Below are 144,179 nucleotides of genomic sequence, written 5' to 3'. Positions count from 1 at the left end.
AGAAGTTACTTATATAACCATAAAGCTAATAGGGTTATTTTTATGTGGGAAACAGAAAACACACACAAACATACAAATAATACAAACAGGAGTTTGTAAGACTTCTGGATGAGATGGCAACATGAGCAGAAAACTTCATGTATTTCTCTAAATGGCTCTCCCTCCATTTTTTCCACCTTCTTCACAGTACCTTAATGAAATGATCAACAAAATATAATGAGGAAAAATCATCATCAACGCTTTGATAAGAAATAGGAGTGATCCATAGTCATGAAAAGTTAAGAAATCTGCAGGATAGAGTACAAAAGTACTTGGGTTTAAAGGAAGGCAGGGCTGACATGCACTATTCACTCTTGAGAGTGTTCTGTTACAGGAAATATACAGAGGAGACCACAGTAGACTTCACCCTCAGTATCTTATCTGGAGCAATGGAAGCCTGTGGCTGAGGCAGATCAGAGGCGTGACAGTGTACATACTTGTAGGCTCAAAGTCACCATGAGGCCACTGTGTTCATGTAGCACCTACAAGTGGGAAGAGAGGATGGCAAAGAGGAAAAGTAGTCATTATATGAAAAAGATACTTGCACACACATGTTTATTGCAACATAATTTGCAATTTCAACAAGTGGAACCAGCCCAAATACACACCAATCAATGAGTGGATAAAGACAACATGGTAGATGCGTGTGTGTGTATCTATATCTATATCTATATCTATATCTATATCTATATCTGTATCTGTATCTATATCTATATCTGCAAAGGAATACTACTCAGCCATAAAAAGGAATGAATGAATGGCATTCACAGCAACCTGGATGAAACTGGAGACTATTATGCTAAGTGAAGTAACTCAGGAATGGAAAACCAAACATCATATATTCTCAATATAAGTGGGAGCTAAGCTATGAGGATGCAAAAACATAAGGATACAATGGACTTTGAGGATTCAGGAGGAAAGGGTGGGAAGGGGATGAGAGATAAAAGACTACAAATTGGGTTCAGTGTGCACTGCTTGGGTGATGGATGCACCAAAATCTCACAAATCACCACTAAAGAACTTACTCATGTAAGCAAACACTATCTATTCCCTCAAAACCTATGGAAATAAAAAAATAAAAAATAAAAAACAAAACAACTTGCATACAACCTGTATCCCTTACATGCCCCCAAATTTGGAGAAGCAAGTGTCACAGTTAATGGAAGGTTTTACAGAAGACTGAAACCCTATCAGTTGATTCCATTTCATATCTATAAGTCCAAAGCACTAAGAGATAGTTAGTTACTATCTATCTTGTTACGGACCTTGTTACTGAAACTGTGGGTCTCAGGGCTACAGCATCAGTAATATCTGAGAGCTGATTGCAAATGAAGAACCTCAGACTCCACCCATTGCTACTCAATCAGAATCTGTTTTTTTAAGAAGATTCCTAGTGATTTATAAGCATGTTAGTAAGAAAAACACTGCATTTAATTAGGAGGCCCTGAATTAAAAATAAAAAGCAGTAGTCAGGTAAACTAAGAACAACCCAGGAGGTCTCACCCACCTTGTTATAGAGAAAATCATTTGGATAGACCTTTACTCACTTTCACTTGGGAGTAAAGAAATAAAGCCCAGTCAAATCAAAACAAACAAAATCTCAGAGTTGAATGATTCTACAACAATTCTGTGCCCTTAAGGAAAGAACACATTTTTGAGATTGAATAACCATAGCAAACAGGACATATAATAAAGAAAGATGAAAGTAAAACACGTCTCAGTAAAATTGACATGAAATTATTTTAAAAAGTTGTAAATAAACCAACAAGAACAGTAGGAGCTAAGAATCTGCATCATATTCAGGAGAACATATCACAATGGCAGAAATCCAGATTACTAAATGGAACCTTGATAGACAAAAACTCTCACCATTAAAAGCAAAAGCATTCAAATGGCTAAAAGGTGAAAGTTTCCATATAAAAACTGGAGGTAATCTACACGTAATTGGCATTCTTAATAAAAAAGGAAAAAAAAACCCCACAAACAGAACAGTAATAATACATATATAGATAATATAGAAAGACTCTTCTCATGCCTGTAATCCCAGCACTTTGGGAGGCCGAGGCAGGCAGGTCATGAGGGGAGGAGATCAAGACCATCCTGGCTAACATGGTGAAACCCCATCTCTACTAAAAATACAAAAAATAACCCGGACGAGGTGGAGGGTGCCTGTAGTCCCAGCTACTCGGGAGGCTGAGGCAGGAGAAAGGCGTAAACCCGGGAGGCGGAGCTTGCAATGAGCTGAGATCTGGCCACTGCACTCCAGCCTGGGTGACCGAGCGAGACTCTGTCTCAAAAAAAAAAAAGAAAAAAGAGAAAAGAAAAGACTCTTGAATGATACTCGCTAGTTTGCAGATCAAACAGGTCCCCTGGGTAAAAAAAGTTGAATGCAAAGTCTAAAAATGTTGAATGTAAACTCACAGCTCTTAGAAAGAAACAAGCTCAAAGGCATACCTCAAGTACATGCTGACAATATTAATTCCCAGGCCTACTCCTAGAGAGTCTGCTTGGGTAGGTTTGGATGGAACCAAAACATTCAGAATTGCAACCAAAGCCCAATGTGATTGTGATAATCAGGTAAATTTAGGAAATTAAAACCTAGTGACAAAAAGAAAGTCAAACAAACAACTAATTCAAAAATATCATAGGTGTATCTGGGAAAATAGCACCCAAAGCATAATAGCGTAGGAAGTTTATGGTGGTGTGTCCCTGTAGTCCCAGCTACTTGGGAGGCTGAAGCAGAAAAATCGCTTGAACCCTGGAGGCAGAGGTTGCACTGAGCCAAGATCAGGCCACTGCACTCCAGCCTGGTGACAGAACGAGACTCCGTTTCAGAAAACCAAACCTAAACAAAACAAAACAAAACAAAAAATAACCCACCTTATCTTTTAAAATAGAAGTCAGTTAATATTTTCCCATTTCTAGCACTTATTATTAGAAACATAAATTTCCAATGGAGTTTGAAAAGTTTGAGTTAGTCATACATACATAAAATGCGAAATGGTTGTAAGTTCTCCAGATTATTGGAGAAAAGCAAAATCCAATAAGAAATCTTAGCTCAAACAGCAAAATAGAAAAAAAAAAAAAAGGTGTAATAAAATGTAATAAAAGACCCAACATGAGTTTTTATGAAACATTTAACCAAGATAAATAGCCTGATTATAGACTGGACAAAAAGTAAAGAACAATTCTGTTGTTCAATAATACTCTTCCAAAATAAGGTGAAATGGAATTATTATCAGTAACTTGTCGGAGACAATATTTTGGACCAAAAATTTATAAAATACTAAAGCAAAGTATACCTAGCATTAGTTAGAGCTAGAGGGTTTCAGGGCAAAAACTTTAAGTGGGAATACAAAGATCACTTATAAATTAAAATGATAACTCCCCAGAAAATAAAGTACTAATTAACTAAACTTTTATCATCTATTTTAAGAAAAGATAGAGGAAAAAATCCCCACAACGTTATAAATAAAAAGGATATGTGACTAATAAAAAAATATATATTTAATAAAAAACATATGTAGACTACTCTGCCAATAAATTTTATTTCACCTGAAATCTTGACAGAATAAACATAATTTCTAGAAAACGTTATGACTTCATTTGATTTAAGAAGAAATAGAAGATAGGAATTGATCATGGATATGCAAAAATGAGATTTATTTTTCGGCCAAAAAATTACATCTGAAGAATACTGTTGCCCCAACTAGTAATTCCAAGTCTATTTTTATTTTGAATTTCCAAGATTTAATGTCCGTAACTAATTATGCCAGGTTAAAAGAAAATAAGATCAAAAGCTTTCCAATTCATTTAACAAAAATTTACATTTTGCTAAAACTATATTTGATAAAGGTAGAAATAGAGAGTGAAATAACTAAATACTATAAAAATTAATTTTTGCACTATTAAAGACCATGATCAAGGATATAATATGACCATTACTGAATGATAGAAAAAGAAATAAATAATCGTATGGGAATGTTCCACTTTGTTAGAAATCCAATAATGCAGATTAAGATTTTTTGCTATTGTGATCATACTTATTATCTTAGTTGTGACTATAAGGGGAAATAAGAAATGTTCATTTATGAGCAAAAATTTCTATACATTTTCTAAAATTTTGTAGAAGTTTATCAGGCTAATTCTAATCAAGAAATTTATTTATAGGAAATAATCAGAAATGCCCATAAAGACTTATGTACAATAATATTTATTATATTCTTATTTATGATAGCAAAAAATAAAAATTACTAAATATCCAACAATTAAAGTTTATTTACATGCATGATAGCATATCCATAATGTGGGATTTTAGATCATTTGTAAAAATTTAGCAAAGTGACCTTGATATAACCTGAAAAGAGAGCTATCAAACAGTATATAGATAAACTACCACTGTCTTTAAATATATAAAATATCCATTTAAAAATATTGTGTGTATGTGTATATGTGTATAGATAGGTTAGATGGATGGTAGATAGATGGATATATGGATAAATTTGTATAAAGAGATTTATGTGATATGTATGTATATATACGTATAGATAGGTTAGATGGATGGTAAATAGATACATAGATAAATTTGCACAAAAAGATTTATGTGAGGTAAAATAGTTGTCTCTAGGTTTATAGCATTTATAATTTTTGGATTGAGGAATTAAATGTATTTTGGCTTTCTTTATACAACTTTGTATTTTTCACATTTTGTGCAAAGATCAGTTCATGATTGGGAAAACGATGCTTAAGTGCACAATTTTGTAAAAAATCAATACTATGTAAGGAAAGTTTGAGGCTGAGTTTTGGAACTTTTCCTAGGGATTCAGAAATATCCAATTATAGACACTGTCTTAAGAAACCATTGGATCCTATTGTTTTGTAGCTTCTGTGAATTGTGCTTCTTGTTCCTTACCAATTTGTTTCAAGTAACATGCCCTCATAACTCAGAGGGGACTGATTTGGAGGAAACTGGCTCTGTGTTGAACAGGCTTTGGGAGTGGGGTGCTATATATATTCATTTTCAAATAACTCAGCATCCTTCCTTATCTGTTTTATCTGGCTAGATTAAAATTTACTGTTGCTATTTTAACTGTTCCCAGAAAACCCTTAGAAGGTTTTAGCTAGAGTGTGTCTATGAATATTCATAGACAGTTAGCTTCTGTATTGGAAACCACACCCACATTTCTGCAGTATCTGCAGCAAGAATAAGGGCGTCCTCTGAGACCCATAGGGCAACATGGAAACTTGACAGCAGCTGCCTGCAGAATACACATAAGGTTTGCTTGGCTGCATTGATTTTCATAAAAAAGCCTTCTGATTTATGTTTTTGCATTATGGAAATATTTTTAAGCATTTTGTATCTGCTTTGCATGATTTGCCTAACACGAAACCTCATAAAATTAAAAAAAAATATCTTTTTCTAAAACCAGAGATTAATATGTAGTTTTTTTTTTTTTTTTTTTTTTTTTTTTTTTTTTTTTGAGACAGAGTCTTGCTGTGTTGGCCAGGCTGGAGTGCAGTGGAACGATCTCAGCTCAGTGCAACCTCCATCTCCCAGGCTCAAACAATTCTCCTGCCTCAGCCTCCTGAGTAGCTGGAATTACAGGTGTGTGCCACCACGCCTGGCTAACTTTTGTATTTTTAGTAGAGATGGGGTTTCACCATGTTGGCCAGGTTGGTCTTGAACTCCTGACTTCAAGTAATCCACCCACCTTGGCATCCCAAAGTGCTAGGATTACAGGCGTGAGCCACCACACCTGGCCACCACTACACCAATATGTAGCTTAAAAAAAACAAAAAGCAATACATATACTGTTCCTGTATTTTTGGGGATGTACAGTGAAGCAACATTTTGCATATACACGTGGTAGGGAATGTATTGATAGAAAGGAGGTTAAATATATAGACAAACATGCTATGGCATGCTATGCATGTCAATGAGGCTATCATTTTGAATTTGAAATTGCTATAAGAATAAGAGGCATATGTAAGTGAGTCAATATATGGGTAAATATTGGAAACTTGCCTAAGATCATTTAGCTAGCTAGCTAGCTAATTTATTAGATGTGTTTTATTGGCATGTATCATTTATGTCTATCTATACTGTGTAGCACATAGGTCAACAGGAACCTTCTTGCCCCTGGGGGAAGTAGGAAGTCCTCCTCACAATTTTTTGTGTGTCAGTTATTGCTGCCTAGTCTCTCATGGCTTCCTCTATCTTATCTTATAAACATAGTCTTTTAATTGTACTAAGTAGCCAAAAGTGGAAATCAATAGCTGTTAGAGAACTGACCCCCTCCACACAATCCCAGGCCAAAGAATCCACAGGTGTAAAGACATCAGTAAACCATGGAATTACTGAAGTTTTCATTTGGGAAGAGTGTAAATCACAACATAGAACTTCATTTTTTTTTTTTTTTTTTTTTTTTTTTTTTTTTTGAAATGGAGTCTTGCTCTGTTGCTCGGACTGGAGTGCAGTGGCTATTTAGCTCACTGCAAGCTCTGCCTCCTGAGTTCACGCTATTCTCCTGCCTCAGCCTCCTGAGTAGCTGGGATTACAGGTACCCACCACCACACCCAGCTAATTTTTTTTTTTTTTTTTGTATTTTTAGTAGAGACGGGGTTTCACTGTGTTAGCCAGGATGGCTCAAGCTGGTGACCTCGTGATCTGCCCGCCTCGGCCTCCTAAAGTGTTTGGATTACAGGCGTGAGCCACTGCGCCCTGCCGAAATATATTTTTTCTAAAGTTCCTGCCAGAGTCTCGCTTTCTGATTTCCCTAAGCATCTAGCCTTCCTGTTGTGTTCTTTTGTCTCTATTTTTGTCTAAAGAACTTCAATTCTCTTGTTCTCAATTGCAGAGTAATTTAGCAGATTTGCATCTCTCATATTTACTTATCTAAACCTATCAATGTGTTCTCCAAACAGGGCTTTTCTTATTAACATAATTCATCCTCCTAAGGAACAGTTGGGGTTATGTAACATAAGCCTTTTCTTTTTAATTGAACACACAATGGTTTTTCTTATGCATGAGTGCACCTGGGTTCCATTTTTTTATTATCTTCTCACACAGTGTTCTTCCGGTGTACGCTCTCCATCTCTAGTGGCTCAAACTCCTGTTTCTATTATAGTGATTTGCAAGTTCCTGTCTCACCTTCTACCTCCACCTGCGTCACAAACCCACACACAGATCTGTATCCCAGACATCTAGACTTGGAGGTCACTTGAGCACCTTAAATTCAACATATTAGAAACAAATCTCTCTATATATCCCACAGGCAACATGTTTTTATTTTATTTCATTTTTCTATACTCTTTATATGTATTAATACTACCACTATCTTCATGAGCACTCAGAAGTCTTACCTTATAATTAACATTGGATTTCTAATGAAAATCTGTCCCCTCTAAATTTGTCATTGCCTTTGCAACCTCATTAGCCTTCCTTGAAACCCTCATTATTTTTCTCCTAGACTCTAGAAACCAACAAAGTAGTCTTTTTTATTTGGTCTGTTTCTACGTCAGTCTCCCTCTTCCACTTGTGTCAGAGAAATCTTTCTAAACTATAAATCTGACTTCCACTCCTCTGTTCCTCCTCTAGGGTCAAACCCAAGGACGCAATTAGAGTACAGTGTCCATCACAATCTGGATCCAGGTGACTACCTGCCTTACTCATTTCCATTCTTCTTCAGGCACCCCATCTGGGTCCAGCCTCTTCTTGCATCTCTCAATGAGCTATCATATTTGTTTTGTATTTCTGAACCTATATAAGTGTTGTTACTTTTTCCTTGAACGATATTCCTCAATTTTATTTTTCTGATCTGTAAACTCCTACCCTTCCATTAAGACCCAAAGCAAAAGAATCAACTGCTGTGAAGACTTCCATGACCCCTGTATTTTTCTCTTCTCTTCAACATCAATTCCCTTTCCTCCTTGTGTTTCATAATATGTTCTTTACCCTCTATTAAAGCACATGCTGTATTACATTGTGATGATTAATTCACACTTTGGTCTCTCCACTAGAGTGGGAATTCTCAGGTCAAAATTGCATTATATTTGAATTTATTTCTTCTATATTAAGCACAGTGCCTACAGCAAGGTCAGTGGATGCAAACTGTTGAATTAAATAATGGCCGAGTCTTATTTATGATATTTGGAGACAAATGAACTTCAGAAGGGCTCTTGATAATGATCTTTCGTGTAATAAAGATTCTCTCCTTGACCAGACATTAGCCGGGCTCCTCTGAGTCGCCTTTAAGACTAAGCCTCATTCTTGGGTTTTATTTTAGGCCTGCTCAGTGCAATTTTAATCAGAATCCTACTAAGTCACTTCAGCAAGAATCTCTCCAACCTTGATATCCGATCAGCCTCGATAACTCATCAGATTTCTCATTCTCAGCCTTTGGTGCATATATACTTGGCTTACCTTCAGTAAGAATCTTGTTAAGTCAGTTTAGCAAGAATCCCACTACCCTGGATCCTAGCTGTTACCTCCTAGTAATTTTCTTTTCTTCCTTTCTTCTTTTCTTTTTCTTTTGAGACAGATTTTCACTGTGTCACCCAGGCTATAGTCCTAGCTGTCACCTCCTAGGAATCCTTCCTTCCTTCCTTCCTTCCTTCCTTCCTTCCTTCCTTCCTTCCTTCCTTCCTTCCTTCCTTCCTTCCTTCCTTCCTTCCTTCCTTTCTTTGTTTCTCTCTCTCTCCTTTCCTTCCTTCCTTCCTTCCTTCCTTCCTTCCTTCCTTCCTTCCTTCCTTCCTTCCTTCCTTCCTTCCTTCCTTCTTTTGTTCCTTCGTTCCTCCCTCCCTCCCTCCCTCCTTTCTTTTCTTTTCTTTCCCTTTCTTTTCTTTCTTTTCTTTTCTTTTCTTTTCTTTTCTTTTCTTTTCTTTTCTTTTCTTTTCTTTTCTTTTCTTTTCTTTTCTTTTCTTTTCTTTTCTTTTCTTTTCTTTCTTTCTTTCTTTCTTTCTTTCTTTCTTTCTTTCTTTCTTTCTTTCTTTCTTTTACTTTCTTTTCTTTTCTTTCGACAGATTTTCACCCAGGCTATAGTGCAGCTGTGCTGTCTCAGCTCACTGCAACCTCAGCCTCCTGAGTTCCAGTGATTCTCCTGCCTCAGCCTCCCGAGTAGCTGGGATTACAGATGTGCACAATCACGCCTGCCTAATTTTTGCATATTTAGTAGAGACGGGGTTTTGCAATGTTGGCCAGGCTGGTCTTGAACTCCTGGCCTCAAGCCATCTGCCTGCTTTGGCTCCCAAAGTGCTGTGATTACAGGCATGAGCCCCTGTACCCAGCCTGTAATTTTCTATCCACTGATTCCCTCACTCCATTCTTTGGCTATAAATCCTTAAAGGTCTGTTTTGTATTCAGAGGTCATCTCTCTCCTCTAATGGTGTTGATATCTATGGTAATAGCCCTGATTAAAATCTTTTGTATCCTTTTAACAAGTATCAGAATAATATTTTCTTTAATATATGCCATATTGTTTCTTATGAAGGTACTCCCTCTGCACATCAGTAAGGTTCTCAGAGACATACTGATTCTTCTAGATCATTTTAAAAATTCTTTCTATCTAAGATGAATTCTCAACCTGCCTGAATAACTGGTTAACTTGGGCTTAGAGAGTAACTTACTCGTGTATCAGAATTTCACTGTCTGTAGTCAGGATGATAGATGATATTTCAGTATCTTATTGGTACACATGTGTTTATACATAAACAGAAAGGACTGATTTTATAATGAATGCATAAGAATAGGTACATCTAAATAATTATTCATCACTGAGATTCTTGAAATTAGATCAAAATGCTAAAGAAAGAAAATCGCCCAGTGTCTGAGTAATTCTAAGCATTCATTTGTACATTACTTTTTCCTGTTTCTCCAATCAATAGAATGTCCTTCAGCAGCTATCCACTTAGTCCAATGATACTGACACTGACTGAATACCTCCTCTGGGAACATATAAATTACAATATTTTTAGGATCAATTTTAAGAATTCCTAATAACACTTGGTTTTTCCTTAAGTATTAAATATTTTATGACTACTTCAAGTAAGACATGAATACAGTACCTTTCCTGGGTACTATATTTAAATATTTTTCAGCACCTACTGCTAGGCGCTGTGAATATAGAAGAAAAATGATGAAATCCTTGTCCTCATGGAGCTTATGTTGTTGTGCGAAAGGATGACAATAAACAAGACAACCTAAAATCTGTTAGACAGTGACAAGAACTGTAGAGAGAAATATAGCAATGTAGAAGAGAAAGCATGTGTGTAGAAGATGTAATTTTGTATGGGTTTAATAGTCAAGGTTCTGTATAAAAACAAAATATGTATGAGGAGATTAATTATACAAATCAGTTCATGCATTTATGAAGATGATGACCCATGACTTGCCATCTGTAAGCTGGAGAACAAGGAAAGCTGGTGGTGTAATTCAGTCCAAGTCTGAAGGCCTGAGAACCAGGGGAGCCCATGGTGTGATTCCCACCCTGAGTCCCCTGAGTCTGAAGGCCTGAGAATGAGGGGATCCCATTGTGTGATTCCCACCCTGAGTCTGAAGGTCTGATAATGAGGGGAGCCCATGGTGTGATTCCCACCCTGAGTCTGAAGGACTGATAATGAGGGGAGCCCCTGGTGTGACTCCTAGCCTGAGTCTAAAGTCTTAAGAACAGGGTGTGTGTTTGGAGGGGGTGCTAGGGTTGTGCTAGTGTAAGTCCTGGAATCTGAAGATGCAGAGACCAAGAACTAAAATTTCTGAGGGCAGGAGAAGATAGATGCTCCAGCTCAAGAAGTGTGTGTTTGCGTGTGTGAGAGAGAGAGAAGGAGGAAGGAAGGGAGGGAGGAAGGGAAGGAGGGAGGAGACAGAGAGTGAATTTTCCCTTCCTCCACCTTTTTGTTCCATCTTGTCTCTCCATGAATTTCATGATGCCCACCTACCTTGGTGAGGAGGGATCTTCTTTACTGGGTATACTGAGTCAAATTTCCTCTTCTGGAAATAGACACAACCAGAAATAATGTTTCATCAACTACCTAGGCATCCCTTAACCCAGTCAAGTTGCCACACAAAATTAACCATTGCAATGAGAGTAGATTAAGAATGCCTTTGAAAAGGTTATAATTGAGAATAAAGCTGAAGAGAGAGCAAGAGAAAATTTGCTGGAAGACAGTCTTCTGAGACAGAGGAAACACGCAGTGCAAAGGTGCAGAGGGCGGATGCCAATGCTTGCTGTATTCCAGGAACAGAAGAGGGCAGTAGTAGAAGAGGAGTAGAGAGGTAGTGTTGGGGCCAGGTCAGTGTAAGGCCTCTGACTTTCACGTTGAGTGAGATGGGACCTCTGAAGTTCTGGAGCAGAGAGCTGACATTGCTCATTAACTGTTTAGGAGAATTACTCAAGTTGCTTTTTGAACAATAGACTGTATGAGATGGACATAAGCAGGGAGAGTAATTAGGAAGTTTTTGCAATAATCCAGGGGGAAAAATGGCAGCAGTTTCCACCAGAGTGATAATCACAGTGGTGATTATGAGTGGAAGAGGCTGGATTGTGAGTGGATTTCAAAAGTAGGTCCCCTGTATTTGCTGATAGAATCAAGGTTGGGTGGAGAAAAAGAGGAGAAATAAAGGTGACTCCAAGATGTTTTGCCTAAGCAACAGGAAGGATGGGATTGCCATTTACTGAGATGAGAGAGGTGGGGATTTGGGAAGGCTAGAGTTGGGTAGAAAGAATATCAAGAATTTTGCTTTTAAATATGTTAAGATCTATAACTAGAACTCTCTCCTAGAAAATAAATCTGTTGCATTTTTTTTTCTTGCCAAGATAGCAACAGACTTGAAGCTATAGATGTGCCTATGCAGTGGATTGTGTACTTAGATGGCTAGACATTGCAATGAGTAGTGGGATACTTTCTTCAAAGTCTCGTGGGCTTGAAGATAGGATTGGAAACTCCCAATGGGACAAGCAGCCTAACTATACTCCACAAAGTTAAGAGAGCTATTCTAATTAGATAATTAAGTCTCAAGACAGTTTGGCTTGGATAGAACTCTACCTCAAGAAAACCTGTATCTTCCTCCCTAATATTAAGGCAGACTGCCTTCTCAGTTCCTGTTTTTTTGTTTTGTTTTGTTTTGTTTTGTTTTTTTCTTTTAACATATGGAAATATCACATCTAGCAAGAGGATTTCTGTGTTTGCTTATAAAGGGTACTAATGTTACCTCAAAAAGGGGTCATAATGTCATCTGTCCCTAAAATTATAGGAAACCATAGAAGTTGAGGTAGATGTGATATCTTTCAGAGCCCTTGCATATTCGATATTTCATTGGATGACCTTGCATGCAAAAATTCTGTGGAATAGGTAGGACTGCCACAATTATCATCATTTTTCAGCAAGAAATAAGAATTTTGAAAAACAAAAACAAGATGAACTTAAATCCTAGAAGTTGTAAGTAGAAGCACAAAGTTGCCAAGATGATTGTATCAGAGCTTGGATTAGGAATGAGGTGTGTTAGCTTATAGTTTAATATTCTTTCCAACATAGTACACAAATATAATTACTTAGAATTTTACTCTGCACTTCTTAATCTCTTATGTAGATTTTCTCTTGGAACAAGCAGAAATCCCTGCAGGCTAGTTTATGTATGAGTTTGCTTGGAAATAATTCTAGGCTATTGGCAAGTCAAGAAGGGACTTGCTTTTACTGAGTGATCATAAAATATCTTATATAAGCAATTGGAGACTATCCAGTTCTTTCTGGTTGCAGAGAAACTTGTCCTCCAACCCCTGGAAACAGAAATTTTAGACTCAACCAATGAAGCTTAAGCAAGTAGCATTACCTCATCAAAAGAGTGTTTCATTGGCTGTTTGCTTTCCATGTAGCTTTAAGATAGTTTTTAATACTTTAACCCTTGTGTGTATAAATCTATGTAGTACAGTGTTGGAGCTAACTCTTGATTCTAAAGACTTTTCGGTGATATACATATAGCATATGGATAGATTAAAGAAGTGAATGCCATTTATTTCCTTTCAAAACATACAACAATACTAATAATCAATTTGACTTATAACAAAAACTTTATTTTCTTTTTGCTGACTCATAATACCTCTATTTGCATACTAAAAAGATATCAATTCTTGAAAAATATAAAAGAGCAAGGAGAACTATAGACTGATGCTCTACTATATGTACTAAACCTTGTGACTTCAGAAACATCTATTTCCCATGGATTACACCTCCTTAACCATCTGTCTTTGGTAAACTGGGAGTTAGTGTTGGAGAGGGGAATAGAAATCTATGCATGTGGGAATAAAAAGGATGAATACAGCTAAAGAATTTGAGCAGCATTGGAAGGATCCGTGAATTTAAAATCTCCTATAGCTCACTTTGGGAGGCCGAGGCGGGCAGATCACGAGGTCAGGAGATCGAGACCATTCTGGCTAACACAGTGAAACCCTGTCTCTACTAAAAATACAAAAAATTAGCTGGGCGCTATGGCAGGCACCTGTAGTCCCAGCTACTCAGAAGGCTGAGGCAGGAGAATGGTGTGAACCCAGGAGGCAGAGTATGCAGTGAGCCCGGATCGCGCCACTGCACTCCAGTCTCAGTGACAGAGTAAGACTTTATCTCAAAAAAAAAAAAAAAAAAAAGAAAAAAGAAAAAAAATCTCCTATAGTTAACCATTAGCACCTTACTCAATCTTCTCCGGTATAGGAATGTTTTTGCCATTACCTCTCTTTCTAGTCCCGTGAATCCTTTAGGTCATAATAATATCTCATCTCTTCTAGTTAAAGCAGTTCCTATTAGTCTGAGTTCACATTTTTGACTGCTTACATTTTTTCTTCTGTCCTGCTTCTGGACTAATATGGTGACCTATTTACAATATTTATCTTGTGTTGCCAATTAGATTATAAACCCTATGAGGTCAAGATTTAGGAGTTAAAAGTTTTCAGTCTCTCTCAGAACCTAGCACAATATGCATCTGAAAATTGGTTAGTAGGGATGATGACTGGAGTCAGACTCCAGAGTAAGGGCCTGAAAATGATCACATTTCTTAATAGCTAACAGGTGAGGACAGCCCAGTCTAAAAAAGAAGGGCAGACAGTGTCTTTTGTTTTTGTTGCAGTTCATAGACTTAGATTCTCAGAGTCTTAAGTTAGCTGAAAGTACCATAAGATTGAAAAAGATCTACCTTTGATACCTATCTCTGTCTCTTCCTGTATTGTACATTTTTATAAATTATTTAATTTCTATGAGCTTTAGTTTCCTTGTAAAACTGGGAGAAATGAAATCTAGATCACAGAGCAGTTGTAGGGATGACAGGCAGGTACATAGACCCGCCCTCTCTGGCATCTTCTTTACCATCTCTCCTTTACTCTAGATAAGGTTCATTCATCCTAGGTGGTGAGAAAGAAAATGTTGCACTTAGCAGGAATTTTTTAGTATTACTCTCTATCTGTCAAATTACAATAAAAATAAAGCCAATACGTAGATTTTACAGAATCCACCAGAAGCGTCTGTTTAAAATGACCTAATGCAAGGACAAATACCCCAGTGCCTTTTGTGACTCCCCACTTATTGCTGCCATGGGATACTGAAGCCCTCACTGCGCCCTAACTTCTCTCCCAGTTTGTAGCCAATCCCCATCAGAACAGAAAGAAGTTCAGTGACAGCATAGGTCATGAATTAGATTTGTTGTCATTGATCTGCTTCAGCTCTCATGAGCCGCGAGCATCTGAAAGCCACAGGGCTACAGCCTTCACCTTTGCCTCTGAGGTGTAGGCCTCTTTGTTCCTCTTTATCTTGTCTTCCTGCTCAACTTTTCATTTTCATGGTGAGATAAGAGATTTAACCTCAGCTGTGGCTCAGCACTATTAGAATCTAGACATCGTTCCTGTCACTTGTCTTTTCTGAGCTGTGCCATCCATTCAAACTATGGAAACTCATGCCAGGAACCACAGGTTTGACCTGATTGTATGTTATCACTACATACAATGTAAGTCAAATGCCTCAGCCTATTTGGGCATTATTTGATATCACTGGTTAGCTGATTAACAGACACATCCTTCAAGATTATTTAATTTGTTCACTTTAAACATTTTTCATCTGTTGTTTCATCCGCTTTCAGAGCACATTCTCTACTTCAAATTCTTGCCTAAGCCCTAGGATACAGAGCTAAATATATTAATGTTCATTCCATTGGTTTTGATCTGACCATGCCTCAGCTTCACCTTGAACTGTACTTATCCCAGAGTGACTCATAGCTCAGCCTGAAGTATCCTTAAAAACTACCTCGTAGTGTTTTTAAAAATTTTTTCAAATAGAAAATGAAGATGTGTTAATAGATTCAAATGTATATTGAGTATTTTTTATATTTCCTGAAGTCTTTAATTTACCTCAAAGCAAATAAGCAAATGATCTTTTTAAAGTGAAATTATTTACATGAAAAATGAAGATATTGGCCAGGCATAGTGGTTCATGTCTATAATCTCAGCACTTTGGGAGGCTGAGGTGGATGGATCATTTGAGCCCAGGGGCACAAGACAAACCTGGACAACATGGTGAAACTCCATCTCTACTAAAAATGCAAAAATTAGCTTGGCATGGTCATGCACACCTATAGTCCCAGCTACTCAGAAGGCTGAGTTGGGAGTATTGCTTGAGCCCAGGAGGTCGAGGTTGCAGTGAGCTGTGATCATGCCACAGCACTCTAGTCCAGGTGACAGAGTGAGACCCTGTCTCAAAAAATACATAAGCGCTTTTTTGTCTTTCTAGATTATTATTTTGTTAATCTCTTTTTTTTTTTTTTTGAGACAGAGTCTTGCTCTGTCACCCAGGCTGGAGTGCAGTGGCCGGATCTCAGCTCACTGCAAGCTCCGCCTCCCGGGTTTACGCCATTCTCCTGCCTCAGCCTCCCGAGTAGCTGGGACTACAGGCGCCCGCCACCTCGCCCGGCTAGTTTTTTGTATTTTTTAGTAGAGACGGGGTTTCACCGTGTTAGCCAGGATGGTCTCGATCTCCTGACCTCGTGATCTGCCCGTCTCGGCCTCCCAAAGTGCTGGGATTACAGGCTTGAGCCACCGCGCCCGGCCCAATCTCTTTATTTTTATTGGTTTATTTACTTGAGACAAGTTCTCACTCTGTTGCTCAAGCTGGAGTGCAGTGGTGTGAGCATAGCTCACTGCAGCCTCGATCTTCCAGGCTTAAGGGTTCCTCCCACCTCTGCCTTTTGAGTAGCTGAGACCACAGGCGCTGCCACCACGTCCTGCCCAAGTAAAAAAAATCTTTAGAAGAATAGTTAAGCAACATACTGTGTTTGTTTAGTGAGAGACAGAGATTGGGACAAAACAATTTTAATGTGGGACTCTGTCTTCTCTATACAAATGCTGTAGTCTTAATAGATGACTGATTTGTTATAGTCCTAATGAAGTTAATGGAAAGAATCAAACCCTTTCCAAGTTTTTTTTTTTTTTTTTTTTTTTTTTTTTTGCTTTTACTCTAAAAATCAATACCCAGCTTTCCATCAAATTACTATAAAAATAAAACCAATACGTAGATTTTACAGAATCTGCCAGAAGCGTCTGCTTAAAATGACCTAATGCAAGGACAAATACCCCAGAGCCTTTTGTGACTCCCCAAGGCTTGACCTATTAGCATCATACTTGTGTTCTCTAAGCAAAACAAGAACAGGGGATATCAATGGTAGTGTCTTCTCTTTGGTTAGACTTGGGATTAAGCCATATGCTATGCCCTGAATTTCAGTGGTCCCATGGAGTCTCTGCCAGGTTGACCTTGGGTATTGTCCATGGAGGTGAGTCCATATCACACCCACAATTTCAACCTGGTACTTGCCTGATTAATTAGTTCCCTTATGAAGCTTTGCTTTAGTGTTCTACCTAGACTCATGGCTAAGATACTGCTGTTTGTGTAGCTTGTTGGTTCATTTGTTTATGTAACAATTATTTATTGAACAGCTACAGTGTGCCTGCTGGGTACTGGATTAGCGCAGGATAAGGCTGAGATCCCCTTACCTTCGCATAGTTTACAGTCTAGTGAGGTGACAGATAATTAACAAGAAATTGCTATAAAATGTGATGAATGTTTATGGAGGAAGTATAATTCCTAATCCCTAAAGAGGGTAGGCCTAAAGTTCTCAATGAGGAGATTTCCTGGACTCATAGCAACAGTTTCTCTGATTGCCAGGAATGCTACTCCCTCGTCCTTGGATTTTTCCATACTATGCTCTCACTACCTCATTCTGTTCCTCAACACTGACCACTTGGAATACCTTAACTGAGGCCAGTTTCACTGTGCTGGGACCTCCCTGGTCATCTCTGCTGCTGGCCTTTCTAGCAAGGTCAGATTCTTCTAGAATGGCTCTGGTGTGTGTGTTTCAGGCCAGCCATTGTGTCTTACTCTCCCTCTCAACTGCATGTTATACAGATCCTATGCAGATCAGTCCTGAAGGCTGCAAAGACCCCTGCAAACGTATCTTCATATAAATTTTAACTTGGAACTGACTTTCTCTGTAGCCAAACCGTGTGGTAACTCTTAAGATACAATGCAGTGCTTCTTTAAGGAACTTGGAAATTCTTGCAGAGAGCCTAAATCACTTTAAAGCCACTGATATACTGTTTAGTACCTTAATAAAGGATGAACTTTTATCATGTACAAAACGAAGAAAACAAACATTGATATAAGGATCAGAAAGAAGGGAAGACTTCTAGCTGCAATGCACCATGACACGTAACGCATTCTTGCAGTTTTTTGCTAAGGAATACCCTAGTAGCATAAAAGAAGCCTTGTATCCACCAGGATGAACTTGCTTACCCAAGAGAGTAAGATCTGTGGTTGGATGACTTTCTGACATTAACATTGATTCCATGAAACTATTGTATACTAGAAATGCTTAAATATTTCAATAAGATCAATTCATAGAGAAATCTACTATCTGCAAACATTTATTACACAAAAAGCAACTACAAGGAAGCATATCAAGTGATTGGGACTTACAATGATTTGACGTTGGATCATGACCACTGAGGGGCTTACCTATTTTAAAAGACAACCGGCATATACAGAAAAGAACAACTGTCAGTCCTCAGTTAAGTGTTAAATAAAGGATACTGGAAGCGAATAATGGGAACAAATTCACAGGGAGCCAATGCTTGTGTCTAATGTAATCCTCGTAAAAAGTATGCAAGATTTATATTGGTACCTCCATCTTGGAGATGAAAGACGTGAGACTGAACTAAGTTCAATGTAATCAAGGCAAAATAGCTATTAACTATCCCTATTCAAGTCAATTATACAACAAAATGTGAGGTTTTCCACTCAACTGAAATTTCGATAGTTTGGAAACTATGGGTTTCTTACCATATAATCTACTACCCAAACTGGGAAGACTTTGAGAGTGAAAGGGGCTATTGTCAATAATTACTCTGGAACAACAGAAGTAAAACGGTAAGGACCTGGGAAAATGGAGACATAAGATCATCCTACCTATCAGATTTTATTTAAGTTATATCCCAGGGGAAAAAAATAAAGATATAGGAATGATTTAGAGCAGGGTCAAAGGCAGGTGTCTCAATCAATAACTTAGGGAGGAGCCATCTCTATGACCCTGAACCCATGAGATTCAGCTGTGTTCTTAGACCCACAGTACTTGAGTCTAATATTCTTCAGCTGCATAGTCATAAACCAACCAGTTATTTGCTTGAAGCTTATAGCAAGTGAATACTGTGTTAATGAACATGAGGTCCCAAGATGGGTCCTCAAATGAACCTGTGAACTTGCTTGGTCACCACTGCCCCTTCTCTGCAGCTAGCTGCCTTATATTTGTTATAGCGGTGCTCAGGACTCACTAACTGGCCTCGATTTGAAGCCTCATCTTTCTCTTAAATGTGTGATATTTGGCAAGTTATGTAACTTGATTTTGCCTGAATTTCTTTATCAATAAAATGTGGAAAATAATAGCATGTGTGTCATAGAACTTGAATTCCAAATGTATTCACAATGTTTAGTATTAGCATTGATTAGAATTATCATTACTTTCTATTACGCAAGGTATGGGATAAGTAGCTCAATACGTATAATCTTCTGATATTTTGCAAAGAGTATCATTAGTAATAGAGTGGTGAGTTAGGAACTGAACATCTTGGGTTAAAGTCCTAACTCCTCCACAGAATGTTCCTGAACAAGTCATGTTACTTCCCTGAGTCTCAGCTTCTCAAATGTATAAATTGGAGCTAATACCTACCTTCAGAGAGCTTTGCCTATCCCAAAAGGTCATTGTAAGCATCAAGATAAGGTATTTTATATTCTGAAAAGTGATATATAAAAGTAAATTATTGTAAGTTTTAATTCTAACATGTTTTATTATAAATGATTTAATAAAGTTTGTATGGCCCTTGGCAACTTTCAAATATTTTGGAATAATAATTCCTAGCTCTTGGATCACCTTTGAAATAACTGATTGGTTTATCATTGCAGAGTTGGCTCAAGAGCTAAAAATAAAACCACTGTTGTCAATTTTCGTGAAGTAAACTGGGTTCAGAGTTGGCTTATGAGACAAAATAATGGCCAGGAGAGCAACGGGCTACAAACGTCTCATTATATCCAAGCCTTTGAGAAACAGCTAACTGAATCCTCCCAAACGTGTAAACTGAGTCCTGATATTAAAATATATTATAAATGATGAAAACATTGCCAGAGTTAGAACTCGCTGTGCTTGGGAGAGAATGCTGTGCTGCATTGCAGAGAAATATGAATAGCAAGGCTGAAACCAGTTAAAGAAGTCAGTTTTAATTCCCATTTTCTCCCCTATTGAAGGAACCAGAGAAACCAAGAGTACCAGAGTTCAGCGGTGGGCCAGAGGGATCCTCAGGGCAATTTCCAGGGAAAGATTATAAATCAGGCACAAGAAAAAGGCCTCTACTATATGCAGTTGCTATAAAAATCAGATTAAACGTGGAAGTTTCCAAGTGAAAACCTTGTTAAAACAAACAACCAAAACATGTAATTTTCAGGGAAAAAAAAAAGATGCAAGCACTTTCATCCACATGCCCAGAGCTGGTGTGGAGTCGGGATGCTTGATGCTGTAATACCAATCCCCTATTCATTATTCACATCAAGTAAGATAATCTCATTGTCCAGTTAGAGGAACCGGACTGAGTTAACTTCCCTAAGCTCACAAGCTGGCTGTTTTCAGGCTTGTTCTTTCTCACTAGTAAACTCTAACATCATTCAAGTATATCAAGCAGAGAAATTTCGTAAAATGCACTTAAAACTTAAGTGGTAGAACTCAAACAAATATACAAGAAAAAAAACAAACAACCCCATCAAAAAGTGGGCAAAGGATATGAACGGACATTTCTCAAAAGAAGACATTCATACAGCCAACAGACACATGAAAAAATGCTCATCATCACTCGCCATCAGAGAAATGCAAATCAAAACCACAATGAGATACCATCTCACACCAGTTAGAATGGCAATCATTAAAAAATCAGGAAACAACAGGTGTTGGAGAGGATGTGGAGAAATAGGAACACTTTTACACTGTTGGTGGGATTGTAAACTAGTTCAACCATTATGGAAAACAGTATGGCAATTCCTCAAGGATCTAAAACTAGATGTACCATATGACCCAGCCATCCCACTACTGGGTATATACCCAAAGGATTATAAATTATTCTACTACAAAGACACATGCACACGTATGTTTATTGCGGCACTATTCACAATAGCAAAGACTTGGAATCAACCCAAATGTCCATCTGTGACAGACTGGATTAAGAAAATGTGGCACATATACACCATGGAATACTATGCAGCCATAAAAAAGGATGAGTTTGCGTCCTTTGTAGGGACATGGATGCAGCTGGAAACCATCATTCTTAGCAAACTATCACAAGAAGAGAAAACCAAACACCGCATGTTCTCACTCATAGGTGGGAACTGAACAATGAGATCACTTGGACTCGGGAAGGGGAACATCACACACTGGGGCCTATCATGGGGAGGGGGGAGGGGGGAGGAATTGCATTGGGGAGTTATACCTGATATAAATGATGACTTGATGGGTGCTGACGAGTTGAGAGGTGCAGCACACCAACATGGCACAAGTATACATATGTAACAAACCTGCACGTTATGCACATGTACCCTAGAACTTAAAGTATAATAAAAAAAAAAAAAAAAAAAAAAAACTTAAGTGGTAGAAAGAGCTCATGGTTGCCTAGCAACAGGGCTGCCAAAGGTAAGCAGAGTGACAAGCTGAAGAGATCTCTAGAGAAAAGAGGAAACCTGGCTTCTTGCTGCAGCTTTTTCTGGGTATATTAAGTAGGAAAAGCATTTCAGCAGTTGGAGGAATGCCCCTATAAAACGACGTGCTTGAACTAGATGATCACTGGAGTTCCTTTCACTGTTTTATTTATGATTAGACGAACCATCAAGTTATTCGAGTCTTAGCCTCTAAGACATGACACCTGGATTTAAATCCTGATGTTATCAGTGAATACAACTTCTTCGGTCATTCCCAGTAAGTTCTAGACTTGTCTAATTCTTTATGTAAAATACCACCCTCTCATTATATGATTCTTTTGCATGATTTACTTAAAGAACACACATTTCTAGTGCACTAACTGTGTACAAGGCATGGTGCTTATGTTAAGGGACTTAACGTGAGTAAATCACAAACTCCATCCTCTAGGGGCTTGTAACATTGCAGAGGATAGGAAAATGTACACAGAGATTTATGAAACAGGGAGAAGCCTTAGAGGGCACCTAGCAGAAAGTCTTTTTGTTGACTCCCAAGGCTCTGTTGTGATCTGGAAGGCTTTCATTTTAGGATGGAGTTTATGTTGTAGTAAGTCCAGAAAATTTGCAGCCATCTTCCATATTTTGACATAATATAAAAGGCCAGGCACAGTGGCTCACACCTGTAATGTTAGTACTTTGGGAGGCCGAGCTGGGCGGATCATAAAGTCAGGATTTCGAGACCAGCCTGGCCAGCATGGTGAAACCCCGTCTCTACTAAAAGTACAAAAATTAGCCAGGCATGGTGGCGCATGCCTATAGTCCCAGCTGCTCGGGAGGTCAAGGCAGGAGAATTGCTTGAACCCAAGAGGCAGAGTTTGCAGTGAGCTGAGATCACACCACTGCATTCCAGCCTGGGCAACAGTTGAGCAAGACTCCGTCTCAAAAAAAAAAAAAAAAGAAAAAATTGAAGGTAAATGACTTGCCTCAAATCACACACTTAGTAAGCAACAAAGGTAGGATTCAAACTACTGCTTTCTCATTCTACATTTAGTATTTTTTTTGAAATTAGGCCCTTGATAAAAGGGAAACATTGATAAACACATATAAAAGATATAAAAATAAAGTGGTGATGGTCCTTGAAAGGAGGGAGAAATTGCACCTGGTAGGAATGAGGAAAAAAACTTTTATCGAAGAGGTAACATTTGAATTAGACATTGTGGGATACGTAGAATTAGGTCTCTGAAGATAGGAGGATGCAAATCTATGGCAGAGAGCCAATTATGAATAAAAGAAACAAAATATGATTAGTAAGACTAGATGCAGCAAATGTTGAGAAAATCAGTCTAGTTATATGAATCAGATATGAGAAGTAGAGCAGCAAAAGGCCTAAGTGAGATAGCTTGAAACCAGCTATGAAGGCCAGGCCCAGGGGCTTTGATTTCATTCAATTAGCAATTGGGAGACATTAACACTTAGAAGCAAAAGAATGGTGTCAACATGTTTATGCTCTTGAAGGAGTCACAGTTATGATGGATACAAATTTTTGTGAAGACCAATTAGGTGGTAGCTACAATTGTCCAGGAAAAGGCGTGAGGTGGCAAAAACAATGATAATTATCAGGGAGGCGAAGAGAGAATGGACTCAACAGATTGTAGAGGAAAAAATAATCGTATTGTGGACACACTGTCAAAGTTGAGGAAGTGTTCAAGTGGTCCCGTGTAGCAAGTGTGCTTGACAGCAGGGTAGGGATCTCAGGGCTACAGCTATAGACTTTGGCATCATCTGCCCACAGAATAATATTGGTAGAATGAGGGTGGATAAATAACCAAGGGGAAGGTTAGGTACTATTTATAAGTCTGTAGCCCCAAAATTAAATAGCAGGAACCTTAACTGCAGGAGGTCATATTTTTATCTTTAATAATGTTATAATTAGAATACATAGTCAGAAAAGTGCACAGATATTGAATGTGAAATGTCTGTCTTTTTACTGAGAGACTGCAATGAAACATTATCTACATCCTGGGATGCCTCAAGTTCTTCTTTTGTCAAGTTATAGCAGCTGGATGACAATTTCCAGGACTCACTGTAATATAAACTCTATCATAAAATAAAAGCCTTCCAGATCTCTAGGGAGCCTTAGGAGTCAAAGGAAAGGCTCTCTGCTTGCTGCCCCCTAAGGTGCTACTTCCAATTTCATAAACCTCTATGTACATTTTCCTCTTCTCTGCAGGGCTGCTAGCTCCTAGAAGATGGAGTTTGTGATTTACTCATGTTTACTTCCTAACTCTTGTTCTCTGTGTCTTCTCTTCTGTTTCCCAGAGGTAGTCACTATAGCCACTTAGTTTTGTCTGTTTTTGCCCTTTATATAGACACAACCACTGAGAATATATCCTTTTGTGTTTGGCTTTTTCTGCTCAGTTATGCCTACAAAATTTATCTATAATGTTGCATATATTGATAAATTATGTTTATTTATTATTGTGTAGTACTCTATTGTATGAATATCCCATGATTTATTTTTACATTGTTGTTAAATGATTTGAAATAAAAAATAATCCTGCAATGACATTTTTGTGCATGTGTACATGTATTTCTATTGTGAGTAACTATGGGAATATTGTTTTTGTGTATGTGCATGTGTGTGTGTGTGTGTGTCTGTGAGTACGTGATTCTAATTTTTAATGAAGTAGGATCGCATTAGGCCCTTCTGTGGGTCATGATGAACTAACCATCTGTAGCTGCTCAATGAGGACATGAGTGAGTAGACATAAGCCAGGCCAGAACTAACAAACCCAAATGTGGTGCTATCTCTGAGAGCTTAAATAAGAATGAGAGTATCCACAAGTAGCATTAATTATTTCTTGATTTGAGCTGTCAGTTTACAGAGGAGTCTGATCTAAAGAGTGGTGCAGAAGAAAGAACTTCGATATAGTGGAGATATGACTGGTAAATAGAAATCAATGTCATAGTTCCAGGTAGTCCATGTGGTTTTGAACAAAATAAAAACCAACATATGAAATAGAGAAAAGTGGTCCAGTCCCCAAAGCAAATAACAATGGGAGTAAAGTTGTATGTCAGAGTCCTCTCTATTTCAGTTCCAATTTCCAATGCTATCAGGAAACTGGATTACAAATGGAGTGCAATTCAGGAAACAGGCAGAAGCCCAGGTATGTGGTCTAGAAACTCATGGTAGAGGTTAATGCAAGATTGCAACTCATTGACAAGCAGATGTCTATGAATCACTGCAGAACAAACCATGGGCTGGTTGAAGCATGACCAGTTCTTGACCCTATCCAAGGGTGGCTACCAGTTTTCTTATGGTATCCTTTGATTTAATCTAAATTGGCTCAGAGCTGAGTCTTTACAGGATAGACCTAAGAGCTATAGTCCAGCCTGGAAGAATGGAGCAGGAATTAGCTCATAATCACGATACCCTAAGATGTTTCAAACTTATGTATTCAAAGAGAGATCATTCTAAGCAGATTACCTATGCATTTTAAAGGCAAAAATAGGAAATTTATTGCCTTATTCTTTTGGAAACAATTTCCTTTGCTCAGTGGAATGTGAAAGTAAGACAGACAAACCTCTAAGCTATGTGTAGGCTATAGGATCAGAAAGTTGCTTCCCTAGTGGAAATGCAATGGGAACTCAAGGGGAGGGAGTGTGGGCAAATTAAAGGCCTCAAAGCGAAAGCTTATGATAAACATGTTATGCCTAGGTTCTTCTAGTAAAAAATGCTGCACACTGTAATACTGAATTCAAACAAGGAAATTAAGTAGCATACCTGCCCTTCTGTTCCTTTTTGCAGTTGTGAGAAAATGCATTCTATTTCCAGATTCCTAAGCTAATGAGTAATGCATTGTGTTTTACAAAGGAGCCTCCTTGAAATGCATTGATTGGTTTGTATTCTAGGACATGAGAGCAACTTGGGAGATCTGGGGATGTGTAAAATGTTTATTCTTGCTCCTTGATTGTGGATCTTTACCTTCACTTTCCCCTGCTCTTCACTGGGCAATTTCAGTATTCATAAATTATTTTAATAGAATATTGTCAAGAAGGGAATAAACAGGAAATCATAGAGTTAATAAAGATCCTTTTAACAAGGTCAAATTTAATAACATGTACTTGTGTTTTCTCTATGCCAGGCTCTGCCCTAATTGCTTTACTTATATTTACTCAGCTAATTATTATAACAATCTTATGATGTAGGTACCATTATTACAACGTACCCTTGATGAAAGTGAGGCACAGAATGGTTATGGAACTTAACCGGGTTTACATGTATAAGTAGTGTAGTGAAGAGTCAGATACAAGTTTTCTGGGTCCAACCTATGCACTTAACCACCATTCTATGCTGCCTTTTAATTATGTGTGAGCACCACAGGCAATAAGAAGACCAAACCCTAATTTATTCAAGAGACCTAACCTTAGTGTCATCTATGAATTAGATAATGCTGTGATCTAAGTGTGGTAAATATGACCAAAACATGTTGTCACTAGAATTGATAGATATATGCTTCAAACTACAGATGTGAAAATAGGCACTTGAGTTCAAATTTTATGTCCAATATTTTCAAAGAATCAGAGTAGAGCTAGGAGCAAATCTATGGTTCTTTCAGCACCTGGCTTAAACTTTAACTGTAGCCTCATAGATTTTAACCACAATATTTTACAGAAGAACTTCTTCCTGCAACTCTCTCATATCTGCTGGTAAAATTCCTTTGTTGGGATTTCATTTCTTGTTCTTATTCTGCTCACAGTCTAACTGAGTTTCCACTGACTATTTATTTCTGTAGCTGGGGTTAAATGAGTAAACGCCTATATTTTAGATACACCTATTAGCACCTTGGCTTTGCTTATGTGTACCATTCCCAAATATTGAGTTTTGGGAACTGCAAGACTGGAGTTGTAAGGAAATTGGTGCTGCTTGCTAGAGGTCACTGCAGTGTAAATCAGACTAACATTTATGCCGTGTTTATGCATAGTCACACAACATAATCAATGAAGCCTAAGGAAATGAATATGAAAGCAGTCATTGTGTTGGCCACTGTACAGAAGTGTTGTAACACCATGACACTAGCACCTACCCCGCTGAGCCCCAGTAGATTTTTATTACATTACATAATACTGGGTGACTTAAGGCCAAGCGTTCATTAGGTTGCATGGAGGCATTGACATTTCAATGTGATAATGAGTCTTCCACAAATCACAAACATCAGTGTCTGTGACTTTCACATCAATCTTGGTAATGCTTTTCACTTTGCTCTGTAAAAGAGACGCCTAGTACTTTATTTATTTTTATTTCACTTTTTTTAGACAGGGTCTCATTCTATCACCCAGACTGGAGGACAGTGACGCAATGTCAACTCACTGCAGCTTCAAACTCCCAGTTTCAAACGATCCTCCCACCTCAGTCTCCTGAATATATGACATCACAGGCAAGAGCCACCATGCTCAGCTTATTATTTATTTATTTATTTATTTATTTATTTATTTATTTATTTATAGATACGAGGTTTGCTATGTTGCCCAGACTGGTCTCAAACTCCTGGGCTCAAGCAATCTGCTTGCCCAAGCCTCCCAAAGTGCTGGGATTACAGGCAGGAGCCACCACATCTGGCCGAGACCTGGTATTTTAGACAATAGCTCCCAGTGGCCCTGAGGAGTCTACAACAATTCTGGAGCTGAGATGGATGGGTTTACCAACCTAGGACATGGACAAAACCCAGGAAACTTTAAAAGTTGTAATTCATCCCTGCCTCTGAGGCCATAGAATGACAAAGTCAGTTCTGTTCAGGCCACTCTACTCCTTGCCAAAAAAACAAAACAAAACAAAACAAAACAAAACACTATGACTTGCAAAGTCACTTATAAAGATTTTCTCATTGATCAAACAAAAAATTATGGAACAGTTGGGAAATACAAAATGTCGTATCCATTCAAACATGGTTCTGTTAATTTGAAAGCCTGAAATACACACATATATTTACACTATACGAAAACAAATATTGCTTTTGCTTAATTTCAGGGCAGAGTTGGAGATTTCAACGAGTAACCTGGTACAGTGTAAGCAGCACGAATTTAGATTCAGAGAAACCAAAGTTTCTCACACACCACATACACACTCGTCATGATTTGTGAGGGCTGAATGAGATAACTTAGGCAAAGTACCCAGCAGAATTTCTCTCTTGCAGTTTCCATAAGGTTTTCTATATAAATCACTAGAGGAGATCATGTTCAATACAAGAAACAGACTAAGGTGGCCCATCCCAGTAGAGGTGCCACAAAGAGAAAACCCTGTTTGTGTCATTTTTTCTCATTCGAGCTCCCTGCTTGGAATAAATATCCATGTGGACTCATAATAGTGTTTAATGAATAGATAGAACACATTTTGAACCTCATGCCATAATGGGTCACTATGAGTTTACTGATAATGGAAAAATTACATTGGAGAAGATATTGCTGTGGGTCAGATGTGGCTTGTTCCTGCCAAAGCTCATGTTGAAATTTGATTCCCAATATGGCAGTGTTGGGAGGTGGAGCTTAGTGGGAGGTGGTTGGGTCACAGGGATGGATCCCTTATGAGTAGATTAATACCATCTAGGGAAGCGAGTTCTCCCTCTTGCAAGATTGGATTAGTTAGCAGAAACCAGATTGTTCTTTCTTGTGTTTGGTCTCTTTACACATTCCCCTTCTCTTCCCCATCCATCCCCTCTTTCTACCATGAGTTGAAGTGGCAAGAAACCCTCACCAGGTGGGCTGCCTGATTTTGGAATTCCCAACCTCCAGAACTGTTATCCAAATAAACTTCTTTTGTTAATAAATTACCCAGTCCCAGATATTCTATCATAGCAGCACAAAACAGAGTAAGACAGGTATCCAGATAATATGTTGTAGCAGAAGTAACACCAGACAGGTGCTAGGTATTTAGGAATCTAGTTTCATCTGGCAGCTAGCTAGCAAGTCATCCAGTTTCTCTGAGTGTCAGTTTCTACACCTGAAAAACGAGAAAAATGGTCCAATGACCATTACTACCCTGAACCACTCTTTGAATCTGTGAAGTAAAATTCCTTTATGAAAGCGTGAGTTCTGCAGCTCAGCAAATGGACCAACTGCTATGGAAGATTTAGAAGGTTTTAGAGGAGTCAAAAAACCTTTCTCTATTATTTCCCAAATGTGGGTTTAGCTTAAGGAGTTTCTGGAGCACTGGCTGATAGTAAAGCAGTGGCTCCATCACTGAGGAGAAAAGTGCAAATGAGTTTATTCCAAATGGGAATATTGCCTGCAATGCAGCAGTATTTTTCTAACAGTGTCATTAATGAAGCTATTCAATATCTTGAGGGTTTTACAACAATGTCATACGAATTTGATAGCATTTCATTTGGAATGTTTTATATAACACTCGTGCATTTTAATAAGCATAATGGATAATTAAGATGCCACAATATATTTATTATTCTCTCCTAATACCCCTGTGAATCCAAATGGATTAACACATGTATTGCTTTGCATTTTACCCTCTCCCACATTAAGGAGATTTTTCTAGGTCAGGGACTGTGTGTCACTTTTCTCCTTACACCCAGCACATAGCATTTTGCTTAAACTATTATTTATTTGGCAAATAAGATAAAGAAACAATATTGGGTCACAAAGATCTGAGGAAGTACTGATTTGGGAGTTAACAGACATTCAGTTCAATGACAATCTACCAGGAAGTTTAAATTTAGAAAATGTAGAATTCAGGCCCTATCAGATCCAGGTAAGTAATTTTCACCTATCTGAGCTTGCATGTCCTCCTTGTCAAATAAGAGGATAGAACAACATAATTGTAAAGGTATCTTTCCATTCTAAATTCGGTATTTTCATGCTACATACATATTGTATTTAGAAACTACACATATTCAAGGAATATTAAAATGTCCTTTCTCCTCAAAAATATAAAATGACTGTCCAGCGCCCAGATACATTTCAGTTCCTTAAATCTGGCATTCCATTCCTTCATCAGAATATACAATTTATTACATTTGACATGACACATTCTGCAAGGTTACTTTCAACATACAATATTCACTATCGAATATACAACTTTAGAAGATCGCAATTGTCCACTCACTTTATTTTAAACTTCTCAAGTGAGGGATTGTAGTTTTTATTTTGGTTCTCACTGATGCCCTCCATATAAGAGGTGCTGAAATATATGAAAGTATGGATGAATAAATGATATCAAAGCTTATCTTCCTTCAAACACACACAGTGAATGAACAAAACAATGAGTAAAACCAGTTAGAAAAGAGGAAAGGACTGTAGAGGGCATCTCCTTTAGCTATAGGCTTGATTTAATTCAGAGAGACTTAGCTCAGCAGTATGACTGTTGAAAATTCTTAGAGTAAAACAGATCAATTGGGCTGACCACATATATATTCAAATAAATGATTTCTGTTAGTTATACCAGGCAAGTAACATGTGAAAGGTATTGGTTATGAAGACTGAGTGTCCTAGTTTAAAATCTTTTTGTGTGATTTTGAGCAAACTACTAAACACCCATAGACTTAATAAAGTTGTTACTAAATAAGGAAATGCACAGAATATCACATAACCTTTTTAAAAAATATTCTAAATATGCTAGCTTTCCATTTTCCTCCAAAGATTTTGTATTTCTTACAGTTGTCCATAAGGGAAAAAGAAAGTATCATATGCAGAAAATTTAGATAATCAGAAAGTATAGACCACTTTATGACCTGTAATCTTATTGGAGTCTTTGTCAGAGGAACTTTGTAGCCATTTCTGATCCTTTTCATCCCTTTGCCCTTTTTCTACATTATTGCTTCTTTTAGACTACATTTTAAACCATGTGCCATCACAGAGGTAGCCTGGGCCTAAAGAATTATTATCTACTCACTTTTCAAGAAATAGGAATTAAGGAAACTTTCTTATATGGAAACTACTTCTGGGTGAGTTTCTGAACATTTTGTCAGCTTTGCAATTTCCAAGTGCAGAGCTGTGTTGAAGGCTTATTTATCTGTCATCTCTCTTCTACTGAGCAGAGCTTTAGCAAAGTGCCATAATTCTTTGTAAGGCTCTCTTAACTAAAGATTTAAAGATTTCCACAGCTGCCATTATGAAAGAATGAGCTTGGCTTCTACTGGTTTCTACATTGTCCAGAAAGTTTAAAAGGGCGATTTTGAAGATAGCACTACCAGGGCTCCAAGATCTCATTAATTAACCAAAACTACTACAACAGAATTCCTTCCAGTGGCCTGTCACTTGTCTCTTCAGGTTGATTTTATACCTTCAATGTCTTCCTTTTGCTGATTACATCAAATGTAAATACTTCTATGTAACTTTCAAGATCCACCTTCGAGTGGCTTTCTCTACCCATCTGACTTCATCTTCCATTGCTCCCTAAACCCCACTCCCCTCAATGTATTAATGTCCTACCTCATTATCTTTGCACAAATGTTACCTTTCCCTGAAATACTCTCTAAACTTCTTAATCCTTTTTATTTGTCAAGGTCAATTTCATCTTGTCTATCTTTTCTGATTTGTCCAACCTTTGTAATTATGTTTCTTACTCCTCCTGGCTTCTATTATTGGAACTGAGAACGTTCTGCTTGGATAAGCTAATGCTCTGTAAGCCAAGCCTTCCCAACTCATGCTCCCATCAGCCGAGCCTCTTTGTATCCAGAGGCAGGCAATGCAATTTTTGTTTTATGCCTGGGAGGAATGTTGTGATCATGAGCAGGGTTTATGAAGAGGATAGAGGATGGAAAAAATAACTTGATTCCTCATTTTTATTTTTTTTGCCTCTTTTCTAAGATTATAGGGAATTGAGTTTTATGAGATTTGGCGTAACTACTTGACTTATCTGGATATAAGCTTATCTGCTTTGGGCTCCATATAATTGCATGTGACACCTTGCAATTATATGGAGCATCCCCTTGGCATGAAACGCAGCAGAAATTTGACATTGTGACATTGTGACATTCAGAGTCCAGGTAGGTCACAAGTGCTGCACTTGAATGGGGGATAATTGATAAGTGTGAATGAGAGGAGTAGCAGGAAGAGGATGATGTCCCATTTTGCAAAACGGTATACTTAGAGTTTCAGGAAAATCAAAAAGGATGATGAAGAACCCCAACACTATCAACAGCAGCTAGCCCTTACCACCCTCACCCTAAAGGGCAAAGGGAGTGAACTGTTGCTGGAAGAGAAAGGTGTGGGGGAGTTGCTGTTAGGGACAAGGCGCTAGCCCTTACCACCCTCACCCTAAAGGGCAAAGGGAGTGAACTGTTGCTGGAAGAGAAAGGTGTGGGGGAGTTGCTGTTAGGGACAAGGCGCTAGCCCTTACCACCCTCACCCTAAAGGGCAAAGGGAGTGAACTGTTGCTGGAAGAGAAAGGTGTGGGGGAGTTGCTGTTAGGGACAAGGCCACTTGACAAGTGTTGTGCACTTTAATAGAGTAGCACAGCAACTTCCCAAGCCATAGCCCTGTGCACAAGGAGTTGGGAGAATGCAAAGCCCAATCCCAGTCTTTCCTTTCCAAACTGCAGCCTATTGTGTCTCCTGTTGGACAAACTCCAAAGGAAGCCACAGAAAGGAAATGCTCATTGCTGTCGTCCACAGCATTCTTGAGGATGAAAAACGGTTGTAAAGTGAATCTGAGAATCACCTAGGAGGCATCCTGATGATTGAAAGTTTTGAATGATCTGGAGAAGGGGTGTGCACAGTGCTGGGATGAGACAGCAGAAAGGAGCAAGCTTGAGCCTGGGTGGACAAACAGCATAAACTTGCATGACTGCAGCCAATTCTGTGATTTGTTGGATATATGTGAGAATCCCTGTAGGACTCCCAGAACTATTATAAATTGAGGAAATTTAAATGAGAGAATAATACCTACCAGTGAAGCTTATGGGGAGGCAGTGAAAGGTTTAATAATGGCCCAGGAACATGCCACCTAGTATGTGTCAGAACTGAGAAGTCTAACTTGGGTGGTTTCACTGCAGAGCCTGCAGTTTTAATGATTTCACTCCTCTACCTCTATTTTGAAGTCACAGTGTAGGGAGACCTGGGATATTCACATTATATAACACTTTATATATTGTGCACTAACATCCAGCTTTGAATGACATACTTTGTATTATTTATAGGTAGATCTTATTTTCAAAATCCAAATAGAAGCATAAAAACTGCTTATCTTTTTTATCATGAGAAATAACAATGAAATTCTAAGCCTCCCAACTGACTGAACAGATCCCTTCTTGGCCAAGGGGACCTCAGAGAAACCTTGAAAACTGAATTCTCAGGCATGATGAGATGGAAGGTTAGATGTGCCTCGTTATACCCCTTCCTTTGCAAACTGCTATTAAGCTTTCTTCCCTAAGGGAAAAACAGAAACCAACTCTTTCAAAAGACTCTACCAATAGTGTCAACCAACTGTTGGACACTGGTCCACTCTTTTGCAGTTTCAACAAAACAACCAACCACATTCCTTTTGATAAGAGTCCACCAACCATGGAGTGGCTCTGGCCAGTCTACAAAGAATGTGTAATGAGGGTTTTCATGTTCTCTGCTTCACCTTTTGCCATTAGAGGGCTGAAAACTGCGCCCTGGGGTCATGCACTTGCAGCCATTTATACTCGTGAAGGGACATGAAACTCAACTGTGCATGCACACATTTCTCTTTTCAAAAACATACATGGCTACCACAGCTTACCAACTATATATATTTGGCCACCCCGCTCAGCATAAATTCCTATTCCCTTTGCCCCTCCCTTGAGGTGTCTGTTTTTGGCTTCTGACCAGAGGCTATGCTTCCCAGTCTGTCAGAATGGTCACCCTGTAGGCTGCAACCCTTTATGAGAAATAAAGTTCTCTTTTCCAAATTGATAAACCTCATTATTTTAACATTAACAAAACTTATCATGTATATGTAGAAGTATTTCTGAGGGCTGAACACATAGTAGGTGACAATTAAATATTTGTTGATGGCTTAGTAGCCTTTGAAAGCTAAATTTTATAAAATTTAGTTATGTATAAATAAAAACAACTATCTGGCTATGGCTATTTTACCCCCATAGAACTTCTAATGAATGACACAGACAATGACAATAAGTATCCTTGCTTGAAGCTACTTTCTGTGTATCTCAATTTCCATGTGTTCGTACATTTAACATGGGGAAGAACAACTGTTACAATTTCTATATATGGCATATGTTCTCTCACTGGTAAGGATGTTAGAATGTCATGAACAGGAATTACAATTACTTTGAGACTTTTTATGTAAAGTGAATTGAAGGGAGAGATCACCAAAGCAAGAACCAATGCTTTGAGATATATATACAGCAGATCTAGTACCATGTTCTGTAAATGAGTGCTTACTGCATAGCACAGTATTATAGCAGGAGAAATGGCTATTCTCATTCACAATCAAGTGATGAAAAGCTGAGAAAATAAAACAAGCCAAAAATTTCCCCACAATTGGATATAGAGAGCTTCCTACTTAGTATAGTGTTCTTCCAACTTTTTCTTTAAACTAGGATTTTACTCTGGCGCTTAATATTCAATACAGAAGACACATTTAAGTAGGCTTCATCAGGTATCTTCATCCTAAGTGCATCCTCTCCAATGATACACAGCTGTTTTGAAAACTCCAAGTTGATTTTTTACTTATAGGAGTGGTGGGCAGTGGGGTTGGCAATGCCCTTCATGATCCACATTCTGTGTTAGAGGAAGAGTATGTGATGCCCTTGTTATGGAAGGAGAGCCTGTGTTATGGTTCTGCATCTGTTCTAAGATCTCAGATGAGCCATTTGCTGCTCTAAGAATGAGGATGGCAAGTCAGGTGTCTCATGTTTCTATCTTAAAAATAATTATTTATTTGTAGATTACTACAGGTAGTCCCCATTGATTTTAACTAGTAAATCATGCAACTTTGTAAAAAGAAATTTGACATCTCTGCCTCTTTCATTTTCCATTTCCCACAATGACCCATGTTTAGAGCCTGGAAAATAGTATTTCACGATGGCCTTCAGGTTCAAACACACAAACTCACATATAGGGCTAGATCGCCCTGTGCACCTAGTTTGTTTAAGGTTAATGTGTGCCACTTACCATGGGATTGTTTTCTTGTACATATTAGTCCTTCTTCCTAAGCTGGTATAAGTTCCTGAGGACAAAAATGATTTAGAGTATCTTTTCTGCTTCCTTTCAGGTAAATATGATCCCATCTCCTAAGCCAATTCAAACTCACTTAATGCCAAAGTGTACTGCTGACCCTGTCTTGACATGACCTTTTCAATCATACTCTGAGGACCTATTAGAAATCCTAATATTTCTGTGGCTATCATTGACTTTCTTAAAAAAAAAAAAAACTAAACTAAAATTAAACACCACTTGTGTTTCTTTTATTTCTAATGTCTTGACAAAATGCAACTTTCGCAAGGAGAAACTTTGCACCTCTTGTAATGGTGGAAAAACTATACATTTCACATGTATAAGTAGGAAATTTGACTGTGAAAAAGGGAAAGATTTTAACAAATGAATGCAAGTATTAATATCACTAGCTTAGTGAAGTTTTAAATTTTTCTTGCGGCATAACTATTCTAAAAACCATCTTCCACTCCTCTTATACATATGCACAGCCTCTGAATACACACATAAAAATTATTATCTTAATGACTAAAGGAAAATTGCATTCTCATATTCTAAGTACTGCAATGTAATGCAACCATTCGAATCATTGGTTCTAATTAAAATAGTAAATCTCTTTTAAAAATCCTTGTGTTCTTGTTAAAGCCTTGATTTTAACACTCCTATCTTAACAGTGCTCCTTAAAGCAAAGAAGTGTGCCCATTACCTAGAAGAAATGAACCCTCAGTGCTAGGCTTTTTAGTCAAAGGCAGGATGCAGATATTTTGTCAAGTGAGTCAGATACTAGTGATGCTGTCATCCAATGATGTTGTCTCATCAACACAACAAAGAGCTTTGTCCTGATCACTTGCAGGCTGGTAATCTCATCTATTTCATCTATTTGGAGGGCTCATAGAGGCCATGGATTGAATTTCAAAATTCAATCCTTTGTGTGTTTGGGTGTTTGGGTATATATGTATTGGTTTTAAATTTGAGGCCTCCCATCATATGACAGACTAAAGTCATTTTTTTTGTCCCATCCTTTTTAAATGGAAGAACTCACTTATGCAAACATATGTGGAGAATTTGTACAAGCCTAGTGGTAGACATTGGCTCTCATGTCTGGAATTATTCCAGGCCACTTCTTATTTACTTCCCTCATTTCAGCCAGTTCTCACCAAATTGCCTAGCTCTCCAATTCCAGTTGATCTCAATATGTGGACCCTTGACGCTTCCTCTATTGCAGTTTTAAGGGCCCACTTGGCACATGCCTCTCTGGCTCAGCCTCAACTTTTCTCTCAGTCACAATTTCATGTTGTCCTTCTGGCACTAAGTAGAGATGACAAAGGGACAGTCCTGGTCCTCCCTGGACTTCTATGTCAACCTTGTAGACATCCCCCCTCATCCTACCCTGTATGAATTCTCCAATGGGGAAGTCAACTTGAAATTTTAAAAAAATCTATATCTATATTATCTATCTATCTATCTATCTATCTATCTATCTATCTATCTATCTACATATCCATAAGCACCAATATATATATGAGATATAATATTAGATATTTTGATCTTTATACATTGAAGACCAAAAAAATTGCATCTCTTGGTATTTCAATCAGAAAATAAAATTATTAAGATTTTAGCAAAATTGTCTAAGTTATTTACTCATTTGTATGAACCAGAAGTCGAATGTCTTAATAGCTCACTGTATCTTGTGATGGACAGCTACCTTATCTTCTTTGAAAATATTTTTTTCATAAAATGTACATGTAGTTTAAAATATCAAATAATATCCAAAGATTTATAATGAAATACAGGAGCTTCTGCCCCATATGTTACCACTTCTGATGCTCATTTGTTATATACTAGATAATCCATACTTTCCTATTCCCACTACCAGCTACCTCTGTATTTCTAAGTAAGTTACTTCTATTTCCATTTGTACCTTTGTTGGTTTTAGGAATTATATGCTGTCTTGCAACAAAGAAAGTGCAGTCTGATGAGCATTTTCCTTCAACTCTTGAAGCCTTTGCTCCATTTTCTTCTAACTTCCCAAGTTGCATTAAGAAATATAATGCCATCCTATTTGTAATTCCTTTTTTATAACCTGTATTTTCTCTTGGAGGTATTGGATTCTTCACTTTAAACCCTATGATTGAAATTTTACTATGACTTTTAAGAAGAGTATTTTTACCTGGAAACCGACATGCTCTAGTTTTGAAAACATTTTTTCTTTTCTTTTTCATCTCTTTCTTTTTAACGTTACTGGAACATATATATCCATCATTACTTGAATAATGTCAATCCATTGTATCATCACTTCAGTTAGATATGTTACATCTTTTCACTTTCTTTGACATCTTTCCTAGTCTTTTATTTTTCAACTATATTTATTTTCAACTATATACTGTGTTTTGGAATAACTTCTTTAGAATTGTCATAAAACTAACTAATTGTCTCTTTGTTTATGTTCAAAATACTGTTCAACACATCGACTGCATTTTACATTTCAACTATGTTATGTGTTTTACATTAAACAGACTACTTTTATTTACTATTTCTATTTTTTCTGGTCATCCCATAACTTTTTAAATACAATGAATGTACTTATTTTATATTTTGAGTCTATCCCAAAATTGATTATATCTGAGAGGCTTTTTTTTTTTTTATGGAGTTTCACTGTTGTCACCCAGGCCGGAGTGCAATGGTGCGAACTTGGCTCACTGCAACCTCCACCTGCAGGCTCAAGCAATCCTTCTGCCTCCTGAGTAACTGGGACTACAGGCAAGCACCACCACGCCCAGCTAACTTTTGTATTTTTAGTAGAGATGGGGTTTCACCATGTTGGTCAGGCTGGTCTGAAACTCCTGATCTCAGATGATCCATCTGCCTGGGCCTCCCAAACTGCTGGGATTACAGGTGTGAGCCACCACATCTGGCCATATTTGTGAGTCTTAACATTGTTGTTTACTTTTTCTACTGACCCTTGTTCTGGATGACTTAGTTCCAGTTCCTTTCTGTGATTTTCTAAAACAATCTCATGTTCACAGGAACCTTATTGTGAGATGACACATTGAGGTTGTGATTAAAGTGGTTTGTATTTAGCTTACATTTCTGGATTTATGTTTCTCATTGTTTCTGGACTCTGAGAATAACCTTTACTTTCTTATCATAACAGCAATCCATTGAAAAGTTAAAAAAAATTCCAGAACTTTTCAGAACTTTCTGATGTTTTGTACCAGGTATATTTCTTTAGCTTTCTTGTTCACTATTTTGCCAGCTAGGGAAGCTACAATTCAACTTCACTCTTTACTTGTATCCAACCAGGCATTAACTAGAGAAACAAGGACCAGATTTATCTTCTTATCTGGAACAACTGTAAAAACTTGAAGGGCAAACAGTATGAAAACAACAGTTTAAGGCACAAGCCATCCAACAATGAAGGATGATGAATCCTGAGAGACTGGAAATGAAGGATCTGAACTATTTGGTTCCCCAAATTCACTGCCTTCAGAGTTTTCAGGCTGCGGCACACAGAAAGGGGAACCCAAGCAGAGCCCAGCGGATTCCCTGAGGTAAAGAGAAGGAGCTATGGATCCAAGTAGAGTAAGGCAGCTGTATTTCACAGTATGTATTAGTTCATTCTCACACTGCCATAAAGAAATACCCAAGACAGGATAATTTATAAAGAAAAGAGTTTTATAATCCCAGCACTTTGGGAGGCACAGGCAGGCAGATCACTTGAGGTCAGGAGTTTGAGACCAGCCTGGTCAACATAGTGAAACCCCATCTCTACTAAAAATACAAAAATTAGCCTGGTGTGGTGGCACCTGTAATCCCAGCTACTTAGGAGGCTGAGGCGGGAGAATTGCTTGAACCGGGGAGGCAGAGGTTGCAGTGAGCCGAGATTGTGCCACTACACTCCAGCACGGGCAACAGAGCGAGACTCCTTCTCAAAAAAAAAAAAAAAGAGTTATAACTTTCTTACAGTTCCACGGACTGTACAGAAAGTATGGCAGCATCTGCTTCTGGCAAGACCTCAGGGAGCTTTTACTCATAGCAAAAGGTAAAGCCAAATTCGGGGTCTTACATGAAAAGAAAACTTAAAATTAACCTAGAACAGACACAGATATTTGATTTAGCAGAACTAGGCTCAGAACACTCATTAAAATAATATTCGATATGTTCAGAAATTTAAGTAGAGACGTGGAAGATATAAAAGATATTAAACATTTGCAGTGGACTTAGTGTTTCAAGACGGGGAAACAAGGAAGATTGTGTTGGGTAGAATAGCATAAAATTGTCATTTTGTCTTTTCAAATAGAATGACTTTCTTGCTTGAGGGGACCTTAACTTTTCCCTTGAGAGGCCTTTATTGGGGCTTAGAGTGAAAGTTACAGAGGGGCTTACTCGGGAGAACTATAAAGTCTTTGGGGTTTGTAGAGAATTTTTGGAATAGCCTAATAGTCTTTATCTCACCAATGAGTCTGCAGATGGGCAGGGACCATGTACTACATAAGAAGCTAGGAGAGTTGGGTCCTGTTTGCACAATTATCCATATCTTGTTTATTTTCCACTAGTTGTTTAACTTCACTGGGCTTTGTTTTCAAAACTTCTAAAAGGAACAAGTTGCTTTTAAATCTAAAACAATATTTGATAAACCTACCCTGTACTACATACCCTCTGCTCCTAGTCCAAGGTTCTAGATAGTCAACTGTTAGCACAATAACTGGGTAAAATTGAATGCACATTTTTAAGTAATTTTTTTATGAAAACTTATCTGACTACTTCTCAGTATACTTTTTTTTTAGATTTTTTGGTTGATATACATGTACATATTTTCAGCATACATGAGTAGGGTGTCTACACTTAACATTCATCAATTGTATATTTCAAAGTAGCTGGAAAAAAATAATTTGAGAGTTCCTCACATAAAAAAGATAAATGTTTAAAGTGATACACATCCCAGTTACCCCAATTTGATTACATAAACTTACCAGTATACTTTTTATCATATTAATTCACTATATTTATTTACATAAGAAAGTTAAAAATGCATCAAACTTAAGCTCCATTGTCATCTCCAATCTAACCTGCTTCTCTCTTACTTTCTTTTCTTGGTTAAGGAACCAATAAAACTTCATCTACACAAATCAGAAACATAGAAGACAGCATCAACTCTGCCCGTGACCTCATCCCTGTTCCCTTACCCAATCAAAAAAGAACTTCTTGTAGCCCTCCTTTAATCTATGTTTCTACCACCACGGTCTCTCTGAGGTTTTATATCTTCTAACTTGGACAGTACAGTACCCGTCTCTCATCCAACCTTCCAAATCATGACTTTTCCCCCCTTAAAACACAAATTTTACCTTGTTACTTTCATTTAAGTTATTTTACCAAGTCAATTGCCTTTAAGATATCCACAGCAGGCCAGGCACAGTGGCTCATGCCTGTAATTCCAGCACTTTGGGAGGCTGAAGCAGGCATATCACTTGAGGCCAGGAGTTCGAGACTAGTCTGGCCAACATGGCAAAACTCTGTCTCTACAAAAAATTAAAAAATGAGCTGGGTGTGGTGGCACACGTCTGTAGTCCCAGCTACTCGGGAGACTGAGGCAAGAGAATTACTTGAACCCAGGAGGCAGAGTTTGCAGTGAGCTGAGATTGTGCTCCTGCTCTTCAGCCTGGGCAATGTAGCAAGACCTTGTCTCAAACAACAACAGATAACCACATCATAGAATATCCAGTGTAGCCTATCTTTAATGTACTCTCATACCATGCTTTCCTATATACCTTATGATACAACTACACTAACCTACTTTCTGTGATCAGACCCACCAAACTCAGGAATGCTTAGACTCACTGCTTCTCCCTGGAATGCTAATTCTCTGCTTGGCAAACCTTTGTACTTTTGTTAAGACCTTGATTAAAAGTTACCTCTCTGAAGCCTTCTCTATTCCAGCAGGCATTAAAAGGCTTCTTTTCGTTCCCCTGGGCATTTTCACTTACTGCCTTCCTCTTTGGTGCCATGTATCACATTAATTTGTTTTTCTAACTTTTTCCAGAATTTCATTTTTCATGTACATGTGGCAATGCATTTTATTTTTAATCTTTTAATTTTTGTGGGTACATAGTAGGCATATATATTCAGAGAATACATAAGATGTTTTCATACAGACATCACATAATTTATGACCACCCATTTAGAAGCCTGTTTTGCTTGCTCACGAAGCTTGGTTTTCTTAGGGCAGGGCTGTGTACACCTGCATATCTTCATGTCCCTAGAATAATACCTCTAACACAGCCAGTATGCGATGGTACATGTTGAACAAAGAAATTAATGGATAAGTAAACAGAACCTACATGGTATCAGTTCATATTTGTGGTTTATTTTTGTAAGTTTTTTTCCTCTGAAATCTGTAAGCCTGCTTGATCACTGCCTCTGCTTTTTTGTTGTTATTGTTTCTATTTAGAGGAGTCTAAGAGGGATCCTAGTGAAGAGGGTAATAACTTTGCCTGTTTTGTGATGCGGGAGGTGACGTCATGTGGTTCTGCCATTTTAATATTGTTCCTTCTGAGCCTGAGTGTTCTTTCTCTTGAAGATTCAAGTGAACCAGGGCAGGAGAATGACATCAGACTGTGCTTGTGCCTGATAATTCATTTCTGAAGGTGCAATATTAAGTGTCACAGTGTCCAGCTGGTGATATTTTCAGCACAGAAACCTGTTAGACATGACAGCATTAACGAGATGGAATGAATTGATTTATTTCTCTTCTGAATTGCTTGCCAGTGCCTCAAGATTGAGGCATCAGATTTGCACAATGTGCTACTTAGGAGATTATTTCTTCCTTCCTTCAGCCAGACAAAAGACTACAGTAGGCAATGATAGCTTAAACTTGGGAAATGTCCTTCTTCAGAGACAGCATGAGGGACATTTCAGAGAAGATCAGATTACTCTCCAGCTGCTTTCACTGGTGAACCTGAGGAGGCACGCCCCTGAACCAGGTCTTTAAGGGAGAGGGTAGAACAACCTAGAAGCTCAGGAGGTCACTCCAACTATTATTTTCCCATCTGTGGCTTATTGAAATACACTTTGATGTCAAGGCACTTATACTGATAATGTGAGAGAAATGAATAGATTAATTATGGGAGGAGTATTTTAAATGCTACAGGCTTTGTCTAAAATAATTCACATTTTTCCATCCAGTGGTTCCTCTCTTTGAATCCTGTTAGAATGACAGTAGATCTTTTCATTCTTTCCTCACTTTAGGCATGACTTTGAAGAACCTGAAGATGTGAAAATGAAATGGATACTGTGCTCCTTTTGGCTAGGATTGGGGAGGGTCCACTAACTGATCTCTGCTACGAGCCACTTTCAACATCAAAGCTACTTTTTTCTTTTCTTTTCTTTTCTTTTTTTTTTTTTTTTTTTTTTTGAGACAGAGTCTGGCTCTGTCACCAGGCTGGAGTGCAGTGGTGCAGTCTCGGCTCACTGCAACCTCTGCCTCCTGGGTTCAAGGGATTCCCCTGCCTCAGTCTCCCGAGTAGCTGGGACTACAGGTGCATGCCACCACACCCGGCTAATTTTTTGTGTTTTAGTAGAGATGGGATTTCACTATGTTGGGCAGGATGGTCTCAATCCTAAGCTGCTTTTAGCAGGATTGAACTCTGAGGTCATCCAGTGGCCAATTGTGATGCTGTTGTCACTCTTAAAACTGGAGTGACTTACCGTTTTTGGTGGTCTAAGGCCTGTGATTCCTGTTTTGCCATTTCTTGGCTGTGTGTTTGAGGACCTCTTATCCCCAGCCTCCTCATTTGTAAAAGAATCCTTTCCATGGACCTTGTGCATTTCATGGACATGTAATAGCATCTTGCAGGTGCCTGGGGTCTGGAAGATGCTTTGTGGGTGCTCTACCTTTCCCTATGTGTTCCAAGTGACCCTCATCTGGTGCATTCTTCATTTAATTAAAGCAAGGAAGGAAGCTTTACCAGAGGGCTCTATCTCTTGATTGGTCTCTGCCATCCCCTGGCCCACTGTCTTCCCTATTATGCACAGTGATGGCAGAGACAGCAACAGACAGCTTGCCCAAACACACTAAGCTGAATTAAAGCACTACCCAGGTAGAGGTCTATTCTATTAAGAAAGGATCATCCAGAAATTGAGGTCATTATAACACAAGGGAAAGATTCAAGGATCACAAAGTCCCTGCTAGGAAGTGACCAGTGAGAGCTGCAAAGGGTGTTTAAGTTTTGGTCCATCCCCAAATACAGTTCTTTCTTGGACAACAGCATCTCAGCTATGCTCTGGCTGAACTGGGAGGTGACAGCTGCCTAGCTTTGCTCTTCCCACCTGATACGTTAACTCACGCACCATTGTTACTGTGGTTGGGAAGTATGGTGGACCGTAGATGGAAGAAGAGAATGGGAGTGAGATATTTACACAGTTCTGAATTTTGGGGATGAGGGCTGTGCGTTTTTCCTGTCTATGTTGTATTTGTATCAGCAGCATAATAATGATTAAAAGCATACTCTTTGGAGGTAGACTTACTGGCTTAGAATTGTGAACATGCTACTTAATCGGCTATCTCTTTTGGCAAATTATTTGATTTTTTGATATCAATTTTCTAAGCTGTAAAATGAAAATAGTAATAGTATTTAACTCATTGTTTTAAGTTAAATGAAATAATACATATGAAGTGCTTAGAATAATGTCTGACAAATAGTGTCCACTCACAAAATGCTATGTTTGTTTTAGCTACTGTAGTAGTATACCTCTGGTATCCTTGAGCAAGAGACTTTGGCTTTTGAATTTATTTATCTAAGATCCTCTAAGACAGCTCTGATATAATTTCCTCCCCGACAGCATTCCTGCAATCCCAAAGACCCCCCTTTTCCATTTTTCTGTCCTTGGAGACTTCTAAGGTTTAAAGTTATATGTATCTTCTTTCCTTAGCAATCAATACCCATTACATATGTCTCACAATTATAACTTTTCCTGGAAACAGATGTTAATGGATTCTGTCCAACCCAAAAGACCCTCACTTCCCTATACATCAGCTCTTGAGTTTCCTAAAAGCCTGACCTTCAGTTAGAAAATGATCAGGAAGCTTCTCAAAAAGCCTAGGAATCTAATCAATATTTCTCACTCAATGGTGATGATTAGTAGAGGACATCAATTGTCATCAACAGTGCACCACAATGTCAAATAAGTAACACAGGATGCAGGCTTCTGACATTCACCATCCATTATACATCCCCCAGGAGGTGGGAGTGCTTCAGGTTTCCATGGCAGCAGTCAGCCAAGTTAATGTAATGGCCTTCAAACAAAATGAACGGATAATATATAATTAAACAACAACAACAAAAACTAGACACCCACTCGCAGTAGTTTTCAGGAGCCTGAGTTTTCTTTGGGTCTATCCAAATGCCAATGTCAAGAAGATTGGACTTCACGACTGAGAGTAAAGAAGATTTATCCATTCAGTCTAAAATCTCCATTCCAAGTTTTCTAGCTGGGAGCCCAATTCCCCTTTTGTTTAGGGATATGGTCCCTGTTTGTCTGTTTCCATCCACAGCTCTGCCAGAGACGAAAGCGGTGTTTGAAACAATTCACCCAGATTTCCATCTGTAATCATCAAGAATGGAATTGGTCAAATTCCTTAAGATATTTACTAAAAGTCCTGATTTTGAGGGCCTAGTGCTCTCTGGAAAAGGGACAGCAGCAGCCTGCAGCAGTTTTCCAGCTAACAAGAATTTCGTTAGCTATGTGGCCACCTAGTGGCTCTTCCATGAATGTCACTGATGGATTGTCAGGTACACAGACAATTGCCCACACATAAGGAAGTTAATATCTTTCTTGGAATATGACTTCCTAATTTTAGCACATGCGATGTGAGTTTCTGAATTCTAGAATCATCCGGCAGGACAGATGCTTTGAGAAAAAGGCAGAATAGCTATGGGGAGATGTTTGATATTTGGGAATGATTGCTGGTGTATTGGGCGTGCTGATGACAGGTCATCCGTCGGTGAAGTTTTTGTTTTGTGTCGTCATTGGTGTATTTCTGGCAGAACTGATGTAAATATGCGCATGAAGATTCCTTGGTACAGCAGCATTTTGATAATATCATATAGCAAGTATGGATTACGATCTATTGTTTTGAGTGTTTTAAAAAGTGGCTGAACTGGACTTAAACTGCACAACCGATTTCCCGCATCCTCTCCCTTAACTCCCTTCCTGAAGTGTACAGCCACGGACATCTCTGCTTGAAGTGTACAGCCACGGACATCTCTGCTCAGGTTTTAATTCTCATGTTTATATTTTATCTTGTTTTCCTTTGGGTTGCCCTAGTGTCGGCATGTTATAGTGGTCAGTAATTTGGACAGAGGTTTTGCTTAAACCCCAGGGACCTGTAAAACTTCAGCCCTCAGGCCACTGATCTGTGTGTGGGTTGGGAGTGTAATCGAAGCCCATCAGCTTTCAGTCCTCTCTTGGATTTTACTCTCCGCGGTGCTTTCTCGGGTACCCACTCCCGTGCATGTCACATGGGTGAGTGGAGAGCTTGACAACCTTTCCATGCTTCTCTCATTCTCAGAATGGCCCCCCAGCTGCGACCCTAATTCCATCCATGGCTAGTCCACTCCTCACCTCAGCTGCACCTCCAGTCCCAGGATAGCCAAGTCACATCTTTGTCCTATTTGTTTTCCATAAGTTTTAGTATTTTTGCTTATAAATCATTTGGATTTCTCCTTCCCAACCCAAATCCAGTCCATGGAAGACCATTAAAAATTTAAATATACAATTAGAAAAATGGTGTTGAAAAGGACAGTATGTATTATGAGCTCTAAAGGGCAAGATAATTTGCTTCCAGATAAATCTGTGTCTGTTCAGAGCAGAGGGGACATGACCCAACTGCAAGGACAACCCTATACCCTAAAACACGTCATCTTCAAATACAACAAACTCAAGTTGAGTTTGGGCAAGTGCCAGCTATGTCCATGTATGGGGTGGGGACTCCCGATGTCCATTCCCGGGAAATCAGGGCCAGTAACTGGCTCCACGGCCATGGCAGAACTGGGCTGACAAGGGGTCAACAAGTAACGAGGAGCTGTGATGTTTGATTCTGCTCTGTAGACATTGGAAGGAGAGGCTTCCTAACAGCATTTAAAAGGAATAGAAAGTCCTAAGGCTTGGGGTCTACATATGGACAAAACTTGGAGAATGTGACCTAAAATTGAAAAGGGGCTTAACTGTCAGAGGCTTCTGAGGTTGTTGAAAGGAAAGGGAAGCAAATTAGAAATCTAAAGAGATCTGAACAGGAAGCAACGAGTTGGGAGAATGGGTGGGTACAAGAGATGTTTATTATTGGAGAGAGAAGAACTTTGAAAAAAAAATCACCAGAAAGTAGCAGTTAGTTAAATATGGAGCCCAAGACAGAAGTAATGGAGGGAGGATTTTGTCTGAAAGAGATATGGAGACAATACAAAAATAATGAATCAGAAAGGTGATCCTTTTATAAAGGAAATACGATATCATCAAAATGTGCTTTGTTCATCCACATATGCAGCGTTCAGGAGAATAGGAAGATGTGGCTGTTCCGTAATTTTGGACATCAGAGGCTTATTGTTTGCTTTAATGAGGAAAGCATATATCAGATGTGGAGTTTCTGGGGTTTTTTTCCCCTCAAATTTACATAAAACGTTTAAATTAGTTTCCTTGGCTTTAAGCACACATTTGTCGACACCCGTTCTTAAAGTGGCAGCTTTGATTAGAACAACAGGCGCCGAAGGAAAGCTCCTGTGGTATCCAGTGCTGAGTCACTGCTGTGCTGTGCTAAAGGCAGGCTCCGCTCCAGGAGAAAGACAAGTCAGCAGAGCAACAAAAATGTCAACAAGGACAACAGTCTTTCTTCCTTCCGTTGTAGCCTTTATTTATTTCATCGAGTCAGAACATTTTTATTTAGCACTTGAAAACTTTATTTCAGTAAATGGAAAAAAAAATATTGCATGTAGCTTTAACAGTTCACAAGAAGAAAATAGAGGACACAAAAGAACACCTTGAGAGGCATCTGTGTAAGCAGCAGCTGAAATCATTCCCAGGGTAACCCCCCATCCCATAACAAACGGACAGGGAGGGGGTGGAGACAGCACAGAAATGGCACGTTGTCAAGTAGCACATGATAAAGACCTTAGAAACCCTTCGTAGGAGTTTTGAGTATGTCTTCACTTGGAGTACCTTTTCTGAAATTCTTGTAACCTTCTGATTTCTCTGTCAGCTTCTTAAGGAATTCTAGAGAGGTAAACCTAGGAATTTAGAATTGCCAGGAGCATTATGTGTTTTCCTTTCCTACCACCATTATTTTAAGGACTATCCTGCAGTTCTGTCCACTATTCTTCTGCCTCTTTCACTTTTAATTGCCTAGTAGACTCCATGCCACTCTGCCCTGCCTTCTTTGGCATTTCTGCAGGAATTTCATTTAAACCAGAGTTAGTGCTGATGATTTCAAGTTTTAAAAAGTACTTTTACATTTCCAAAGAAGTAACTTTATATATGCAATGTTTTCTTCCTCAACTGTAAGTTATCATCCTCAAAGTTTGGACTCTTAAAAGAAACTAGAGTAACATTTTGTAGGAAAATACTACGGCAAGGGTACAAATTTTTATATTGCAGTAAAGAGCATTTGAAAGACCACGAGAAATTTTTTTCTGCGGCATATGTTTATGATAGAGGGTGTGAATTCTACAGGTAAATATTAACAGGAAGAAGGTGCTTCTCTTAAACATTTTCTGTCAGGATAGAGGACATTTGAAAAACTACCAAAAATTTGAGTAGCAGATATCTAGGTAAGGTTGTAAAGATCTTGCATCCAGAATCCCAAGCCCAGGCTTGCGCGGCCATTTTGGATATCCAACTTCAAGCTCTAAATAGAAACAGATGGTTAAAGATAAGTTGTTTACTATGAAATATGTGAACCATGTATTTCCACTACTCATTTATATCTACTAATTAGAATAACCTTTCCGGATTCCGTAGTCCTACATTTATTCAAGCTTTTATAGATCTCCCTAGCCATTGCTAATTAAGCAGTTATAAAATAAATAGGCCTATTATGAAAGAAAGAAGATAATTTTGTTTTCCATTATGGGATGCCAAACAGTTTGCTGGCACTAAGGAGTGTCTTCACTCTCTACTGTCTGTGGGACAGGTTTGTCATTGTGGAGTGAAAGGATCATTAGAAAATACCCTGCTTTTCAGTGGAGGGGGGCGGTAGGTCTGTATTAAGCAAGATTCCTCATAAGAATGCTCTGTGGAAGAACCTTCACACTAATCCAGTGCCTACTGCACTGTAAAAACTCAGCAAAAATGAAGGAGGAAGAAATGAAAACAAACTCAAAATGTGCTCAAGCCATGCTCATTTTCTTTCCCTTTGACATAAATCACAATTTTTTAATAAATTTTCTAATATAGACACACTAAGTCGAATGTGAAGTCAGCCCTCCCATTTATTGATTCGATAAATAAAAAATTTAGAAAAGCAGTCATGAAGGAAACTGTTTCTTTTCTGTGATTTCCAACATTACTAAAGCCCTTTAACATACTTGAAGAAAATCTGTGGGTATGTATACTCTGACCAACAAAAGTCTGAAAGAATAGTGCTGCCTTCATTATTCCTAACCTGTATTGAGACTCTGGCACTGTTGAATTCTAGATTGCTCCGTTGGTCCGGTTTGAAAGTTTTGGATTAAAACATCCTTAGCAGAATTATATATTAGAAATTTAAGCATATCAGCAAAAAAAAAAATTCTAACCTTCTTAATCTGTTGATAAGTACAGAGGATGTCCCCAGTGAATCAATGAGTAGGTAAAGAACACATAACTATGCCAGCATTTGAAAAATAAAAACGGGAGGTACTATCTGTCAGGGTAACCTACCACTTGGCACTTTGATTGGGATCTGCAATTCCTCTTGAATCTTCCCTTGCAGGTTTCTATAATAAATAAATTATGTTGTATTAGGAGCTGCACCAGATGTTACACGCATGCACATCCACACACGGACATGCATGTGCACACATACACATGAGTACGTACACACGCAGACCACCTCTGCTTGCTCCTTGAAAAATCCAAGACTGTTTGTAAATTGCTTAAGACAGTTTGTAAATTCCTATGGGACTGGGGGAAAGGAGAGTAGATAGTGCTGGTTAAGCAAAGCTGTATCAGAAACCATTATTGATTGTAAAACTTGTGAATCTTCCCTAGAATACATTAGGTAAGAGATTTGCAAACACTTTTTAAGTATTAGCACTTTCATTCCGATAACATCTCTATTGGAATCTCAGTAAAATTGATTTTAAACATGGACTGCGTGGGTTCAAGGAAGAATTCATTCATACAACTCCCCTGGCTGTCTGCCACTTTCTGTAATCCTTTCGTGTGATCGAGGATCGTGTGCAACCACAGATTATAAACTAATCAACTAATCACAGCATTGTAGTCGTCCATAAAGAAAGCTTAACGAGAATGGCTGCTTTTAAAAATACAGAGTTGAAAATCTGTGTGCATTCAGCACCCAGTTCTGAGTAAGAAGTGCTCTACTGAATAACCTTGAGGATGTAGAGATAGAGATTCTAGTCATTTGGGCAATCCCTAGAAATCCTGTAGTGGTTCTATTTTATGAGTGTGTGTGTGTGTGTGTTTTGACTCAGTCTCTAATGCATGTGTATGCTAATATGTGCTAGTATTTTGTTTCTCCCTTATAAATAAAGATGCAGGGATTATACTGCCTCGGCTAACTAAGGGTTCCAGGGGAGAGCCTCTGACTCACTGAAAACCATTGCTGTGTTTTACCTTTCAGAACAGGGGCCAGGACTAGAGTGAGGTGAGTGAGGCATTGGTCTCAGTGGCAGAATTTAAGGGGAGAAAACTAATTCAGTAATTAAGATAAATTGTGTGCTAAAGTGTTTGTTTAAAATATCAAAATTAACTTGCAAGAAAATGAATGTATCAAGATAAACAAAATGCCAACATTTTAAACAAAAACTGAGTCTGCCCCGGGACTTACCTGACTCACTTCCCCCTCCTCACCCTAACCCCCACCCTGTTAAGAAGTAGGTCTCTATGCCAGAGTGTCAGGGTGTCCCATTTCTACCTCCAATCAGAGAGCTATCCATGTTATATTATTGGTCCTTTTCAAGGAACCAACAAATGATTAGGTTTCATGAAAATTAGTATTGGAAAGGACATAGGCTGCTGCCAAGAGGAAGGGGAGGGGGACATACCAGTGTGATGTAGTGGGGACTTGAAAAACTGGTGGACAGGCTTTCCAAGGATTCTGGAGTTCTCTGCTAGTGAAAAGAGATACTATTACTCTGTAATTCCTAGTAAGTATACAAATACTAAAAGACCCAGACCTCATATTCTTGCCTAGGTTGTTATCCTACAACACATGAGTCTATTTCAGGACCTCTCTATAAGACAAATTTACATATAAGAAGAGTGGGGATTTATACGTTGTGATATGAATATGATGAGGCAGGTCTGTTAGCCACCAAATCTTACTATCGCTAATTGATTATATGCCTGAAATTCCCCAACCAGCCACATTCTTTTGGGCCTTGAATGTCTTTGAGAAACTCCGCGATTTCCTATCAAAATTTAAAAATTCCTAAATGAAGTTTCCCTCTTTAAAGTGTGTTCTGTTAACTCCCCAGTAGATATTAATACAACTAGAAAGCATGGTTCAGTGGAAGCAGGATCTGGGAGAGGCCCTGGATGCCAGAGCAGGGAGAGTAACAACAAACAAAAAACAAGCATCATTAACATAACAGGTAAAAGACGTCAAAGATAGACTTCTCCCAAACCCCAGTTTTGCTGAGGACTGGTCTTTAGTGGGTAACTGTGTCAAATAAGCATCAGTTAAATCATTATTGTTTATAATATTTCATGCCAAAAAATATAAAAACCCTAAATGTGATGTTTGAGGATCCAGCTCTGCTATCTGTGTTAATATCATGGTGTATATGCTATCAGCAGTAAATTGAATTTATTCACATATTCAGCAGATATTTATTCTTCTTCTCTTCTGGGTGCCCCTCATTTAACCAAAAAACCAAAAGCCCTTAAAGGAAGCTTAGAATCAAGAATCGTAACAAATATGTCCTAGGCTCTATGGTTATTCATTACTGACCAGTACTCAGCCTACCTTTCCTGACTCCTCTCTCTGGAAGTTCACCTGTTTTAACGTATTAATTTAAGGAAAATGTAATTAGGGAAGTAACTTTAGCAGCACATGAGGCATAGTAGATTAAAATAACACATATTAAGTGCCAAGTATATACCCATCACTGTGCTAGGTATATTTACATACAACTTCTCATTTAAACCTCAAGACAAATGAATGAGAATTATATTAGCATCATGTGGTTTCATTCCTGAAAATCTCAGTGTAAACTTAAAAAAAAATCATACACTTTTTTTTTGTTCATTCTAATGGACAATTAAGACTCAATTTTACCTTCTTGGAGTCACAGCTGGCATAATAAAGAGTAAAAATGGATAAAAATGATAACTAACAAACATATATAACCAGAGAAACATTCACTATCTCCATACTCCAGTGAAATTCAGCAGAGGCATTTCCACTAAAATGTCACATATGTGTTCTGGGGCATAGAGTGGGGACATGCTCTGCAACATTGTGCAGTAAAAATCACAAAGCTTTTGGCATGCCTAAAGCCATGGCAAAGCATTCAAAACCTCTGGAACTGTATAACCAGACCAGACCACCCCACCAACCAAAAACACCCTGATTTAAAAATACTGGCAACATTATATTTTTATTGGCACTTGCATCTACCGACAGTCAGTTAATTATTAACCTTAAAACTGGGGCCTTTTGATCCCTTCTTCGTGACTTAAATACTAATGTGCAGTTTCATCATTTTAAAGAGATAATCTTATCAAGAATGATGCTTTCTTCATTAGCTAATTTTTTTTTTTTTTAAAGCTAATGCCTTTGTAGTTTCTTAATCTTTGCTTACAGGTTTTGTCTTGATCATTGTTGTTATTGGTTTTTTTGAGACAGGGTATCACTCTGTAGCCCAGGCTGGAATGCAGTGGCATGATCATAGCTCACTGCAGTCTGGAAATCCTGGGCTCCAGAGGTTTTCGGTGCCTCAGTCTCCCATCTAGCTAGGGACTACAGGTGTGCACCATTATGCTTGGCTATTTTTTTCTTTTTTTATATAGACAAAGGCTTGCCATATTACCCAGCCTGGTCTAGAACTCCTTGCCTCAAATTACCCTCTTGCCTTAGCCTCTCAAAGTGCTAGAATTATAGCTGTGAACCACTGTGCCTGGCCACTCTGTTTGTTTGTTTGTTTGTTTATTTAATGTTATGTTATTTTTATACTTGAAGTTCTGGGGTACACCTGCAGAACATGCAGGTTTATTACACAGGTATACACGTGGCATGGTGGTTTGCTGTACCCATCAACCTATCACCTACATTAGGTATTTCTCCTAATGCTATCCCTCCCCTTGTCCCCCATCCCCTGACAGGCCCCAGTGTGTGATGGCCCCCTCCCTGGGTCCATGTGTTCTCACTGTTCACCCCCCACTTATGAGTGAGAATGTGCAGTGTTAGGTTTTCTGTTCTTGTGATAGTTTGCTGAGAATGATGGCTTCCAGCTTCATCCATGTCCCTGCAAAGGACATGAACTCATCCTTTTTTATGGCTGCATAGTATTCCATGGTATATATGTGCCACATTTTCTTTATCAAGTCTATCATTGACAGCCATTTGTGGTGGTTCCAAGTCTTTGCTATTGTGAATAGTGCCACAATAAACATACATGTGCATGTGTCTTCATAGTAGAATGATTTATAATCCTTTGGGTATATATCCAGTAATGGGATTGCTGGGTCAAATGGTATTTCTAGTTCTAGATCCTTGAGGAATTGCCACACTGTCTTCCACAATGGTTGAACTAATTTATACAGCCACCAACAGTGTAAAAGCATTCCTATTTCTCTCCATCCTCTCCAGCATCTGTTGTTTCCTTACTTTTTAATGATCACCATTCTAACAGTTTTTTGAGTGAGTGAAATGTATTGGAAATTATAGCTGTTGCTACAATTATTGAACAAGCTGTGATTTGCAGGGACTTCTGTGGGATTTTCAACATTTTTCTTAGATCTTCATATATTGCTTACATTTCTAGTTTACTGAATTTTCTCAGGAATAGATAGAATTTTTTCAAATAATTTATCTGAATCTATTGATATGATCATATGATTTTACACCTTCCCTGATAATACAGTAAATTAGCCTCATTGCTTTTTTGAATGTTAAAGTTTCTTTGCATTATTGCAGTAACACTTGATAATGATTTATTATCCTTTATATATGATCATGATGTATTATCATTTATCATGAGATTCAATTGGCTAAAATCTAATAATAATTCGTGCACCTATATTTGTTAGTGTATTAGTTAGTAGTGCTTCCTTCTTGTAATGACTTTCATAAGTAGTTGTCAGAGAAATATTGGCCTCATAAAATAAATTGGAAATTTCCCCCTTCTTTCCAATTATCTGGAAAAGTTTATGTAGAATTGGTGTTATGTCTTCATGAATTTTTAAATAGAATTCACCAGTAGAGTCACAAGGGTCAAATTTTTTTTGTTTGTGGAAAGGTTTTTACTACAAATTTAACTTATTAGATACAGGGTTATTCAGGTTATCTGTTTCTTCATGAGTAAGCTTTAGTAATTTTTATCTTTCAAAAATTTCCATTTCATTGCACTGTCAAATCTATTAAAATAAGGTTTTTCATAATATTTTCTAATTATCAACTTAATGTTTATAGTATCTTCATTGACGTTGCCTTTCTGATTCTTGATGTTAATAATACGTACTAACTAGTTAGACTGGCTGGAGGATTATAAAATTTATTAATCTTCTCAAAATACATTTTCTCTGTTATTTTTCTGTTTTCTATTTCGTTAGTGACCAATCAGATACTTACTTTTTCTTTTCCTCTGTATATATTGGGCTTCATTTTCTTTACTTTTCTAGTTTCTTAAAGTAAAAGCTGAGGTCATTGATCTTTTACTTTTCTTCTTTTCAAACATAAGCAGATAGGCGGTATAAATTTTCCTTTGCTGATTTTACTACACCCACATGTTTTGGTACGTGGTATTTAATTTTCATCCATGTTAAAATACTTTCTAATTTCCCTTTTGATTATTCTTTTGAAATCTGAGTTCCTTAGAATTTGTTATCTAATTTTCAACTGAGAATTTTTCTAATTAGCAGTATCTTTCCTTTACTTATTTCTATTGTAATTTAATTCTGAGAATATATTTTATGTGGCTACAATTCTTTTCTTTCTTGTTTCTTTTTTCTTTATATTTTTAGTAGATACGGGGTTTCACCATGTTAGCCAGGCTCGTCTCAAATTCAGGTGATCTGCCCATCTCGACCTTCAAAAGTTTTGGGATTACAGGCGTAAGCCACTGTGCCCGGCTCAATTCTTTCAAGTTTGTTAAGACTTGCTTTATGGCCCATACTGTGGTTTATGCTTGTAAATTTTTACAATAGTGCACAAATTAATATTTTATTCAACCAACATATTCTGCTCTGCTATAGTATCTTGGTTATTGTTCCATATTTGTTTTGAATCCTGTCCTCTTTTTTTTCCCTACATGTAGATTCAAAGCTTCACGTATATGTGGAACCATGTTAAATTGCTCCTCTGCACCTCCCACGTCACTTAGCTTAGGATGGGTTCCATTTTAAACACACACAGCTACTTAAAAAAATCAATTAACTAACTGTTGCAAATGGAAGTTTCTTACATTTAGGAAACGAATTTCTGGCAGGATTGGCTCAGTCCTCATTTGCTGCTCATCACCAAAGTATCCTTTATTCTCCACTCCCAGGGTTTCTATAGGTGGGCTGTCAAGAAGAAAATTGAACACTAATTTATTAGATACAGGGCTATTCAGGTTATTTATTTCTTCATGAGTAAGCTTTAGCAATTTTTATATTTCAAAAGTTTCCATTTCGTTACAATGTTAGATATATTGAAATAATGCTTTTTATATTGGCTAATTATCAACTTAATACTATACAGTCTTCAGTGATGTCAGCTTTCTGATTCTTGATGTGGGAAGAATCAGAAACTATGGGATAAACAAACTATGGTATGTACTTATGGCTAAAATTAAATCATCTACAAGATTTTTAAAATACTGATGCTCAAGTTAAACCCAATGACAAATCACAATGTCTTCAACCCACATCGGTATTTTTTGAAAGATCCATTGGTGATTTCAACGTGCACGAAGTTTGGGAATCATTGATATTAGCCTCTGGATAGGAGCAAGTACATAAAAGCTTGAGTTACTACTATTCTTACCCCATCTTCAGTAAGAAGCTTATACTTCCCCCCATCGAATATCCTCTGTAACTACAAAGCTTATATATTCTCAGTAACAATTCCCTTCAACACATAGAAAATGCGTATGTACCTCTGAACTTGCTTCAACTTGATACATTTTTGGTAACGAATTAATAGTATGAGAACTCCGATACCGACAATAACCAGGACAAGCACAACAACCAAGATGACAACATCTGCAACATGAAAAAACACGGACTTCAGCCAGGGTATCAGTTGTAAAACAGTGGAATATTAACATTTAATGGAGCTGTTACAATGCTCCTTATGCCTTTCTATAGGACTTTGATTCTCCTTTCAATTATTTTTATGTAAAGTAAAAAGCCCAAACATTATATAAATTATCATTTGTATTTGCAACTGACACTCCACCCAGTATTCCATTATATTTAAGGGAACCACAATCATCAGGAAGAGATTTGGTTGTCAGTTATTAACTACAGAAAAGCCCTTGTGTGTTGAGGGTTTGTGGAAGACCTAAGAAAATCTAATTGAGCTAGAAGAGACTACACTGGCTCTAAAAGGGAATTGCAGTAAAATCAATTTGGGTATTCATGCAAAATAATATGAAGACCATACAAATCCATATCAAAACGCAACAAATAAGTAGCAGACTTGAAAAATAAGAAAAACAACTTTTTTCGCTGGGTAGGCTTTTGATATATGAAAGATTTTGTTTTAGGATGCTCACTGGTAACATTTAAGGTTTCTTCCCAGGCTACAGGTGCCTGTCCTTCCTCACACTGGCAGTGGAGTCCATGGTCATCCATCTGGAAGAGCAGTCAACGATATTTTCTCAAATGACTGATATAAGTTGTGTTCTGAAACTCACTTACTTTAGTACTACCTCTACATCAAACATACATGCACACAAGCACAAGCACAAACTTTTTATTAGTTAATTAAACTACCTAACAAAATCAATGATGCAGAAAAATAAGTAAACAAAATACAAGAAGCAACTATCTTTGAAAATGGCCTTTGAATAAGAGAATGATACTGACAAATTCAAAGGCAAATGAACGAGAGCATGATTTATCTTTCCAGATAAATATATGATATGTATGATAAATATGGTAACCTACTATATATATGTGTGTGTATGTGTGATATGTGTGTGTGTGTGTATATTACTATATAAGTGTTACTGATTAACCCAGCATATGAGTGATATTAGGCACAAACTGTTAGTAATTGCTGGTATTAGTGTTTATTAAGTGAAAAAATATACAATGTTTGCCAATTTTCTCAAAAGCTTAACTTGACATTGGTGTAATTTAACTATAAGACATATTGTAATAGATTCAACTTTAAACATTGGATTTAAACTTTATACATACATTAATCACTGAATTTCTAGGTAACCAGTACCATAATGAAAGCTTTACTTGTAACACTGGCTATATCTGTGTATAATAATATGTGGTTTAGCTCCTTGGATCAATTTTGTTGATAACACATGAAAAAATGAATCCCAAATATATATTTGACTTAGAAAGCAGCAAACATACATATATACATTCATATACATGCACATACAGGCTGAGGAATAAAGTAAATACATGACTGATAAGACATTAATTTTAAAAGCAGTCATATCTTACAGGATTTTCATGGCACTGAGAGGGGCAATTGGTTGAGTTATAGACCTTTTCCATGTTTAGACATTCACCATTGTTGCACACCTAGAAATAAAGTAATCAAGCATGAATTAAAATGACTTAATGTGAAATTGTAATTTCATGTAATGCATGTGAAGCACATGATTTTGCATGTAATTTACATATGAAAATTTTCAATTTACGTGATTTAATTATAAGTTATGTAATTTTTCCTATTGTAAAATTCCCCATGTAGTGTCTTCTATGGATAGAGAAATCCTCTATAAATGTTTGAGGAGTGTACTATACATGCAAGCAAATATTTTAAACTCATTAAAATGTTTATGTTCTGAGTAATTATTTCAACATTAATCTGTCAAAGATTCTACAACTGTAATTGCAACAGTTTCTTTTGTTTCAATGAAGTTTTTCTTTTGATTTTGTTTAACAATGTATGTTTATTATACCACAGTTGATGGTTGAGCATTTTATTAATATCAATTAATCTTATTTGTGTTTGATATTTTTGCTTTAAATTTTCCTTTCTCTTGGTAAATTTGATCACCAAAATATTATTGGTTTTGTTATTTTTGGTCTTTGCCTGGTTCATCCTTACTCATTTATTTAATTTTTAACTGTTATTTTTAATTTTATTTATAATTAAACATTTATTGCCTCCAATTCAAAGATTATATTTATATTTTCTATAGGGAGAACTTAATATATCCATATTATATTTACATTTTCTATAGGGAGAACTTAATGCATCCATATTTATTGGAATAAGTGATATATATACTCTTACTCCTTTCATTTTAATTACTTGATTTCCAACATTAGACATTGTAGCTTACCTTTTACTATATTTATCACTTTTATTCAGCTCTTGTTTTCTCTAATTTGAAAGCTATATATGCTAATTTCTAAAGGTTAATTTGGTTAACATTAATATATTTGAATCTAAATAATTCTATCATTTTCAAGAAAAAATCACCATTAATTCCTCCTTCTGTAAGATAAGAAATTTATCATGTTTTTACTTCTTTTCTTTTTCTCTCAGTTCAAGTTTTTGATTGAGTAAACCAGATTCTACATTGTCAAAATTATTTATTATTCCTGAGACTTTTTACATCGCTGTAATATATTATAATTAATAACTAGAATTTACTCAAAAGTCTTATAGATTTTGTTGCTTGCAATCATTTCTTTAATATCCTATCTCCTTATTTTACCTTCTAAATTTAAATTTATTTCTCTGTTGACTGGAATACATTTTGAACTATTTGTCTTTTCAAAAAACAGGTGGAGTCTATATATTACTATATATTTTATTAGTTATAATATGTGTGAGAGTGTCATTCTATTGCTTTTCTGTCTGAATAATAACTTGGCTGTAAATATAGTTTTAGGGTCTCAACAATTATGTTCCCCAAAGCTCTGTAGATGTTGCTCCATTGTCTTCTGGATACTTGTTGTAGACAAGTATTATGGTAACCTGATATTTCTTTCTGTAACAAGTTAATGACCTTTTCTCCTTTGTACTTATGGCATATATTCTTTATTTTTGACATTCAAGGCATGAGGGTAAGTAAAAGCACTCATCTCTTTCTGTAAATTTTTCCTGGTACTAAGTGAATTTTTTCATACATTCTTCAGATCAGGGACACATTGTGATTATTTCATTAATTATATTTTCACCTGTCTTCTGTTTTTTTAAATTTAGATTTCATATTAAATCTGTGATGAATTTTTTAGCAATCTATTTCCTGCTTGTATTTATTTTCTTTGATTTTTAAAATTCTTTTATCTTATTGTGTTAAGAAGTTTAGCATCTAACTTATTGATTTTTTTTGTAATATCCATTCAGTGGTTTACCGCCCACATTACATATAAACCAGTAATCACATTTTGTACTTTGAAGGCAATGCTCTTTGATCTCAAATTACACGTTTTAATATAGATTTAATATCTTTTAAAATTTCATTCAAAAACTTTTTCTTGATAAAGGAGGAAATTTTTTAACATTGTATTAGCTCGTTTTCATGCTGCTGATAAAGACATACGCGAGACTGGGAAATTTACAAAAGAAAGATGTTTAATTGAACTTACAGTTCCACGTGGCTGGGGAAGTCTCATAATCTTGGTGAAAAGCGAGGAGGAGTAAGTCACGTCTTACATGGATGGCAGCAGGCAAAGAGAGAACTTGTGCAGGAAAACTCAACCTTATAATAACCATCGGATCTCATGAGACTTACTGTCAGGAGAACAGCATGGGAAAGACCTGCTCTCATGATTCACTTACCTGCCAGTGGGTCCCTCCCACAAAGTGTGGGAATTCAAGATGAGATTTGGGTGGAGACACAGTCAAACCACATCATTCTATCCCTGGCTGCTCCCAAATCTCATGTCCTCACATTTTAAAACCAATCATGCCTTCCCAACAGTCCCCCAGAGACTTAACTCATTTCAGCATTAACTCAAAAGTCCACAGTCCAAAGTCTCGTTCAATACAAGGCAAGTCCCTTCCACCTACAAGCCTGTAAAATCAAAAGCAAGTTATTTACTTCCTGGATACAATGGGGGTACAGGCATTGGATAAATACAGCCATTCCAAATGGAAGAAATTGGCCAAAACAAAAGGGCTAATAGGCCCCATGCAAGTCTGAATTCAGCAGGGCAGTCAAATCTTAAAGCTCCAAAATGATCCCCTTTGATTCCATGTCTCACATCCAGGTCACACTGATGCAAGAGGTGGATTCCCAGAGTCTTGAGCAGCTCTGCCTCTGTGGTTTTACAGGGTACAGCCTCCTTCCCGGCTGCTTCCATGGGCTGGAGTTGAGTGTTTGCAGCTTTTCCAGGCGCACAGTGCAAACTGTGGGTAGATCTAGGATTCTGGGGTCTGGAGGACAGGGGCCGGGCCCTTTTCTTACAGCTCCACTAGGCAGTGCCCCAGCAAGGACTGTGTGTGGGGGATCTGACCCTACATTTCCCATCCACACTGCCCTAGCAGAGATTCTCCATAAGGGCCCCACTCCTGCAGCAAACTTTTGCCTGGGCAGCCAGGCATTTCCAAACATTCTGAAATCTAGGCCAAGGTTCCCAAACCTCAATTCTTGACTTCTGTGCACCTGCAGGCTCAACACCACGTGGAGGCTGCCAAGGCCTGGGGCTTCCACCCTCTGAAGCAACAGCCCAAGCTGTACCATGGCACCTTTTAGTCACAGCTGGAGTGGCTGGGACGCAGGTCACCAAGTCCCTAGACTGTGCACAGCATACAACACGGGGACCCTGAGCCTGGCCCATGAAACTGTTTTCTCCTAGGTCTCTGGGTCTGTGATAGAAGGGGCTGCCATGAAGACCTCTGACATGCTCTGGAGACATTTTCCCTGTTGTCTTTGGTATTAACATTTGGCTCCTCATTACTTATGCAGATTTCTGCAGCCAGCTTCAATTTCTCCTCAGAAAATGTTTTTTTTTTTTTCTATCACATTGTCAGGCTGCAAATTTTCCAAACTTTTATGCTCTGCTTCCCTTATAAAACTGAATGCCTTTAACAGCACCCAAGTCACCTCTTGAATGCTTTGCTGCTTAGAAATTTCTTCCACCAGATACCCTAAATCATCTCTCTTCAGTTCACAGTTCCACAAATCTCTAGAGCAGGGGCAAAATGCTACCAGTCTATTTGCTAAAACATAACAAGAGTCATCTTTGCTCCAGTTCTACCTTATGTTCACCTTTACTTGAAATGGCAATTGAGATTGAATAATTTTTATTTTTTCTTTAAATTCATTGAAAGAATGATTTCTTCGATTCCCTCCATTCTTCTGTTGAACTCATTCACTGAATTTTTTTATTCCCATATTGTAATTTTTCAGTTCTAAAATTTCCATTTGGCTCTTACTTATATTGTATACATCTTTGCTGGAAGTTTGTTATTTTGCTGAGATCTTCTATTTTTCCATTTATTTCAAGTGTGTGCATATTTGTTCACTGAAGCATTTTTATAAAGGCAGCTTTAAATTCCTTTCAGGTAATTCCAACATATGTGCCACCTTGTTGTTGCATCTAGAGATTGTCTTTTGTCATTTCAATTGAGATTTCCCTGGTTCTTTGTATGAAGAGTGACTCACTTGTATTCTGGATACTTTGGGGACTATGACCTATGGGATCTTATTCAAACCTGTTGTTTTAGCAGAATCACCGCCTCACTCATGCCAGCTGGGGTGGAAACCCAGCCTCCTCACATACTTTCATGACACTGTGGGGCTGGAAGAATTCATCACCACTGAGCTGTGGTGAATGTCCTGACTCCCCATAAGCCTCCACTGAAACCCTATCTGGAGCCAGGGCATCTGTTAGAGCTGGAAGAAAATGGAAGACTAGGCTTCCCACTGGATCCTTGCTGATGTAGAAGGAGTCAGACCACTGAATTTTTCACTGCTGTTTGGTTGGAGTGGGACAATTATTACCAAAATGTTTTCTGTCTCGTTAGCCTACTCCTTTTCTTGTCCTTTGGTTTTAGAGAAGCTCTGCTAAAACAACAGATTCGAATAAGGTCCCATAACTCATAGTCTAAAAATAGCATATCAATGCCAAAATGAAGATTTTTTTTTTCCACTCACATCGTTGTGATACCTACTAGACCAGCATTAACTATGCATGAATTTCCTCCTTAGAATTTGGCTGAAGAACTGGCACCGCTGTGATGGATGTACTTCTGCTCTAAGCCTTCTCTTGCAGGAATAAGCTCTCTATGCAGAGTACATGGTCACAGTGTACTTAGGAGATGGAGGTGGATTTCTTCACAACTGCCTTTCTATCAGCCCCTTTCTTCAGTCCTTGCCACTCTTAAAGAAGGAAACACTTTGTATTTCAGGCTGGTTTTTCATATCTGAGGTGAATAGCAAATCTTTTGGTATTTTCATCAACCTGAGGCTTCACACTTTGTCTTGCTGAATACCTTTGAATTTTTTAGCTTGTGGTTAGCATACGTACCTTAATCTTCACAAACATAGATTTCTTAGCATGTTGATATTCATTTAATCATTTTAACTGGAAGTAGTATAGTTAAATATATAGACTCAAAACATAAGTCTCTATTAAATATTTAGTTCTAGTTTTTTTTTTACATTCTGAACTTTGGTTTTCCAATTTATTTCTCTATCACACTATACAAATATCACTGTAATATTTTTGGTGATAGTGTAGAGAGAGAGAGGAAGACATATCACATAGAGAAACTACTCAATTTCAAATAGCTGATTTTAGGGGTAAAATATCATGTGTTTTCCATATATTCTTTATGAGCCAGCTATTCTTTAGAGTATACATTCTAATATTGTCATCTTGCCATAAAAAACTCTTTCCAATTCGGTCCCATTCTGTCTTCTCTTCAATTGCATATTTTGCCATTTAATCCAAAGGTCAAGCCACTCTGAAATTGATGGTTATCTGAATTATGCCATACACTTTGTACCTTTGCATATTGTGTAGGCATTTTTTGCTAAAATGTCTTCTCCCGTTTCCTGTGTGTTAAAATGTTCAAGTCAAAGCTGAAATGTTGTTACTCATTGAAGATGCCATTTCATCTTCTCTAAGCAAAGTCAGCCACTTTTCCTTTAGACATCAATGTACATTGGTCACACCACTAAGAAAGGAATTTGTTGAACTGTAATCATTTAATTTTTACTGTGTGAAATTCTCATGTATGCTTATCTTTATTGTACAGTCAGTGGCACCATAGTATATGGCTAGTAAATATGATTGAATGAATAAAATAAATGAAGATGTGAGGCTATTTTATAGTCACATTAATTAGAAAAATCCATGTCTATAATTTCATTAGATATCCATAGTAAGTTACTAATTAAGCACATTTGTAACAATTATGTGTCATTTAGCATGACTAAAATTAGGCAAAATGGATATTTATTAAGTGTTATTGCCACTCTGCTCCTCATTAAAAAATACTTGTCAATATTTTTTCCTTTTCCATATCTAGGCCTCTTTGGAACCAATTACAGTATCCAATAATGTTTTTAAAGGATTGAACTAAGACATTTTAATAAAACAAAAGGCTTTTGTCTTACCATTCCATCTCCGCATTTTGTTCCTGACGCCACCAGGCCAATGTCTGTAGAATCACGGTATAAAAAAATGGTTTTGCATATGACAGTAGCATTCTGCTGGGGATCCTTAAGGTGATAGGTCTTGTCTTCTCCAAGGAGATAGGAAAGCTCCCCTCCAGTGCAGTAGATCTTTCCACATCTGACATCTCTGAAGAAAAGGGAGAACATTCAAACTTGGAACTAGAAATACAACTTTTGAGACTAGGCTGGCAATGAAGCCTCCCATTCACTCTTTTTCTAGATCCAGGTTTCTCACCAAGTTAAGGAGGCTGGAACGGGCAGAGAAAACCACTGAGCAAAGTCTTGGCCCTGAGAACTGAGATGAGTCTGTATAAAATGTAAAATGATTGTATTTCTTTTGGATTTCCCTGTGAACCTCACAAATCAATACTGGCTTAAGTTTACAGGGGAATTTTTTTATTAGTAATTTGAATTAGCATAATTTTAATCAGGACTCCAAGATTTCCTTATTTCCCTCTTCTCCCGATCTCAGTAAAAAGAGGTTAACAGCTCTGGGGACAGGAGCCATTCTGATTTTGACAAAGTGCTGTAAAAAGGCAAATTACTTTTTTTCCACGGGGCACTTACTTTTCCTCACAGGGAAGAAATTTGTTTTCCTTGTTTTTGCAGTACCCAAATTTATTTCCTTTTGTATTCATCTTGTAGCAGATATCATGACTCTCTATTGCCTCTGGGGTAAAAAATGGTATAAAAGTAAAACAAAAGCATGACTACCATGAATCATAAAAGACCTTATTTTTCTAATGTAATTAAACTTTCAGAATCATGTCATAGTGAAGTAGAATGGAATACATTATTTAAAAACTATCCTATTGCCTCAGGAGAATATTTTAGGCTGGAGATATAAAACAGTAACAAATATACATAACTCATATACTGAGATAGTTAATATTAGACTTAAGATCAACAAATATGACAGGTAATATACAGAGAAATGCTAAGCATTATCTTGGAATAATGCCACAAATGACATTATCTCTGATCTTGACCCAATTCCTACAGGGCAATAACAGAGAAATAGAGGCCATCATCTATGTGAATCCCTCACTGTGATTATCTCTCACCATCATCAAATAGTTCAGAGCACTGATCCCCACGAGTGGGACATTTCCCCATGAAGCAGTAGCCTTCTGAGTTCTTGCAAGGAAATCCATTGACTCTGAACTGGTCCTTAGGACATGCAGGCGAGTGGCCAGTGCACATCTCAGGAAAATCACATTCATCTTCTGCTGGTCTGCATATGGACCCTGCTTTTTTTATCTGTTGAGGAAATACAAAGAGACTAAATCCTAGATACATTTAGGTAGGTAAGGTTTAGTAAGTAGACAGAAAGTTGACCCATTTATCTAAAAAACGTTTTAAGGATGGATCATAGCTTCCTTCTGCATTCCACCAAGAATCATTCTCATCTGTAAATGTGTTGGCACTCATGTAATTTTAGGAACGACAAAATGATGTTTTTGAAATTTGGTATTAGAATAGCCTTAGGGAGAGTTGGGATGTACATCAAATGAAGAAATGGGCAGGTATTCTCATTTATCTTGTCTTTTCTTTGTTCCAAGGGATCCAGTACATGCCCTGCCTATCCCTACCCACCTCAAACTGGGAACCCCTGCCTATAATGAGGAAATCTCCAGTCCTAATAAATCAGATTCCTGCATATGAAGTGGAGAAAAATACCCTTGCTTTCACTGCTGGAGGGAAGTGCATAGAGATATTCTCTCATCCAGCCATTCAATATGAATTTAATTATGCTGGGGTCTGGATGAATTTGAAGATGCATAAGATATGTTTGTTTTCTTTGTGAGTTCACAATAAAGTTGGGTGAAAGAAGTGTCAATAAACCCTCGGACAGAGCCACTGGGGTTTCTGGTTGTCTTCCTCAGGAACGTTTCTCCACTTACTAGCCACTACCACTTTCCAATCCTGATATAACCGCTTTCCCTTTTAGCTCACCCTTGGGATTTCAACCATCCTCCCAGCTGAGGTTAAACAGATTGGTGATTATTTACAAAGGAGCAAGAATAGAACTGGTCATGTGACTTCCCTCCTAAAACTCCAACTGCTACTTGATGTTTCTCCACTCCCCAGGCCATAGCACAGCCCACTGCTCAGATGTTGGAGCATCTCACAAGAATCTCTGTTGGGTACTTGCAAGCCTAGCTTCATTCTGGAATCAGTAGTGCAGGGTTGTCCAGTGGTTAGAAAACTCTTAGATCCTACATATTCTTAAACTGAAACAAAACAAAACAAAACAAACAAACAAACAAAAACCTTCTCCTGGGACACGACCTTACCTGACAAGATTCACAGCATTCTCCTTCTGCACAAGTAAATCCTGGCTTCAATACACATGTGTGTGCATCACAGCAAGGATTAGTACACTCCTGGCAATAACCACAAAAGAAATATGAGAAGTCGATATGTGCTTTGACTCCTGTTTGAAGAGTTAATTAGTTGTGCTTCTGTGTAATCTGTTACACTTAAATGCTAATGCATGATTGTTAGCTGTGGTACATACATACAGATTACTATTTAGAACTGGTGTTTGGGACTTCTACTATTTCTCCTTCTCTTGTGCTGTTTGATACACTACAGATAATGGATTCTCACTGACAGAATTAGAGAGTCCAACATTTACAATCTTCAATTATCCTAAGGATCTCCATTTCCTTGAAGGGCCTTACTACCTTCCTGTACTGAAGTATGATGTGAGACAATTCAACTGCTGAAGATCTCATTTTACGTTTTGCTCAAGCTGCTCATAATTTCAGGCTGACTTTTATTTTTTAATGTATCATTAAATAGCATCAAAATGGTAACCTGTGCCCTATTTTCTCAAACAAAATTAAAACCTCAAGAAAATGGAGTGTGGCCAGATAAGGTACCTCATGTATTAGAATGAATCCATGGAACCATTCCAAAGAATGCATATGGACAGGAGGATCAGTTTCCAAACTTAAGAGCCTCTTTATGTTTAACCTGAGACATTTGAAGACATTCTTATAACCTTTGGACAGGTCACTGTCCCCAGTCTGATTATGCAGTCTCTAACTGCTGTCCTACTAGACCTCCTGGTATTGTGCATTATCTAGACTGTCATTACTAAAATTGTGGTCCTTGGGCCAGCAACATCACTGTAACCTTGCAGCTAGGTAGGTGTGCAGAATCTCAGAACCACTCCATACTTATTGAATCTGAGTCCACATTTTAACAACGTCCCCTGGTGATTCATCTGCATTTATTAATTTGAGAGGCAGTTGTGTAGAACACATACCTATGTGATAAGCTCTTGAAAGAAATAGCTTCTATGATGGGGAAAAGCATATTAAGAATTACTTTAAAATTTGCCTCAAGGGCTTTCCCCAAATGCTCCAGAGACCACAACTATGATAAATACATGAAACATTAGAACGTTTGTGCTCTATTAAGAGTTTTCCAATAACAGGAACTATCTAACTGTGATACAGGCTAGCCTCATAAGTTAATAAATAAAACTTGATTGAGTAAGAGATTTTGTAGAGCAGACTCTGCATGAGACATCAGACTTAAGGACAATAACTTATGGGCCCTTGTCACAAGCAGAACCAATTGTATATAAACAAGAAAAGGTGATGCTGCTGATCTCCAACAAGGTCATTACACATGTTTCATGACTCGATAAGAAGTCTTGGAATGAGGCTGAACCAATAATTTGTTAAAAAATAAAAATAAAAATGGAAAGCAAAAATTTTAAAAGCTTTACAAGGAACACCATGGTTGGTTTGATTAATGGCCACATCCCTACCTAGGTTCTACCTGATCATAAATTTTGCAATTTAAAGATAGCATCGTTTGTAAATACCTGAGGAGGGCCACAGTCACACTCTTCACCCTCATCCAACTTCTTGTTTCCACAAAATTGGAAATCATCGAAATTGCAAGGAAATGGAATGTTGAGCATGCATGTTGGCTTATAATCCTTCAGGTACTTGTGGTATTGGTTTTGGCTGCATTTACTGAATTTCAGTGCAGGAATGCTAGAGACAGAATGAAGTAAAAATAAAGATTAATCCTATCAATGCATAGTGGTGCAACAGCTATAAGCATTGTATAAAGCATTTAGAAAGAGCAAATGTAAATGTTTACTGTTAGAGCAGGGAAGTAATTGGGTTCTTTATTATAGAAAATATCTTCTCAAAACACAGTGAACATATGCTATTTTAGTGAAAATATCTTGGCTATAGATCCTCTAGCAAATCCTTCCTGAAGCCCACATTATAGACTGATTGTGTATGTTTACTGCTTCCAAATCCTCTTTAGTTTGGTCCTCTTCAAATAACCTATATACTTGTTTATCATCTCTACTAGATTACAAGCATCTCAAACCAATAATTATATCATGTGCGATTTTAAAAAATAAACATTAGTTAACACAGTGCCTGGCACAAAGTGGTTCTCTATAAATTTGTTAAGACAAGCGGTTGGTTTAATAATGTACATATCCATAGGAATGTGATATATTTCTTAACTTGAAATTTATCTCCCTTCCATCTTCCTTTTCTTTTGACTTCCTTAACATTATTATTGACATAATAATTAAATACAGTAGGACTTTAGAGTCTTGATTACACTAGACTGAGATGGTAGAACTCTGTAAAATATTACTAATTATGTAAATAATAATGTAAACTAAATATTAATTACTGAGTTCTTATTCTATGCCAGTCATCTCATTTGGCTGTGTTAGCCACTTTACTTCATTTAATCAAAGTGTGGAAGCATTGATCACCAAGAAACTTTTCTTACTATATACAATGCTTTACGTATACCTGCTCTGAAGGGATTCAAAGATGTGCGAGACTTAGCACCTGACTGCCTGGCAATTTACAGTACAGTGGGGAATGCTGGACATGCTTTTATTCTGTAACTATTTATGGAGTATTTAATATGTGTTTGGGACTTTTCTAGTAGAGTGGTGATATAACAGTGACCCAAACAGACAAAACCCTCTGACCTTGTGGGACTAGCTTATATTTCAGCAGAAGAGTAAAGTTATAAATAAGCTGAATGTGTGAAACAGAGAATATGCTAGATAGTAATAAGTACTAAGGAGAAGACAAAAAACAAAAGGAGTGGGAAGTGAAATGCCAGGATATGTGTGTGATCTAGATCAGGTGGCCAGGGAAAACATTGGTGGGAATAACATTTGAATAAAGATGTGAAGGAAGACATTATAGCTTATAGAAAAGATGACAAAACAAAGCATGCAGAGTCTATTTCTCCCCTAATTGCCGTGGTAGTGATTGGTACTAATTGTTCATGGTGTACTTTTGCAATGTGCCCAGAAAGAGTTTTGGGATTTCTCTCATGATATCACTAGAGAGAGACACTATCAGTTGGCAAGATTTAGCCCCAGAAAGGAAACTCCCATGCTAGTTATGTAATAGACATTTTAGGAAATTCCATAGCTTTACAACAAATCCTACAATAGTGGGTTTTGACTCAAAATCCACTTTTGAAATACATCTTTTCTTTCTTTCTTTCTTCCTTTCTTTCTTTCTTTCTTTCTTTCTTTCTTTCTTTCTTTCTTTCTTTCTTCTTTCTTCTTTCTTCTTTCCTTTCCTCTTCCTTCGTCCTCCTTCCGTCCTTCCTTCCTTCCTTCCTTCCTTCCTTCCTTTCTTTCTTTCTTTCTTTCTTTCTTTCTTTCTTTCTTTCTTTCTTTCTTTCTTTCTTTCTTTCTTTTTCTTTCTTTCTTTCTTTCCTTTTTCTTTTTTCTTTTTTCCTTTTTTTTTTTTTTGGAGATGGAGTTTTGCTCTTGTATCCCAGGCTGGAGTGCAGTGTCATGATCTTGGCTCACTGCAACCTCCATCTGCCGAATTCAAGCAATTCTCCTCCCAAGTGGCTGGGATTACAGGCATGCACCACCAGCCCGGCTAATTTTGTATTTTTAGTAGAGATGGGGTTTCTCCATCTTGGCCAGGCTGGTCTCGAACTCCCGACCTCAGGTGATCCACCCACCTCGGCCTCCCAAAGTGCTAGGATTACAGGCATGAGCCACCACTCCCAGCCCACTTCTGAATTGTTTAAGTGTATTCTGTGTGTTGTTCGAACCTCACCTTCCATCACTGTCCATCACGCATTTTCCTGAAGGACAGGTGCATGGGAACTCATCATGCTGCATCCCAAGGTTATGCCCCAGTTGATGTGCCATTCTGTTTGCAATTATGTTTGCGTCAGGCAAAAGATCCTGATGAAAAAAAAAAATTGCATTAGAAATTTTTGAAAGATAGCACACTGTGTACATAGTGCTTCAAACTAGTGGTTGAAAGGCCTGGCTTCTGGCTCCTAGTTAACTGGTACTTATTTAAAAAGACATGGACTCAGTTACCTCTCTGCCCTGTACCTCAGTTTCCTTAATTATATAAGAAGCCCAAGAAAGTGACTTTTTAAATATCTCTAGCTCTAACATTTTGAAATTCTTTCTTTGTGGCATGGTGATAGTCATTGTTAGATTTATAGAAGCTCATTCTTATAAATAGTTAAAAACTGTTAACTAACATTATTATGATTTTTACCTCTTCAAAATTCATATGTTGAAGGTATAAAACTAACTTCAAGGTGATGACACTAGGAGGTGAAGTCTTTGGAAGGTGATTAAGTCTTGGGGGCAGAGCCCTCATAAGTGGGATTAATGCCCTTATAAAAGAGGCTTGAGTGAGATTCCTGCCCCTTCTACCAGGTCAGAACACAGCAAGAAGTTGTCAACTATGAGACAGAGAGGCTTTAATCAGACTCTGAATCTGCTAAGGACTTAATCTTGGATTCTTAGCCTCCGAGAAATAGATTTCTATTGTTTCTTACGTGTTCATTTGTGATATTTCATTACAGCAGCTAGAATGAACTAAGATAAATATCCTACACAATATAATAAATAATATTGATTGTCTTCTTTGTACTAGATATCCAAATTCTATGCAAACGGAAACGTGAGGTTCTTGTTTTCAGCTTATAGTCTCCCATTGCACAACAATGCTATACAATCTTAAAGAGGAAGTTTCTATTATGAGAAAAACTTAAATGTCAGATATATCAAATCCATGGAAGAATTGGTTAACTTGGCTCATAGTTCTATTGTATGCTTTAATTTCTATGTTAATACAAAATTAATTTCCAAAAAGAGGTGAGCTATCAGATTACTATAAAGCTAATAAAACATACCTAATTTGGTCATCTCATCTTACTCACATAAAGTTTAAAATGTGTCCTGGAGTGATTATAATATCATAATCTAAGTAGCATATATCATAGTCTAAGTAGCATAATCTAACAGCATATATCAGATGAAATTGACTCTATGATCCAAAACTTATGTTACTAAAATACCATAGGAAAAGTTATAAGCACAAAATAACTATGTAATAAATAAGTCATGTGGTCATTTAAATAAGTGCTAGCTTTGAGGTCTTTGATCTTAATAACAGACAAAGTATAGCAACAACTAGGCAGCAACATAAAGGAAATAAATAGAAACCTTTGTGTTTTCAAGAATCTCTCAGATGGGGTTACTTGGACAACATTTACTAGAAGCTTAGAGACTTTGGAAAGGATCACATAAAAAAAGGAGTCAACAGTTTTTAGGTCTTATGCTTTCTAAAAGTGAATTGACAGGTTGTCTTGATACGATATATGAAGTGGTTTATGTACCTTATTATCAGCACAAGAACAATTATCCTCACTTGCCAAATGAGCCATCAACTTGTGTGTACATTATTTGTCCTTGTAAGTGGCTATATTTCATATGCAAAAGAGCTTTACTAATCATTGCATGCTGATCTGTGGTATACCATCCGTTTAAACTCTGAACAAAGTGAGTTTGCCTTCAACATTTATAATTTTTTAACGAAACATTTTTTATTCATTTAATGAAGAAAACATAACAGTCTATTCATGACATATCGTAGTGAGTATATATGACAAAATGAACACAGAATTTCTTTCCATGGAACCCATGACATTACAAAAATTTTATTCAAACATTATTAAGTAATATAAATAAAACACAGCCCACCTTAATGATACTGGTCGAATAATAGGGCAGGCACATACCCGCTGGATAAGAAATTCCTTGCACATGTGTGTAGATCCACTTCCCACTATGAAAAAGATGCAAATATACTCTTCAACCTGAGTTAGTAGTTTAATTAACACAAAGATCAAATTGCAGTGAACCCCAACAATGCCAATGCTTTTGCATGTGAAAATGCCTTCTTATTTCTGGAGTTTTGGAATTGAGGCTGACCTTAGTTGATATTGAGCTCATCTTTAACCTGTGGGATATTCAAGGCATTAAAAAAGCCAGTGCATTTGGGAGGCTGAGGCAGGTGGATTCACGAGGTCAAGAGATCAAGACCATCCTGGCCAACATGGTGAAACCCCATCTCTACTAAAAATACAAAAATTAGCTGGGCATGATGGTGCACACCTGTAGTCCCAGGTACTCGGGAGGCTGAGGCAGGAGAATCGCCTGAACGCAAGAGGCGGAGTTTGGAGTGAACTGAGATTGTGCCACTGCTCTCCAGGACACAGAACGAGGCTCCATCTCAATTTAAAAAAAACAAAAAAACAACCAACCATAAAAAACAAAACACAGTGCAATCTTAAACTGAAATTGTAGAAAAGTATAAAACAAAAACAAAAAAATACACATCAAAAAATAAAATCGAAATCCCATTTTACTTGACTCTGTCTACTCTGCCCTCAGCCTTGGCTAAAACCACTTACAAGACCAGAAATTAATTAATTAATGAAATTTAAAAGTGCTTGGAAGGAAAAACAAAGTAACACAGTGAATGGACTTAACACCATGATTGATTAGCTACAGTTGAAAAATGTTAAGACTTTTAATCAACCATAGAAACTCAGGTATGGTTTGATAGCTACAATAAAACACTTAAATGAGTTGTCAGGTAAAATGAGAACTGTTCTTGGATTACTTGAAAAGACAAATGTAGATATTTACGTTATAGGAATCCAAATTTGATTTGATTTCAGGGATACTATTTAGAGTTGGACCACTTTAAAAAGAGCCATTAAGTGCTAAAGGGTCACACCTGGAATGTAACAGAACTCAAAGACGAAAAAGGTGGTCAGACTAGATGACCCCTTTCAGTCTAGACCTGTTTTGATTAAGATACACTCCATTTTTTTCTTTATTACTGAAATGTTTCTCTTCCTACATTTCAGGCATCAATATTTGACTATGCTTCTTGGAAAGACAGAATTCTGGTCTTTTTAAACTCTGGGGATATTGAGAAAACCACATATATAGAGGGGAAGCACCAGGACAAGAATAATCTTGAATGTTCTCTCATGGTCGCTTGAAATCAAGTAACACATGTTAATGCTGTATATACTGTCTTGTCACTTCTACATCTAAGTGAATACAGAAGGACAGATACCCAAGAAACTTAACACATAAGAAGTCCCAAATATGATGCTCAATTGGCTATTTAGTAGCATTTCACCCCATCTCCTTACTTGCAGACATCCTATTGATATGAGAAGCTACTGGTTAGAATAGGAGATGTTCTAACGTAGTTAAAAGTTTTCTACTTACACCCATTCAAATATTTTTGGGTTTATTTATTAAGTATTTAAAAATACATGTATAAGGAGAGGGCAAAAGAGTTAATCTTGCCCACTCTGAAGTTTATGGCGATGTTTTACTACGCTTCATTCCCCATGATTTTGAGGCATGCTAATGCATGAATATTCAAGTACAAGCCAGGCACAACTATGCCTCTGGAGATAGATGCTATGGGCCATCCCAGATATAAAAAATAGGAATTACATTATTTTGGAGGTCTGATTCAATCTCATTAATCTGCCAAAGGATGGAATCTGACTTCCAACTACAGGTATCGGAAGCTTCAGGTTTTTGAGTTCAGACGGAAAGTCAACATCTAAATAATAATAGAAGATTAGCAGGCTGGATTTGCAGACCTTAGGAGAAATACCGATATTATGGGTATATAAAGTAGGAAAAGTGGGCACTATTCTAATACAGTAGCTTTAAGGGCATGAGAAGAGATGCTAAAAGATGGCGTCACTCTAAAGGACTTCTTCCACAATTTAGCATTCTTTAGGATAACAGGACTGTACTAAATATTAGGTTGTATTACATTCAGTTCCATAATTACTTATCCTTTTCTTCTGGGCTAAGTACTGTGCTAGGTATCTTGAATAACAAAAATGATAAAAATAGTCCCCTTTTTAAAGAAATTAAAGATTGAGTAGTCTAGACAAAGTCACGCTTTTACTTAGGAGTATTAAAGCTCTGACAGGTTTCACTTATCAGATTAGTTGTCTATTCAATTGTAGAGTAGAGAAGATGGTATTGAAGGGTTGGTCACCAGGCAGGCAGATTTTGATGAGGGGAAATGTTCAGAGAGTGAGGTGCTTTCCAAAAAAGGCAGATTTTGGTAGAATATTGGAATGGTACAACATGGGAGGGTGAGATGAGTTAGCACTGGATGTTGATAAAAAATGTAAATGGATTCTAAAGGCACTTTGTTCACCTAATGGCATTTTTAAGTCTACCAAGAATATTAATATATCAGATTTTTTCTTTTCTAGTATTAATATTAGAAAGAACATCAAATAGCCCACTTGAAAACTTTCTATTTATTTATTTATTGAGGCAAGGTCTCATTCTGTCACTCAGGCTGCAGTGCAGTGACACAACCACAGCTCATGTTATCCTTAACCTCCTGGATTCAAGAGATCCTCCAGCCTCAGCCTCCCAAGTAGCTAGGACCACAGGTGCATGCCCCCATGATCAGCTAATTTTTAAATTTTTTGTACAGATAGGGTCTTGCTATGGTGCCTGGGGCTGGTCTTGAACTCCTAGGCTAAAACAATCCTTCCACTTTGGTCTCCTAAAATGTTGGGATTAAAGGTATAAGCCACTGTGCCTCGCTTAGAAATTTTCTGTATAGGTACAAACAACATTTTGTCCCTATATACTACCCAAAAGTCAACTGCTTAAGCAATTTTTTTTCTGTTAATTTTTTTTGTTTTCTTTTGTAATAATCCACCAACGGTATGCAAGAAAATAGAGCAATCACCAACCTGAGTAATACAACATGATCAAAATCCTTCCTTGTTTTAAGAATCCTTTCTTGCCAAGATGAAAAACGCAATAAAGTAGTTTCTATATTTGAATGTAGTTCTATTTTATCTTCATGTGTCCATATTTCAATGCCAACCAACGTCACATGGATGTTTAAGGTTTTATAAATCTGTTCAAAGAAGAAACCATTTTTCACAAAGTCAGGTTGCTGGAAAGATTCTGCAATATTATTATATTCCTTTACATTTTCCCCAAAACAATAATTTGAACTTGTGAGGTATATAAGTAAACAGTGCAAGCCTCATGTTACAAACAGATATATCAAAATGGGACAGAGTGCATTGCCCAGAATACCTGGTGAATTTTCTGGGCAACAGTGAAATTTAATCAGAAAGATATGCCTCCTCAAACGATCATAAGTCTTACAGGCACTGTCTCAAGATGTGCTGGAAGAATTTATTAAAGTTCTGAGTTTAGAACTGGTCTAAAAGCATAAGTTTACTAACAGTGGCAGGTGGTGTGACTGCTCCTTATTCACCTTTATACTTTAAGCCAAGGGTTCGTTCTGTGACAGGTTAGAAAGTTGGTATTGGTTTTCAAAAACTTACCTGCTGTGTTCGATCTTTATGTTTGATTTCTGTAACTACCTTTTTTTTAAAATCTGAGAAATGTTACTAGGGATTGCTCTAAGCAGGCAGAAATAGTTGTAGCCTATACACCTCACACCTATTTCTACCTGCTCTGTAAACACCTGGGTGATAGGTACTTTTATGCCAGGACAAAAGAAGTTGGAGTTTATGCAATTGTTATGGGAATTTTGAGAGAAAGGACTATGTGTTGTATCAGTTTTATATTCCACAACAGTCAGTACAAGTAGGTTGAAAGACAGTGAATGATAAAGTATCAACGCTGAATGAACAGAAATGGAACGATCATTCATACAACGTTACTAGGCAATGTAACTAGTCAATAAGAAGGGTAATACTTATATCATTCCTGTAACAATAAACTTGTGTTAATATTCTACTTTTCTTAATCTACAGATATGAATATACTCAATTCCATGTGTCAATAGAGGCCAAAAGGTCAGTTCATAATCATGAGAATTAGATGCCTTTTAAACTCTCCTGAAGTTAGACATCTAGTTAAACTCTGACCTCAAATCCACAAAGCCTGTGATATGCATCCTTATTCCTCTTGGCCCTGAATTTTTTGTTTGTTTGTTTTTGAGATAGGGTCCCACTCTGTCACCCAGTCTGGAGTGTAGTGGTGCAATCATAGCTCATTGCAAAGTTGAAATCCTGGGCTCAAAGGATCCTCCCACCTCAGTTTCCTGAGTAGTTGGAACTACAGGCACACACCACTGCACCTGACTGTCTTTTCTTTCTTTCTTTCCTTCCTTTCCTTTCCTTTCCTTTCCTTTCCTTTCCTTTCCTTTCCTTTCCTTTCCTTTCCTTTCCCTTCCTTTCCTTTCTTCTATTTTTTTTTTTTGTTGGGATGATGTCTCACTTTGTTGCCCAGTCTAGTCTTGAACTCCTGGGCTCAGTGATTCTCCTGCCTTGATCTTCCAAAGTGTTGGGATTACAAGCATGAGCCACCACACCAGGCTCTTGACCCTAATCTTAATGTGTGGTAAACTTTAGAAATTAAGTACTACATAGCAATAATTATTTTAACCTGGGATTTTCAGAGCCTCTTTATTCGTAAGTGGGCTTTATATTTGCAAGACTATGCACAAGTGCAAACGGAAATATTATTTGTCATTCTGATTATATTTTCTTCTCATAAGAACAAATCTTATAAAATAAAAGCCATGCTTTATTTGCTAAATTCTTGGATAGTTTTGGATACACACATATGGAAGGTTGTGGAGACTTGAACTGCTCTTTATAGTAGGGAAATAACTATGGAATCTCTAAGTTGAAAGGGGTGAAGACATAAAGTCAAAATAAGAAAGGACCCAGTGAAATAATATGAGTATGGGCTCTGTGAAGGATAATAAAGGGTCAGTAAGAAGGGATACAATGGCCAGGCACACGGGCTTTTAGACTTTGTTACCTTAAATTGTTTGTTTTATAATGTGCTATGTAATCTCCAAATCTAAACTGCAAATCTTCAGTAAAAGTTCAGTAATATGCAATGGTTTTATATGTATGTTTATTTGAAGATTAGAAACCAAGGAGAGAGTTTTAGTCTTGAGTTGGGGTCAATGCCAGGGAAGTGATAAAAGACATAATTACAAGATAAAAGGAATGGAAGAAAACAGAAGTAATTATGAGATGTAATCATTGCACTCCATACTGTTCCTTCCTCCCTCTTACAAAAAGGCATGGGGAAAATTTTCAATTTCCACAGACATAAATTGAAATAGTTGGGAGAAGTTCTGCTTCTGCCTACAATGTATGAAGTTAGAAAGAATGTTGCCTCTACCCTGACAAAAAGGACAAGCCAGAGAAACTACAAAATCATATAATTTTTTCTGAGTCCACCAGAGAACTGAGGCAATAGGGCCAAGTGTGCCTGAACCTTAAGCAAAGACAGTCTCCTTCAAGGAGAGATGGTGCCAGAGCACCTCCCTTGTGGCAGATAATGAGAAAGAAAGATGTTGGGCACTTATTAATGGGTAGAAATAATTGACCAAATATCATTAATGAATTGCTTAAGGCCAAGTATGGGATAGAAGGAGAATGCAGAGCCCCATGGAGATCCAGACACAGGGATCTCAGGTCCGCACACAGATTGATCTCCATGGGCCTCCGTGGATGCCGATAACCACAGTGGGGGACAGAGAGGGAGTTTCAAGATGGCCTCCCTCAGTGGTGCGGGCCTGAAGAAGGGGAGAATTGCTGCTTTGCAAAAAATTATAAAATTTACCGAACTCTTTCCCCAAGGAACACAAGCCTTAAGCTGCCAAGGGAGCTATAGCAAATTTTCCCCCCAGAACCCAAATTAAAATTTATTACAGCTGAAGAAAAGGAAAACAAAACAAAGCAAATCAAAACAAAAATAGCCTTCTACTCCTGGAGGAGAGGTGGGAAACTGTCCTGAACCCAGACCATTCGGGATCTCCTACCAATGGAGAGGAAAATGAACACTGAGAAATACTCAGCCAATGACCCATGGACAGAGCTTCCCTAAGACTGAGGTTAAATCAGGATAATAGAAAGTGCTCTGGGCCCCATAACTAGGCTAGAAGGCACTGAGGAGCAAACAACAGGCCACTATTGAAGAAGGGGTGAGAATGTGAAGGGAGGTGCTGGCTCTCAAAGCCTAAAGTTGAGAATGGAACAGAAATAAGGGGAAAAGCTCTCCAACAATGCAGGACCCATCGTATGCACAAAGTAACACTAGATGAATACGCAGTTGATAGTTCACTGCAGGTAGCAGTAGCAACAGCAAAACCAGCTCAATTTCTGACCAGATTAATCGACTTCCACATGTTAACGACCTAGCAAAAGAAGAAGTGCACCATTTCAGGCATAAATACTATTTTCTTAGACTCTACTATGCATACTGTCTACCATCCAATAAAACATTAAAGAACATATAAAAGAGCATGAAAAGACAACCCACTGTTGGAGAGAAAAGAGCTGACAAAACTAAACTCATAGATGACCCACATGCTGAAATTGTCTGACGGGAAATTTAAATTAGTTATCAATAATATGTTGAAGGCTCTAATGGAAAAGATGGATGTGGTTTGCAGAATTCTAAGATGGCCCCCAAGGATTCCTGTTCCTGGACACTAACACACTGTGGAATGACCTCCCTTTCAATGCGGGCAGCACTGTGAGTATGATGAATTTCACTAGTATATTTAGGTTATGATACAGCACAAAGATAAAGGGAGCTTACAGCTTTTCAGATGCAATTAAGGTACCCAAATCAGAGGATTCTGAGTTGAATAACAGTGAACTTACTGTGGGTAGACCTAATTTAATCTTTGAAAACAAGTCTAGTAATTTGAAGCAGCAGCATTTCTCCTGGTGGCCCAAAGAAGAAACCTGACATGTTGTGAAAGGGTCCAAGAGAGCACTGTGTGGTAAGAAATTGTCAGGGCCCCCAGTAACTGAGATGGCCCCAGCAGACAGCCAGCAAGAATTTGAGGACTTCAATCCTGCAACTGCATGAACTAAATTCTACCAACAACAACAAGCTGAGATCCCCAGGCCCGATTTCCTCATTCTGAGATCCTGAGCAGAGAACCCAGTTATGCTGTACCCAGATTCCTGCCTACAAAAATTGTGAGATTGTTAATGAGTGTTGTTCTAAGGTGCTAGGTTTGTGGTAACTTGTTATGTAGTAATAAAAAAATGAATATATTGAAAAACAAGCTTGAAAAGATGAGGGAATTTCAGCAGAGAGGTGGAAACTATAAAAGAGAGTGGATGAAAATAGCAGAGTACATATATAGTGGTAGACACAAAGAATACCATTGATGAATACATCAGTAGGCTAGACAAGGGTGAGGAAAGAATACTGTAGGCCCAACAAAAATTAGCCAAATGGAAACACAAAGAGTTAAGAGTGAAAACCACATAGGGGGCCGGGCGCGGTGGCTCAAGCCTGTAATCCCAGCACTTTGGGAGGCCGAGACGGGCGGATCACGAGGTCAGGAGATCGAGACCATCCTGGCTAACATGGTGAAACCCCGTCTCTACTAAAAATACAAAAAACTAGCCGGGCGACGTGGCGGGCGCCTGTAGTCCCAGCTACTTGGGAGGCTGAGGCAGGAGAATGGCGTGAACCCAGGAGGCGGAGCTTGCAGTGAGCTGAGATCCGGCCACTGCACTCCAACCTGGGCGACAGAGCGAGACTCCGTCTCAAAAAAAAAAAAAAAAAAAAAAAAAAAAAGAAAACCACATAGGGGAAGGTCCAAAGCTGTGGGAAAATCACAAGATCTAATATTTGTATAATAGAAACACGACAAAGAGAAGAGAGATAAGAAGGCAGAAGAAATATTTGAAGAGATCATGGTCAATAATTTTTAAAAATAATATAAAACAGCAAATCACAGATCCAAGAAGTTCAGAGAATCCAACACTATAAATACCACACACACACACACACACACACACACACACACACACACACACACTGATGAGGGTATGCCAAAGGGACACATAGACCAGCTGAAATATTGCCCAATGGACGAAAGTGAAACAATTTGAGCAACAAGATAAAGTAGTGTTAGGTTGTAACTCAAAGTACAAAATAAATATCCACTGATATAAATAAATTATTAAATACATGTTAATGGAAGAAAAGAGATAAATCTCTTGCATAGAAAAATTTCAAGCAATTTATGTAGATGCTCCATTGTCAAGGAGGAAGAGCGTAATTTACACTTCTTAAGTGTGAGCTGTGCATAGTAACTTTCTTTCAAAGAATATATTACTGTAAGGAAGCATACACTTTCCATATGACCCAGTATTTCTACTTCTTCGTTACTTACCAAAGAAAAATGAGATTTTATAATTGCACATACAACTATACACAAATGTTTAAAGCCATTGTATTTACAATAGCCAAAAACTACAAGCAGATTAAATGTCCCTCAACTGGTGAATTAGTAACCACTGGCCTAGAGGGGCCTTCCGTACTGCTTTTTCCTATGGGGTCTCTTTATCCTAGTAATAGGGCTGAGGTGTCTCAGAATGAGTCAGCAAAAAAGAAAAAAAAAAATGTGTTGCAATTCACAATTTGTTTTTTTAAAGGGTTATATACCTCATTCTAATTTAGACAAATTAAGCATTTTAATATATTTTACTGAAATACTTACTCCACTTTCTATGCCAAACCATGGACAACAAATTATAGCTTAAAAGACTTTTCATTATACAACTTCACAGAGCAGTGATTTAAAGTAGTGCGATTTGGTTTACAGTGATTGATTTTCATATTCTTTGTACATTGCTTCATAAATTTTGTGGTTAGAGACCAAGTTTTGAAACTTATTTCAATATTAAATGCCATTTACATCGAAAATTGAAAATTCAGAGCTGTGGTTTGTTGTTATTATTTTTTCCTGTGGATTTTTGTTATGAGTCTACTTGGTGAATCTTTGTGCTTTGTACTTCCTTAATATCAGGTGACTACAATAGTCCAGCAGAGATCTATGCTGAAAGGTTCTTTGCATTCATATTATTGGTTTGATTCAAAAACTATATCAAACCTTACCATGTTGACAAAATTGACCATTCCCCAAATTCGGTTCCTTAGTTTATTGTGAGGATGACTATTCCTGCGATACTGGAAATATAAATATCATATTAATATTCATTAATAATAGGAGTTGCATAAAAGCTCAACAAAATACTTCATTCATCATCAGCTATTACAAAGAAAAAAAATCATTGGCCTAATGAAGAAAGAGAACTCCTTTCATTCAGCTAAACACCAGACAACTTAAATAAGTTTTTGATATAAAATAACTAAATACAGCCCTCCTAAAGACATGCTTAGGTTTAGTATTACTTCAAGTTTTTCTTTCTAACTTTGTTTCGTTTTCACATTACATTATACTACATTATATTAATTTATTAAACCAACTGATTAGTGTTCTTTAGAGTCCATTTTTTAATCACATAGATGAAACAAACCTATTAAAGCTACAAAGCAATCAATATATGGCAAAGAACAGCAACTTTATTAACCCTTCTGTGTCCTTGGTGTTCACAAAATAAAGAATATATAATAAAAAAACCCACTGGAGCTGGAGATATGCTGAACAGGGACAGGAAAGTGTAGCTACCCCTTCTCTCCAGGAAACAGCTATGAGGGCAAACCAGACTTTCATGTCCCGTCTATTCTGACTTTTGTTCTCTCTTTTTAACTGCATTCCCTTTTTGTACCATTGGGATCTTGTATCAATTATCAATTTAGACTTGATCAAATGTACTTAATAATAACGTAAGGTGTACTGTAGGGATAAATGCAAATGGTCAAACTTCTTTCATAATAAAAATAAGAAATTAACCTGTCTTTCCTGAATCTTACAAGTATCTACTTGTTACCATCCCATTGCTCTCCTGTTACGTTAAATATCAAAATACTGCTAAGATATAGCATTCTTCAATTTTCATCTCCCACCTACTCAACCTACTACACTCTGATTATAACTGCCACTATTCCATTGAAACTATTTTTTAAAACCCACAAATATTCTCCTAATTATCAAATAAATTGTGAATATATTTTCCTTTCTGGTCATCTTGTCCACATGTAATGTTGACCATTTTCAATTTCAACAAATTTCTTAACTTCTTGGTTTCTATTACCCCGTACACTCCTGCTATTTTATTGTGCGTTCCCATTATCCTTTTAAATACTGGATGACAAACATGTTTCCCAACAGGATTTCCACTGATTGCTTGATAGATAAGAATTACCCAAAAGTCACTGCCTAAAATTCACTGTGGAGAGAGATTCTGAGGCTATTTTAGGGATCACAAAGATTAGGTACTTTATCAATCAGTGATTTTCAACCAGAGGAGAGGGAGGAGGAATGGTTAGGTATGAGCTTTGCACTTTTATTGTCAAATCTTTATTTAGTGGTTGGTGTTTCCCAGGATTCAGACATTTGTGTTCTGCTCTTCTTTTTCAACTTGCTAGCTGTCAGTGTATCATCCATATCCTCACTTAACTTCCCTGCTGAGAATTCCACACTATCTTCAAGATATGTAAACTTCTCAACATGTTTCCAAAGACTGCCTTTGGTTTCCTTATTTTATTTGATTGGAATGCTCACATTTTCTACCCTCCTCTTGCTTTCTTGCCCTTTATATTGTTGTTGTTCCTCGAGACAAGGTCTTGCTCTATCATCCAGGCTGGAGTGCATTGGCGTGAACATGACTCATTGCAGCCTTGACCTCCTGGGCTCATTTGATCCTCCTGTCTCAGCCTCCCGTGTAGTTGTATTCACAGGTACACACCACCACACCCAGCTATTTTTTTCTTTCTTTTCTTTTCTTTTTTTTTTGGAGTGATGGGGTCTCGCTCTGTTGCCCAGGCTGGTCTCAAACTCCTGGTCTCAAACAATCCTCCCACTTTGGCTTCCCAAAGTGCTGGGATTACAAGGATGAGCCACCGCCCCTGACCTCTGCTGCCCTTTTTATTTGGCTATCATATATATCATTAATTCTCAGGACCTAGCATAATGAATGCACATTAACTATTTGTCAAATGAAAATGGATGATTTACCATAGGAAATTATCTAAATAAAGAAACCCTTAAATATTTCAAGACAGTATTAAAGCAGCACATGCAAGAGCTATACATGTAAAGCCCAGTTTAATGCAACTAAAATAACACCAAGCAACCCTTCTCCTAGTATCTGAGTAAAACTTTTAATAACCTGTCCTTACTCTTTGATAACACATATATTATTATTAAGAGCAGTGTCTCTTAGCACTCTTTTTAAAATTTCTCAACAACATGACAATGTAAGCCTATCTGTTTAGTGCTTAGAACTTACAATTTCTATTTAAAATTTTTTTAGTAGGTAAACCAGTTTCTTCTATTTTTAATGTGTAAAAATGTTATATCTTTTCAATTAAAATGGGTCTTACCTTTTTTTTTCTTATTACATTGGCTGGGAATTTCAGTAAAAATGTTGAAAGAAATCTGGTGACAATGAGCAAATGTTCCTTATTCCCAATTTTGGAGGAAAACTGCCAACATTTTATTAATAAGTTTAATGTTGATACTGAATAGGAGTTTGGTAAATATTCTTTATTTTCTTCCACTTTTTATATCCCAAGAGGTTTATGATGAATGAGTGCTGAATTATATGTGTGTGTATACATACACACACACCTACTATATACATACATATATAGTACATACATTTGAGATTGTTACTTTCAAAAAATCTATTCATGTCAAAGCAAAGCAATATTCACATCACTGGAGAAAACCATCACTCTCATGTAAACTTTGTATGGATATATCTTGGCTTGGGCTTGCAAATATTTTTTGGACATTTGAAGTTGCATTTATAAGTGAATTTAGCTTGTAATTTTACTTTCTTATAAGATCATGTCTAGATGTGTTACCAATATTATCAGTTGTCATAGATTGTTATTGTAATAACTCAAGGAATCACTCTTACTGGTATCTATATCTTTTTATAAGTTTCCTCCAACGTTGATTCTAGGCTTGGACATATGACTTACTTTGGGTGAGACATGTAAACATGTACAAACAGAAGCTTGAAAAGCTCTTGCACCTGGAGCCTCTCCTCTCTTTTGATGCTTCGATGCCCAGCTATGATGCAAGAAAGCACAACCAGCTAGGCTGCTGGAGAGACATGGCCAGCTGAAACCCAATACCACGTACCAGGCAAATGACTGTGGCCATCTTAGACTAGCCAGCCAGTGGAGTCAATAGATTATTGCAGCTGCATGAGTCATTGATTACCCACCAGGTTTTGATTAGTTTATGACACAGTGGTAGATAAATAATACAAAGATTAGACTAACCATCTAAAATGCAGGATTTTTTCCTCTTTTCCTATTCTGTGGAACAGTTTGTAAAAGATAAGGTTATTTATTACAACAAACTTTGGTAAAACTTGTCATCAAACTAGTCTGAGTCTGGTGTTTTTATTTGTTAATAGGTTATAGACTCCTTACGTAATTTTTCAAACTTGTAAATCATTTTGGGATTTTCTATTTATTGTTGAGTCAGCTTGATAACATTTAACTACATACTTCTGTTTATAAATTTATTGGTACATAGTTCTTCATATATTTTTAATGATGTGTAACCTTAATTTTATTTATAATTGTGTTTTATTTTCTAACTTTACATAGATTATTATTTTTTTTAATCGGCATTGTCAGAAACTTGACTATTTCATTAATGTTTTCAGAGAACTAGTACTTGGCTCTGTTGAACTACTCCATTGGACATTTTTTTGTCTTTTGTTTCGCCTTGTGGTTTTATTGATTTTTGTCATTGTTAAATTACTTTCCTCTTTCTATCTTCCTTGGATTTATACTGTTCTGTTTTCAAATCTCTCTAGTTGGACTCTTAGCCTCTTTATTTTCTTTCTTTTTTCTTAATAAAACTGTTTAAATTGACAAATGTCTAAATACTGGCATGCTACCTGTATCGAGTAAATTTTACTTTAGTGTTTTTTTTTTTTTGTCAGTTATAAATAGTCCATAATTTCAGATTTAATTTTTTAGACAATTAATATTTGGAAATATATTTTACTTTAAGTTTCCCAACCAATGGTCTTTTAATGGTCTAATTAAACAATTTTTGTTATAACTTCTAATTTGGTTGTGGTAAAAAAGAAAAAAGTGATCTTATGATATCTCTTTGCTATTTCTGTTTATTTTCTTTGTGGCCAGATTCCCTGTTAATTTTTTCAAATATGTTATCTGTACATGAAAAATATACATATTCTTTTTTAAAAAAATGCAAGGTAATATATCAATTGGTTAGATCCAACTTACATTTATGTAGTTCAAATCTTATCAATTTTTGCTGAAGCTATTCCTCTGGACTTAAAATTTTCTGATAGAGAAGAGCTAAAAAATACCCTACTTTCTCTGGCAAACCTGTTACATTTTTGTTATCTTTTTAAACTTTGTTGTTAGGTGTTTTCATATTTTATGTCCTTCTGGTGCTCTTTTTCTAATTAATTTTCCAATTTATCTCAAATAACTTTTTAAATCATAAATTATCCTTTACATACTATTAAAATAATAAGATATCTTTTTGGGGGGAAAGAACTACTTTATCTTATTTAATGAGATTTTTCAAGTTTCTGAGAAGTTTAGCTATGTTTCTTATGAATATCATAATATCCTTTTTTTTATATACAGTTTGAGCTTCTAACTTCTTTTTTTGTTGTTGTTTTGCTTTGTTTTTTGGGAGATGGAGGGAGTCTCGCTCTGTCACCCAGTCTGGAGTGCAGTGGCGTGATCTTGGCTCACTGCAACCTCCACCTCCCGGATTCAAGCAATTCTCCTGCCTTAACCACCTGAGAACCTGGGATTACAGGCACGTGCCACCTCGCCCGGCTAATTTTCATATTTTTAGTAGAGACGGGGTTTCACTGTGTTAGTCAGGCTGGTCTTGAACTCCTGACCTCAGATGATCCACCCGCCTTGGCCTCCCAAAGTGCTGGGATTACAGGCATGAGCCACCACGCCTGGTCAAGACTTTCTAACTTCTAACAGGCAGATGTAATTGTTATATTTACTCTAATTTCTGACACATTTGGAATTACTTTCACATATTATTTTGTTTTTGTATTTACAATTCTGTATGTATGTATGTATATATGTAATATAGTCATACATTGCTTAACAATGAGAATATATTCTGAGAAATGGATTCTTGGGTGATTTCATCATTGTGCAAACATCATAAAGCATACTTACACAAACCTGGATGTTATTACCTACTACACATGTATACCATATGGTATAGCCTACTGCTCCTAGGCTGCAAACCTGTAGAGCAGGTTACTATACTGAATATTGTAGGCAATTGTAACATAATGTTTTTTGTATATGTAAACTTAGAAGAAGTGCCAAAAAAAGTTATAAATGACAAAAAATAAAAAGTAAAAAACTGGTATGCCTCCTAGGGAACTTACTATGAATGGAGCTTACAGGACTGAAGGTTTCTCAGAGTGAATCAATGAATGAATCAGTGAATAAATGTAAAGGCCTAGGACGTTACTGTACCTCACGGTGAACTTTATAAACACTGTACACTTGGCTCCACTATATTTATACAAGTATAATTTTATTTCTTTAATAATAAATTAAGCTTGGCTTACTGTAACTTTTTCACTTTATAAACTAAAAATTTTTGAACTTTTGACTTTTTAGACAATGGTTTAAAATACAAACACGTTGTACAGCTGTACAAAAATATTTTTTCTTTATATCTATATCCTGTAATCTTTTTTCTAATTTTTATTTATTTTTTACTTTTTAAATTTTTGTTAAAAACTAAGACAAAAACCACACATATTAGCCTAAACCTACACAAAATCAGGATCACTAATATCATTGTCTTCCACCTCCATAACTTGTCCCCCTGGAAGGTCTTTAGGGGCAATTACATACACATAGCTGCCATCTCCTATGATAACAATGCTTTCTCCTGGAATGCCTCCTGAAGGACCCACCTGAGGCTCTTTTACAGTTAACTTTTAAAATATATCAATAAGAATACACTATAAAATAACAATAAAAAGTATAACATAGTGAATACATAAACCAGCAACATAGTTGTTTTTTATTATCAAGTATTGTGTACTGTACATAATTGTATGTGCTATACTTTCATATAACTGGCAATGTGGTAGGTTTGTTTACACCAGCATCACCATAGACACATGAGTGAAACATTGTGCTATAATTTTATGATGGCTTTGATGTCACTAGTATAGGAATTTTTCATTATCATCTAATGGGACCACTTTCATATATGTGGTCTATTGACCAAAACATTGTTATGCGGTGCATGACTGTTGGCATATGTGTGCATGTGTGTATTTTCTTTGAGGCTTTCTGTTGGATTGGTCTTTTTTTTTTTTTTAATGTTCAAATCCATCTATCCCCATCTACTCTTTCGGGATATTTACATTCTAATTGCTAGGTTAATAGTGATTACAATTAAAATTTTAACACCCATACTTTACTTACCAAGTGTAAAATTGTGATTACCTTTGCATTCCTAATCTAAAATTCCATAGAACATTTTAAGTATGATTTCTTTCTCCCAACCTGTTATCCTTGCCTGATATTTTAGTACTCAATTTAAATTTTACAACATTTTGCATTAGCTGTTTGAACGTATTTTTCTAGAAACTATGTCTTCTGTTGTTTAAAAGGTATGCTCTGTTTGTGATTTACTTAGAGTCAATCTATCTCTTATAGTTGATTTTAAAAGGTTTTTTCTTTGTCTTTGATATTCAGAAATTTTTCTACAATGTTATCGGATTTGTTTATTCCTTTCCTTCTGGAAGATTCTCAAGAATTGCCTCTCATTTGTCATCTGTCATCCAGTCATTCCCACTCACTCTTTATAAACTTCATATTCTGAATTAATGTCTCTTATGTTCTCTTTTACAGTTTCCAACTTATTATTTCTCTGGAGAAATGGTTGTTTCTGTAACTCCTCCATTCTCCAATTCACTAATTATTTCTTCACATGCATCTAATCTTCTGTTTAATTTTTCCAAGGGTATATACTTTTTCCTTTTATAAATGTTAAAACAGGTAGTTTTTCAAGTATGCCTGCCTTGTTTTCCAGTCTTTTCTAGTTATTTTAACATCATTTTTATTCATCTTTACATCTTTAATAAGTTAAAACATATAATTTAATGTTACAGCATAGTCTGAAATATCATTGGATGATTTACAGATCCTGGAGAGCTTATTTTCCTTTTCTTTGAGTTGGTTGGCTTCCTTATGTAGTTCATTCTATCTTAGATTATTAAAGAGTCATTTTAGGATATTTTTGACTTGACCTCCAGCAGTTTAGCAGGTCTCTAGTAAGCTTTTATATTAAAAAGTTTGCTTGGCAATGCTGTATCTGAAGAAATATATAATATCATGTCCCACATCTGTGCACAACACAAACAGGAGATTTGTTTTCCCATGTGTAACATTTTACCTGCTCCTGACTACAGGCAGACAGAAAATTTCCTTTATTTCTTGCAGTTTCTGTGGAGTGTTTCTAGTTCCCTTTTCTGAGACAGGCAGCCCTTTATGAGTCTGAGAATGATGCAGAGGTCTCATTTCCAAATTTCAGTATTTTGCTTCTCAGGGGTTTAATTTCTTAATTGCCTGTTTTTGCATTCTATACATCGGGATCACCAAGCCTTTAAATTTTACTTACTGTTCTGACAGAGATTTTCTTCTTCATTTTTAGTACTTGTAGATTTTCCACTTTTTCTTTTGAGCTTAACAATAGGTTGCTAAAATATTTTCAATATTTTGTATGTCATTCAGCATTTCCATACGTTCTTAATGGGGGCAAGTGTTCTACTTTGGGTCAGTCTGCTATTGTGGCAAAGGACCCCATAGTCTCTTATGTACATCTGTTTTGGAAAACTAAAAATAGGACTTTGAGCCTAGAATGGAACTCTGATTAGAATGCCTTTTTCTCTATGCTAGAATAACTACAAGTTCTACAAGGAAGAATAAAGAGAGGTAAGTTCAGCTGAAAACTTACCACAGTATCATCAGCAACAACGAACAATTCAATGTACTTTTCATTATGGATAGCCTGTAAATTTAGGGAAAATCCAGTTGAAGTATATTTAACACTTTTTATCTTAACCCTTTAAGATGGAAAAAAATTCTAATATTTTCAAGATAAGAAATGTTAATATTATTGATACAAAATGGGGAGGCACATGAATATATAAAAATTATATAAATTTATCTAAATGAAATCTACTATATGATTAAACATGGGGTCCTATATATTGGATTGTAGTATTTCCTATTTGTTCTTTTTATCTTTTCTTTTTTTAAAAAATTTATTTTATTTTTTAATTTCCAGGCTACATGTGCAGGATGTGTGGGTTTGTTACGTAAGTAAATGTGTGCCATTGTGGTTTGCAGCACCTATCAACCCATCATTTGGTATTAGTCCAGCATGGATTAGCTCTTTTTCCTAATGCTTTGTTTAGGCTTTCAGGTCAAATAAGAGTTGTAAAGAATCATAAACTCATACTTTAACATTTAGGTTTTGTTTTCTTCATTTACTGAGTCAATGCTTCATTAGTAAGCACGTACCTGACAGTTAAAACATAGGATGGAGTATTAGGACTGACTGCATTTCTTGTACTCCTTCCCCTGCCTCCCAACTTTCTAATTTTCAGTAGTCTCAATTCCAAGGAAACATGTATAAATTTTGCTAATTATAGATCTTTTATTTTTTATTTTTATATATTTATTTATTTTTCTTTTGAGACAGGGTCTCACTCTGTTACCCAGACTGGAGTGCAGTGGCAAGATCTTAGCTCACCGCGGCCTCCACCTCTTGAATTCAAGCCATTCTTCTGGCTTAGCCTCCCAAGTAACTGGGATTATAGGCACACGCCACTACTGGCCGGCAAATTTTTTGTATTTTTTTTTTTTTTTTTTTTTTTTTTTTGAGACGGAGTCTGGCTCTGTCGCCCGGGCTGGAGTGCAGTGGCCGGATCTCAGCTCACTGCAAGCTCCGCCCCCCGGGTTTACGCCATTCTCCTGCCTCAGCCTCCCAAGTAGCTGGGACTACAGGCGCCCGCCACCTCGCCCGGCTAGTTTTTTGTATTTTTTAGTAGAGACGGGGTTTCACCATATTAGCGAGGATGGTCTCGATCTCCTGACCTTGTGATCCGCCCGTCTCGGCCTCCCAAAGTGCTGGGATTACAGGCTTGAGCCACCGCGCCTGGCCAATTTTTTGTATTTTTAGTAGACACGGGGTTTCACCATGTTGGCCAGGCTGGTCTCAAACTCTGACCTCAAATAATCCGCCTGCCTCAACCTCCCAAAGTGTTGTGATTATAGGCATGAGGCATGAGCCACCATGCCTGGCTGATCTTTTATGTCTATAAAACACCAATACCAGATCTTTTATGTCTATAAAACACCAATACCAGGAGATTCTTCTAAGTGTTCAGTTTTCAGTGTGCATGCACTGAGGTATGTGCACATTCTCTGAGGACAAAGCAGAGGTAAATTGTTCAAAGATTTGGCTAAATCATTTTTCTATGGATGAAGTAATCATTTATTTGTTGATTTATTCAATCAAGAAACATCCATTAGGCATATAGTATGTTTCAGACACTATATGAATCAAGGACATATGAAAAAGAAAAACAACAATGTAGTTTACAGGCTAACATCCACTGGGAATTTAAGGAGATACAGATTAGTTGTGTAGAAAAGCCTAAAGTACCAAGGACTACGTTTATACAACCATCCCACCGAAAACTGAACTTGTTTTATCCTTAATTGTCCTTAACCATGAAAATATTTGGATGATAAAAAGGGCAGAACATAGCTTGCCATCAATACCTCTGCAAAAAAATGTCAGGGAAGACAAGGAAAGACAATATCTCTAGATTATGTTTTAGGACATTGAAAATTCCATTATTTCCAACTACTCATAGCCCCAGTGCTATCAATGTATACGTAGGATTGTAGAATCATCCTTTGTTGAAACTCATGAAACAAACTGAGATTTACTCTATGAAATAAACTTTTTACATAGATAACTGAAACAAAAGTTTTCCAATTTCAAATATCAGATAAAGTGCCAGACTCAGAGTAACACATACATTTCACTAGCTAGACTCATGCTTTCTCTCTAGACATCATCAAGAAAATAAAAGGTGTTTCATTTGGGGTAAAGATGACTTAATAATACTCACTTTCATTTTGGGGTCTCCTTCAGATTCAGTATCACCTGGAACAGTTTTCCTGGTAAGATTAAGCTCTGTACAGGAATAATTGGCAACATATGGCACCCTCGGGTTATATTTGAACACCAAATGTTCTCCCTCATCTGAGTATTTCACTGGTTCAATGAGGTATCTTTGGTCATTTACTCTGAAGAATCCCCTGTAGAAATTGGGAACACAATGTATATTCAAGGTCTATAATTACTCTACCACTGCAATGACTTTGTCTTTTCAAGAGAGAGAAACTACAAAGCCAGCGCCTCATGAACATGTAGGAAGGTGCTTTCAGTGGTAAGGAAATGTGATGATACGTGGCCTTTGACTGAATCAATACTTTTTTCTAAGAGTCACCTTACTAGATTTTCAGAAGTTGCACAGTCTAATATCTGCTTTGAGTACAGGTAGGGTAGCAAGTCCCACTGGTGGTTGTGGACCGCTGTCAAGTCTTAAGACTTAGTGCAAAAATTATGTGAGTTTCTATGTCTATCATGACGTGGAATATATGTAAAAGTAAATATATGAAAGTAAAAATACTAATATGTGGCAATTGTGTCATTAAAGGGGTTCTCATTCTTGAAAATACTAATAACTAGTCAAGTAAATTTCCCATAATTAAAGACAAAACTTCCTTGTTCTACTCTTTACCTCTCCACATCATCCTTCCTTGTCCATGAGCCTATGATCTATAGAGAACTATAGGCCTTACTTCTGAATTTTTACTTTCAAGAGGCTGCAAACACAGCTTGATTTAGTAAAAAGCTAAATGAGTCAAGCCTCATGGCATAATGGGAATTCACAAAACTAGCATTCAAAAGACCTGGGTTTTGGACTCAATTTTACCACTAGCAAATGAAATATTCAGGAGAAAGTTTCTAGTTTCAGTCAGTATCCTGATCAAATGGGAGGCCAGACTAAATGATTTTCAGTAATCTTCCAAATATGAATCCCTTATTCATATACTGCAAAGCATGTCTTGTTCAGGACTATGCATTAGACATCTGTTTGTCAAAACTTAAATTATAGGCTAGAGCTGAAACTGCTAAAAGTGCACAGCAACTTTTTTCTTATTCATTTTTCTATATACCAGGAGTGATAAAAGAAAATCAACAAAGTTAATTTCTTTGAAAATCCATAGGAAAACTCATAAAGGAAAACGAAAGATATTCTGCCTTACCTTAGACCATTACACGTACTGATACTGGCAGCTGAATCATATTCATGTACTATGGATCCTTGGTAAAAACAGTGATCCTAAAATAGAAGAAGACTCTATTACTATATATGTAAATATTGATATTATATAGATATTAATATTTAAATATTTTCTGTTCAGAATGTATCAATATTTTTTTGACAAATTGCATTGATATTTGTTCATTCATTAAATTCTTTCATTTGGAAACATTTGAGCCTGCTTCAGAGGCCTTTTACCTTAATTATGTGATTATTTTGTGTAAAGCAAAGTATAGATTCTTCCTCTACAAATTTTATAGTGTATTAATGATGATAGTAGTTTTAGAATTGTGACCATTTTCCTTAGAAATATAACTTCTTAATCCACCCTATAATTTTTATCAAACTAACCCTTCTGTGATAATACTATAATTTTTCCCAGTTGCCAATGAAATCAAGACAAATGCTTGATGATCATGAAAACTAGGTCTCCCTCTCCAACCAGTTCCCCTAACGCCTTTCTCTCTGGCCTGTTTCAATCAAGTTGGTGTCTTTTTTACTCCTTCCTTGATGCTCTGCCCGTGGTAGTCCAATCAGATAATTATTTTTCCCATCATTTCTATGTGTTCAAATCCTACCTATGGATGACACTTTCTATGGTCTTCCAGTGACCTCACACTCTCACAAATAACCCACCCCCTGCATCAAAGAATGTTACCCAGTTTTCCTCTTGTCCTATTTTGAAGATTGCATAAAGACTTAGCTCTCATAGAAGCTGGAAGTTGCAGCTGGGCACAGTGGCTCATGCCTGTAATTCCAGCACTTTGGGATGTCAAGGCGGGCAGATCCCAAGGCCAAGAGATCGAGACCATCCTGGCCAACATGGTGAAACCCCACCTCTACTAAAAATACAAAAATTAATCGGGCGTGGTGGCATGTGCCTGCAGTCCCGGGAGGCTGAGGCAGGAGAATCGCTTGAACCCGGGAGATGAAGGTTGCAGTGAGTTAAGATTGTGCCACTGCACTCCAGCCTGGTCAAAGAGTGAGACTCCATCTCGAAAAAAAAAAATGACACTCCATCTCAAAAAAAAAAAAAGTTGACTGTTGCTTTAAATGGAGGAAATACTTTTTTAAATGTATAGTTTTGGTAAAAGTAATGTTCTTGGAAGGTTACAGAGGACCTGTTTTGCAAAAAAGCAATGAGGGTATAAAAATAAAATCTATATCTAGATTTTATTAAAATTAATGGAATTATATTAATAGTAAATGAACAAAAAGTCATTTGAGGATTGAAGAAAAGACCTCAATATTGGTGCATCAGAAAAACTGGGTAAAGAGGTGAGAATCACAAAAGGATCAATGAATGGAGATTTTAAACTTGTTTCATAGCTTCAGATTTTATCCATGTAGCTTGATCACAGCCTCATAAGGTGCCTTATATTTTTGGTGTCCTGCTTTACCCTCTCCCAGACTTAACACCATATTGAGTGTATGGAAATCAGTTTAGGAAAAGAAAAGATATATTAGCAGTCAATGATTTGCTTGTTACGCAGTAAGAGGTTAGGGTCCACACAATCGTATTTTTATACTACAATTTTTCAGTGAGAGTAATCAATTCAGAACTTATTTCTGAAGTAGTACTTTCTGGAGCAGCTTGTACAGATAGAAGAGGGTTTCAAAATCACACCAGGAAATACTACTTTTAGAGAAGAGACACAGGAAAGTTCCATAAGATACCATGATCTGAAGATGCCTGGTGAACGCCTCTCCTTTCATGGAGTAGAATGTTTCACTGTAATTGGAGCCTAGGAACTCCCTGAAAAAGAGGGCAGACAGGTGGTGAGACTTGTTCACTCTAAAAATCTGACAGATAAAACCAATAATGTGATGGAGAAGTGTCCAGTTTGCTTCCACATCTCAGCAAGATCCTCTTCTGCTAAAAATGGTAAAGCAAAATCAAGCCCACTCATATGAAAAGCCTTTCTAACTAAATATCATGGTTCATAAAGACTGTAGAAAAACTAGAAAATAGATTCTGGCAGTTTTAGCAAAGCAGTATTTTTTTAAAAGCTTGGCGAAAATGTTATCTAAGTAAAAACCTGAGACCAAAATTAATGCAAAATACATGCATTAATATATGTGATGAAAATGTCTTATATTCATCACATCATAAGATATATGTGGTGAATATGTCTTAATATATAGTAACCTAACAGCTACATATTTAGGTAAATGCAATATGTATTAATTATAACAAATTTACACCAGCCATGCTGTATTTGGAACTGAGCCCAATCTCTCTACCCCATGGCAAGACCTTACCATTGCAGTTGTCTCTGTATCTATAGTGATGGGCCTGAATAAAGCCTGCCTTATGGTGCTTTAACAACTGTCACTGAATAATTTTTTCTTTAACATCTTTTTGGACTATCCATGGGCACTTCTTGATCCCAATTTGAACGTAAGAAACTTGTAGAAGTTCTTCTAAACTCAGTGCAAAACATACTTCCTGACGCCATCAAGCAGATTTTGAGATCCCTTCCTAAGGTATATTTCACACTTCCAAAGATGTTCATTTTCATGTCTGCCACATTTTCATTATGTATTTTAGAGGTCACCAAACCTTTGCTGTACAGGTGAAGATAATAAGCATTTGAAGCGGCCGGGAGGCTGAGGTGGGTGGATCGTGAGGTCAGGTGATTGAGACCATCCTGGCCAACATGGTGACACCTGGTCTCTACTACAAATACAAAAATTATGTGGGCGTGGTGCAGGCCTTTAATACCAGCTACTGGCGAGGCTGAGGCAGGAGAATCAATCACTTGAACCAGGGAGTCGGAGGTTGCAGTGAGCCGAGATCGCACCACTGCATTCCAGCCTGGCAACCAAGTGAGACTCCGTCTCAAAAATAAATAAAAATAAAATAAAAATAATAAAGATTTTAAAAAATACACATTCAAGGCTATGTGGGCCACATACATGGCTGCTATTACATGTTCTTTGTCTGATTTTATTTGTTGTTATTGTTGCTGCTGTTTATACTCCAGATATTCCAAATTTTAAACATTACTCTTAGATTAAGGGGTATGCATACATAGAAAATATGTCCAATTTGTTGTGCCAATTATCATTTGTTCACCCCTGGTATATTTCATGTCAGTCTTCAAGGTTACCTATGAACTACCTTAGGAAAGGGACTTTTTCATTTTTATTTATTTGTGTCTCCTGGTTTCTAAGGTAGTATTTGGAATACTAGGAGTGGTCAAAAAAATGCTGAACTAATGTTCAAAATGAACTAAATATAGCATTTCACTACTGCTATGGCGGAATAAGCTACTATCAGACAGACATTCTGTATATAGTTATTTAGTTCTGGATAACATACAAAAAGAAAGTACCTAAAGGGTCTAGGTATGGAGCAAAAACAGCATCCTCCAGGAAAGGGAAGGAGGCACAGGGAAGAAGGCACAGCATGAGATGAAGTTTCCAGTTTTACAGCATTTAGCCTGAGGTCAGGCTGAAGTCTGCCTTATAGAGGATGGATAAAACTCGGCTAGAAAACCACAGTTGTTCTGATTTGAAAAGTCATATAACAGAGTTTAGAGTAATGACAGTAACAGAAATGTACACAGTAATCATGGAAAAAAAATGAGAGAGTGGGGAGAATCCTCAGTTCTGTAAACAAACTCAGTTTGAAATTCAGAATTTTCCCTGAACTATGACTTCTGAGGGATAGACTAAAAGTAGCCATACTAAGAATAAAACAACTGAGCTAAAATTTGAGCTGCCACCCAGAAGACAGAATTTGCAGTTTAAGCCCAACAAAGTTAATCTCCAAATACAATGAAAATATGAGAACTCTTCAGCAGAACATAACAGAATTCAGAGTCCGTTTCACATAATATTCAAATTGTTCAGTTCATAATTCAAATTTACACAATGAAGAAACATAAAACATTGAACTATTGTCAAGAGAAAAGATGATCAGCAGAGACTTATCTCAAGTTAATCTAGAACTTGAAATTATAGATAAGACTTTTAAAGCAGCTACTATAACTATGCTCAGCAAAGTAAGAGAAAGTTATTTGCAAAGCATGCAAAAATGTAGAACTGTGGCAGATAAATGGAAGTTATATTTTTAAAAAACAAATTTAAAATGTTATAACTAAAATCTACCTAGATAAAAGTTTTAGTTGATATCCTTTAAATGAGAACAAAACTGATAAAGAAAGAGCTGACAAACTCAATGAGAGTTCAATAGAAATTATGTAATCTGAAAAAGAGACAGAAAAAAAGTAGAGCTTCAGAGTCAAGTAGATTATATCAAAGGACTAACATACTGATAAGTGGAGTGCTAGAAAGTGGAGAAAGGGTATAATAGAAAAAAATGGAAAAGTAGTAGCAAAAAATGAACCCAATTTGGAGAAAGACATGAATTGTAATTTCAAGAAGTTCAGCAAACATCAAGCAGCATTTATATGAAGAAAGTCACTCCTTTGCACATCACTGTCAGATTGCAGTGTATCAGAGATAAAGACAAAATCTTGAAACCAGCAAGAGAAAGACAACACGTCTTTCTGGGGAAATTTATACGACTGGGGAACAGAAATTTATAGACTATTAACATTGCATTAGAGACCATGTGAGCCAGAAGAGAGGAGAACATCATCAGTCATCATCTTTTCTTAAAAAATACAGAAAATGGACCAGGTGCAGTGGCTCACCCCTGTAATCTCAGCACTTTGGGAGGCCGAGACGGGTGGATCATGAGTCAGGAGATCAAGACCATCCTGGCTAACATGGTGAAACCCCGTCTCCACTAAAAATACAAACAATTAGTTGGCATGGTGGCGGGTGCCTGTAGTCCCAGCTACTCAGGAGGCTGAGGCAGGAGAATGGCCTGAACCCGGGAGATGGAGCTTGCAGTGAGCCAAGATCGCACCACTGCACTCCAGCCTGGGTGACAGAGCAAGACTCTGTCGCAAAAAAAAAGAAAAAGAAAAAGAAAATTGGTGAACCCAGAATTTATATGCAGCAAACTGCACCAAAAATAGCCTTCAAGAAGGAAGACAAAATAGACTTGCAGATAAAAGAAAATTGAAGTAAATTTTTGCCACAGATCTATACTACAAAAATTGGTAAAAGTTCTTTAGTTTGAATGAAACTGTAACACATGAAAAACTGAACCTCTAACAAAAGGGAGAGAGAAGAAATGATAAATAAATGAATAAACTAAAACATATTTTCACATAAGATACATATAAATGTTTAAAGTCAAAATTATAGTTATACATCATGTGATTAATAATCTATATAAATATATGTATATGGCAACTTTGCACAAATAAGTAGTATCTGTAAGTGAACATATTGCAATGTTTTTACATTTTATGTATAATGGCATGGTATTAACTGTAAATAATAATTAATTGTAAATATATGCTGCAATTTCTAAAATGAAAATTAAATCTAATGTAGAGAGTCATTGTTACAAATTTAACAGGTTAATAAGAAGCCAGTAGGGAAAGTGAAAAATAAAGTAAGCCAAAGATCAAAGGGAAAAGGATACTAACAGAGGAGATAAACAGAAATGAAATAATTCCAGCCATACAAATCATAACATTTAATGTAATGTTAATAGGAATGGTAACATTAACATTAAATATTAACCTACTAAAAAAGAATAGGCCAGACATGATGGCTCACACCTGTAATCCCAGCACTTTGGGAGGCCCAGGTGGGCGGATCATGAGGTCAGGAGATCGAGACCATCCTGGCTAACATGGTGAAACCCCGTCTCTACTGAAAATACAAAAAAAAAAAAAAAAAAAAAAAAAAAAAAAAAATTAGCCAGGCGTGGTGGCACGTGCCTGTAGTCCCAGCTACTCGGGAGGCTGAGGCAGGAGAATCGCTTGAACCTGGGAGGCAGAGGTTCCCTCTGGGAACCAAGTGCAGTGAGCCGAGATTGCGCCACTGCACTCCAGCCAGGGTGACAGAGTGAGACTCTGTCTCAAGAAAAACCAAAAAACAAACAAAAACAAGCAAACAAACAAACAAACAAAAAGAATAACATTAACGTTCAATGTTAATATTAACATTCCTATTGAAAATCAGAGATTATTAGAATGCATTAAAAATCAGGACCAAACTAATTTCCATCTTACAAAAGACACATTTTAAATGTAAAGACACAGATATGTTGAAAGGAAATGAATAAAAGAATAGTATCTTATTTATATAATAAACATAAGAAGGCTGGAATAGCTGTGTTAATATCAGATAACAAACTGCAAAATACACAAATGATTGGCCCAAAGATACGTTTTAAAAAATCAAACGAATCCAAACATTGGCAATTAAATAACATACTCCAAAATGATTCATGACTCAAAGAAGAAATCCCAGAAGAAATAAGAAGATATTTTGAAATGAATGATAATAAAAAAATCAAGACTTTTGAGATGTATCTAAATGAAGACTTGAGAGAAATGCTATGACTTCAATATTTTAAATACTTAGAAAATATTAAACATTTCTATAACCAGAGAAAAATAAACACCCAATAAGAAGAAAAAAGAAAATAATACAAATGATAAAAGAGATCAGTGAAATAAATAGACAACCAATTACAGTTATTCACAAAGCTAAAGAAAAGATCGGGCCAGGCATCATGGCTCACTCTCATAATCCTGGCACTTTGGGAGGCCAAGGCAGGAGAATTGCTTGAGCCCTGGAGTTCGAGACCAGCCTGGGCAATATGGTGAAAACCCATCTTTACATAAAGGGTTTTAAAAAACAAACCAGGCATGGTGACACATGCCTATAGTCTCAGCTACTCAGGAGGATGAGGTGGGAGGATGCCTACAGACTGGGAGGTTGAGGCTGCAATAGCCGTGATTGCACCAATGCACTCCAGCCTGGGAAACACAGTAGGACTCTGTCTCAAAAACAAAAAATAAAAATAACTAACTAAATAAAAGGTCGACAATTGATAGTCCCTTTTAGATTGGTAATATAAGAAGAAAAACCCAAATTACCAATGTTAGAAATTAAAAAAAGAGTTATCACTAAATAATTACTTTTTAAAATAATTATAATATTATAAAACACTTTATGCCAAATATGGGGCAACTTAACTGAAATAGACATTTTTCTTGAAAACTGTAATTTAAAACTGATGCATGATAGAATAGAAACTTTGAATAACCCCTTATCAATAAATTAAATTTGTTATAAAACCTCTTTCCTACACATACACAAAAATATGCTCAAGGCACATGCAGTTTCACTTGCAAATTCTATCAAATGCTTTGAATGTAAATAACATCTTTTAGAAAATATAGGAGAAAATATTTCCCAACTCAGGAGCCCAACATAATCTATTATCAAAATTTGATAAATCTATCATAAAAACTAAAATTTTAGTTTTTTTGGGAATAGCCATCAGTAACATAATTTCAAAAACCCTTAAGATATTGACAAATTAAATACAATAATTTATTGTGAAATAATATATAATGTATAATGATCAAAAATCAGTGTACACTGCCATATGGACATTTCAATGGATTCAGACAGAATACTTGCAGCAAACTTTTCAAGGAACTTTCTTAATCTGATAAATAAATGGCAAATCTACCGGTACTGTCATATTAATCATTTAATACTGAATACTTTCCCTTTAAGATCAGGAAAAGTGTAAGGTTGCCCTCACTCCTTCTAGTAAAATTGTAATGAAGGTCCTAGCCACTGTCATAAAATAAAGTATAGAAATAAAATAAATAATAATCAGAGAGGAAGATAAAACTATCAGTATTTTCAGATGACAAGATGGTAAATTTCCTAGAAGATTTCTAAGTGCTCTATAAAACAATCAATAAATTCATTTACTAATGCTTCTCAAATCCAAAGCCTAAATAAAATAATCCATTTTGCTTTTATATTATAGATGCAAATCATAGAAAAATGAAATAATAAAAACAATTGTGCTTATATAACCACCACAACTAGTAAATATATGGAAATAAATTTAACAAGACGGGTGAGAGCTCCACATTGTAAACTTTAAAACATGTTGATCAACATTAAAGAAGACGAGTTATAATGTGAATACTCAGCACTATTGAGATATTAGTTCTCTCCAAACTTATCTATAGATTCAATAAGCTAAAATGAAATTCAATAAAATTCCAGCAGGCCTTTTAATAGAAATTGCCAAGGTGATTCTAAATTTTGTAGAGAAATGCAAAGGACCTAGAATAAATAAACAATTCTGATTAGAAGAGTTACACATTGTGCCTTTAAGGTATACTAAAAAACTGCAGTAATCAAGGTAGTTTGGCCGTGACTTACAGACTGTACATAGATCAATAAGATAGAATAGAGAGCTGATAAACAGTCTTTTGATTTTGGCCAAAGGTGCCAAAGTAATCCAATAGCACCAGAAAGACAATTCATCAAAATGGACTGGAATAATTGGCTGTAAATATGGAAAAACAAGAATATTGACTTCTCCAGCAAATCACACCCACACATACACACACACACACACACACACACACACTCACACATATATGCACATACACAAATTTAAGGTCATAACAGACCAAAACTAAAAGCTAAAATTATGAAGAGCTTAGAAGCAAACATACAATATCTTTGTGATTTGCAGTTAGGCAATGTTTCTTAGGTCCTAGAAAGTGATGACCATAAAGAAATTGATAAATTGAAATTTATTTAAAATTATAAATTTTTACTTGTTTAAAGACACAATTTTTAAAAAATGAATTAAAAGGTCACAGACAGGAACAAAACATAACAAGAACTATATTTGACTAAGGGCTAGTCTCCAAATTATATGGTGGCTCATGCCTGTAATCCTATCACTATGCGAGGCCAAGGCGGGTGAATCGCCTGAGCTCAGGAGTTTAAGAGCAGACTGGCCAACACCGTGAAACCCCATCTCTACTAAAATACAAAAAATTTGCCGGACATTGTGGCGGATGCCTGTTGTCCCAGCTACTGGGGAGGCTGAGGTGCCAGAATCACTTGAGTCCAGGAGGCAGAGGTTGCAGTGAGCCAAGATCGCGCCATTCTACTCTAGCCTGGATGACAGAGCAAGAAAAAAAAAATCTCCTCGAACTCAATAATAGCAGTACAAATAACCCAATAAAAATGGGTAAATATTTAAAGGTAAAAAAGATACAAAAATGATAAAATAAGCACATACATGAATTTTCAACAGGAAACAGAATATTTAATAAAAGTTAAATATTACAAGTAACCAACTACTATAGCTAAAATTTTTTAAAGTGACAATATAAAATGATGAAGAATATATACAGCAGCTAGTATTCTCATACGTTGCTGGTAGTTACTAAAATTTTACAAATGCCTTGGAAAAGAATCTGTCAGATTTCTATGAAACTAAACATATACATATCCTGTGACACAGAAGTATCACTCCTTGGTGTTCACCAAAGAGAAATGAAAACATATGTTTATAAAAAGGCTGTGCATGAATGCTCATACAATTTTTACTAATGATAGCCAAACACTGAAAACAGCCCACATGTCTATCAATAGGAGAATGGATGAATGAACTGCATTATGTTTATTCAACAGAATACTACCAGAAAATAAAGACAGTAAACTTCTGATAAATGCAGCAACATGAATGAATCTCAGTATCAGTATGCTAAATTTTAAAAGTCTTAACACAAAAGAGTACATGTAGTATGATTCTCGTTTTAAAACTTTCCAGAATGGACAAAAGTAATCCATGGCGAAAAAACTTCCAAGGACAGATTTTGAGAGGAGGTGGCTAACAAGAAGCTTGAGGAACTTTTCTGAGTGATAGTTCTGTATTTTTATAGGAGTTTTATAGGTATGGGCATTTGCCAGAACTCAATGGATGGACCCAGCAATTCCACTTCTGGGTGTTTATGTAAAAGATTTGGAATCACTATGTGGAAAAGATGTCTCCTCCCCATGTTCATTGCAACACTATTCACAATAGCCAAATTATGGAATCAACCTAGGCGTCCATCAGCAGATGAACAGATAAAGAGAATATGGTAAAGATACACAATGGAATGATGTTCAGCCTTAAAATAGAAGAAAATTCTGTCATTTATGACAACATGTATGGAATTGGAGAACATTATGCCAAATGAAAAAAGCCAGGCAAAGGAAGACAAATACTGCATAATCTCATTGATATGTGGAATCTAGAAAAATTGAACTCATAGAAGCAGAGAAAAATGGTGGCTACCAGTGACTGGAGCTGTAGGAAAAAGGGGGAGATGATGGTCAAAGGGTACAAAGCCCAAGTTACATGGGATGAATAAGTTAGTTTGTGTTTTATTGAGATCCATTGCATAGCATGGTGAGTTTACTTAATAATAGTGTGTTTTACGATACAAAATCTTATTGAGTAAATTTCAAGTGTTTTCACGACAAAAAAATAAGTATTTGAGGTGATAGATATATTAATTAGTTGATTTAATTATTTCACATTGTATTCATGATCATAACATCACTTTGGCCACATAAATATATACAATCATAGTTTGTCAAATTATAATAAATGAATATATGCATGCATACATACATACATAAAATTCAACAAATATGTAGATGCACATTTAAGATTTATGTATTTCATTTTATGAAAATGTTACACAAATAAAAAATTAATTGTAAACATATATATTAGGCTGGGTGCAGTGGCGCACGCCTGTAATCCTAGCACTTTGGGAGGCCAAGGCAGGAGGATTGCTTGAACCAAAGAGTTTCAGTCCAGTCTGGATAACATGGTGAAATGCCATCTCTGCAAAAATACAATTAGCTGGGTGTGGTGGCATAGGCCTGTAGTTGCAGCTACTTGGGAGGATGAGGTGGGAGGATCACCTGAGCCCAGGAGGTTGAGAGCAAGGCTACAGTGAGCCATTATTATGCCACTGCACTCCAGCCTGGGTGACAGAGTGAGGCTGTATCTCAAAACAATCAAACAAACCAAAAACAAATACTAAACTTGAATGCTAAGTTTGTTCATGTATTGAGAGGAAAGTAAACTGATGTCCATAATATAATTTGAAATGCATAAAAATAACATGGAAGATGAATTGATCGATGGATGAATGGATAGAGGAGGAAGATGATATAAAACATAAATAGTAAAATATGAATGAATATGTGTATGTATGTGTACCTTAATGGGTCTATGGGTATATGTATATGTTAGTGGGTATATGGATTTTTTCAATTCTGCCCTGTGTGTTAAAATTTTATCATAGTAAACTTTTTGGGAACATTAACTAGATGCGACAGGTAAACAGAATATAATTATTTTGTAGTTGTTTTGAAAGAGCAAATATAAATTGTATGATAAATTGCTTGGTTGTATAGCAGATTCTAAATTAATATTTCTGATGAGTCATATACACATACAAATAAAACTCTTCATCTATTAATAGATTTATTACAGCGAACAGAAAGTTGACCCAATCAATGTTTCCACGGAATGAATATACAATCTGATTTGACATTGTTGTCACAGAAAAATTCATCACTATTTCTCAACATGAGTTTATAAAATAAGTATGTATTATTATCAAAACCAAGCTGAATGAAACTTAGAGGGGAAACGTTGAAAAGTGTGGTCATGGAGAAAAAGACAAATAGAAATCTAAATAAGATCAGTTTCTGTTTGTTACTGTGTTATGAAAACATCCAATTACGTAATATTCACAGGTTTGGAGGCTCTGTGGTATGCACTAAATTCATTTACTTTGTAGAACTGAGGGAATGAGGCCGTGTTGCCTGTTACACACGTTGAAATTAGATTAAACTGCTCTGTGTGTGTGCAACCCAGTAACAGGCCATGCCAGGCTGATCAGCAGGATCGAGCAATGGCTAGTACAATGAAATTGACTCAGAGGCCTAGGCAGCCTGGGGGAATTGTGAAAGCAACTTGAAACTCCTCAGTCAGACCATCTGCGTCATCGTGTGCTCATGAGTATTGTGACCCCGGACAAGTTATCTTTTCAGTGTACCTATGATTCTTCCTCAGTAAAGTGCAAATTAAACAGTATCTGTCTCATACACATTTTTCAGGAATTAAAAAGCAACTTAGGGAAAGAGAAATCTCTCAATAAATGTTAGCTTCTTTCATGCTGAGAAGGTAAAAATATGCAGTCTAAATATATTATCAGTATAGTTACGGAATTAAGTTTATTATTCTGCACGTGTGTGTGTCTGTGTGTCTGTGTGTTGTTATTTTTACTAATAGACCAGAGTCTCAATTCCCCAACAGTGTCACTCTTTCTTTCTGCTTAGCATTTGACAGCTCCTCATCCTTTTAATATTTGGGACCCTGAGACAGAGCTATTATGTGTAGAAATGGGCCAATGGAGAAACAATGAAAATTAAACAGCAGCAACAGGAGAGATTATTTTGAAGAACGCCATTGAAGAAAGTTATAGGCATTGCAATTACAGTATTTGGCTACACAAAATGTCTTGACGAAGCAAATGCTCTACAGTTCGTAGTTTACTCTGCAGTGGAACTTGGTTTGATATCTAGTTTGCACAACTTGGAAGTCACTTTAAAAGCCATGTTTTTCGAATTTCTTTTGTTCCACTGATTCCCAACACAGTGATGTATTAACCCTGTTCTTAGAGTGACTATATGGAGTTCAAAAAATTCTGAGTATCCAAAGTAGGGAGTTATTTAGGAATGGGAGAAGAAGAGCGGCATCTATGATTGTCTTTCAGCTTTTGAGATGTGATTGGCTTACACATGAAGAGCTTTCATTTGAAGAGGAAAAATTCAGATTACATACAAATAACAATGACTTAAGGAATCCACTTCACTGGCAGTTTTTACGAAAATTGGGATACTGTAGTTACTAAAATCTATAAGGTACTGGAATCACAGTAGAACTTACCTGGATCTTAGAAGATGAAGGACTAAGGTTTTTCTATTTAGTTTTATTTCATACAACAATTCTTCTTCATACGTTTCCTGAAAAACAAGAGGTATCACGTGACTTCAACATGGGCTCATTTAGTGTGTATTGAGCAAGCAGTGCTTTGGGTGGACGTTCCCTATCTCCAATCCACTCAGCAGTCCTTTCAGCCAAAAGGCAAAATACTGATAAAGATGAATTGAAAGAGAACTAATACTAGAAGGAAGATTTTACAAACCTCCTTCTAGTTATATTTTAGAACTGATTTCTTCTAGTTACATTTATATTAGAATAAAATATAAATATATTTAGTTGTATTTATTCTTTTATATTTTGTATTATTTATATTTTATAGTTTATATTATTAGTCATATTTATATTATAGCTATTTATATTATAATATAGCATATTATAGTTTAATATAATTATAATTAATAATATAATATAGCATATTATATGTAGTTTCTAGTCATAAAATACAATACAATGGAAAATGCAGATTCTCTCCTCATCCAAGGATACACCATTTGCCATACGTCCATGCAGCAGCCCTATACACAGATATCCTGTTCACGCATTTTTAAAACAAATTTTATACATACTGTTTTTTCGTCTACTTTCCACTCAATGATAAATCATGGCTATTTCCTATTTTAATAAATTTTTCACAGTATATGTCTTTAGGCAGCTAAGCACAATGTGAGTGAAACTTCATTTATTTAATCTATATTTACTATGAGAAATTTGGTTTGGGGTATTCCTTGTAGTTGGGCAGAGCTGCGTTTTCAATGACATGAAAAAAAAAATGTAAAGCTTTTGATAAATATTGCCAAACTATCATAAAGAAAGGAAGTGGACATATTTAGAACTTCACCATCAATTTATAGCAGTTTCTGTTTCCTCGCCTTCTTACCAGTAATAGCTATTATGATTAATATGAATATTTCAGACAATGAATTGATAACTTATTGTGATAAATTGTTTTCCTGGATGATCATTCACATCAATATTTTTCCTTTATTTATTGAGTTATTTGTAGTTTTCAAATGGATTCTGATTCATGTTCTTTCACCATTTTCTTTTGTGGTATTTTATTTCTTCATGCTTCATAAAAATTCTCTATAATTTAAGATTCACAGTTGTTGGTCATACGTGTTGCACATTTCTTTGAGATGACTGTTCACTCATTTATTCAATGCCTGCTATTTCAGGCACAGTAATATGGAAAATACAATGGTGTAGAAGGTGGAGGTCTCTGTCCTCATGGAAGCCCCTGCCTGGCAGAGAAAAACACTGGATAACCAAGCACACATAGTGGAGTGTAATGAGCATTATCATAGGAGAGGCGCGAGTACTGTGCCAGGGATATTGCAAGAAGTTGGAGGCAGGGAACAGCACATGCCGAGGCCCTGAGCCAGGAAGGAACATGACACATTTGAAGAACAAAGAGAGGATCAACATTGCTGGAAAATCAAATGGAATAGAAATGAAAATGACAAGGTGGGAAGGAGTAAATCATGCACAACCTAGTAAGTCAAGGATTTGGGCCTTATCCTAAGGACAAAGAGAAGCTAAATATCTAGGCAGAAACATGTGGTAGCAAGCATGGTGTTTTAGTACTTTACTTATTATAGATAATGGATTAGCAAAACTCAGTACTGTAGCCAGGAAAACCATTTAAGGCTATTGATGAATGCAGGTGATTTGAGCAGAGGAGTAAGGAGTAGATAACTTTAAAAGACATTTACATGCTATTTTTTTTATTATACTTTAAGTCCTAGGGTACCTGTGCACAATGTGCAGGTTTGTTACATATGTATACATGTGCCATGTTGGTGTGCTGCACCCATTAACTCGTCATTTACATTAGATATATCTCCTAATGCTATCCCTCCTCCCTCCCCCCTCCCCACAATAGGCCCTGGTGTGTGATGTTCCCCTTCCTGTGTCCAAGTGATCTCATTGTTCAATTCCCACCTATGAGTGAGAACATGCGGTGTTTGGTTTTCTGTTCTTGCGGTAGTTTGCTGAGAATGATGGTTTCCAGCTGCATCCATGTCCCTACAAAGGACACGAACTCATCCCTTTTTACGGCTGCATAGTATTCCATGGCGTATATGTGCCACATTTTCTTAATCCAGTCTGTCACAGATGGACATTTGGGTTGATTCCAAGTCTTTGCTATTGTGAACAGTGCTGCAACAAACATACATGTGCATGTGTCTTTATAGCAGCATGATTTATAATCCTTTGGGTATATACCCAGTAATGGGATGGCTGGGTCAAATGGTATTTCTAGTTCTAGATCCTTGAGGAATCGCCACACTGTTTTCCACAATGGTTGAACTAGTTTACAGTCCCACCAACAGTGTAAAAGTGCTCCTATTTCTCCACATCCTCTCCAGCACCTGTTGTTTCCTGACTTTTTAATGATTGCCATTCTAACTGGTATGAGATGGGATCTCATTGTGATTTTGATTTGCATTTCTCTGATGGCGAGTGATGATGAGCATTTTTTCATGTGTCTGTCGGCTGTGTGAATGTCTTCTTTTGAGAAGTGTCTGTTCATATCCTTTGCCCACTTTCTGATGGGGTTGTTTGTTTTTTTCTTGTAAATTTGTTTGAGTTCTTTGTAGGTTCTGGATATTAGCCCTTTGTCAGATGAGTGGATTGTAAAAATTTTTTCCCATTCTGTAGGTTGCCTGTTCACTCTGATAATAGTTTCTTTTGCTGTGCAGAAGCTCTTTAGTTTAATTAGATCTCATTTGTCAATTTTGGCTTTTGTTGCCATTGCTTTTGGTGTTTTAGACATGAAGCCCTTGCCCATGCCTATGTCCTGAGAATCTACAAGGCTCAGTGATAGTTAGAGATGGTGTAAGAGAGAGTAGTCAAGACTAAGCCCAGATTTCTGATTTGTTCAACTTGTAGAGCTATGCTACTATAGCAAGGAAGATCTGAAGAGGGGCAGCTATGAGGTTGGGAAGAAGAGTTTTGTATTTGCTCAATGTTAAGTGTGCATAAGTTAAGGCTGTTTTGACTGCAAGTTGAACAATAAAATTACAGCTTTATCATAAAGACACAGAATTCCCAGGTGGGGGGCCAAGAAACTAGGCTAGGTTCTTAATCAGATAGAAAGCGTTTGGTCACATTTTGCAACATGATGAGTTGTGTGTGTAGAGGTGTGTATGTGTGTGTGTCTGTGTGTATGTGTACATGCATATATGGGTGTAATGGAACTTTTTGGAAATTGAAATGTGGATTTTATATTAACAAATATTAAAAGATTATTGTTAATATTGTCGATATTGTTAATATATTTTAAATTGTGTCATTAATATTGTTTTTAATAAGAATGTGGTTTTTAATTTTTATTTTGGAATCATTTTAGGTTTACAGAAAAGTTGGAAAGACAGCGTAGAGTTCCACATACTCTGCACTCAGGTTTCCCTGTTCGTTAACATCTGACATTACTATAGTCTATTTGTCACAACGAATGAGAGCCCAGATTCATATAATATTATTAATTAAAGTGTATAGTTACTCAGATTTTCATAGTTTTTCCCTAATGTACTTTAAGTCTTTCAGGATCTGATCCCAGATCCCACACTACATTTAGTTGTCATGTCTCCTTAGCCTCCTCAAGTCTCACAGTTTCTCAAGTTTTTATTTTTTTATTTTTTATTATCTGGACCTTTATGGGGAGTGTCTGTCAAGCATTCTGTAGGATGTCTTACAATTTGTTTTTGTTCTGATGTTTTTCTCATGCTTAGACTGATGTTATGGATTTTGAGGTGAGAACCACAATAGAAAATGCCATTTTATTACACCCTGCTAGCCACAGGACTTAACAAGTGTTAAAGTTGATTACGTGGCTGAGGTGGTGTTGCCATCTTTCTCTTTAAAATTACTCTTTCCCCCCTTCAATATTGTACTCCCTGGAAGGAAGTCACCACCTACAGCCCACACTTAACAGGTGGGGATTTAGGTTCCACCTCTTGGAGAGGACAGCATCTACATAAATTATTTGATTCTTCTCCCAGGAGAATTGTCCATTTTTTACATTTATTTATTATAATTTATTCAATTATTTATTTAGATCAGTATGGGCTCATGATATTTATTTATACTTCATGTTATAATACAAAACTGTTACTTATTTTGTTCTTCAAATTATCCCAGCTTTGGGCATTGGGAGCTCTTTCTGTTGGCTTCTGAATTCTTTTGACAAGACCCCTTCAATGTGGTTTGAATTTTGTTTTGTCTGTTTGAGCACATTCTGGTACTACAAGAAGCTTTAGTTTCATTGTTTATATTTCTTGCCCTTATCCAAGCTTATCTGGCATATTCATAGTGATATTTTTATTTTATTTTATTTTATTTTATTTTATTTTATTTTATTTTTTTGAGAGAGTCTTGCTCTGATGCCCAGGCTGGAGCACAGTGGCATGATCTCAGCTCACTGCAACCTCTGCCTCCTGGGTTCAAGCAATTCTGCCACTTCAGCCTCTGGAGTAGCTGGGATTAGAGGTGCACGCCACCATGCCTGGCTAATTTTTGTAATTTTAGTAGAGATGGGGTTTCACCATGTTGGCCAGGCTGGTCTAGAACTCCTGGCCTTGAGTGATCTGGCTGCCTTGGCCTCCCAAAGTGCTGGGGTTACAGGCGTGAGCCACTGCACCCAGCCATGATGAGATTTTTAACATCAGTCTTGATTAAGTCTTAAGACAGTAGTTATGAGAAGAGCCCACCAGTATATGCACAATGGGTGTTAGACAACTGGTGAAAGCCCCCTTAGCTGAGTACCAATCTTCAGCCAAGACAAAGTCTGAGACAGTGAGAAAAGAGTTGGATATTAAGAGAGAAATCTTTCAAAGAGAATTGTTGAAGAAAAATAGTTACATATTACTTCCAAAGGGGAGGAGATGAAGAGTTGCTTTTTTATTTTAATCATCTCAAGTCATAGGAAAGAGATCTCAATGGGACTGTTTAGAAAATCAAAATGTATCTAACGTATGACTGAGAAACCTAACAAGTGAGAACGTGAAAAACTGGCTGTTCTAATGGTGGACAGAAGAAACTCACTGGGAAGGGTTGGGACTTCCATAGCACATTTGGACAAAGTGCCTGTCAATATTCTCCATGAGCCAAATTAAAACCTAAGGCTTAAAAATCAAGTGCCTAATGAAAAATATCTAAGGACATTCATCTAATGTCTTTTATAACAGTGGAAATTAAAAACATCCTAATTTTCAAGCTTGTTCCCACTTATATATATTCCCTATTTTCTATGATAAGCATTCGTTACTTTTGAAAGTAATATTTCACCTATTTTTATTTAATTTTTAACGTCTGAATAAATACCCTTCTAGGCAACAGACCAAGCAGGTCTTTGAGTTCCTCTGAAAGTTGTACATCTTTGCTGTAGACTCTATAAACAAAAACCTGCATACCAGACCTCTGGGAAAGCAAAATGCTCAAGATGACATTTGCCAGGCACTGGCTCAGAACAAATGAGGTTGTTATAAGTCAGCCTGAAAAGCCGTTGGTGGAACTCCATAAACTGGAAAATTTAGAATGGTATCCCCTAAACCTGAGCTTTACTCCTTTTTGTTTTCTAACCCAGTGAGAGGTGGCTTATTCCTAAGCACATACTGTATGCTGAATGGGAGTCCTTAGAAACATTGAAACTCCTCTCTCCCTATTTGCTTTTGGTTGGAGCCAGAGACAACTGTCTACATGCCTGTGAAAGCAATGAGTCTTATTTACTAAATCAAAACCTGTACCTCTATGTCATCATGATGGGTGTGTCCAATATCTCGCTTCTGTATCGGAGGAAGCTTTTTAGGATGAACCAGTTGTTGACCCTCTACTCCAAGGATGATCTTTTCTACAAGGAAACATAGGGCAAAAATCCGTCTGACATTAACATTCATCCACAGCGGCTGAAAAACAGAATTGTTATAATACAGTTCATTTGCCCCCAATTAGCAGCCATGGACAGCAACACTATGAAATATTATTCCCACTTTGCTGGCAAGGAAATTGACACTGATATTTACAAATCAGGAGAATATGAGGAAACTTGGAAAGGACCCAAATAAATCAGTGTCCCTCCATTTCCTCCATATTTTTGCCATGTTCTGCAGCTGTAATTTTATTTTTTATTTTATTGATTTATTTTTTTTTTGAGATAGTCTCACTCTGTCGCCCAGGCTGGAGTGCAGTGTTGCGATCTCAGCTCACTGTAACATCCTCCTTTCCAGTTCAAGTGATTCCTCCACCTCAGCCTCCCGAGTAGCTGGGATTACAAGCACACGCCACCATGACTGGCTAATTTTTGTATTTTTAGTAGAGACGGGGTTTCACCATGTTGGCCAGGCTAGTCTCAAACTCCTGACCTCAGGTGATCCGCCCGCCTCAGCCTCCCAAAGTGCTGGGATTACAGGCATGAGCCACCATGCCCCACCTGCAGTTGTCATTTTATTATCCTCATGCCAACCTCTGGATTTTGTCTCATGTCAAAGCCTGCACTGTTGGCCTGTTTCAATGTAAATTACTGAATTTGGTCTTCCAGGGATGTTTGCATTTAAAGTCTTACCTTCCATAGTTAAGTATAAGGCCTCTACCTGTTAAAGAATTTTGGTCCTGAATCAGTGCTAATCATAATCTTCTATTCATGACCTTAATAGTCATCTGTGAGGTGAGCCCTGCTTAATTAAGGTGTGGTACTTAAAGAGCAATAAAGAGGAGAGGGCAGGGGCTTTTTGGAATATGCTCTGATTTGAATCTAGGCTTTACCAATTTATTGGTTGTGTGGTCGCGAGTAGCATATCTAATCTCTCTGATCTGTAAATACTCATCTCATTTTCTTTATCTTGTAAAGTGGGGATATTAATTTCGAATTTTAAACTCTTTAACATACAAAACAGCTAATGGCCAGCACAGTGTCTGCCATGCTGCAGATATGCAGTACTTGTCCACTCCCTTCTCCTCCTTACTGTGGGTCAGAGTGTTCAAGAGTGATATAGCATTACACAGATGCATGGACTCTCATGATTAGCCATAATCTGGTCGAAGCTCTCGGCAAAATCACCAATGCATAGTTAATGTCTTTATCACTTACAATTTAAAGTTTGTGACTAACATTACCTCATAGCATAATAAGAAAGTCCTGATAAAAGGAGCGAGACTTACCTTTAACCTGAAGAATGAGTAAAATCATCAAGAATATACACCCGGGAAGCATTCTGAGTGATTCTGGCAGAGGAGAGCACAAGTGCTTGAGAAAAGGTGTTCACCTTTCTTCCTCCTTGCTTCCACTGCAGGGATGAAGCACCTCACAGATAGGTGGGCAGTTTTGATCCAGCACAAGGAAATGTTCCTTGAGGGAGTTACACAACATGCGAGGTGCTTGAGGCTAAAACCTGGAGGTTGAACACCATGTTCTAATTAAAGACGACGACCAAGGTGGTGGTGGTGAAGGTTGGCTGGACATAGATTCCTACTTCATGTCTAATATAAATTTGATATCAGATATCTGAAAATTTCAAAAGTGGGAAAAAATAAAAAATGTCTTAGAAAAAAATGTTGAAAAATATTTATATATGCTCTGGTTGAAGACGCTTAAGTTCTTGCTATACAGATTGTGCCATATAAAAACTATAAAGGAACATTTGTTAAAATAAATGAGAAATACTGAAAATTTATATGGCATAAATCACATATTAAAATTAAAATATCCAAACTCCAGAAATGTATGCAATAAATAATTAAAAGGTGGGAGTAAGTGTCCTTATAATATAGAACTCTTTCAAATAAATACAAAAAGGATAATACTAATGGACAAATGTGCAAAAGGCCTAGACAATTCTATCTGTATGTCTGTGTTCTCTTGTTACGTTAGCAGAGTTATCTCATGGCCAATATAATCTTTTTATCTTCATTTGAGATTCTATGTCTTGCTTGCATCTATATCTCTCTAATATTTCCAAAAACTGAACCAATCTATGTCAAATTGGAAGCTTCCTTTTGATATTTAGACCCTCTACTCCAAGGATAACCTTTTCTACAAGGAAACATAAGGGGAAAAATCCATCTGACATTAACATTCATCCATTGTGATTGAAAAACAGAATTGTTCTCATACATTTCATTTGCTCCCAGTTAACAGCCAAGTATAGCAACATTATAAAATATAATCCCCACTTTGCAGGTGGGGAAAATGACACTGATATTTACAAATTGGGAAAATATAAGCAACCTTGGAAAGGAGTCAAAGAAATCAGAGTCCATTGGCTTAAAATGGGGGTACCGTTTTAAGTCAAGTCAAAAGTCTCTCCTTTTTGAAAAATTCTTTCTGTTCTATATCTCATATACCCCTACTATCACCTTTCTTCCCATTTCCTTTACAGCTAAATTTCTTACACAGTATTATCTGGACTTCTTGCAATTTTCTTACCTCCAACTTATCCTACCACATCCCAGTTCTAGCATCTGCCTTTATTATTCTACTGAAATGGCCAATATCTCCAGTGATTTTACGATTTCTATATCCAAGAGATATTTTGTTTCTCATCTCATTTGCCCTCTTAACAATTTTTGGCACTGTTGACCACATCCTTCCCCTTGAACTATTCTATTTAGCTCCCTTGCCACAATAGCCTTCTTAACTTCTTCCTGGTTCAGTGGCAACTTGTAGGCATATCCTCTTCTATGTAGCATTTAATTTTTGAGTTCCTTGAGGTATTTATTCAGTACCCTCTTTTCTTCCAATTATGCTTGTTCCAAAGCCATCTCATCTTCAGTTATGGTTTAATTATTGCTATGCTATGCCTCACATTTTATATTTTTAGCCATTTGGGCAACAGATCTTTACAACGAAGTTTCTACTTAACGTCTTCAAGGGAAGGATCAAAGTCCCTGTAAAATCAATATGTACAAGACTTAAAATACATTTCCCCCCGAATTTGTCCTTTGTCTTGGCCAGCAGTGCCATCATCCCTTTAGCATTGCAATTCTGAAAGTCAGTATCATCATTGACATCCCTTATAATCAGTCCACCACTAAATTTTTTTGCCTCCATTCTAGTCCAAGACATTCTTTGGTTACATTGCAACAAGCATGATTATTTATTTATTTTATTATTTTTGAGATGCAGTCTCACTCTCTCACCCAGGCTAGAGTGCAGTGGTGCAATCTCGGCTCACTGCAACCTCTGCCTCCTGGGTTCAAGCAATTCTCCTGCCTCAGCTTTCTGAGTAGCTGAGACTACAAGTGTGTGCCACCACACCGAGCTAATTTTTGTATTTTTAGTAAAGATGGGGTTTCACCATGTTGACCAGGCTGGTCTCAAACTCCTGACCTCACGTGATCCACCTGCCTCAGCTTCCCAAAATGCTGGAATTACAGGTATGAGTCACCGTGCATGGCCACAAGTGTGATATTTTTAATAGGTAAACCTGACCATGTCACATGCCTGTTAAAAAATGTTTCAATAGTTTTTCACTGGTGTTAGAAAAAAGACTCACTTGACTTAAATTCCCTGACACTTATCAACTCTGTGGCTTTGGTTAAGGTATGAAACATTTCTATACTTCTGTTTTCTCATCTATAAAATGGGCACAATAATATAAATCTGATAGGAATGACGTGAATATTAAATGAATCCGTACTGACAAGCCACATTTTATTCCCTAGTTAATTCACTCCCCACTTCTCTTAACATTGTACACCCTTTCTTCTTTCCCTAAATCTCTAAATCTTCTCTTCATCACTCTCATCTGACCATCTTGCTTTTCTATTTCGCTGGGAAAAAATAAACCATTATAGGAACTCTCCCTTTCTCTCATTATGACATCTACCTTACAATGTGTGCCCATATAGACTCATTCCTTCCTATTTTTATGCATGCACTGTTCACGCTTCTAGGATCTATTTCCCATTAATATGCAGGATTCTATTCCTTCCTGTCCCCTCAATGTCATCACTCCAGCAATTGTTCCCCATCTCTACTCTATCATCTCATTTCATATATATATATATAATATCATTTTTTCTATCCTCTGAAAAATATTTATTCTTTTACATCACTCTCCTTTCAGTTACCACCCATTCTTGGATTCTAACAGTAAAATTTCTAAAATAAATAAATAAATAAAATAAATAAAAAGTCTACAGTTTGTTTCCAGTTCCTTTCTCCTTATTTGTTCTTCAGATTAGTCCTGTTAGACTTTTTACCCTTTTCTCAACAAGGCAACGTTACAAATGATCTGTACCTTGCTTAATTCAGTGATCAACTGTGAATCCTCACTCACTTGATCCTTTAGCAGCATTGAACACAGTCGATTATTCTAATTTTTTAAAAGGAATTGAGTCCCTGGTGCACCATGGATTTCCTCCATACTGATTCTCTGCATCTTCTTAGTCTCCTTTGTTGGTCCTCTTTCTCTGTGCGGTGTGTAAACGCTAAAGATTCCCATGGCTTCATTCTTGAGAATTTCCTCTTCTCTATATACTCATGAGGCGGTTCCCCATTCAATCTTTTGGTCTTCAATGTTATCTATAATATCATGGCTGCCAAATTTATTTGTCTAACCTAATCTTTTCTGAATTTCAGACTCATAGAAGGAACTCTCTTTTCAGCATCTTCACTTGAAAGACTAATGGATTTCTCAAGCATAAGTACAAAGCCGGATTCTTGCTCTCCCCCTCCAAACCTGGTGTTTCCACAGTCTTTCCTATCTTAGGATATTGCAACTCCATTCTTTCAGTTACTCAGGTGTCATCTTTGATTCGTCTCTTTTCTTCACCCTTTGCATCCCATCCTTTAGCAAATCCAGTTGCCACTATCCTGAAAAGGCATCAAGGCTCTTGACCATATCTTACCACATTTACTGCTACTTAAACTGATTCTTGGATAATCTAGACATTATCATCTCTAGCTTAGTTTATTGAAGCTAAACTCTTAATTAGTCTTACTGTTTTTCTCTTGGTCCCTCACAATGTATTATCCACCAATCACCTAGAATTGTCTTATTAACATACATCACTTTATGTGATTCCTTCTGTCCAAACTTTTCAATAACTTCCATTTTCAGAGTATTAGGCAAAGTTCTGATAGCTTCCAGGATCTACATGGTCTAGCCTGATGTTCTCTGGCTTCATATCTTACTACTCTCCCCCTCCCTCACTCTGAGCCTATTGCCAAGTATCTTTGGCATCTATTGAACATGCCAAACACATTCTGCTTCAGGGGTCTTTGCTCAGTGTTCCTTCTTCCTGGAATGTAACCCTCTCAGTCACATATCTATCCTTTCCTCTCCTTTCAGGTCTCTATTAAAATGCATCATTCTGTGAATCTTCTCTAAGCACCCTATGCAAAGTAGACCTGCCCACTCATGCCCTGGCACCTCTAAGCCCTTTTGTGCCTTGTATTAGTCACCATCTAAAATGCTATACATTTACTTGTTTGTTTACTTATTTTTCATAGCCAGACTCCTCTCCTTAAAATGTAGCTCTGTGAGAATAAAAATTGGGTCTGTTTTGTTTACCACGTATCTTTATTGCCTAGAACTGTAGATGGGCAATAGATTTTTATTGAATGAATGTATAATATACATTTGCAAAGTTGGAAAGGTACCTGGTACATAGCAAACACCCAATAAAAGCAAACTATGGGCCTTTATCCTCTCGGAACTCCCCTCTCTCTCACTGGAGAGAGAGAGCTGTATTCCTTTCTCTTTCTCTTGCCTATTAAAACTCTACTTCAAAAATAAAGAGAGTAAACTATGATTATTTTAGATTCTAATGATGTGGAGGTTGTAGAGTACAGTAAATAAAAGTACACACTAAGAACCACACCACCTGGGTTTAATTTCCAGCACTTACACTTCCTACCTGTAAACCCTGGGCAATATCTGATCTCTCTCTCTGCTTCAGTTTTCTTTTATCTCCCGAAATGAGAATAGCAATGTTACCTAACTTGTAGCAATTGTTGTGAGGATTCAATGAAGTGATTTATGTAAATCACTGAAAACAATGCCTCCCATATGTCAATAGATAGATAAGTGTTGATTTTCTAAGAGCTATATAAATGTAGATTTTTGGTATTATTACTTTTATTGGTCCAATTGTATCTGCTACTATTTTTTTCTCTCTTCTGCTCTCTGAGCTCCAGGTTTTCTGGCTTCCCCTCTTTATTCCAATATGCAATGCTTTCTCCCATTAAAGGGCCTCTAGACACATTTACTTGTTTATCTGTAGTCCTGTCCTCTCCTCCTTGTGGCCAAATTAATTTCTCCTTTTTCAGTTCTCAGTTCAACGTTCACTATCTCAAGAAAGTCTTCCCTAATGCCTAAGTCTAGGCCACATTTCTCTGTGAAACAAGATTCTTTTACTTCTGAAAATTTATGTTGGTGTGTGCTACACTTGTTAGTCTAAATATTTGAATATTTGTCTCCTCCAGAAAACCAAAGCTCCATAAAGTAAAAGGTGCAGTTGCTTTGCTTACTCTAGTACCACAAACCTAACAAGGTCTTGCATATAGACATTGCATTCAATATAAATTTGTTAAATGAATTACTAAATTAATTTGCAAAATAATTATTTTCTGATTAGATCCTTACATATTTTCTTTCCAGAAATTTTGAACCTGTCCTTGAAACAGCTTTAACCCAAATTATCATCTTTACTGGTAGAATTTCTAAGACTCTTTCAGGTCAATAGAAGAGACAGTTGAGGGCCAGTGGGCCTACCAAGTGTATCTGACCCTTCACCAAACAAACATTCATTCATGCATCAAGTGGAAATTGTCAGCTTTATTCAGTGACCATTGAAAAGAACATTTTATGTTGGGTGATGGGAAATATGTTGAACTTGCCTCTATAGAGTTAAGATTGTGGAAAATGAAATACGTCAATTTTTAAAATACCAGTCATGGAATCTTAGTTATTTATAGTGTCATATTAAAAGATAAGGTTTTAAGGCATTTGTCTGATGTCTTTTAGCAACTTATGGTCAAGCCAACTTTCTAGTGTATCTGAAATATTACATATGACATTATCTATGATTACCCCAGGTGAAACAACCAAGAACTTTAAGGAAATTCACAGAAAAGTTTTTGTAATTTATTCAAACAACATAATAAGTGGAAAGCAGAGATGAAAACAAAATTTCTGCCTAGCGCTGTGTTATTTTTATTATATAGTGAGGCCTTTCTTTTTTGATCTGGGAGAGGAGAAGCTTTATTCCTTCTCACAATCACACTATGATCAGTTTTTCCAACTAGAGGAATGTGATCCCTCAATTCTAAACTCTACCAGGTCATTGGTATGGGATAGGAAAAAAAAAAAATGAAGATTTTATAACTAGCCCATAATAGATTCTCATCTCAGGTCACAGCTTTCTATATTTAAATTAATGATATTATTAAAGTATACAAAGCTTTAAAAAAATGAACCCTGAAGCATTTCAATATCAAAGGAACTCTGTGGAGTCCAAATGCCAAATGAAGGCAGATTTTAGAGAAGATTAAACAAATATGAGAACGCGCTGTTCTCTTCTTAATTCTCTGCTGTAAATTAGTGAAGTAACCTCTCACAGCAGGTGCTCTGATTGAGTCCCATCTAGGTTTCCTTGAGGAGTTTTGTTTTGTTTTGTTTTTTTAGGCTGTAGATTCTTCCGTTCATTCCTTATTGCCACTGGCATCAGCTCTTTAGAAAACAGTCAACCAGGAGTACTTGTCTTGGAGGCCTCACAGCTCTGCACACAACTTGCCTTTTTCTCCTTTTGATTGCTCTCACAACCCAGATACTCCTTCAGGCTTACCCTAAGTCTCTTTCTCTCTCTAGTGCCCTCATTCCCACTCCCACTCCCAGCTAGCAACTTGGAGAGCAATTTCTTCAACCTTCTTCAGGACTTAAAAGACTGAATTCACAATAATGGAGGCCTGGGAAGACTGGCAGTTGATAAAGAATATATTCTGTGTCAGAAATGGAAAGGTGCCCACTTTGTGGACCCAAAATGCTTACCCTTGTGCCACCGTTGTAAAAAGAAACATGAAGAAAAGCTGCAATGCATTCAAGTGAATGGAGAGACTGAAGAGAATGAATAAAAGTATCTTATTTAGATTATAATTGTAATGGCAAAAGAAGGTTCATATAGAATTACTGGAATAAAAATCAACATTTTCTATCTGACTTTACAATAAATATCATAAAGTTCTCCAAAGACATGTTATTCCAGGAGAATTTGTAATTTTCTTCATAGATTCAGAAGCTCTTTTCAGCTCAGTAATTATGTTTTAGTATTCTGAAAAGAATACCAGATTCTAAATCAGAAGCTCTGTATTCTTCTCTAACTAATTCAGCAAACTTCAGTTATTTCTGGGGCCCCTGCACCTTATTTATAAATTGGGATAGTTATGCTTGATCCCGTAGATTGTTTTAACGACAAAATGCTATGTTTCCATCGCTCTATTGTTCAAATGTTTGCATCTCTTTACTGATTTTTTTTCTTCTCTTAGACCTTCTTCATTGTAAGTATAGATTTTAACTTACCATAATAATAAAAAACTGGGTTCATTTTATCACTATCGTATTTTCCATTTCCAACCACAAAGTTATTAATTTATATATAGTAAACGTCAAATAATAAATGCAACAAGAATAAAAAAATTTGACTCACTCTGCTGCCCAAAGGGACAAGGTTATTCCTGGGTGGTGGCAGGCCCAGAGTAAACAGAGTGTATAACAATTTTACCTCTTAATTATGGTAATCGTATTATTTAGCTAGCGACATTGAACAAACTACTTGATATTTCCATTAATGATCTTGTTTAATTTACACAGTGATCCTAGCATTCTATACAGGATCACTGTGTACATTAAACAAGGTAATTAATGAATAGTGCATAACACATGTATAACTCTCAATTTTGTGAAAAGATTGATGTTTTTCTCACTTTCCATCTGACTCTTTCATAACAGCTTTAAGAATTTCCCTAAATTCAGTAAGGTCAAAATGGTTTTAATAACACAGGCTTAAAGCCAAGTGGTGACAGGGTATAGAAGGCAGTATAATTAGATTTTTTTCCCCTGTTGAATAACTGGGCCCAAGGTGATGGCATTCATGCTTCTATTCATAAGTTTCATCTTCTTCCAAAACTCAGTCACAGCTTCGCCTCACTCCTCAATCCTCCAATGGCTCTCCCTTCATCTCTAATAGCTAATTACCTTGCTTCCAATTTACTGAAACAAAGAGACAATCAGAAAAGCGTTTCTACAAACCCCCACTACCACATCTACCCACCTGTCTGTGCTCAGATCCTCTGTCTTACAGTTACTGAGAATGAATGAGTCATGCTTCTATCAAAGGCTGATACATCCACTTCTGCATTAGACTCTCACTCTTCTTCCCTATGGAAGGACATTATGGCAATATGAAGGGAAAATCTTGGGACCCCAAAATATCAAGCTAAGGGAAAAGTCAAACTGGGAACTGCTCTGGACAAACCTGCCTTCCATTCTATTCAAAGTCATCCCTCTGCTCATTGACATAGATGCATATTCTGATTGCCTCCTTTGGAAAGGCTTATCAGAAACTCAAAGAATTCATACATTTGTCTCTTACCTACCTGTGACCTGGAAGCCCCCTCCCTGCTTCGAGTTTTCCCTGCCTTTCTGGATGGAACCAATGTACTTCTTACATATATTGATTGATGTCTCACGTCTCCCTAAAATGTATAAAACCAAGCTGTGCCCCAACCACCTTGGGCACATGTCTGCAGGACCTCTTGAGGCTGTGTCATGGGTGCATGCCCTTAATTTTGGCAAATAAACCTCCTGAAAACGATCGAGACTTGTCTAGTCATTTTTCTCAATTGACAGCTGCAACTCACCCCCTCTTGCATCCTTTTCCCACTCTGTCCTGGAGCATTTCCATGAGCATATAAACAAGTCGCAATTTCCTTCATCTTTAAAAACTTACGGTAACTCTCTTGATCTCACATCTTCATCCAGCTACCTACAGTTTTCTGATCTCTTTATAACAAAATCCCCTCCAAGAGTTGTCTATAATCATTGTCACTAGTTCTTCTCATCATTTGCTCTTTAGGCCACCCCACAGGTTTCTGCCCTCATTACTCTGCTGAAACTACTTATCAAGGTCAGCAAGAATCCCCAGATTTTACATTCAGTGGCCTGTTCTCAGCAGTCCTGACTTCATTTGACCTCTCATTCAAGTTTGATTTGTTATTGATCATCTGCTGTTTGGATACACTTTCTTTATCTGACTTTCAGCTCAGGTTTTCTTTCTCATTAGCTGCTCACTTTCTCCCCAGGCTCCAGACACTTAAACATGGGAAGAGCCCCAAAGCTCACTCCTTTTGCTTATTCTCCTTTCTATCTACACTTATTCTTTTGGAGAATCTCAATAAACTGCATGTCTTTAAAACTATAGCTGGGTGGTTGATTGTCAAATTCATAGAACCCAGAAATATTTCCTTGACTTCAATTATCTATCTATCATCTCTTCATTTTGGTCTCTAGTAGGCATTTCAAATTTAATATATACAAAAACCAACGTCATGATCTTCATCCTCCAAGTTCTTTCTCCATTTGTCTTTCTCACCTCAGGTAAATGGCAATGCTGTCAACGAACCTACTCAAGCCAAAGATGCTGAAGTCACCACTGACACCTTGCTTCCTCTCACACCTTATAATCTGTCAGGAAATCCTGTGGTCCCATCCTTCAGAAAATACTCCAAATCTAACCACTTCTCATCTGCACTGCCCCCACTCAGCTAATCCATAATCATCTCTCACTAGGATTTCTGCAATAGCCTCTTTATTGGCAGTGTCATCACTTTTGTCCTTGCTTCTCTCCCATAATTCCTTTTAAAATGGACACAATACTATGCCATTCTTTGTTGAAAATCCTCCAATAGCTTCCCACCCCACTGTGAGTAGGTGAGTAGAAGCTAAATTCCTTGCAATGATCTTCAAGTCCCCACTTGCTTTGGGGCCTTGTTGTTCATGGACCTTATCCCTTACCCATCCCCTGCTCACCTTCTCTGCCCTTCTTGCTGTGTGTAACATGCTGTGTTCTTGCTGTCAAATGCTAGCATGTTGTCATCCCAGGGCTCCTTCCTCCTGGCTCTATCCCTTACCTCTTTTAGTCCTTTCTTTAAATGTCACCTTTGCAGTAAGACCTTCCCACTTTTCAGAAAATATCAGCACTTTCCACTCTACTTTAGATTTCACTCCCCCAACACACATGCATCTAAACATGCATCCCTCTCCCTGCTTGGTGTCTCATCATAGCAGTTCTTAGCACCTGCTCCATGAAGACTTTATTTGTGTATATTTTCATCTATCCCTCTGTACTACAATGCAACATAGAATTTCATCTGTTGTTCTGTGCTATGCCTTTAATGTCTAGTATAGTTCCTCACATATAGTAGCCTCTCAATAAATACTTTTAGTGTAAATTGACCATTTTAAGGATATTGTCCTTATATTACATTTTCTTGCATTTCTTACAATAGCTTACATTCTCTTTCCAATAACTGAGTATTATTAATAAATAACCAAGACTCCAGATGATTCTTCTGGCTTTCTGAAGAAAATTTTCTACTCTCATAAATGCTTAAGTATGAGGAGACATAAGTTATCATGCCCAGTCACTGTTTGGAAAATGTTTTAAAATCATCAACTAAGAAAAAGTAGAGATGTTACTTTTGGCCAACGATCAATTGGTTGTTTGGTCTGCTCAGTTCTTGATGTTCCTGCTCCTTTTATGGCATGTCTGTGTGAATTCTCCCATGCAGCTGTCTTTGCTTTCATCTTCCTACAGATTGTGCTGGAAGATAGTTTTCAAGGTTGACTGAGCAGACCTCCGAGGGCACCTGTAAAGCCTTTTGCAGCCTAATCATATTTTTGATTCCATGTCCCCTTTCTCCTCCAATTTGACAATATGATAAATCATCCTCCGGCGTGAAGGGCTCCCTGTCCCATGCCCATCACTTTCCCCAAACCTACACATGTAATATCACATTCTCCAGGAAACCTCTGTTACCCCTCCCTGTCTCCTAATACTCTGCCTCCCTCTGCTCTACAGTCTCTCTGTTGGTGTTTGAGGGTGTTTGAGTCTTCAATCTTTTCTTTCCTCATTATTGTGGACTAGTTGTAGTGAGGTGTGAGGTGTTCAGTTAGTTTGTTTGTTTAGACCTTAATAAAGCAATAAATCTTAATTTGCAAGTCCTCTGCCTATTCCTGCTTCTGAACATTTGCAATGCCAGGAATCATAGGTCACATTCTCATATTTTTTTCTATAATATGTGTAGGCTCTTTGAAGACAGAAACCATGGCTAACATTCATGTGTCTTCTGCAGGGTCTGAAAACAGCAGACCATGCACATTGTTGGGACTCAGTAACTAGTAGTTTAAGAAGTTAATTGATTTATCATAGCTTTATTGCCACACTCAGTTTATAGAATAGATGATAAATATTATGGGTTTGATATGACTAAAAAACAATTACCACTGTAACCTTTATTTTCCTAAGAATATATGCTGCTCTGGGTCTCTACAGTTAGCCCAAGGCTGCTGAAAAGCTCCAGAGTTATCCGGGATCAAGAGCTATTCATAAGCCATCGAACACCAGAGCCAAGGCCATAGTGGTAGTTGTAACTACCTGAACATCCATAATCGCTTTGTTCTGTTTTGTTTTGTTGTCTTGAAAGGAGAAATGAATGTGATAGCATCTCTACAGTCTGCTCATTCAAACTCTGTCAGATCACTTTCACCCACAGTTGTTCCTTTGGGCACAGCTTGACCTCTGTGTGCCTGTACCAGCAGGTTTCCATTAATCATGGGTCAGAGGCTGAGTGTGGCCCTCAAATTTGTGCCAGAAGCTCCCTGCTGCTAAGATTGTCCCCTGGGAAGAGAAAGTGAAGGAGTGTATTTGGCACCCAGAATGCCCTCCTTCGATTGGAAAGCGTGCACTTGAGGCAGGTTTGAAATCAACCCCTCTAGCTAACCATGAAATATAACTGATATCCTGAGCGTTCCCTTTGTCAGTCTCAGTCATTTTCTAATGACTAATATATGTTAGTTATTGTTTAGCCATTTTACTAGTGAGAAAACTGAGGCTCAAGAGAAAAATTCACCCGCTCTAGGAAAACCAGCAAATGGGGGAGCTTTGTCCTAGCCCAAGTCTCTTAGACAATTAATTTACTGGGTTTCCACTATTCTAACTCTCACTTCCGTGCATCACAGAGAAACCCTTTATCAATGATAGTCTTTAGAAAAACGTTTTTGCTTCTCAAGGCAACCACCACCTGCACAAGGTTTAAAATTAAGGAAACCAGTCTCTCCCATTTTCAAATTCTAACCGCAAATGATACAAAGGTCAAGGGCATATTTGGAGCCTCTGCCTTCCTCTGTGCCTTGTTGCTGGTGCTGCTGTCTGCTCATGCCAGTGGTTATCCTCAGAAATCTAAGAATTTTTGAATTTTCTTTCATCAAATTTCTTCTTTAAAAAATCATGCTTATGGATCCCTAATTATTAAGGAGAATTCACAAAAAAACTATTCTCACTCTCTCCCTATGAAGTCAGGAGGTAGGTTTTTGTTTTCTTTGTTCTCTTTTGTTTCTTTTGCTTTATTTTGTTTGTTGTTATGGTTTAAGGCCCTCCAGCATTGGCTTCCACCAAAATCCTTGCTGGACCTTCTCTGTTGCTTCGCCTGAGTAATACTTGCTTGTAGCAATTGAATAGTCTTCTAAGAAGATTAAAAAAAAAAAAAAAAAGCCAGTCGCTGTGGCTCACGCCTGTAATCCCTGCACTCTGGGAGGCCGAGGCGGGTGAATCACAAAGTCAAGAGAGTGAGACCATCCTGGCCAGCATGGTGAAACCCGGTCTCTACTAAAAATACAAAAATTAGCAGGGCATGGTGGTACGTGCCGGTCGTCCCAGTTACTCGAGAGGCTGAGGCAGGAGAATCACTTGAATCCAAAAGATGGAGGTTGCAGTGAGCCGAGATCGCGCCACTGCACTCGCGACAGAGCGAGACTCCGTCTCAAAAAAAAAAAAAAAAAAAAAAAAAAAAAAAAAAAATTAAAGAAAAAGTTAGATGTTAATGGGAAGATGACATTTGCCCACAAGTACTCTCTAGTACAGTATTGTTATGAATTGAAATGAAAATGCTTGAAAACAATATAGATGAAGTCAATGCACATATAAACTCTGACACATTCCTGGAACTGGGAGCTCAATGGAGATGTGTTTAGCAATGGAATCGGTTAATGGGTTTGGGGAAGAGGAGATGGATCATGAAGAAGTCAGTTTGCTAGGGTAAAAAGATAATTTATCCTGATGGCAATAGCTGCTAAAGATTTTAAATACAGACATAAAATTGTTCAACCTTTTTTTTTTTTTTTTTTTTTGGAATGATAAGGATATCTGGAATAATGGATTAGAATGGGGAAAGAAGAAAATGGTTGTTATTGTGCCTGATGTCATCTTAATTTAGTTTTTTCTCCCACTGATATATTTTATTTTTATCCTTCAGGCTCAGAGATTTTATTCCTGGAGTTTTCTTTTGCTGGAGAAAGGGTACCCAAACTGTATTTAACATAGGATATTAAATGTGATGATTTTCAAGGCATTTTGGAAGATTTTCTCAGTGATTTGGAAAACTGCTGCATGATTTTCTCCAAAATTAAGAAACAAAATGACAGCCATTGCATTTCTTAAGCCAGGGGAAAGGATACTGCAATATATAGAGCACAAGTTTTATAAATAAAGTTTTATTGAAACATAGCCATGTCTACTTGTCTGTGGCTGCTTTCATGATACAATGGCAACGTTGTTGCAAGAGAAACCATATGGTCTGTGAGATATAAAATATGTACATACTATCTGGCCTTTACAGAAAATGTATATCAACCTCTGGCTTCAGCGATTTTTTTTTTTTATGTTAGTGTTATTTTGCATTTTTGTAAGCATTTTAAATTTGGGGAGATATTTGAACAACTGAAGAGAAAATTTTTCAATAGTATTCATTTAGGGCGACCAGATTCTGGGCCAGGATTTGGCCCACCAACAAAAGAGTAATGCTAAGTAGATTAAACTCCAAGGAAATAAACATGGAGCATAAACAAATCATATTCCTTCTAAAATAGATTTTCTACCAATTATACAACTGCAGTTAAAACTCACTATTATATTACAAGAAGGCAGGTGGAGAGAAGGAGGAATCATTTTCTTAAGGACACACTTCCGGCTCAAAGTATCTGTTGTCCCCAGAGGTTTACTGCATTACATTTTACTATCAAGAGCTCTTAAGAACTGAAATGGAAATTTGAAGAAAGAAGGTGTATAGAAGCCCTCTCAAATAGTAAAAGTAACAGAGCACTGCACACGTACATGCAGATATGTGCATGTGCAAACACATACACACACGTAAATAGAAGAGCATTTAGAAAAGACAAAGCAAGAAACAAAGATAAAATAATTTGTTTGAACTACTGTGTAACTTAATGCTGTATTTTTTTTGTTAAAAAAGCCAAGTTTGTCTCTTAGAATATCCAACCTCATAATAAAGCTTCTGAGACTTCTTTGCCTAGACACTGGGACACCCTTCTTTGTTAAAGTGTGTAAAGGACTGTGTCAGTACATGGGACACAGAAGAATGTAGGCCCCAAAAAGTGGACTTAAAGAAGGTGCTCATGTGCCCTGGGCTACCGGTTTAGGTCAGGGAGATAATGGTGCAGTAGAAAATCAGCAGAACTGTGACATTACATCTGAGATTGAACAAAGACAACAACCATTTCTATTATTGATGGTTACTAATATTACCTTCCATCTGCTGAATGCTTACTGTGTCTCACACTGCTAAGCAATCTCTATTAAACCTTTCAAAGATGGTAAAACATAACCATGCTTTATCCAGGGCTTGCATATCCTATGTCCTCATCTTTAAAATGGGAGGATGGGGTGGTAATTTTATAGATAAGTAAACTAATTTTCCTTTTGAAATTCACACAGATAGTAAGTGGCAGAATAAGGATTCCTGAGTCTATGTCCTAAAAATCCAATTGTTTTTCAGGATATCACAGTAACTCTATTAAAAGTAAATAACTTAAAAAAAAATACCAAGTATCTATTTCTTGCCAAGACTTATGATTCAAAGCAGTTAGAAGTATCATTTAGGGAATAGGAAAATAGAGTGGTAACGCAATATATACTTCTGAAGAAACACGAACTTAATCAGTACTAGGAATCAATATGTGTTCTAAATATACCTTTTTCTAAAATTAGCTCTAAATCCATTAAGGTTGTTCGATATTGAAGTTCTTTTCTAGCTCTAAAATGCTCTTTTTCTAATAATGAAATCTGACTTCAACTGTATGCCCTGAGAAAAAGCACTTTATCTGAAGAGTAAAATTACCGAGAGAGCATTTTAGGTCAATCAAATGAATGTTTCCTCCTAATTTACAACAAACTATTTTGATTCTCTAATTCTGTGAAGCTTCTTTTAATTTCCCAGGTGAAACTAAAGCAGAAACATAAAACAATATAGTCACTTTTTTTAGGAAAAATAGTGGATTTTTTTTTATTTGTTTTCTACATGTGTACACACACAGGCCACATGTGAATGGGTTTTACCATGCAGGGAGAATTAATTCACTCTAAAACTAGTTGATCTATGGGATTTACTAGAAAAGAGAATTTTAAGATCTTTACCTGGTGCTACTTTAACCTATTTTTCTTGTTAATATAGGTTTTATGATCTTTTATAGTTCTGTGGAATATGGAGAAAATTTTTTTTATGTTTGTATGGATTAGATAGATTTTAGACATAAAAGCTTTCTAAAAGTCTTTACACAATTTACACCTTCAGTACTGGAAATGATGTAATAATGAAATACGTAGCATAGCAAATTGTAAAAAATAACACTGACCATTTAAAACAGAGGGGTAAAAACTAAATAGAAAAATTGGACATGTGAAAAAGTATACTACAGAGACAGATTATGGTAGGAACAGAAGTAGTTCCTAAGAACTCACTGACTTTTATGATCAATAACTATATATTGAAGTTTTGTATAATGATGAATACCTGCTTTTTTTTTTTCTGTTAGGGCAGAGCTTTTGGAAAATACATTCACATTCATTTTCTATGTGGCTGTGTTCTTTCTGAAATTTTTCTATGAATTGATGTGCATGGATGTCAGCATTTCCTGTTGAACTTTCCTACCTTCTCTGCCATGCTTCTGTGTTGTTTTGTGAAATGAATTTTCACAAACCCTCATGTACAGACCACAGATTTGGTGGAAACAATACTGGTGATTGAACAGCAACACCGTTGAGTAAGTGTTTGAGATTATGATCAGCATGACTTTATGCTAATGAATATTTAAAATCTACATGAAATGGGAAAATTCCTTAAGAGATTCAAGTTGTTAAAACAAATTAAACAAGATATAGAAAATCTGAATAGATATAGCCACTAGAAAAATGAAATTTGTAGTTTTAAATCTTCCCACAATGCAAACTCAAGACCCAGATAACTTCCTTGGTGAAATTCATTCCAGCATCTTAAGAATTCTACATTCTAAACTTTTGAGCATGAAGGAAAATGTTCACAATTACATTTTGGGATCAGAATTAACCTATTGCCAAAGCCATACAAAAACATTTTTTAAAAATAGTTGGCTTAGAAAGAAAATCGTTCAAAGAAAATAGTTAAACATATAAATAAATGAAAAATAGCAATATATGAACGAATAATATAACATGATCAGGTGGAGTTTATCCTAGTAATACAAGTTTGGGATAACATTCAAAAATCAACCCCTACGTTTCATCATTATGAAAGAGAAACTGATACAGGAGCTAGAAATATTATTTAGGCAGATAGGAAGGGTCAGAATTCTTGGTAAGGTTTTCCTTTTAATAAAAAGCAGCCCTCAAATAATATCTTCTTTTATTATACTTTAAGTTCTGGGGTACATGTACAGAACATGCAGGTTTGTTTCATAGGTATACACGTGCCATGGTGGTTTGCTGCACCCATCAACCTGTCATCTACATTAGGTATTTCTCTTAATGTTATCATTCCCCCAGGCCCACAGCCTGCCACAGGCCCTGGTGTACGATGCTGAGAATGATAGTTTCTAGCTTCATGCATGTCCCTGTAAAGAATATAAACTCATTCTTTTTATGGCTGCATAGTATTCCATGGTGTATATGTGCCACATTTTCTTTATCCAGTCTATCACTCATGGGCATTTGGGTTGGTTCCAAGTCTTTGCTATTGTGAACAGTGCCGCAGTAAACATATGTGTGCATGTGTCTTTATAGTAGAATGATTTATAATCCTTTGGGTATATACCTAGTAATGGGACTGCTGGGTCAAATGGTATTTCTGGTTCTAGATCCTTGAGGAATCGCCACAATGTCTTCCACAATGGTTGAACTAATTTACACTCCCACCAACAGTGTAAAAGCATTCCTATTTTTCTACATCCTCTCCAGCATCTGTTGTTTCCTGACTTTTAATGACAGCCATTCTAACTGACGTGAGATGGTATCTCATTGTGGTTTTGATTTGCATTTCTCTAATGACCAGTGATGATGAACTTTTTTTCATATGTTTGTTGGCTGCATAAATGTCTTCTTTTGAGAAGTGTCTGTTTACGTCCTTCGCCCACTTTTTGATGGTGTTGTTTTTTTCTTGTAAATGTGTTTAAGTTCTTTGTAGATTTTGGATATTAGCCTTTTGTCAGATGGATAGATTGCAAAAATGTTCTCTCATTCTGTAGGTTTCCTGTTCACTCTGATGATAGTTTCTTTTGCTGTGCAGAAGCTCTTTTGTTTAATTAGATCCCATTTGTCAACGCTGGCTTCTGTTGCCATTGCTTTTGGTGTTTCAGTCAGGAAGTCTTTGCCCTTGCCTATGTCCTGAATGGTATTGCCTAGGTTATCTTCTAGGGTTTTTATGGTTTTAAGTCTTAAGTTTAAGTCTTTAATCCATCTTGAGTTAATTTTTGAGTAAGGTGTAAGAAAGGGATCCTGTTTCAGCTTTCTGCATACGGCTAGCCAGTTTTCCCAACACCATTTATAAAATAGGGAATCCTTTCCCCATTTCTTGTTTTTATCAGGTTTGTCAAAGATCAGATGCTTGTAGATGTGTGGTGTTATTTCTGAGGCCAAAAACCAAACCGCATCTTCTCCTCCAAATAATTTCTTTTCTAACAAAGAGCAGCCTGTAAAATTGAGCTGCAGACAAAAATAAGCAAGTTGGAAGCTTGTACACGTGACTGCCGGCAACTGTGCCAATAGGAAAAGGCTACCTGGGGGCAGGCATGTTCAAAATGGAGGTTCCCTCTTCTGTTTTCTTTGTTGCCACGTGTACAGTAAAAAGACAGGAAGGCTGGGCACGGTGGCTGACGCCTGTAATCCCAGCACTTTGGGAGGCTCAGGCAGGTGGATCATCTGAGGTCAGGAGTTCGAGACCAGCCTGGCCTATGTGGTGATACCCGGTCTCTACTAAAAATACAAAAATTGGCTGGGCGTAGTGGCAAGCGCCTGTAATCCCAGCTACCAGGGAGGCTGAGGCAGGAGAATCAATTCAATCTGGGAGGCTGAGGTTGCAGTGAACCAAGATCACACCACCACACTCCAGCCTAGGCCAAAGGAGAGACTCCGCCAAAAAACAAAAAAAAAGAGGCAGGCAACATAGTAATGGCCATGTAGAGACCCCATCTTTATAATAAAAGATTAGGGTAGGATGGTCAGCTTCTTCGCACTATGTGAATGGCACCCCTGGCTCAACCAATCTTTTGGGCTCTATGCAAATCAGACACTGCCTCCTCAAGCCCATCTATAAAACCCCATGCATTTCACCACAGAACCAGAAGACCCGCTCAAGAACCCCTTTCTCTCTGTAAAAGAGAGAGCTCTTCTCTTTCTTTCGCCTACTAAACCTCTGCTCTTAAACTCACTTCTTGTGTGTCCACATCCTTGATTTCCCTGGTGTGAGACGATGAATTTTGGATATTTACCCCAGACAGCAATCCCGCTTCAAAATCAAATGACTTACTATAACAATTTAAATCATTTGATAAAGCTCTACACCCATTGGTTATAAAAGTTCTCAGCAAACTAGAAATGGAGGAGAAATTTCTTAACCTAATAAGGTGCATCTCCATAAAACCTACAGTTAAAATCACACTTCATAGCAATGTTGCTCAGCTGGTAGTGATTTTTGCCCCTAGAGAACTTTTGAAAATGTTTGGAGACAGGTTTGCTTGTCACAGTTAGGGTGGGGGATGACGTTCCCCTTGTGTTTAGTGAGTAGAAGCCTGAAGTGCTGCAAAATATCGTATAATACACAAGACAGCCGCCTGCACAATGAAGAATTATCTAGCTCCATATGTCAACGTCATCCGTATGGATTGAGAAAGCTTGCTTTATAGTGAGTGAGTGAGTGAGTGAATGTTTCCCCCACAAGATCAAATACAAGACAAGGATATTCATTCTCAACAATTCTACTAAATATTTTTCTAGAGTACCTAACATTGTGATACAATAAGTAAAATAATAAAATGTGTATTCAATAGAAAGAAGGAAGTAAAAATCTCTTTATTTGCAGACAACATGATATTGTATGTAGAAAATCCTAAAGAGTCTAAAAAATGCAATTGAAACTAATAAATTAGTTCAGCAAAGCCAAAGCATCCAAAGCGCTGACATACAGATCAATGGAACAGAATAAGGAGGACAGAAATGGACTCTCATGTCTATGCTCGCTAATTACTTTTGCAAATGTACAAAGGCAATTAATTCAATGAGGGAAGGATACTTTTTTCAACTAATGGTGCCAGAACTACTGGTTATATGTATTGAAATGTGAACATTAAACCATATCTAATATCATGCATAAAAATTAACTGGAAATGCCTCAGAAATCTAAGGTAAGAACTAAAACAATACAATTCTGGAAGAAAATATAGGAGAAAATCTTAGCAACCAAAGAGAAGCAAAGATTTCTTAGCACAGAGAAACTAAGACACAACAGAAAAAAATTATTTGGACTTCATCAAAAACTTCTTGGAAACATAACATTAAGAAAATGAACAGGGAAAAACAATAGCCTGGGAATGATATTTCTGTAGTGTGGATATCTAATATATCCGGAATATATAAAGAACTGCAATCATTCAATAATAGGACAAAGAACTCATTAAAGACATGCAAATGATTGCAACACATTTGTGCCAATCAGCATTGAAAACTGTGCTCAATGATGTAAGTCATTAAGGAAATGAAAGTTAAAATTACAATGAGATAACATTATGTATACAACTGAGTGACTAAAATTTGAAAAAACTGACAATACTACTGTTGTTGAAAATGTAAAGTAACTTGAATTCTCACATATGGCTGTCGGGGATGTAAAGTGACATCATTCTAGAAAACATTTTGTCAGTTTCTTATAAAGTTAAATATATATTGCCATATGGTCTAGAAATTTTACTCTTGGTATTTACTCTGAGAAATGAAAATATATGCCCACACAAAGACTTGTACATAAATGTTCATTACAGTTACATTTGTAATAGCCAAAAACTGGAAACTGCCTAACTACCCTTGAACAGTTAAAAAATGATTTCTTAAAACATCATTAAAAATGATTTTTAAAAATGATTCCCTTGCAATTAAATACGGTGGCAGTTTTAATATATATCCACAGGTCCTTTGTCAAATTTTTTGGGCCTTCCCTTAAATCTACACTGTCCATGATCATGTACTTAAAAGCAACATAACACAACCAAAGCTACGTAACCTCCATGTCTATGTCAGAAAAGGCCAAATGGCTTCTGCCTGGAATCCTGATCTACCAGGTAATGAGTCTTGCTATTCTGAGACCATGAAGCTGTGAGAAGACCACATAAAAGTGTTCCAGCCCAGGCATGCCTTTGAGGTCTCTACCAGTAATCAGCATCAGTCCTTAGGCACATGAGTGAAATCACCCCCATTACTCTGGCCCCCAAGCATTTACTCGCCCTTAGTCTGCCTGTATTCCCAGCTGAGGCCCTATGTATCATTGAGCTGTCCCTATTGTGGCCTGATGAAAGTCTGACCTACAGGGATCAATGAGCATGCTCAAATGATTGTTCCCTGCCACTGAGTTTGAGGTGACTAGTTATGCAGCAATAGTAACTGGAACAATAAATGAACCTGTTAAACATTACACTGAGTGAAAGATGCTGGACACAAAACATGCATTCTGGATGATTCCTTTTGCTTGACACTAGAAAAGACAAACTTAATTTATAGTGATAGCCGATCAGTGATTGCCTGGGACCCCGGGTGAAGTTGGGACTGACAAGGAAGGGCCATAAAGGAATGGGTAATGGAAATGTTTTATATTGTGATTGCAGAAGCTGTTACATTTGTTAAAATTCATTGAAGTATGCCCTTAAAGGAACTGCATTTTATTGTGTATAAATTATACCTTAATAAAGTCATATTTCCAAAAAAATGAGAGGCAAACATATGTAGGTAGCTAGAAACTAGAAAAGAGTGCTATCTACCTGCCCAAAGGTTGGATAGATGCCTGCAAATATTAGTCCAACTATTGGTCTCTCAATGGCTCACCACCACATCCTCAGGGAAAAAGCCAGGGACGGGGAGGTAGAGAGACAGGTTTGGGGCTGTTTAGAATGTTTCAATGAAAAATGCTTCCTGTTTAATACTGGACTTTAAACAGGCTGCTTAGTACTAGACTTTAAATAGTCAGAAAAAAAAAATAACTTATTTGCTCATCTTCCCCCAGAAGTTTTCATGTCCTAGCAGTGTTTCTTTTCCATAGAAAAGGCCTGCTTTTGAGAAGAGGGTAAGTTCTTTGTTTCTGACAGCAGGTGTCACAATTGTCTAATAAAAGAGAAGAAAGCCGCAAGCTTTCCTAATGCAGAAAAGCAAGCTACCAACACCTAAAAATACAGACTCATTCAGTTAGTATTATTAACATATTGGAACAGCCATGGTAATGAGTACAGTTCCTCCATTCACAGATAGCATGCTGGAATAGACATGGAATAGACAGCATCTATTTCATCACACCTTTTGAGATGAAAAAGGGGAATAGTACCTTATAAAGTGTGTGTGTTTCTATGTGTATATGAATACGTATAGGTGCAAAAAAATATACATACATATATACTACAAGCAGTATCCCAATTTCATATATGTTAAAATGTGAAAGCACTTGAAATATGGTAACCAACCACATGCTATTTGGAAGGTACCCAGTGAGTCACACATCCCTGCCAATGCTTTCCAGTTTGCCAGGTGCCTCTCTGCCCAGTTCTGCTTTCTTTGCACAGAGGCTAACTCTGGAAGGTGCCATTGCCCCTGCTGGTCATGACAACAATGGAGAATTTTGAGGCAGCGGGGCCTGGGTAGTGAAGGATGGTGGTAGGCACGGTCCTATTTGCTGATGGATACAGGAGGTGGTACTCTTTCTTTCAACGTGCGTTTTTAGAGTAATTAGCAGGGAAATAAAGAATTATCTCTGTTCTTTGTAATCGGAGCCTATAGTTAGTAGATGCCTGTTGTCCTGGTCTAGGGTCATAGGGGAAACTAAACAAACACAGAGAAAACACAACCACTAACAATCTCTAGCTGGTGATAGTTGCCCAGCAGGCCATGAGAAAGTTCATTTCCCAGCATTTAACCAAACATTTTTAAATTTTTTTTTCTGAGATGGAGTCTTGCTCAACTGATGCCCAGGCTGGAGTGCAGTGCTGTGGTCTTAGCTCACTGCAAACTCTGCCTTCCAGGTTCAAGTGATTCTCCTGCCTTAGCCTCCTGAGTAGCTGGGATTACAGGCACCCACCACCACATCCAGTTAATTTTTGTATTTTTAGTATAAACAGGGTTTCACCATGTTGGCCAGACTGATCTAGAACTTCTGACCTCAGGTGGTCTGCCTGTTTCAGCCTCCCAAAGTGCTGGGATTACAGGCATGAGCCAGTGCACCCGGCCTCAGCCAAAGTTTTTATCTTCCTGTGCTCACATGCTTAGAGAGGACTTTACTATTCAATACTGTCTGGATTTTTCTTTCCTTTAAAAAAGTAATTTAGTATTCAGTTTTTCATGTCTCTGCATTCAACCCAGGACCTTCCATTTTAGCTAAGATTATTACATCTGTTTTGGTGAATGTTCTTTTGTAGTATGAAGTCTATGTCTACTGTGTCAAAAAGATGTCCTCAGAGTAGCTGAGCTGTAAAATTCCCAGACACAAGTCCATCTTCTTCAAATTGAATATTTCTTCTGTATCTCTCTTTAACCCACTGGGGAAGGAATAGTACCCTAAGTAATCAAATGAATGAATAAATAATATTAAAGTTAAAAAAGTATTACTCTTTTAAACGCTCAGTTACCAAAGGACAAGGGATTCTCCCTGCACCACCACATAGAGATAGCCCCCTCCGGGGTAAACGCTGAAATATTCATTTGCTAAATTGAATTTCTGTGCTAAAACTGTTGTCTAAGCAAATATAGATGATGCCTCTGACTTGGAGGATGAAGAAGAGAGAATGACATTCAGGTCAACAACCTGGTGCAAGGAGGAAGCAATTGAGTATGGACCAGAGGGCCATCACATGGCAGGATTAGGGGAGAGCTTCAGGATACAGAACAGAACACACGTGTAGAGTCCAGATCCAGTCTGGGTTGTTGATAACTGAGCTGGCTGCACAATGTGATTAGGAACAGTCATCAGTGTCTAAATAATGTGACAAGTCAATGGAGAGTCCTGGATTTACAATCCGGTAGACAAGGTATATCAAGAAAAAGCAATGTCAAAATTCAGAACCTACATAAAAGCTACTAGAATAAGTTAGTTTAGCAAGTTGCAGGATCAATATACAAATCAATAGAACAGAATAGAGAGGCCACGAATTGATTCTCACATATATGCTTAATGACTTTTTTATTTTACCAATGTATCAAGGCAATGCAATAAAAACAGGATACATTATTTTCCAGTAAATGACGCTAGACCAACTCACCATATATATGGAATAAATGAGCATTGGACCTTACCTGACACCATATATGAAATGTAGTTTGAAATACATCATATAACCAAATATGAAATCTAAAAGAATGTCAGTTATGAAAGAAAACATAAAAGAAATTCTTATCAACCAAGAGGAAAAAAAGGTGTGTGAGTACTGAGCAAATATAAAGCACAAAAGAGAAAAGATAAATTGGATTTCACCAAAATTGAACATTTTTAACCTTGAAAACATGACATTAAGAAAGTGAAAAGGCAAGCCCCAGCCTGGGAGGAAATGCTCTATGTACGTACATATATGTGACATATCTGGAATATTTGAAAAATGTTTATAAGACAAAGAACTTGTGCCTAGAATTCAAATCCTCAAAAATGACAGTAGGCAGGGTAGTCATGATCCAAGAGATTTATCTAAATATGGGAAATGAGGCAAGCCTGCAGTTGCAAGCAGAACCATCAAGGAAAAAGCAAAGGAACAAGCCATCCTGCATCTGTGGCTTCAGGCTGAGGTTAAGGAGAAGGGAGGGGGATTATGTAGAAGGTGTGCTAGGCCATTCTTTGTGTTGCTGTAGAGAAATAACTGAGACTGGGTAATTCATAAAGAAAAGAGTTTTAATTGGCTAATGGTTCTTCAGACTGTACAGGAAGCATGGTGCTAGCATCTACTTGGCTTCTGGGGAGGCCTCAGGAAGCTTACAATCATGATGGAAGGTGAAGGAGGAACAGGCATCTCATATGATAAGAGAGGGAGCAAGAGAGGGTGGAGGGGAGGTGCCCCACACTATTAGCCATATCTCAGGAGAACTCACTCATTATCACAGACAGCACCAAGCCATGAGGGATCGACTTCCATGACCCAAACACCTCCCACCAGGCCTCACCTCCAACATTGGGGATTACATTTCAATAAGAGATTTGGGCAGGACAAATATCTAAACCATATCAGAAGGTAATGAGAAGGTAGCTTTTTCTTTGAGTAAAAGGGGATAGAAAAGGTTGAGTGAACTCTAGGATAGGAGACACTGTGGTTGGACTAATTGCGATACTTCAGAGGAACAGATGATGTTGTCATCTTGCCGGTTATTTCCCTAGTAATGAAACTCAGAGATTTTACCCCTAAACTCCTGAAAATCCCTTACCTGGAAATCCATCTGATAGGCCTGAGCAGGCATCTTTCTGGCCAGCTGGACTGAGGTTACCTGCCTGGCCTGCTAGTCTGGGCAGGAGGTCTGTTTCTGCTCAAAGACTGTGAGATATGTCAGTCTAGAGCCGGTGATCTGCCCCCAAAAGCTTTAACCTGGACCCCTGATTCCTCTAATTCCCCTTTACCCTTTCTTTTCATACCAATGGACAATAAGCCAGAATTTCCTTAGCATTAGGCCTTTTCCTTTTGCACTCCTGAGTAGAGATAATAAACCTGTGGTCAACCATACCCTGCACAGACTCCAGGTGACAGCTCTGTGCATCTCTGTGGAAGCTCTCTGGGGTCATTTGGTGGCACTCAACTTGGAATATGCGTGTGCATGAGGCATGTTAACAGTGCCCCAGAGACACTGTTTCCAGAGCATGGATGTTTTATCCTTCCAAGATTCTTCTTAGGCTGAAAACTGGCCAAATCAGCCATGAATAAGGAAGAGAATCCTTGCAAACCCTTAATTTCAAATTCAGTTCCAAATAAAAAGTAGAACCAAGATATTTGGGTGGAAGACAGAGATTGATTATTTCTTCATTCAACAGGTAACAAGGGAGGAGTTGGTTGTGCTGAACTAAATGAATGAGGTTTGGCCAGAGATGCAGTTTTCAGCCCAAGAAGCTCAGCTTTTGTTAAGGTGACCTGAAAGGCATGCATAGTGGCTGAGGGTAGAGGCTGTGGGCAGGTTGTTGTTCGGGGACAGGTCCAGTGGAAGCTGTCTGTGAAGCTGGATTTCTCCTCTCTGCCACGGTCACGTGCTCACATAGGACTGGACCAGCACAAAGCCATTCAGACCTGGGCTTTGCTGCTGTCAACATCATGGCCACACGAGGGCGTACAAGGTCCTAGATTTTGCCTGTCTCTGAGTCAGATCCACACCAGGATTCAGGGATCTCCTACTGTGCCTGCCTACAGTACACCAGTCACAGCCCTTCTGATGCACGAGGAATGCAGAGGAAATGCAAAGGCAAAGAAAGGAAAGAAGTCCTTGGTCCTGAAGGCGCTCTCCTCCCACCCTGCTCTGTGGGCACAGAGGCCTGTGGGGCTGAAGAAGTGGGTTCACCTTCCCTGTCACCTGCTAAGTGGGCTCCTGGTGGAAAGCATCCACGGAGGTCAGAGGTTTTCCTGGAAGCTTATAGGGAAGGGCCTTGCCGACGGTTCACAAGCAGGATTTTTAAAAATGCAGGGTATCAGGAATTGAGGAGGAAAGATTAGGAAATCGGTAATAACATGTAGTTTCCTACCTGGAAATGCAGGAGCCGAAAGGGAAGCGGGCATGATACATAAAGACTTGCCAGTCCTTTGGCCTGGAGCTTGTCTTAAGGTCAGAGATCTGCAACCTGGAAAAGCGACTCTATTTACGTTTTGCGTGTTATCACAGTATTTTTTTTCTTGTTTTTATTGAGGACAGAGTAAAATTATTTTTTCACAAAGCCCTTTATTTAGCTTTGCTTTGTTTTTTTGTGATTGAAGATGCATTTGCAAGAAGGAAGTCTGACTCTCTCTGGAATCGGCGTGGTGCATCCGCAGAGGGAGAGGGAGTGAACCTAGACCACGCTCAACCTGGCAGTCAGGGGCTCTCTTCACAGTATTTGAAAAGTTTTGCCTTTTTCTCCTAAATGCCTCTGCTAATTTAATCCATCGGTACTGAATTTTCAAGACTTGACTCTTCCTCTCAGCTTCTTCCCAGATGTCCATGAAAACCTCGTTATGTTCCCTTTCCTCTGATTTCTCACTGTTTTCTTGTATCCTGGGGCCATTATTATACCCGAGATAACAGCGTGTTGGGTTTTTAAATTTTTGAAAAAATCTCCATGATGGGTAGGGGGACTCTCTCTTCTTTTTGCAGGTTTCTCTCTTCTTGCCTCCTATCCTTTGTAGATGGAGATGCTGCAATATAGGTTAATGTGATTTCAGAATGAAACATTCTGCCAATTTAGGGTTGTTACTAGATGGTGGTGGGTTTGGGGGTGGACGAAGTTAGCAAGATGTTGTGTGCAGTCCTCTTCTCCCATTCTCTCATGATGCATTGGTTCATTCTTTCTTTCTTTCATTTTTCTGGTGTCTAGCTGAGGGCAAGGTATGTGCTATGTGCTAAGTGGTGAGGTGATGGGCCTGTGGACACCCTTTTCCTTTTTTCTCAAACCCTCATTCTAAAGAAAACTCCAGGAAGAAAGTGCAATTGAGGGATATCATCTGGCACAAGATTCTAAATGTTCACCTTGGAATACCTCCCTTAAAACACAGCATTTGTTCCATACTTTTCGTCTGTTCTCCATTTGAGTGTATCACAGCAGGTAAAGTCCTCTCTAGCATTCTTATTCATAGATATTTCTCGTTTGGTATTGACTTTCTGAATCTCGGCCCCGCAAAATTATCTTCTAAACCATGTCTTTCATACAGTGGTCTTCTTTTTAAACTTTCTTCTACTTTTTAATTAATATATCATAACTTTACATATTTTGGGGGTCTGTGTGATATTTTGATCCATGTATACAACATGCAGTGATCAAATCAGGGTAATTGGGGTATCCATCACCTCCAATAAATATCCACATTTTTTTTGTGTGTTTCTTTCAAACTTGACTTCTGTAAAAGCTCAAAATATTTGTCTTCCTTTTTAAATGGCCACATTTTAATTTCTTCCTTTTCCAAAAAGTATACTACTACATGACTTCCTTAATGAAGGTCCTTTCTTGGTTCTAATTTTGTTCCCTCCTCTACCTTGCAATGCTACTTTAATCGGCAAACTCTTCATCAGTTCTTCATTGCATCTTCATTTGTCGCCATCCACAGCAAACTGGTTTGATCAGTGAAATCTTCCACGTGCTGCCACCTCCCTTCCCATAGCCCTGTGCCAACATCCGTGCTGCCACCTCCCTTCCCATAGCCCTGTGCCAACATCCGTGCTCTTCTTAGGTCTCCTCAGGGGTGACTGAACTCTGCATTGACCTTATCCAGCATCCTCACTCACTGACATTCTAGGGCAGCTGGCTTCCCAGACTTTTCTTTGGATGTGTCATGATCATTCCCTGTTCCAAATGAGTACTCCAAAAAAGCACACACATGCATGTACACGTGTGCACAAACACATATGCACATGTATCTGACATATCCCTTGGTTTCTGTGATGTCTAAGGCTTGGTTGGATTAGTCTTTTCATCTAGTCTAATTATTAAGGGTACATATTTCCTTTTCAATTTGTTTCTAGACCAGGATAATAACCACATTTTAAAAACGTGACATGACCTCTAGAGCACTTTGTATCTATTTTTCTCTTGGCAAGTTGTTAATACTATGAGAGCTTACAGAGATTCCTATGTGCTAGGATCCATTGAGCTGAAATCCCAACACAATGCTGGGACTGTGTAAGAAACCTAACATCTTTCCTCTTTTTTTTTTTTTTTTTTTTTTTTTTTTAATGATGAAGTCTGGGATCTTATTGTATTCATCACCAGAATGTACATTGTGGCCATTAAGTAATTTCTGATTACCTACCCCTGTCACACCCCTCACCCTTCTGAGTCTCCAGTGTCTATCATTCCATACTGTATGCCCATGTGTACACATTATTCAGCTCCCACTTATAAGTGAGAAAATGAGGTATTTGGCTTTTTGTTTCTGAATTATTTCACTTAAGACAGTGTCCTCCAGTTCCAACCATGTTGCTGCAAAAACATCATTTCATTTTTTATGAGTGAGTAGTATTCCATGGTAAATATATTCTATTTTTTTAACTTTTAAGTTCAGGGGCACATGTGCAGGATGTGCAAGCTTATTACGTAAGTAAACTTGTGTCATGGGGGTTTGTTGTACAGATTATTTCATCACTCAGGTACTAAGCCCACTACCATTAGTTGTTTTCACTGATCCTCTCCCTCCTTCCACCCTCCACCCTCCATTGGACCCCAGTGTGTGTTGTTCCCCTCTATGTGTACATGTGTCTCATCATTTAACTCCCACTTATAAGTGAGAACATGCTGTATTTGGTTTTCTCTTCCTGTGTTAGTTTGCTAAGGATAATGGCTTCCAGCTCTGTCCATAACCCTGCAAAGGACAGGATCTTGTTCTTTTTCATGGCTGCATAGTATTCCATGGTGTATATGTACCACATTTTGTTTATCCATTATATCATGGATGAACATATATGTTGGTTCCATCTCTGCTATTGTGAATAGTGTTGCAATGAACATACACATGCATGCATCTTTATAATAGAATGACTTAGATTCCTTTGGGTACATACCTAATAATGAGATTGGGGGATCTAATGATATTTTAGGTCTTTGTTGAATTGCCACACTGTCTTTCACAATGCCTGAACTAATTTATACTTCCACCAACAGAGTATAAGTGTTCCTTTTTCTCAATAACCATGCCAGAATCTGTTATTTTTTTGACTTTTTAATAGTAGCCATTCTGACTGGTGTGAAATGGTATCTCATTGTGGTTTTGATTTGCATTTCTCTAATGCAAAGCTGGAGGCATCATGCTACCCAACTTCAAAGTATACTACAGGGTTACATAAACTGAAACAGCATGGTATTGGTATAAGAACAGACACATAGAGCAATGGAACAGAATGGAGAACTCAGAAATAAGACCACACACTTACAATTATCTCATCTTTGACAAACATGACAAAAACAGGCATTGGAGAAAGGTTTGCCTATTCAATAAATGTTGCTGGGATAACCAGTGCTGGGATAACTGGCTAGCCATATGCAGAAAATTGAAAGTGGGCCTCTTCCTTATGCCATATACAAAATTTAACTCAATATGGATTAAAGACTTAAATGTAAAACCCAAAACTATAAAAGCCCTAGAAGACAATCTATGCACTACCATTCTGGATATAGGCACAGGAAAAGATTTCAGTCAAAAGCAATTGCAACAAAAGCAAAAATAGACAAATGGGATCTAATTAAACTAAAGAGCTTCTGCACAGCAAAAGAAACTATCAACAGAGTAAACAGACAGCCTACAGAATGGGAGAAGATTTTTACAAACCATGCATTGGACAAAGGTCTAATGGCCAGCATCTATAAGGAACTTAAGCAAATTTACAAGAAAAAAACAAGTCCATTAAAAAGTAGGCAAAAGACATGAATAGACGCCTCTCAAGGGAAGATATAGATGAGGCCAACAATCATAGGAAAAAAAACTCAATATCACTGATCATTAGAGAAATGCAAATCAAAACCACAGTGAAATACCATCTCACACTAGTCAGAATGGCTACTATCAAAAAGTCAAAAAATCACAGATTCTGGCAAAGTTGTGGTGAAAAAGGAACATTTATACTCTGTTGGTGGGAGTGTAAATTAGTTCAGCCATTGTGGAAGGCAGTGCAGCAATTCCTCAAAGACCTAAAGACAGAAATACCATTTGACCCAGCAATCCCATTACTAGGTATGTACCCAAAGGAATGTATATCATTCTGTTATAAAGATGCATGCATGTGTACATTCATTGCAGCACTATTCACAAGAGCAAAGAGATGGATCCAACATAAATGTTCATCAATGATAAAATGGATAAATGAAATTTGGTACATATATACCAGGGAATACTATGCAGCCATAAAAAAGAACAATATCATGTCCTTTGCAGGGACATGGATGGAGCTGGAGGCCATTATCCTTAGCAAACTAATGCAGGAACAGAAAACCAAATATGTCATGTTCTCACTTACAAGTGGGAGCTAAATGATGAGACCCGTGTACACATAGTGGGTAACAACACAGTGGAGCCATTGGCGGGTGGAGGGTAGAAGGAGGGAGAGGATCAGTAAAAACAACTAGTGGGTAGTGAGCTTAATACCTGGGTGATGAAATAATTGTACAACAAACCCCCATGACACACATTTCTCTATGTAACAAACCTGCACATCCTGCACATGTACCCCTGAACTTAAAATACAAGTTTAAAAAAGTGTTTGGAAGAAAAAATATTCTTTAGATATATTCTATACTTGCTACTTAATAATATACAAGTACATTACTGAAGTATACAGTATGCGTTCAATAAGCTTCCAGTATATAGTGCATCTGTTTGTTTATAGAAACTCAATGTATGTGTTTTTTAATCACTAAAAATGGGAAATTTTGTTTATCCTTGTGTGGGCCCAATTTTCTTCCAATTAAGTACATTTCAATTTTATATGTAAATTATAAGGCTAAATATTTTTTACTTTAACAGTAAACTCCTAGTGTGAGGCAATTTGGTCAAGGAGCAGTCAGTGTTTTTAGAAAGCAAATTACTCAGCACTATCTGCAGGCATTCGTGCTTCAAGCTCACATTCATTTTTAACATCATCCTCAGTTCCCTTATGATTTATGACACCTTATATGTATCAACTAATAAAGCAGCTTCTGAATGCTTTAATATGTGGCATTCATCCACCTCAAGAGATAATTCCATCAGAATGGAAGATAAGTGGTAGAATTCCTAGCTTTAGGACTGTTTGAATTTGTGTTCTAGGTTTCTTTTTTCCCTTCCTTCCTTCCTTCCTTCCTTCCTTCCTTCCTTCCTTCCTTCCTTCCTTCCTTCCTTCCTTTCTCTCTCTCTCTTTCTTTCTTCTTCCTTCCTTCCTTCTCTCCTTCCTTCCTTCCCTTCCTCCCTCCTTTCTTTGTTTTCTTTTCTTTTCTTTTCTTTCTTTCTTTCTTTTTCTTTCTTTCTTTCTTTTTCTTTCTTTCTTTCTTTCTTTCTTTCTTTCTTTCTTTCTTTCTTTCTTTCTTTCTTTCTTTCTTTCTTTCTTTCTGTCTTTCTTTTCTTTCTTTCTTTCTTTTCTTTCTTTCTTTCTTTCAACACTGTCTCTTTCTGTTGCCCAGGCTGGAGTGCAGTTCCAAATTCACTGCAGCCTCAAATTCCTGACTCAAATAATCCTCTCACCTCAGCCTCCCAAGTAGCTGGGACCACAGGTACTCACCATCATACACAGTCAATATTTTAATCTCTTATAGAGATAGGGTCTTTCTATGTCACCCAGGCTGGCCTTGAACTCCTGGGCTCAGGCAATCCTTCCGCCTCCGCCTCTCCAAGTGCTGGCATTACAGGCATGAGTCACTATGCCTGGCCTCTGTTTGCCATAAGTTTTCTATAGAACCTTAGATAAATCATGTAACAACCTCTTTGGCCACAGATTCTGCCCCTATAAAATTTACATAATAACGATTATGATCATATATGTCTCATTGATTTCATTAAGAATCAAACTAGATAAAAGATGTGAAAATACTTTGAAAGACTTATCCATTGAACAGATAATTAAAGTGTTTTATTTCTGCTTTGGCTGGAAACAATTATGCCTGTGAAAAGTAATTGCTAAATGTTAAAAGTCACATCACATTTAACTGTTAAACTGTATGCATATTGTCAATCATCAAAAGCAAACCATCCAGATGTTTGGTCTACCAGCATACCAATCCTCTGGAGGTTTCCAAAAATAGTATTTACCTTTTTATCAAAGAAACGACTATGTTTCCCTAAATAATTCTATGATCCATGCTAAATTTAATAGAAAACTTTTCATTTAAGTTAGTTATTTGGTGATGTGTTAATTATGCACAACCTTTAAAAA

The 144,179-nt window shown here is 37.2% G+C and overlaps 1 protein-coding gene and 1 long non-coding RNA gene across 2 annotated transcripts; one reads left to right on the top strand and one right to left on the bottom strand.

Moving 5' to 3' along the window:
* Positions 1–46,313: 46,313 nt before the first annotated feature.
* On the bottom strand, positions 46,314–111,740 carry ADAM7 (ADAM metallopeptidase domain 7). The gene is made up of 22 exons (XM_010364115.2): positions 111,510–111,740; positions 110,099–110,202; positions 104,295–104,371; positions 93,083–93,161; positions 91,347–91,423; positions 90,143–90,332; positions 87,952–88,005; positions 79,920–79,991; positions 73,739–73,908; positions 70,677–70,761; positions 68,725–68,855; positions 66,471–66,645; positions 64,924–65,013; positions 63,691–63,886; positions 63,194–63,296; positions 62,567–62,753; positions 56,481–56,561; positions 55,568–55,646; positions 54,947–55,052; positions 54,272–54,371; positions 48,342–48,397; positions 46,314–47,328 (listed from the first exon to the last, which is right to left on the bottom strand). Coding segments are annotated over exons 1-22 (2,265 nt in total). The 5' UTR covers positions 111,562–111,740; the 3' UTR covers positions 46,314–47,327.
* Positions 63,655–65,500, top strand: LOC115899664. The gene is made up of 2 exons (XR_004059287.1): positions 63,655–63,929; positions 65,306–65,500. It is a non-coding gene; the product is annotated as an uncharacterized LOC115899664 (long non-coding RNA).
* Positions 111,741–144,179: the final 32,439 nt, after the last annotated feature.

This window comes from Rhinopithecus roxellana, chromosome 9, assembly GCF_007565055.1.
Source record: "Rhinopithecus roxellana isolate Shanxi Qingling chromosome 9, ASM756505v1, whole genome shotgun sequence".
Taxonomy (NCBI): domain Eukaryota; kingdom Metazoa; phylum Chordata; class Mammalia; order Primates; family Cercopithecidae; genus Rhinopithecus; species Rhinopithecus roxellana.
Note: the sequence above shows the minus strand (reverse complement) of the source record. Positions and strands in the feature narration are given on the sequence as shown.

Bases quoted from the DNA above. Each gene is read 5' to 3' on its own strand.
- ADAM7 (XM_010364115.2), bottom strand. From the start codon at position 111,561: ATGCTTCCCGGGTGTATATTCTTGATGATTTTACTCATTCTTCAGGTT. The intron at 93,162-104,294 runs GTAAGTTCTACT...CCTCTTTTTCAG, and splicing joins CTTCATCTTCTAAGATCCAG to GGAGTTCCTAGGCTCCAATT. The intron at 70,762-73,738 runs GTTGGTGATTGC...TCTTTTTCATAG, and splicing joins GATCATGTTGTATTACTCAG to TGGGAAGTGGATCTACACAC.